We start from the raw sequence: 144179 nt of genomic DNA, 5'->3' as shown, positions 1-144179 counted from the left end.
CTCCACCGGTCGGTGAAAGGTTTAAAATCACAAACAAGCCGGCTCCGATAGCAGTAGATGGTGGTGAGATGTGGTTTTGATTTGCTGTGCAGGACCACTTTCCAGGTCAGTTATTTTCTCCCATGCTTTCAGACACAAGGGGCGGAAGTGGTTCAACCTGCAGCCAAACTTTGGCCCTTAGTGACAGACATCTAGCGTCTGTGTGCGTGTGTGTATGTGTGTCTGTGTGCGCATATGTTAGCTACTCATATGTTAGTTACTGTTGATTACAGTTTATTAACCACAATATGATGTATACAGACTGTGCTGTTGGACAAACCTGTCAACTTTTAACATTTATTTTCTACATGAAAGCAAGTGAACATGTCCTTGTAATATGTTAAATTTAGTGTATTAAAATATACATAAGTGGGCGGCACGGTGACTCCTCAGCTGTCTGTGAGGAGTGTGGTGTGTTCTCCCTGTGTCTGCGTGGGTTTCCTCCGGGTGACTGTCTGTGAGGAGTGTGGTGTGTTCTCCCTGTGTCTGCGTGGGTTTCCTCCGGGTGACTGTCTGTGAGGAGTGTGGTGTGTTCTCCCTGTGTCTGTGTGGGTTTCCTCTGGGTGACTGTCTGTGAGGAGTGTGGTGTGTTCTCTCTGTGTGTGCATGGGGTTTCCTCCGGGTGACTGTCTGTGAGGAGTGTGGTGTGTTCTCTCAGTGTCTGCGTGGGTTTCCTCCGGATGACTGTCTGTGAGGAGTGTGGTGTGCTCTCCCTGTGTCAGCATGGGTTTCCTCCGGATGACTGTCTGTGAGGAGTGTGGTGTGTTCTCCCTGTGTCTGCGTGGGTTTCCTCCGGGTGACTGTCTGTGAGGAGTGTGGTGTGTTCTCTGTGTGTGTGTGTGGGTTTCCTCCGGGTGACTGTCTGTGAGGAGTGTGGTGTGTTCTCCCTGTGTCTGCGTGGGTTTCCTCCGGGTGACTGTCTGTGAGGAGTGTGGTGTGTTCTCCCTGTGTCTGTGTGGGTTTCCTCCGGATGACTGTCTGTGAGGAGTGTGGTGTGTTCTCCCTGTGTCTGCGTGGGTTTCCTCCGGGTGACTGTCTGTGAGGAGTGCGGTGTTTTCTCTGTGTGTGTGTGTGGGTTTCCTCCGGGTGACTGTCTGTGAGGAGTGCGGTGTGTTCTCTCTGTGTGTGTGTGGGTTTCCTCCGGGTGACTGTCTGTGAGGAGTGTGGTGTGTTCTCCCTGTGTCTGCGTGGGTTTCCTCCGGGTGACTGTCTGTGAGGAGTGTGGTGTGTTCTTCCCACGTCCACATGGGTTTCCTCTGGGTGCTCCGGTTTCCTCCCACAGTCCAAAAACACACATTGGTAGGTGGATTGGTGACTCAAGGAGTGTCCGAGTGTGTGAGTGAATGTGTGTGTGTGTCTGTGTGTCTGTGAAAATATACATCAGCATCATCCCTGTAAACAGTGGTTCTCAACTGGTCTCAACTTGAGGTCACTAACTCATGAGCCCCTTTTACAAAAATTCTAACAAAGCATATGAATTTTTTATAAAAAAAAAAATTTTGCCGGTCAACTTTTCAATAAAATGAAAACCAGCTATTTAACTAAGGGTCCCCAAACTTCTACAATTATCCAAGCCAAGGAACAGACTCCGGATACAAAGATCCTGGAGCTGTGTGGCAGAGACATCACTGTCACACTACCATGCCACCAGAGGGGGCAGTAGTGAGTAATATTTGTTCATTTGAGCTCAGGTTGTGTTTGTTGTAAGTTGAGAGCTAGAGTCAATTTAGTTGCCGTAAGTTTTAAGAATAATTAGCAATTCATTTTCAAAAAGTATTGGTAAAGTTTTGTGATTACACTATGTCCATAAAATCTCCATGTCCATGTTAAATCTTGATGTTTAATTTAAGAAAAATGTTTCCTAGATCCCCTAATAATAATCTTGCTATGAAGAAATTTAAACTGTTTATATGTGTATAATATGTCATGAATAATAGCCTGCTGAGACAAACACAGATGAAACTGATATGAGATATCACCAAAGGTGAAAGCGATGTCAATTGAGCATAGTGTCAACTTGTGGCACTACATGCTTGACCGCTGACCTCTGGCCTTCCAGGTCAAGCAGTCTTTTCTGTTGAGTGCTCGTTCAGCATGGTGAAGTGTTTTTCTCACACTGTGTGTAATGGGGGCACAAGTTCACAAGACTTGAGACAATGACATCATTCCAACATCATCTCGGATCAGACATTCTGAGGCTTTCAAGCACCAGCAACAACATCTCAACAGACACACTCATGCTCACAGCACTGCTGACTCGCAGATTTAAATGATGGTGGTAATGAATGCAAAGAAGCTCTCACCCCCTCACCCTCACACACAATGGAATGTGACAGGTATGAGGGTCATAGCTGGGACGCTGCAGAGGAATCTGAAGATTGCAGGTTTATAGCGTCATGTACTGTACTGTCTGCATGCATGTATGTGTGTGTGTTGGGGGGGGGGGGGGGGTTGCGTTTATGTTTGCGCACGTGTCTGTGTCCTGGCGCCTGTCGAACAGGTCATGCAGAGTACACAATTCATGAGTCAGGTGAGGTGTGAAAGTTTGGTTGATGACGATTAAACATGTAGCAACTTACTTTGAGAGCCAGCTCTCAAAATAGTCCTCAGTGGATATTAACTTACATTTGGGAAAAAAGTTAACTCTAGGGTTATTCTTTAATTTAAAAAATGGTGACAGTTTAAGATTGGGAATCCATTTAACTCAGAAATAACTAAACAGAAAAGTAAGTTTGAACACCTGCCCAACTGCAGAGCTCGGTCACATCAGCTGATAGCACTGTGCACATTTTGATGAAGGCCTATTCTACTCTGCATTGTTGCCATTCTGGTACCTGGTTCATGGAACTGTGTACTTTTAAAGCACCTGCTTACTCGTGGTTCCATATGACCTCCATGTGACGTCCCCGCTGAAAAATCCAGCATAAGACCAGCTTTAGCTGGTGGTTAGAAAACTGGTCATTTAGGCAGAACATACTCTATACTGGGTAACCAGCTCTTGACCAGCATAGCATATGTTGCATTAGATTTTGGTCATGCTTGGTGGTGCTGGTCATGTTGCTGGTCATGCTGGTCAACCAGCCTGGTCATGGAGGTCAACCAGCATGGTCCAGCTTGGTCATACTGGTTGTCTAGCTTGGTCAGCTTGATCATGCTTTCAGTCCAGCTAAACCATCAAATTAAAAAAAACAAAAGTAAGTCCATTTCCACATCATCACAAAATGCTGGCAGTGTGGGGTGCTTTGCCCTCGGGAAACGGTCAGCCCCCTGTCTGAACCAACCGTCCACTAGAAGTCCTGTCTTGGCACAGAGAGTGTTGTGTCTGGCGTGTTTAAGGCCAGGGGAGGGGCTAAAGGTTAATTTAGGGTTGGAGAGAATTCCCACCATGAACAGAATCAAACAGGAAGTGGGGGGAGGGGAGAGGGTGAGAAATGCCATTGTGTACCCCCACAGCTGCCAGTCCAGTGAGTTCAGGAACGTGAGACACGTCTGGGGGTAAAAGGCCCATGTTCAGTGTTGAAGGCCTTCCTGCCCAGCGCCCTGATCATTAATCAATATCAATTTGATCGTCAATCATTTTAACACCACAGTCACCATTTAATGCTGACTCACTTGCTTCCTCTGTCCCTTCCCTTTTTAATGTTAGAGATTAGGATTCTTTTGCTGAATCAAGATATGAATTCCAGGCTAATGTTGCTAACAAGTTAAGGAAGTATATATATATATATATATATATATATATATATATATATATATATATATATATATATATATATATATATATATATATATATATATATATGTGTGTGTGTATATATACACACACATAAGCCAAATCATCTCCAATTTGACTCAAACAACATTAAAACCGTACTGTTAACAGATCACAAAAAGATGTGTTCAAGTGACTTTTCACAGAAAAGTTCACAATTCATTGTTGCATCTAGCTAATGTTTGTAGCTATTCAATATTATCTACAACATTGTGTACAAACACTATTTAAAAATGAGAACCCCAGAAATTCACAAAAATTAAGCAAGCTCCCATCCCCTGGTGGTGTTCTTTCTCTAAATCTAAATTGTGTTATGTACCCAAAGAAGGCTTACAGAATCAGCACTGTAAACTGAGAGAGAACATTCTGCAATTTCTGTAACATCTTTTTGTAGCTTTGTGTTAAACTATAGGATAGAGTGAGATTTATCCTTAGTGTTAAGGATAGGTTTAGAGTTAAGGGTATGGCTAGAGTTAGGTGCACGTTTCTTAGGTGCTTATTTCATGTACACAATGGGCAAAATATATATTTTTACTGTGTAAATCCTGGGCCTCGTCTTGTAGTTTCACGCTGAGGCCAGGTTGAGCTAGTAGCTGTTTTAGCTCCAGTGAAAAACTAAAGAACTAAACTATGAACATCAAGCCACATCTGGATATAAAAGCATGTGTACATTTGTAGAAAATATTTTTGCAATTGCTTGCCCTTCTTGCCACAATTTTGCATGTGTACTGTCACCCTTTGAACATTTCTTTTTTTAATTATTATTTAGGACATGCTATAAGATCATTCCTTATCCACATGGTTCATAATATAATAATAATATAGAATTATTTGCTATATTTCAAAGTAATGAAATTGATTTGATAATCCATGGAATTAACTTTCTTTTTCCCGCTTTTCTCATTTTCTCTTTTGTGCATTTTTATAAGTGTGTGTGTGTGTGTGTGTGTGTGTGTGTGTGTGTGTGTGTGTGTGTGTGGTGAGGCAGGTCTCCATCACTCAAGGGAAACATGGCCATGACAAATTAGCAGCAAGCTTCTCTCAATAGGCTATCCAGTTACCAAACATGCATAACTAGTCCAATTCCCTCCTCAGGCATTTGGAGAGAGTGAGAGAGAGAGAGAGAGAGAGAGAGAGAGAGAGAGAGAGAGAGAGAGAGAGAGAGAGGGTGGGAAATTGAGAGGGAGAGAGAATAGTGCAGGTATGGCAGGGATGGGGGGAAGCAGACAGAGGAGAGGGAGGAGAGGAACAGAAATAAGTGTGTAATGTAATCGGTTTAGCCCTCCCCGCTGTTTGCATTCCCTTTGCTTCTATTACCACAATAACGTCAACCACAGAGCTACAGCTGCAACGCTATTATAACCACAACTATTAAAGCTTTATTAGCATGACCATCACAGCTACTGCTGCTTAACTGTGTTATCATTGCTACACCATAACATTACACAAATGAGATCCCTCAGATGAGGCCTTTTAACATTAATGCTATGTTACATTGACATTCTGTCCAGTTAAATAATACAAAAATCTATTCCGCAAATTAAGACCTTCGATAAATGAGTATGTAAAAGAATCTAACAGATTTGTACTGGTGCATTCTGTCAGTTAACAGCCAGATATAGCTACAGTACTGGAGCTATTCAGTTGTTAGCATCAGGAACACAAAACACACTAAATATTTAGCAAGGAATTAGCATATTTTTAATATTTTTCGGCAATAACTTCACAACGCACAGTGGCTTGACGAAAGTGTGTGTTATTGGGAATGTAGTTTGCACAGTGCTAATTGTAAAGCACATGGTTTATTAGCATTAGCCTCACTAATATCTCCTTTAGCCTGGTAGCTCCTGTGCAAAATAAAAAAAATTGAACTGCAATCCCTAAACATGTCTTTATTGAGTAATATTTCAAAACTGTATACATTGTTTTTGCCAAGTGCTTTTACAAGTTGTTAAAGTCTTTTTAACCTTGAGGTGTCAGTCTCTTTTCTTTAAGAAAATAAGAGAAAAACAGTCGTAAATTTTATGTGCGCCTGAATGTGTGCTTGTCTAAGTAGCTGGGAGACACACACAGAGATAGAGAGAGAGAGCGAGAGAGAGAGAGAGAGAGAGAGAGAGAGAGAGAGAGAGAGAGAGAGAAAGAGAGAGAGAGAGAGAGAGAGACAGAGAGAGAGAAAGAGTGAAAGTAGGTTGGGGAGTTTGTCAGACAGCTTAAATAAAGAGTCTGATGGCACGCTCTCCTTTTCATTCCACATTTTAAGGGTTTTCCTATATGTGCCACCGCCGCTCTTTCTCCAACTGCCTGATAAAGCAGTGGAGTCTTGGCCGGAGATGATGACAGTCATTGTTGTCTCTTTTGTGGCCGTTTCTCTGGGCCTGTCGCTGGAGCTGTCGACTGTAGAAGAGCTGAGGGCCGGACGTGATGGGGTTACGCTGTAGACTGGGTCAAACAGGAGGACGGAGCCTGTGTGTGCGAGTGTGAGTGTGTAAATATGTTTGCATGTGTGTAAAGAGGGTGTTTCTATCTACATTGTGTTTCAGCATAGTGTCATCCACTATTTGCATAATTACCCCTTCTCTCTCTCTCTCTCTCTCTCTCTCTCTCTCTCTCTCTCTCTCTCTCTCTCTCACTCACTCTCTCTCTCTCACACACACACACACACACAGCCTCTTTACCAGCAACAAGGACGAGCAAGGCGAGGGAGATATGCAAACAAAACCCAGAGTGATGAGAGAACAATGGTGGCCTTGAAGGGTCATTTGCCTCTCTTTGGATAAATTTTCCCCTAATTGTAATTTCTGACAAAGGGAACACAAGGTGGGGGGTGGGGTGGGGGGTGCCGGACCCACCTGTGCAAATTATGCCTTAGTGATGAATGAAAACTCATGCTAGAAAGTTACAGACAGCTGCAAGTCAAAAAAGGCTCATAAAACCGTGTTATAACAGTGCAGACTTTGAGTTACTGACTAAATACAAATAATTTCTATTTTAAAACAACGGTGTGCTGAAAACCCATATCACATATGAGCTCATTTTTTAACATTGTTTTTGAACATTGTTTTATATGTATTTTTAAAATCTATTTGCATGATAAATGTTTTAAAATCAACAAACAGCTGTGTCTGTTAATTAAAGAAAGAACCATTTTACACGTAGATGACTTCATACACTGTCAGTAAAAAAAAAGTCCTGTAGGTACAATGTCCCATCCAAGGTCCAGGTGTGGTCTAAAATTCCAGTTGCGCACTTTGAAGGTCATTACATTCTCTTCTTCAGAAGGAAAGTTGAATATCTGTACATTTTTGTAATAGAACTGTTTTAAACAGAAAAACAAAATAAAAGTCTGGAATTTAAATGGGGCTAATGATATCAGACAACAATACATGCATTCATTCATTGTCTGTAACTGCTTATCCAGTTCAGGGTCACGGTGGGAACAAACCGGAGCATCCAGAGGAAACCCACGCAGACACAGGGAGAACTCAGTAAATTCCTCACAGACCGTCACAATACAATACAACAACATACCATTTAGGGTCTCTCCACTATGGAAGCTTTATGTGAGTGTACGCTAAACTGAATTTTCCTGACTTTACAAAGGAAATCATAGCAGTGAATGCTGTTCTGCATGTTTCCAGATGTCAGAAATTTAGTTAAAATACAATTAAGAGATTGTAGCCAAATTAACTGTATTAGACCTCAAGTTACATATGAACAGCAGCCATTTTGATGACAAATTTTTGTTGCTATTTTTGCCCAATTTTATAGTTAACGGTATGTCTTTAGGGACTCCATAAGACAGTTAATTTTTGATTACTTGTGAGGTACATGTGTCATGCGTAACTGTATAACACACCTGCACATTATTATTCAGTTTGTTAGCACAATGCTAATGTTAGCATTTATGCCTCAATGACCTGTTAGCTATATTTTTAGCTGAAGTGCAAAATTTAAAGTCAACTTTAAATATAAAACACGTCTTTGCTGATAAACTGCTTTGGGGTTCAAGGAAAAAAATGTGTACTATGATTTTTCAAGGAATTATTGCTAAGCAGTGTAAAGGCTATAAATTTCAGTAATAACAACCCTTTATTTCTGAACACCCCCAGAAAGCCATCACTTCGATTCAAAAAATGGTCCCAGGATGTCAGAGTGAAGCGTTATATTTAAATGCAGCACAAGTCAAACTTCTCCACTGCGCAAGATCGATCATAAGGCAGCCTCAGACTGCATCCATATGGCTGAAGCTTCACTTAAGATAATCTCCATACATTTATATCAACTCTCTGGTCTTTTCCACTGGAAGAGTCTGTGCGTGTGGCTGATGGAGATGGGAGCTGATGGAGTTGTGGGAGGGTCGTGGTGAGGTTTGAGGCAGGTGTAGATGGTGGGCGGAGGTGTAGATGGGGGGGTGGATGATGGATGGGGTTGATAGAGGCAGAGAGTCGCTGTGTTATCTGTCCTGCAGGCGGCAGGCCTGTCAATGTGATGTGTGTGCTGTCGCTGCATGCTTTATGGTCCTTTTCCTGTCTGTCTCGCATCTCGCGAGTGTCACCCGCAACTGGGGAAAATGGGTCCAACCCCCCTCTCCTCTTCGTTTCTTACCCTTAACTCGTCTATGTTCTTCTCTCTGCCCGTTCTTGTGATCACTCTAGACCAATCTTCTGTTAAGGGTTATCTTTGTCAACTTATAAAGGCCTAATTTTTGAGCCACACCCTCATGCTATCAAGAACCCGATTAAGCATGGTTGTCTGGTATTTGGCAAACATCCTTGCCCACTTACGTTACGTGTGATATATTGTAAAACAGTTGTATGAAATTTTGACGTTCTGGACACCTCTTGCACCTACATTGAGCACTATGTAGTAGGCCTTGCATGAGAAAAATACATGCTGTAAAACTGAATGATACTAACAGAGACTAGCATAGATTTGTCTCCATATCCAATATATTTACAGCTACTTCTGATGCACTGCAGTAAGGAAAACAGCCGCTGTGTAATGGCTGCATATAAAAACAGATTAGCTTAAATTGTGAGCCATTCATTGGGTGAGAGTAGCTGTGCCCCCTTGGGACTGCTTGCGCCCCCTTGCCTAATTAATCCTGCCACCAGGCCTGCGCTCCTCTCCCCTCTTCACCTACGCTCACTTCTCCTTTCCACTCCTGTCTTTTCCTCTGCTCTCTTCTGTTCTCGACTCAAATGGATAGTGACACTGTTTCTCCTGCCAAATTCATGCTGCCTACTTACCGACATGCTGTATGAATTAAAGTGAATGACACCCATGCGCTTGCCAACATGGCAAACACGTTACGGCAAGTGGCCAAAACCAAAAGGCAGACAGTAGTTTGAACCTCGCAGACATTTCAGAGCACAAGAGCTTTGAGATGTTACAGAAAAAAAGAAGAAAGAAGAAGAAAAAAAAGGGAACGAATACAAGAAAAGGCGCACCGGCCAGCCCATATCCCCATGAGCTGAACGACGCTAATTAACGAATCGTACGTTTATCAGGCTTCGGGCTTCTGATTGCTCCTTTTAATCACTTCTTTTTTTTACGCCTCTGTTTTTTTTCACTCTAGACTTGGTACTCTTATCTGTTCAGGAGCCTCCTCCCATCTTTCTCTGCTCTGCAGCTGTATTCAAATACAGCATTTCTCCTTCACATTGTAATAATAAGAATGATGTTCTTGTAACGTTTTCAACTAGTGGATCCAGCATTAGCACTGAACAATCCATAATTCTGACTTTAAACTTGAATAACTTGAATAATTCACAACAGAATTGTGGGTTTAAAACAAACAATCAAACATAACATAAACAAAGCAGAAATCTGTTGAAAACCATAGCTGGAATTTATGGTTTAATGGTGTACAAGGGGGAAAAGGGTAGAACCCATGTTCACTAAACTAGCTGTGTGACTATTTTAATAACAATAGAAACTATACAAACAATATAAAACCTGCATTTTGGTTGAGGACAATATTATGGCCACATTATGGCAGACATTTCCTCAAGCCCAGCTGCAGAGTTAGTTCTCTATCTCCCTCCTTTAGAACACTGCTCTCCTGCGTCTGCCGCTTTATTAGGATGATTGATTGGGGCCAGTGAAATGCGCCTGTCAGTCTGATTGATCTGCTCTGCTAATGCTGCCTGGCCTGAGCCGCCTGGTGGGCTTTTTTGATGAATAAAGGTGACAGACAGGGAGAGAGTTTGGTTATGGCTTCTTTGATTTTAACCGCCTCTCTCTCTCTCTCTCTCTCTCTCTCTCTCTCTCTCTCTCTCCTCCCCTTGCTTTTCTTTTCTATCTCTCTGTCCTTTTCTCTCCAGTCCCCCGCAGGGCTATAGTTGCAGATCTGACACAGGTAGAAAAGCTCGGATGGACTGGTTCAGGTTGATTTCCATGGCGTGTCATTGTTTTAGACATTATTTCTAATAAAGTGGTTCTACTACTTCAAGCTGCCCCCATTGTTGAAACAGGTGTTCAATTTTGCACATATTTTGTATATTCTACATAGAAACAGGGGACTGTGGAACAGCCACACGGGAGCTTAAGGTTACTGTGTCCAGTGCCAAGCATCAGCTAAGGGAATGTCCTGGAGCACTGGAGTTCCATTCCAACCATTTGGGATGATTTGGAGTGGTGTTTTGGATACAGAACTAATCATTCAACATCAGGATCTGTAGGGCAGTGTTCACGGATGTCAGAATAAATCATACTGAAGACGACATTGGATTTGCCAACACCATGTTGAAAATGAAGCCTTTGGTCAATGGCTTTCACATTCTGTAGTGTATGAGACTGTGTGCTTGTTGCAAGATTGTATGTGGCAAGTAGGATGTGTCAGTACTGACAGTATATGCATATGGTATTATTGAATATGATCTTGTAACCTTCGCTTTTTGATAAGGAATCTACTCCATCGTCACACAGCAATCACTCTAACGTAAGATAGAAGTCATCTAGTGCACCATTTACAAGTCTCTTATTCTTTCTCTCATTTACCAATTCTCTCTCTCTCTTACTCTCTAACCTTAAGTCAAACCAAGCACAAATGAATGAAGTCCTGGTACGTGTGTGTGTGAGTGCCCAAACACATTCCCCCATGTTCTTGTTTCACAGGTTACTCTATCACATGAAGGGCATCGTTCTGCACGCGTCTCCATCTCTCCCCCGCTGGCCCTTGCGCCCGGCCCCGCGCCTCCTTCCCCTGTCATCTCAGTCTATCAATCAAAAATGTATTAAGTCCAAAGTGGGGCCGATCAAAGGCAGAATTCCTCCAAGGAGGGCAGATAAGGCCTATCTCATTAATAAGTGCTTTAGCATCAGAGAGGGCCTGTGCCTCCCTCCCTGTCCCCGCTCCTGCCTTTGATATCTAATTATCCCCCTCCTCCGCCCCACCGTACCCCACTACCCCTCCCAACGTTTTCGTCCTATCAGTTGACGGAGCTCCACTGATGAACCACCCCGACACATGGCCCGTGAACATGCGGGTACCGTACTTGGGATGTGCTGAAATTTTCCCCATCTGAAAATTTTTACCAAAGTTACAGTCAAAAACAATAAACAGCAAAAACCTGACAGAGAATGTTTTGCTAATTCCAAATATATATGTTTAAATATGTCATTATGAAAAATATAGCACTTTGAAAATCTAAGTGCATATCCCCACTGGATACATCAGTGTCTCAATATCTCAGTGTTTTCTGTGAGAAATGTTTTTTTTACTAGTTTCTTAATTTTTAAAATTTTTTAATTCTGCTGGTGCGGAATATATATTTGTATTTAGCAGTTTCCCAATTTCTGTTGGATTACCTACATATATAAGAAACAGCAGGAACAGACACACATATATGTCAGTTAGTCAGTTACATTCCTCAGTTGAATCCCATCCTCTCTAATGGAATTTGTCATGGTGAGTGATTTTGTGCCAAAGTCTTCAGGAGCAAATACATTCTGTGAACAAGACCTCTGTAAAAAAAAAAGTTAAAGTTTGCTGAAATCTGGTGTAGTTTTGTATAGCAGTCTCATAGCTATAAAATTGAGGAAGTACTAATTCAGTGGCTCCCTATGTGGGGGACAAGGCAACTCAATACATACATAATACATGTAATAACTCCACTGTAAAGGTGATTTTTCATTTTAATTTTTGCTCTGTAAGAGGTTTTAGGAATTGGATGTAAATGACGTGTATATGTATATTATTGTTGGGGTGGGGGGTGGTGTTGGGGGATCAAAAATATTGTTATTATGGAAACCACTGCATTAATTGCAGCAATGTGCAGGCATTACTATTTCTATTATACAGTCTGAGCCCATTATAAAATGGCACATATATACCAGTCTGTCAGAAGGCTGGATTACATTACCCTTGTAATTCAACTGTACATTACTCAAATGACACATCTATTGAAATAACTGCCTTTTCCAAAATAAATCCTGTATTTTATAATTCCTCCAAAGCCAAGCAAGTGTGCTATAAGAAACCTCTCTTAACCAAAACGTGCACCGCTGCCTTGGCTTCTGTGTTTGGGCCATCTATCCCAACTCAAACTGACAGGATGGTAGGATTTCTGTGAGCTACATAGTTATTAAATGGGAGTATTCTATGTCAAGTACTGTTTGACCACAGAGTGCTCCATCATCAAGAAAAACAAAAGCTTGTTCCCTCTTAAGTCTGTTGTGAACTACCAAAGCCTTTGGGAGCTTCCTAATTCTTTTTCAGTGTTCAGTAATACGTTCAATAGCCGAGACGCATCAAATCACTCGACCAATGGCGTATCCTTTTCTTTTGGCTACAGACTGCTGCTTGTACTAATGGCTTCAGAGTCATATCATCAGGGTGAGTGATCTGAATCGACAAATATAGCTGCACTGGAGCTGCAGTGGGCACAGGGGGAATCTGGAGGAAAACAAACAAGGTGCAGACAGGACAGGCAGCGGGTATTTGGAGCAGAACCTGGCAAAAAAAAAAGAACCAAGACGAGATATCAACTTGGTCAGGAGGAACAGGGGGGATTGGAAGGAATGGACAAAAGAAAATGGAGAGGAATGAAATGGGGTGAAACAGAGAGACAGAGACAGAAGAAATCAGAGAAAGGGGAATAGGAGGGAGAAAGCGTTTTCTTTTTTTCCCCCTCACTCTTGCTCCTTAGTTTTCAGTAAGAGAACCTGTGAGAGATAAGACTAAAAGGACAGTCAGTATGCTATGAACAATCCTCTCACTGTCCTCCCTCTCTACATCTCTCTCTCTCTTCCCTTCTTCGTGACTAGCACCCTCTCTCTCTCTCTTTTCTGGTGTCATCCCTTTCTTTCTGCTACTGTTGCTTCTGCCTAATGGCAGCACTCAGATTTCTGTTGATGCCTGACTTGATTCACTCGCTCCTTGAGCCTGGGTGCAACTGTTAGCTTGACAAACCGCAGGGCTCCCAGCTTTCTTCCACAGAGCTGTGAGCCTCTGCTGCATCTGCACACATGAACTAACACATACTAATTATGACTTCCTATAAATTTCTGTCTAATTTTTTACACTACTTTTTGATTTTCTCTCAGTCCCTCTGTCGTGTATCTGTTCATAAATTTAACTCAAGGCCCATCATAGACAACCATGATGATGCCTTTCTTAAGCACAATAAGCAGTCAGAAGCACAGTTAACATGTAATTACTGTACATTAAGACACCTGCAAAATAGCCATGAAATCGCATGTTTTTTACATTCAATAAAAGCAAATATTTACTACGCTACAAGAAATTTTAAAATGAACGTATTTGGAAGTGGGGCAGGTGTTGGGTGTGTGTGGGGGGCACAGTAGTGGGTTGCAGAAATTATACCCACATTGCTGGAACTCTACCTAATCACTCAAAGCTCCACTAAGACAAACGGGTAAGGGAGGGTGGGATTTGCAAGAACAAAACAGTTTAAAAAAACACGTCCCATTTACCGCACAAAGACTCAAAAGAGAGCTTTAAACAGAGCCTTCATCTCTCTTCCTCCTGTTCTGAACGCGCCAGAGCCCAAAGAATGCATCTTAAAAGACAGCAGAGAACAAGCGTCAGAAACTCGGGTCACAATGTTTACAAAGAGAGAATTTTTAATCCAATCACAGAGTCTTCTCCTCACCTCCCACTCCTTTCTTCACGCACTTTAGAAGAGAAATTAGAAAAAAAAAACAGCAAAACTAATTAATTTACCAGAGAGGAGGAAAGTGTCTAATGTTTTGGATGTTATTTATTTATTTTTATTTTTTTGAGAGAACAGAGACAGTGGTAAGAGGATATGAGGTGGAGAACATAGCTGAGAAAGAAAAAACAGCACCAATTACTTTCTCTGTAAACACGCAGTTTAATTAACATATTTTAAAATAAAAGACGCCTGACTTGAAAAAAAAAAAACATAAAAGCCTCCACAGATTCAGTGAATAAAGTGTTATGTTGCTGAGAATGGGAAGTGGAACACAGAAACACACACACACACACACACAAACAAAACACTAGCAGGTGTGTATTCCAGAGAATCTGAGCATTTTTTAGATGTTGCACTACACTTTCCTGGAATATAATCACAAGCACACTACATCATTATTATGAAGGCTGCTGCCCGTATAATATACTTGTATATGTGTATGGCTTTGTATGTTTATGTATATTGTATATGTGCTGGCTCTTTATTGAATCTGTACCTTTAACTTTAACACCTTTCTTTAATTATCCATTCATCCATTCATTCAATCATTCGTCTTCTGTAACATCTTCATCCTGATCAAGGCCATGGTGGGTCAAGAGCTTACCAAGAATCACTGGTGCAAGGCAGGAACAGTCACACATTCACAGAAAAACGGAGCACCAGGAGAAAACCCATGTAGACAGGGGGAGAACACACTATTTGTATTATTCCTAACACTACCTGTGTCACTCCAAAATGTAATGTTGGTTCCAAGATGTCATTACAACTATATTTCCTCAGGATGAAACATGATGAATTATTCCAGTCAGAACAAGGTTTTCAAAAAAAGGTGTCAGATGGTATTAAGAAAGTATAGACGCTGTTATAATTAAAGGGAAAATAAAAAAACAAGTAATGTCAAGTTTGTAAAATGTTCTTGTATCATACAGTAGCAGCACTCCCCACATTCATTAAAGCCTTAAATGTAAATGTAATATCATCAGAAGCTATATATATATATATATATATGGAAAATACTGAAACTGTAAGTTATCAATATTTGCCTTGAAGCAGCGGGGTCTGAAAGCTACTGTGGAGTAGAGCCCCTGAGGAAAACACTGTCTATCTTTAATCATCACATCAGCTCTCACTGAACTGAGTTTATAATGAACAATCACCATCCCACTCAATGCTCACACAGCCATACTCAGACCAGATCACAAGCACTCATGCCAGTGTGTGTGTGTGTGTGTGTGTGTGTGTGTGTGTGTGTGAGAACAGTTATCTATAATTTGTTTTTTTGCATGTTTAAACTTGGTTTATTTGACCAACCTCTGACAGATCACTCCCTTTTCATTGTATTTAAATCTTGACTTAGTAAACAAGCACACAAGTGAGTATTAACTTCCGGGCCTGCTAACTGGACATGGACAACAGTTAATTAATTCAAACTTTCTCTCCTTCTTTCTCCTCACACACACACACACACACACACACACACAGACACACTTGTACAGAGTGACCTGCAGTTGCTCTGATGCCCAAGGGCTCGAATAACTGTCTGGTGCCAGGCTTCTGCACCCAGAGGCTTATGGGAGATGAGGCAGGGGTCTGGTGTGTGTGTTTGTGTTCATATGGACCTATGTTTGTGTGTGTGTGTGTGTGTGTGTGTGTGTGTGTGTGTGTGTGTGTGTGTGCGTGTGTGCGTGTGTGAGAGAGAAAGAGAGAGAGAGAAAAAAAGAAAGTGATTGTGCGTGTCATGGTTTGTATCTGTCTGTGTGGTATGTTTGTTTTCATACATATTCAGGACCAAAATATCCTGGCTTTCCAGGGAAACTGGGGAAAATGGCTATAAAAATAAAATGTTTGTAGAAAAGCAATGACAAACCCATTCCTTTTGAACTGGGGAGGTTAGCTTAGGGCTACATTTAGACTTAGAATTAGACATTTCTAACGTGTGAGTAGTTATACATTTATGCAAAACCAATCATTATCATCTCAGCTTGTCCTTGAATGGTTTAAACATCCCACTGTGAACTACTGCTATTGCCCCATGGACTAGAAGATGGCATTATTTAGACACTTGTTAATATGATTATTACATATAATACATGTATTATTAGATTGTTACACATATGTAAGACATACAAGATATATAAACCCAAATTTTGTGTGTGTGTGTGCGTGTGTGTGTGTGTGATAGATACAGACAGCATGTGTGAGCTTTACCTGACTCTGGTCATGGGATATCCTTTCAGCAGCAGACACAGTGAACTCTCCAGTCAGCAGACACACACAGTGAACAGATACCACTTGACCTTTCCACATTTTCCTCTTCCTCCAAAGTCTACTGGAAACAGCGCCATACATTCCCACAATTCTCTCCGGTTCACCTCATCCCAGCCTGGAAACAAATAGCTCATTTCAAAACACGTTTCACGATGTCTGGGACAAACCACAGTTTTCATATACAGCAGCATCCAAAAAATCTTCTAAGAGCAAGCTGGGATTAGTGTCTTCAGTTCCATAAAAACAGATAACTTCAGATTACTTAAAGCGATCAGATGTGTTTTGCTGTAGAGAGCTGCCTAACTCAGAAGGTCTGAAAATGAAGAAAATTGAGAAATGAAAGGTCTATATCATGTAATACCATATATATTTCAGACAGACCGTTATAGTCCCCCTCAATAAAATCTATATAACATATGTCTGCTTTGTAATAACTGTTGTAATGTCACACAAACCAATACATTTACATCTACACTCCCATCATATCCCACAGCGGTTCATTTCTGCCAACTGCTTTAGTCAATAAATGCCAGCCTTAATGTAACAGTAACAGAAAAAAAACTCTTCTGTTCTAAGACACTAAAAGAATATTTGTGTAAAGAATCCATTATGAATGTGTTGGAAAAATGAAACTACTCAAAATTAAAAGTGTGGAGAAATCTGAAATAGAGAAAACACTGTAGGTGATTTTCAAATTAAAGCTCATGTCCAGAAGGCCTCACATTTGGCTCAGTTAACATCTCAGGAAGTTATAGTAAACAGATAATTAGCCTGAAATGTAGAACGAAATATTAACCTTCTCAGTGGTAGTGTAAGTGTCACATTTCATAAGCTTCATAAGCAATAACCTCCCTCCTTGGTGGCCATGTGAATGCAGGGGGCTGTGTGTGAGTGTGTGTTGCCCGAGGGCAGAGCTCTCTCTCTCTCTCTCTCTCTCTCTCTCTCTCTCTCTCTCTCTCTCTCTCTCTCTCTCTCTCTCTCTATCTCTCTCTCTCTCTCTCTCTCTCTCTCTCTCTTACTGGGCACAGAGTTCTGGCTCCCTGGGTGGCAGGGTTAGGCTGGACAGAGTCCCTTTGCACTTGGCGACGGGGTCTGGTTGTGATTTCGTGTCTGAGTGCTCTGGCCTGTCTGTCTGCCATTTTCCCAGCGATCCTGGGTGAGAGAGAGGTCAGGGGGCTTCCAACCAGTGTGTTTTGGGCAGTGTGTGTGTGTGTGTGTGTGTGTGTGTCTGGCAAAACAGTTGCTCCCTCCTACAACACATTTGAAAACAAACAAATAGTCTTCTGATCCTGTCTTATTTGATGAGTTCACTAAGAGAGAGAGAGAGACAGAGAGAGAGAGAGAGAGAGAGCGAGAGAGAGAGAGAGAAAGAGCGAGAGAGAGAGAGAGAGATAGAGAGAGAGAGAGAGAGAGAGAGAGAGAGAGACAGACAGAGAGAGAGAGAGAGAGAGAGAGAGTAAAGGGGAAAAGTGATTTTTCTTAAATAACAATAACATATTATAATCTATAATGTTTAAGACAAACAATAATGATTAATTATTAATTAAAATAAGATTATATATTTATTTATTTGGTCGGCATAGAATTAAATAAGTCATTTTAACACATAGGCTATCATTTTATCAGTCCCCAGCCAGAACTTGTGTGTACCGAGTCTGACTTTTACCCAACTTTGGGTAGCGCTTGTATGAGGCGGGGCAGGGGTCTCGAATAGGCTGCCCGCTTTCTGAGTCCAGACCCAGATGCTGTCCTGGACCTTGACCTGTAACTGAGAAACTATTAAGAGCTGTTTAGTTTTTAACAGAGTGTTTGTTTTAAGTTGTGTGACTCTTCTATTCATTACGGTTCAGGTTTAGCGGTCCAGGAAACTCACAGACTAATCGCATGTTTCTGCATATCACACGTGAGGCTACTCAGCCAATCAGACCTGTGCATTATGATGAGCGCTGTGACTCGAATGAGTGACACACACAGGGCAGAGCTCCTGACATCACCATCCTGGGGCCCATAAAAATAGCCCAAAGGATGTGATAAAAGCTCATTGGGACACGTTCAGGACGACAGTGTTGTGAGTAAAATGCATTTTTTTTTTCAAAAACATAGCTTTATTTATACATTTTGCTTGAAATCAGAAAAAGACATTTTATTTAAAGTATTTGTTATTTAAATTATTTATAAATCTTGTTGAAATGTATTGAAATGTAATTGAAAGTGCAATTTGATTTGAAATTCCGTAGTAAACTACATAAAATTTTGCAATTAACTACAAGCCTGCTTCAATTTGCAGGTTATGGCTCTGATCATAATGCAGGTTATTATTTTCTTTAACTGGAATTTACTGTATTTTAATTAATTACCCCTGGTTTAAAGTAACAGTAGTAGGTAGTACTTTAAACTTAAAATTACAAAATTATTGTGATGTGTCAGTGACCTGTAATACGGAGAGTCTGTCCTTGCTACTCTGAGCTCAGCACTACAGAAACTGCACTATATAACTTGTGGAGGGCAGTAGGAAGCTGGATTCCCCTTGATTTATTGACAGTGGTGTAAAAGTCTTATTTGTGTTGGTTTAAGCCTTTATCAAAGGATCAGCGAGATTTCCCAACACAACACTGAGGAGGAAAACATCAGTGTTGAGAAGGCTAGGAAAAAGTTGTCTTACACTTAACAAACAGAAATTAATCAGCTTAATATGTTGACAACAGGCCAAAAAAGGGAGAGAAAAACATGCACTCAAACACCTACTAGATGACTGGAACACTGATAGCAGTATTATAATATCCTCCTTGAGCAATATGTGATAAATCTGTAGACCTACAGAACAGTCTGACAGACAGGAAAGGACGAAGAATGGAGATTGGAGAAAATGCGAAAAAGTATGGGCCCCACCAAAAAACATCTAGGTCCTTCCTACACCCTGACCATAATATTTTCCTTGTGTGGTGCCACAGACAGAACTTTAAATGATAGCACAACTATGCATCCTGTGCATCAGGGAAAATGTCACGAGGGTAATAGCTTTATTAGCATGTTCGTTAAATGGTTGATAGATTAATCAATCCAGTAATTGTAATGTGCAGCCTTACATTGGAGCACACATGCAAACTCAATAGGCTGCAGACTCAGTTACTCTTCTACTTCCTCAGGAAATGAGGGATGCGAATGTTAATGTTATACTAATGCTATGGTAAAATGGAAAAGGAAGGATACACAGCACTTAAAAATAATTAGTCTCTTTTTAGTTCTCAGCACACACACACATACACAACCCAGCTAAGAATCTGCACAAAAGAGGCTGGGGGGCATTCCTAAAAGTGTTCTGGGACCATCCTGGGTCAGAGCTGCATTAAGATGTTGCACCCCGCGCCCACACCACAGGCCTCGCAATCTGCATTTACTAAAGGAACTGCTAATTGGTCAAACAGGAAAAGCCCTCGTTTCTTAACCAACACTTTCTGCACAATCAGGCCTACAGCGGGCTGGTCAGGTGACCCCGAGAGGAACGGATGATTGGACCGGGCTCCGGGGTCATGGCCAGGTCATCATAACCCGTCCAAAAGCGAAACAGATGGAGGGAAGAATCAGGACTCTGCATCTCTCTCCTCAGCTTCAGAGGAAGGATTATGCTGCTTTTAGCCCTGGTGTAAGCCTCAATCCTGTTTTCTTTATAAAAACTCAAAACATCATCACTCCAGAAGATCCAGGCTTACACACTAAAGGCCAAAAAAACCGAAGTAAGAATGGTTTTAAAATATTCTTTAGTGTAATCTGTTTCTACTGTTCATTGTAGAACATTCACATACTCTTTAGACTCTGTGCAAGTCAAAGAACCTTTTCTATTTCAAGCAAGTCTACAAATGAGCTTGGAATGGCCAACTCTAACCTACTCTATCTGATTGAATCACCAGGCACGGTCCGGCATCCTGCGGACCATTTTCCCAGCATGCACCAGTGTGCCTGTCGTCTGCCTGTCTGCCTTCTCTTTTACTTTCATACTTTCTATTTTTGAGATTTTTTTTGTTTGCTTGTTTTTTTGCCCTCCTTATCATGCCATCTGGAATTCAACTCCACGGTTCTGATAAACATGGGGCACCACTCCGTCTCCCTCCCTCCATCTCTCTCTCTGTCTTTCTCCCTCATGCTCATAAAGGCAGTCTTTCTCTCTCTTTTTCTCTCTCTCTGGGATATAACTCTGGTTCAACACAAGCATGACAGTGCGGGCGCAAGGCTTCCAGCATGTGGAAACAAACAAACAAACAAGGCTGATAAGTTTGAAATATGTAAAGCATCTTATCTTCACAGGAAAAGAAAAAAAGTGTAAAGTGGTGAAACGTTTACCTGTTTCAAAGGGGAAGGAGCTCAAAGTCACAAATCCGAGGGTCACTTCCCTGTCCTTCTCACTTCTCACTAAGGTACGAGTTTGACTGGCCTTTTCACCAAGGTCAAAAAAGGGCTATCAGTCTCATTATCAAACAATAAAATGAACTTGACTAAACAAACTATTCACTGATTTTCTAACGGAACAAAAATAGAAACTAGGTAGATTGTAAAGAGACATTTATTTATTAAAATAATAATATTTTAAAAATTATTTAAAAATTCATAAAAAGTAAATTTGAGAAATGGTGAGAAATAGGAGACCTTAAAATTTAAATATTATTCCAATTTCCAAAGTAAATGTAAGTAATTAAGCTTTAAATCCACTTCAAAAGTTAGAAAATCTTTTATTAGTAAAGTTATTAGCACATTTCCCGAAAGCTCTGAAAGGAGGCAATGGAAACAAACCCATAAATACAAAACCCTGCTTTGGAAAATCAACAGTGTGTATTAAATTAATGGCACTGATTTATTTGTTCACTATCATAGGACTTCACTGAATAAACTCCCAATGAATTTAAGCTCACTTTGACAATTCTCCATCAGTCACTGTAAACTTTAACATTGACAATGACAAACAATTCACTCAGAACCAAACGTTACAGAGAAATACCTTTCACTGACTTGCAGTGAGACAAAGGGAACATAAACATTAGTTAAGGAAAAGAGACAGAGACAAAAATCAGAAAAGAACTGAGACTTGAAAACTGAAGAAGAATTAACTTTCATCACAAACTTTTTCCTCCATTTCATCAGCTAGGACCAAAATTCACCTCTTTAGATTTACGCTGGAAAAACAGGGCTAATGTAGCCAACAGCTATTGGAAGATACATGAAGCTCCACTGCAGGTCCAGATTACATACTCACCTCAAACCATGCTGAGAGGTTAAATCATCTAAAGATTTCTTTAAAAAGTTTCTGAATACTGCTGTCTTTAAGCACAGAAAGATGCATTGATAGCAGGCATCAAAATATAGCTACTATACTGAGTGAATAAATGCTACAAACTGTGGATAAAGCTTAATGCTAAACACTAATTTGTGTTTTAAAAACACACTTAAATACAATTTACATTTGTTTTTACTCTACTTTACTCTACTGCTCGTCTTCTACTGTTGCTGTGGAGATAGTTAGCCTAGCAAGATCTATCGGCTATGTGCTAATGCTATAGCAGCTAAGCTATGTTTACAATGCTAAGCAATGTAAAGATACAACAGGCTATATTTGTACTTTCATTAATACATTTGTAGCTTCAGGAGGGCAGACCAGGACATGTATGCATTGATATATTTTTTTTTAATCCTGTGAAGTTTATGTAAGTAAAGCCTTAAAGTGGGAGGAAACTCTTAAAAATAGTGAGTGAGCAGTAATTCATATTTTTTGAAGGTATGTAATCAGCACTTATATGCATTTACCATCCACTACATATCTGCTACAACTGCTGTCCTAGCCTTGCGATATATATGTATATTTTTTGTTATTATTATTATTATTATTAACAACAGTAGTGTCATAATGTCAGAATATCAGCATCAGAAACACACTGCATTTAAAGTAAGCTGACCTGATTTTTTTTTAACTGAACCCTGGCTTTCAGACCAAAAACAGAGCAAAAAAGAAAGAAAAACAGAGAAGTGAGATAGAGACGTCTTGAGTTCAGGAGCTCCCACAGAGAGAAGAAATGGAGATAAAGGCCGTGCAGCCATGTGGGTGATTCCAGCCTCGGTCAGGTGTGTCCAAACAGCGGCGCTGAGAGACAGACAGGCGGGCAGACTGGCGTCGGCGGCCACACGCGTGTCCCGCTGCAGCACACACACAGGCCAAGGGCCCGCATACCGCCGCGCCCACACACACGCACAAAAGGCGCTCAGTCTGCATCACGCACCACGGGCAGCAGCAATGCCAAAAATTCAAACACAGACAAAAGGTAGACTGGTGGGAGGGGGGAAGGCCAAGGGGTGAAGTGAGGGGTGAAGAGAGCGGAGTTCACACCGTCCGCAGTTATCACAGACATTGCACTGATTTCTGGATCCATAATGAAAACTGATTATCCAAGATTTAGCTAAGACTCTCAGAGACTAATATAACTACACCTTAGTCTAGGTAGTGTTTCGATGCTGCAGCAATAGCCTTGTGAAAAAGTTCCTAAACATGAGCGAGCATGTGTATGTGTGAGTGAATGGGTGAATCAGTTAAATGAGGTGCTCCTTATCTAAAAATCCTTCTAAAGCCACAAAATCTTGATTTGGTTCTTCTAGTCTTCTCTAGTCACATGAGACTTCGCATCACTATGTTTGGGTAAAAAAACTCAGGCAACTATGGTCAGTCAAGAGGTTAATTCAGCTTTAAGGGAAATACAGAAATGATATAAACCTCTAACTAGTGAGGTAGTTAATAGCAAGTGACACTGTTTTATCTGAAGCACATTTCCTCCTTTTGGTCCACAATAATGCAGCCCACCAAACTCTTTTACACAGACTCCCTCTTTCACAAGCCCCCAAGTTCACAGACTCATGTGGTTAGAGTTTTTGTAGATAATCTCTGCACAACTCATTCCAGAAGTGACCTCTTCTTTTCTTTCCTTTTCAATTTAAGTGAACTGTCTTTTTCATGCAATTTTGCTTTCAACTGATTGCATTTTTTGTTTACCAAGCCCAACATATCAGTTCTAATATTAATCTTAAGTTTTTTCCCATTTATCAGTCATATAATCACCTTACATATCTTGCATTTGATATAATAAGCCATGTCACCATAGAACAGTGCACTCTTAGAACCACACATTTCAAAAAGCACAAGTCACACATTCATTTTATAATAGTCACCCATTACAAAGCGCAGGCCTGCAGTGTAGAGGGTTATATCTCACACTGTGGTGGTACTATTGACAAACGACAGCATTTTAAGGCGTTTCAAGGATTTGCTTCCTTTGTTGGCCACAAGTCTCACTGTGCAGTTATTAATCTTTATCTAAATCTTAAGCCGCGCTTAGGCCGAAGCATCTCTTTTAGTTGTAGATAAAAAGCAATAGCGACTTCTAGCAAGATAGCAACTAAATAGTAGCACTGAGATTCTTGTATCTTTATATGACGCATTTTTCTGAGATCCGTACTTTTATCATCGTGCAATCTACTCCCTGTGTTTAAGACCAGCTTCTGAGCACAGTGCAAACCAGCATTCAGTAACGGCACTGAGATGGCAAAGCTCCTATGAACTGACATAACAACAGCATCAACATCAACAACAACAACCACAAAAACCACAACATCAACTAAATGTTTAGCCCAATTGAACTGGCATGTACAAACTCATTCAGCAGTGAGAAGCTGATCTAAATCAATGCAGCCTCTTTTCCTAAACAAGGTCAGTTTAACTTGAGAGTTTTACAGTTTTTGTTTTGTTCTTTTAAAGGCAAATGTAAATTCATAACCTTTAATCTGTGTGTATTACCACAATCATCAGCAAAAAAAAAAAAAAAAAAAAAAACAGTAAGAAATCGTTAAGTTAAGAATTACCCGTCTTTCAATAGAAGTCAATATAAAAAAAGATGTTTAAAAAAAAGATTTTGGAGCTTTTCTATAGGTCCTTTCATCATGAAATGTGCACACAATGTGAAAGATGTAGTAAATTCAAAATGAAGAAAAATTTAGTTACATGGAGAGTGACAATATATATTTATTCTCTATATACACACACACACACACACACACACACACACACACACACAAACGTAACAAAAAAAAACAACAAGATTTGAATGATTTATTTTGGCTGCTAAAATTTTTGCCCATACTGTGTGCAGTTTTATTTTGTATAAATCAATTTAAAAGCAATATTTAGTAAAGTATCCTTTTATATTGTGGGTCATATTCACAAGAAATTCACCAACAGAAAAACAATATCTCTTTCCACTGGTGTACATTAGACAGTAAGAATGTGGTTATTTAGGTGTATTCAAAGATCCGCTGACAATTTGTGTATTTCTCACCCATTTCAGCCCAGAGTTAATATTTAGTCCGTGTTATCAGACAGCACGCTGACCAATTTCAGAGCACAGCCTAATTAAATGGAGCCCCAACTCTAATGAACCGTCAGTGGCAGCTTGTCTCTCTCTCATCATAAAGAAATACATGTACGTTTATTATATATGTTCAGTGTCAAGAGGCACAAAGGTTTTCATTTATTTGAATGTATTAGTTCACAAATCTGTAAAGAGAAAGAGCAAATCTTTAAATTGAGGAAAAGGCTTTCACGGGGAACGAGAAAAAAAGTGTGACAAATGGGACAAAGAGGCAGCTGGACGACAGAAGCAAATTATGAGGCTATTAAAATGCTTAATTTGATTATGTTAATATTAGATTTAAAACTGGAATTGAATTTTATGTGATGATATTCCTCACTAAAATAAGGACCTGACAAAAATATTAAAAATCTTACTTTGTTGTGGAAATAATTGTATGTAGCTCATATGCACGAACTGTATTATTTAAAAACCTCCCTAGATATTTTTATATATGTTTAAATTAGACAAGAAACGGAAACATTTCAGTGGCACATTGTGTTTCTCCTCTCTAATATCACATGGCCTTCAATTTATAGAGACCCAGTCATAATGTTAGATAAGAACTTTGATTGGTCACAGAAATCTCTAAACTAAAGACCGTTATCATTACCAGATTTCAAATATAAATGGGAACTAACACTAAACCCATTTGTGAAAAAGGATAAAATAACTCGGTGCATCAGATGCATAAAAAATACTAAACCATTCAAGATTCAGAAATCAGTGTGTTTTCATAAGATGCCAACATGGATGAAGTCTGTATAAGTAGATTTAAGTACACATTAACTTCTGTTTATCATTACTGTAAAGCATTCCAACAAAACTAGATTAGATTTCAGTGTAACAGAGCAGTCAGAGCTGTATGAGGCGAAAATCATTAGGCACTTAACAATTCCTCAGAAAACATTACAATCGACTCTCAGCCTCTGCTGCCATCTAGTGAGTGACAGTCCTTTACACTGATTAAGACTTTGCTGCCATCTAGTGGTCGTTAAAAAAAACCTGGACATGATTATTATGAATTTAGTTGTGGGGGAAAATTGTCTGATAATAAAAAATACATTAGAAATACGGTTTCATTTTGTTATACAAATATAATAATAATAAGTGAAACCAAATGCAACATTGTGGCTGGTAGAAGAGGACGGTCGGATGATATGGAGAAGAAAAAGACAGACAAGGCTGTGAGAAAGCACACACACACACACACACACACACACATCCAGCTTATCATATCCATGTCTCCACAATGAGGAGCACATATGTTATGAGTTATTAAGCCTCAGTGAAGCCTAGCCGGCCTAAGGGTCTCCCTGACGCCCCGACTCAAATCCAGCTCAACTCCTGAACTTCCGACACGATCCGGGTCAACTCTCCTGCCCCCAGCCCATGGGGAACACACCACAGCTGTTTAATCAGGGCTAAAGAGGCCAAGCACACCATAAAGATCTCACACATACACACACACACACAAGCACACACCTCACGCTAAACACAGACAAGGAAATGATTGACTTGATTTAGGACTGAGAGGGGCTACTTCCAGTTCAAATGGAGTTCCAGGCCAAACTGCCTATGAAATCACAGCTACAATCACATGCAAATTATTGGGTACTCCTGGTCAGATGACGTTTTATGATGTCTAATATATATTTTTTTAAAAAAATAATAAACAGCTTAGGGCGGCACGGTGGCGCAGCAGGTAGTGTCGCAGTCACACAGCTCCAGGGGCCTGGCGGTTGTGGGTTCGATTCCAGCTCCGGGTGACTGTCTGTGAGGAGTTGGTGTGTTCTCCCCGTGTCCGCGTGGGTTTCCTCCCGGTGCTCCGGTTTCCTCCCACAGTCCAAAAACACACGTTGCAGGTGGATTGGCGACTCAAAAGTGTCCGTAGGTGTGAGTGTGTGAGTGAATGTGTGTGTGTCTGTGTCGCCCTGTGAAGGACTGGCGTCCCCTCCAGGGTGTGTATTCCCGCCTTGCGCCCGATGATTCCAGGTAGGCTCTGGACCCCCCGCGACCCTAAATTGGATAAGCGGTTACAGATAATGGATGGATGGATGGATAAACAGCTTACGTCTGCATTACAGCTTACATCTATTACTATTAGTGCAGAGTCAGCTAAAACTGATTACTTGAGAATGGGGGATTGAAGGAACAATGCTTTCTCCTCCCTCAACATTCACAGCTGAAGTGCACTTGACAAAGCATCTAATCCCCAAAAGCTTCATGGGGACTGGGATGCCTGCCAGCTCTCTCTCTCTCTGTGTGTATGTGTGTGTGTGTGTGTGTGTGTGTGTGTGTGTGTGCTCAGTGCCCCTTGTCACTAAAGTGTGTGTGCTCAATGCCCCTTGTCACTAAAGTGTGTGTGTGCCTGTGTGCTCAATGCCCCTTGTCACTAAAGTGTGTGTGTGTGTGTGTGTGTGTGCTCAGTGCCCCTTGTCACTAAAGTGTGTGTGCTCAATGCCCCTTGTCACTAAAGTGTGTGTGTGCCTGTGTGCTCAATGCCCCTTGTCACTAAAGTGTGTGTGTGTGTGTGTGTGTGTGTGTGTGTGTGTCAAAAGTAAAAACGCTAGAGTTTAATTTCAATGTACTGTGGTGCAATGCCAATAAATGAATGTAACCTGTCTGTCTTTGCTTGGTGTTTTGCATCATAAGCGATTATGCTCTTGTTAACAGGGAACATCCCTGTGACCCTGAATCCAGCTATTTTCAGACCCTGAATCCAGCTATTTTCTCTAATTGTAAGTAGTTCTGGGTGAATATAAAGCCTCTCATAACTTAGTAGCTTTGCTTAAAAGTTGACTATTGAGGGATTAAATGTTTCCACTGCATTAAAACTTGCTCTCTCATTTCTCCCACGCAGTTACCAATAAACAGGGCTTACAAGCCTCCCTAAACATACAGGTAGAGTGTTTAAAAAGTGTAAATGTTTTCAATAAAGCATATTGGAAAACTTAATAAGTAACATATTAAATATAATGGAATGTAAATTTATTAAACTCAACAAATATATGCACATAACATAACATTTAGGTTGGTTCCATGTAGAGGATGTTAACTTGCATCAAATAATATATAATTTGATCAATGGAATGAACTCAAATTACAATAAATGTGCAAAATAAATATACTTCCATATATCTGTACCTACTTGGCTACATTTAATAATTTAAATTGCTTAAATTAAGCCCATTTATTGGGGCACAACAGCATATGCTGAAGAGCTTTAATGGTAGTTCTCCTTATAGTCCTTAGGTTAAACTGCATTCGACAAAACTGAGACATGAAATATCTCTGGCCCAGATAAAAATGATGATTATTAAAACCAAGACAGTTAAAACCAAGACAATTATGAAAACCAAGACAGTCCTTAGTCTTGAATTAAAAATGGCAATGCTCCTGTCTCTAATTCATTTGTTGATATGTCTGAATATAAATGACTCACTAAACCTGTGTTTAAAAAAAAAAAAAAACAAAGTGAAAAGTGAGTGTTTGCTTAGTTAACCTAGTGAAAATGTACTCATTTTTTACATAATCTCTTACATTTACCTCCAGTCTGTTACTATTTCATCAACAGTCAAGGACAGTACTAGTGTCTGTATGATACAGTAGTAAAATGTAATGTGAATGTACATTAAACAGAAAATGAACATAGGAATAGCACTTATGTCATGATGTATTAAGTGCATTAATGTGGGAGAGGATGCTGTATTATGTTCAGAGAGAACACCTGGAATTAGGGCTGGATGATATGGGTAAATATATCATGATATATTTCTAAATACCAGTCAGTATAATTCCGATATTGATATAAACATCATTAAAGCCACAGAAAAACTGCAGAGAACAAACAGGAAACATGATGTCACAATCAAACATAAAACTTGGCTTTGTCAATACTAATATTTTTAAAATAAAGTTAAAATTGAGGGCAGTGAACTGGGCAGCACCCTGTAATGACCCTCAGTCCTCGACAAATGCTGTAAATAATGTATATTGAAATATTAAAAATGTTTTAAAAATCATGTCATTGTTATTGAAACATGTTATATTGCAATATATATTGATATTGAATTATTGTCCAGCCCTTCCTGGAATACAAGAGAATGAAGGCCCCCAGTAAAATTAAATTTGAGCTTGTATTGACCCTGGCTTATTTACTGCTTACTCTGCGTGAGGTCAGCACCATCTTCGGCATTAACTAACCAGTAAACAAACTGTCTTATTAACTGTATATGGGATGAACATTGGGCTTTTATTCGACAGCTATCATTTAAATCAATGACTGCACTACACTGTCCCGTTTGATTGGCTCTCACACATCAGAGGTAGAATATTTAACCAGCTCCACCTCTTACACATTTCTACCGTCTAATAATGCTCTCCTTATGAAACAAATGACATCATATGTGACATAGGTTCTGGTAAAGAGCGCGGAGTGAGCAAATATAAACACACGCACACACTCACTTTCAAACACATACACACCCTCATCCTGAGTGATGCCAGCCAGGCTTAGCTCAAGGCCTAACTGCACAAGAAAAACATACAGGCCAATTTATTTCCAGCCTCTCTCTGAGTATTCAGACCGAAACTCTACCAGGATCTGAGCCATTTTTTGATAAATAAGGGGATCTGTTGAAGTTGCTCAACCCAAAACCCCAAATAAATTCTGTTGAATGTTGTTCTGTTCTGTGGGTGGTGTACAATCTTGTGAATTTATTAGCACAACTAAACAGCCTCTGTGCTAAAGCAGGATGAGACGTATATTTGTACAGTTACAATGACCATATCACGGAAAACCCAAAGTACCTTAAAACAAAGTCCCCCCCCCCCACACCTACTTTCTTTTCTGTTGCTTAGGTCAGTTTGTCCAGTGGATCAAGAATGTTTTGAAGAGACAGTTCTGTCAGGAAAAATCAGCATCAACAATAGCTGAAACCCAATTAACAGTATGGCATTAAGTGACATAATGTTCATTATTCACTACAAGCTTTCAGTCATCGTTAGCCATATTAGCATACTCAAAAGTTTTACTGGCAACAGTCTTGTCCAAAACAGACTGGCTCTCTTTCACCCTCCCATTTTCCCTCTCTCTCTCTCTCTCTCTCTCTCTCTCTCTCTCTCTCTCTCTCTCTCTCTCTCACACACACACACACACACACACACACACACGTTCTCTCTCTCATAAGGGCTGAAAAGGCTGGAACTGAAGTCAGACTTGATTTGGCTTCATCATGTCAGGAATATGGACCAGGATACTACTTAGTGTGTGTGTTTATATGTCTGTTACAGCTCAGATATATGGACCTCAGAGCGTCCTTCATCATCCTCATCATCAAGGTCATGAATCAACAGAGGAGTGGGTAAGACTGCACTAACAAATAATATCTCGGAATTTTAGATAAAATATATAAAAATGAGTGAAATGCAATTTGCGCAGGCCTTCATTGTATGCGACAATATTGGTTTAGTGCTTTTTTTATGATGTTTACTGGTTGTGTAACTTAATTTCTGAAAGTTTTCAAAGATATGAACGAAATTTCTGTTGCATGTTGTAAGGTGAACACACCCTATAACTGCTCCCAAAGTTTTTTCTTCTGGTACAGACAAGACCACACTGTTACTGATGTTTGTCAAGCGTTTATTAATCCTCCATTCCACTTCAAACACTGTGAAAAACTGAAATAAAAGAAATATTGCCCTTTATAATAATAAACACATTGCTAGTTTTTCTTACAGTGAAATCCCCTTAATAACTATGACTACTCAATTAGCCAAATCGCCTTTTCACAACAACAAGATGTCCATGAACTATTAAACCCCATTAAACAATGAGTCACACGAAGGCATAAGGAATAACAGTCACATTCCGTGTGCACCTTCTGACCAGAAATTTAGGAGTTGTTACATTCCTAACTATAAATGACTATCAAACCTACATTCTAACCCAAAAATGTAAGTAATATTAACCCCTATATTGTTTGTTTGTTTGTTTGTTTGTTTTACAGACAGAGGTCGTTAGCAGCAACAAGGTAAATAATGTGCTGCAGCTCTATGTAAAAATTATCATGCTTTCTCTACTTTCATTATGGTGTAGAACGGGTATATCATAACTTTGGACAGCAAGGGGATTTACATAAGTAAAACAATCAGAACATGGCATGTAGGTTAGAGTCTGTTCAACAGGTCAATCCAAATTAAGCCTTCAAATGATTAAACAGATAGCTGGATTAAATTAGCAAATCAAAATGGAGGATTAAACTGTCCAATCAGACTGCACTGTTTAACAGTTCACAATGGTCAAGCAGCTAAAACAGCCTACACATTTATTGACCATTATACACCGTGCCATAAACCAGTAAAGCTCCTCCTAGACTCTTATAGTCTACTGTCTGCCAGAAATGTGCAATATATTGTAGTCTTAGTTCTATTATTTGTTAGAAGTGTTGCAAAAAGTTCAGTACTTACTGGTTTATGGCATGGTATTTGAAAACCCAACTCCATCGATTGACTGGTAACCATTTACATTCTTTCTCCCTCTAACGCAGCATTACCTTTAGATTAGTGATATGGCCCTAAAAATATTTAATGGCTTGTGTTCAGTATTTTTATTCTCTCTCTCAGATAGAGGTGCAGAGTGTGAAGATAGACTGCAAGGTGGCGTCTCGTTTCGTCCACACCGTGATGACCTCCACAGCTCTGAACAAAGCCAATGTCTCACAGGAAGTGTTTTTTGAGGTGGAGCTGCCCAAGATGGCCTTCATCACCAACTTCAGCATGTCAGTTGTCCTCTATTTACCCGGACTTAAAAGTGACTAACCAATTCCTAATGAATTTAACAGTGACTCACAGTGAATCACAGGTCAGCTTGTTTTAATGCAGAGACCACCCACCATTAATTTATGTTCCAGTCATAAGAGCCATTAGGTCAAAGCTATTAATAATATATTAAAACACCTACAGATTTTAACACCCCATAAACACATTTAGTGACGTTGAGGTCTGGAGTCTGGGGTGGCCAGTCCATTTTACTGAGATTGCCAGCAGCTGCTTTGTATGATCTGCAATCTTTCTACATCTCTACAAGATACAAGTCTACAAGTCATCCTTGCAGCCCCATAGAATTGACAGATCTACTTTTACAGAACTGCAGTGAGATTATCTTGGTTCTTTCCCAACAATTAACATTTTAAGTGCTGTTCATCTTACTGATGGATTTTCCATTGAGCAATTTTTTGTGTCTAATAACCTGAGAAATATCCAATATAAATGTACTTAATTTTTAAATAATCTGTAAATAATGGCTCTGTGAATTTGACACAGTACTGTACATTGCATGTCTTATTTTTTTATACGTTTATGTGTGTATTCTGGTCCACAAAAAGCAACTGTGTAATCTTTCTTTTCAAGATAGTCCACTTTTCAGATTGTTCACTGTATGATGCTACAATTATGTCTAATATTTAAAGCCCCTGTCCGGGATTTTAGGGAAATTGATGGTATCGCTTATGTGGGAGAGGTAAAAGAGAAGGAGAAGGCAAAGCAGCAGTATGAGAAGGCTGTGTCCTCGGGACAGTCCGCTGGCCTGGTTAAGTGAGTAAGGGACACTAACAAACTTTAATTGGGGCACCTTTTACCTTGTCTCTATAAAATACATTTTGATCTTCACAGGGCTTTGGGGAGAAACATGGAGAAGTTCTCTGTGTCTGTGAACATCGCAGCCAACAGCAATGTCACATTCACACTCACATACGAGGAGCTCCTTCAGCGGCGCCTGGGCAAATATGAGATTATGATCCAAGTCAAACCCAATCAACTAGTCCAGCACTTTGAGGTGCAGTAGGTCACTAATTTGTTTTTACACTTTTTTAATGCCACTGGTCCATATTTATTTATTTATTTTATTTTTTATTTATTGACAAAAACTCACCTCCAGGTGTTGGCTGATGTCTATGAGCCACAAGGCATTGCTTTCCTGGACACGAATGCTACATTCCTCACCAATGAACTGCTCCCTCTGATAGAGAAAACTGTTACTGACAAAATGGTGAGGGGTCTATGTGTGAATGTTTATAAAGTAATCTGGCAATTCTGTAAACTTTATCAAGTTTCCCTTTGAGTTCAACCAGAGACATAGAAATACCAAACTTGTTCATAGTGTTGTAAACGATCAATAACACACTCATACTTTCCTGTGTCAGGCACATCTCTCTTTCTCTCCAACTCTGGACCAGCAGAGGAAATGTCCAGAGTGTGATGGTACACTGATAGACGGAAATTTCATTATTACATATGACGTCAACCGTCCACAGGATATTGGTGACATTCAGGTTCAGTTTGAAAAAACTTGATTTTTTCATCAAAGATATTGGCTGTAACCGGTGAAGACGGGTATATTGTTGACCTTGAACCTGCAAACCTGTGTTTCAGATAGTGAATGGGTATTTTGTGCACTTCTTTGCTCCAACTGATTTGCCACGATTGCCAAAGAATGTGGTGTTTGTGATCGACAGGAGTGGGTCCATGGACGGACAAAAGATGAAGCAGGTAAGATGTTTTACTGTCGTAACCTCTGACATGGTGATATGAGGAGAACTCAAACATTGCTTATCCTCTTGCAGACTCAAGAAGCTCTGGTGACTATTCTAGGAGATTTATATGACAAAGACTACTTTGGGCTGGTCACATTTGATGATGAAATTGAGTTTTGGAGGCCATCACTGAGTAAAGCATCTCAGGAGAATATTAAAGAAGCTAAGGAATTTGTCAAAACTGTAACAGCGAGGCACAGTAAGTGAACATTGATGTTGAAAAGGTAGGGGATGGTAAATTCACATTTATGGAATACAGTCCAACAAAGCTAACATACATAAACACCCTGGAAATATTAGCCTTAAATGTCTTTAATTAATCTTTTTTCTGTTTTAGTGACAGATATCAATGGTGCTGTTCTGTATGCAGTGGAGATGTTAAATACAGCCATGAAAAATAGCTCCCTCCCAGAGAACAGAGCATCCATGATCATTCTGCTGACCGATGGACAGCCCACCTCTGGTGTGTCTGCGGCCAAAATGCCATTTTCCAATCTATAAATTGCCAAGTATATTATTGTCTGTAACAGTTTATCCATTTCAGGGTTATGGTGGGTCTAGGGCCTACCCAGAATCATTGAGTTCAAGGCAGGAACACACCCTGGAGAGGGCGCCAGTCCATCACACACTCACTCACATGCTCGCACCTATGGAAATGTTTTTTACAAAACGTTTGCAATGAGTGAACATAGAGATGAAAATGTCAAATATTTTTTTTTAAATCCCTACTCATGTTAATAATGTTCCATGCTGTGGAACTTAAATTATTGTCACCCAATTATTTCAGGAGAGCAGCATCTACCACTGATCCAAGAAAATGTCCGAAATGCTACTGGAGGAAACATGAGCCTCTTTTGCCTCGGCTTTGGCTATGATCTAGATTACGCATTCCTGGACGTGTTGGCCAAGCAGAATGATGGTCTTGCACGCAGAATATATGAAGCATCTGATGCTGCTCTTCAGCTGCAGGTACTATTTGCCATATTTTAAAAAATTATGAATGACCACAATTTTATTGACTATTAACAGTTGCTTGTAAACCTGAGCTTCTCTGAACATGCGATAACTTCAGAATTTGAGTTGAAATGACTTTCAGATCAAATCACTGACCGAGATTTTGACTTCAGGTTGTGTAAACTTTTTCTAAAGGGTTTCTATGAAGAGGTGTCTAGTCCACTCCTATTAGAAGTGGATTTACATTATCCCAACAGTCTGGCAAATTCCTTGACAGACAGGCACTTCAGACAGTTCTTTGATGGCACTGAAATTGTGGTTGCTGGTCAACTGGAAAATCCTGAAGAGGACAATTTCCTTTTGGAAGTGTCAGCTCAAGGGGTGAGATATATCTAAAATGGCATATTGAATTAGAGACAGTTGCCTAGAAAAGGCAATCACGTTGCATCTTTCACAAGTATAAATCTCAGGTTTATTTTTATCCAACTCTAGCTAGAGGAGCAGTTTCTTGTCCACGGTGAAGCAAACATTGAAGAGTGGACCCTCATGTTTCCTGAGCAAGAGTACATATTTGGAGACTTCACTGAGCGTCTCTGGGCTTATCTGACCATCCAGCAACTCTTAGACAAACGGTCAGCATGACATCTTTTCCAATACAAGGCATACCCAGTAAACAAGGAACGTCCCTGGACGTTCAAAATAGGTCTAAAAGTAGTCTGTCCATCAAGGACATATTTTAAACGTCAATGGACATCCAAAATCCATCTTAATAAGTTAGTTAAGTGGTGACCAATCGATAATGTCAGTGGACGTCCAAAATGTGTCTAATAGTCGTCTTTTCAATGTCTGTGTTTGGACGTCTTTGCAGCTTTCATTTTTAACCTTAAGAGAACGTTGATTAGACGGCTGTCATTTCATTATTCCAACGTTGAAACAACGGCTAAATGTTTACTGGGTAAGGTCTTACCTTTTATATCCATTACACAGGTATAGAAATATTGTAAATTTTATTTTGTAAATTTTATTACAAAAATGTATTAATTTTTATGTTTGAAAAATGTGACGCTATTAACCTGCTAGTGAGCAATAAGAAATGACAGGGGTGGAATGAGATCTGCCTGAAATTAAACCTATTCCAACCTTACCAATGAAAATATAAAAAAACTCTAGATGACAGCCACAATAACAGTGTATAGACACAATAAAAACACTATTATATCCGTATGTCAGCAAATAGGAAATATGTGGTATTGGTTTCTAATAAAATTATATGCGATTATATAGTAAGATAGTATTAAAAAAGGAATTTGCATTAACTATAACCACATCTTTTGACAGAGACAAGTGTACACCTGAAGAAAGTGAGAACATCACAGCTGAAGCATTGGACCTCTCACTGAAGTACAACTTTGTCACTCCACTCACCTCCATGGTGGTAACTAAGCCACAAGATGATGAAAACCAGAAGGATTTACTCATTGCTGACAAGCTGTCAGAGGGTATGGATGAAATGTATCCTGACTGTGTTGTTGGGTCACTACAGACCCTTGTATATATAGTCTGTACAAGAATTTATTAATCAATTAATTATGTAGGATGTTTATGCAAATAAAGACAAACAAGGAAGCATTTTAACAGAGACTTCTTAACTATACGCCAGCTTAGTGCAATCATTCACATCATACATATCGTAGGGTGGGCACCTACAAGCATAGTCCGTTATTGTAGTCCTTGACAAAGATTCTCTGGCAAAAGCAACATTTTTTTTTATGTAGGTGGGGATTCTAATGTCACACAAATTCCATTGTACAGTAGTTTCATGTATGGTAAGAGTATGTCAAGGTTATAACCTACAAAAAATGTATTTAATAACATTTAATGATTCAGGGAGGCCCCTGGTTTAAATCCCTATCCACAGTGTTGTTATGTAAGTAATTTTTTTTAAGTACTTTAGCTGACAATAATGCAGGTGTATTGTTTCTGGTTTTATTCACAGATAAACTACTGGACCAATATTCACCAGGTAGCTACTTATTTTATTGATTAATATAACGCTTTCTCTTGGTTTTTATGCTCTCTGGCAAAAGCAGCCTTTCTTTTCATCTAGGTTGGGACGAGCCTGTGGTAGCCATGCAAATGTATAGCCACTTAATGTCAGGTAAGAATATTTCAAAATTATAACCTACAAAGATTTAATTTACTTATATTTAATGATTCAGTCTCTCTATGTTTAGTACTTGATGGAGATCCACATTTCATCATCGAGATTCCAGATTTGAATGATGCTCTGTGCTTCAATACTGATGATCAACCAGGCACCATCTTCAATCTGGTGAGAGATCCACTCTCAGGTAAATATTGTGTCTACTCAATGAATAGTTTGTGTATTGTAGAGACAGGAACCAGAGCTCACTAAATTTCTCTAAAATGGAGAACTATTCATCTTTAATTTGGTCTTCTGTCTGCATTTTCTCATGTCTTTTACCATGCCCCCACACCTGTGTGCTGTTAGGCTGTCATGTAACTACAGCTCACGTGCATCATTTTAGGTCTCATTAGATTTTGTAGTCTCTTGGTGTTGTTTATTGTCATCGTAGTCATCTTTGTGTTTGTGTTACCAGCTTGCATATGTCTAGTCCTTTGTCTTTTTGTATCCATTGGGCTGCATACTCAGCCCAACTTGTCTCTATGCTCATCTGCATTCCAGTGTGACACAAATGCAACCATGCTGAGATCTACTTGCAGTTTATGCATTCTGCATAAACTGAACATTCAGAGAAATTCCACTCTCTTCAACACTAAATGACATATGCATGCACAGGTTTTGTAATCAATGGGCAGACAATTGGGGACAAGAAATTGGAACCTGGGAGCAAGAGGCACACTTACTTTGGCCGCTTCGGGATTGTTCATGAGAAATTTGAGATCAGATTGATGGTGACCACAAGACAGATCCTGGTGTCTGAGCAGGGCAAGCATGAAGAACTTCTCTGGACAAAAACATATACAGTCAAGGGCCTGAAGTGAGTTTTACTACTATCTTTCTCTATAGGAATGTTTAGATGTCATTGTTATACTAGTCTAAAGTCGCCAGACACCCCTTTAATTTTCTGACATGCTACATGACCAACTTCCCACTGGAAAACTTGCCATTAATCCAATATGGGGGCTTTTAAGATGGCTGCCATGTATTTAACATAGCCTAAAAAAAGGCCCCCTCACCCATTACTTGCAGGAATATTCAGATAAATGGGTGTCATATGACTTTTGACTTACCCTGTACTATCAAATGGGATATTTTTGGCATTGACTATGGCAAAGGTTCTCAATCTACTTCCCAAGCACTACTGTGCAGTCTCTAGCTTTGACTTCAGCTCTCAACTTGATAGCCAGCAGAAATAGCACAAACAATGCGAAGGTATTTATTATTATACACTTTATTAGCCCATCAAATATTTATATCTGATGTTTTACCAGAGCATATAATAGTTAAATACCTGCAACAAATATCAAGTGACCTGCCAAGTCACCCAGTAAAGCTCAGTGTTTATTTGCTAACTTTTTAAAAACCTCCATCTTACCTCCTTTCTCCAGCATGGAGCTGCAAGTAACCCAAGATCGCAGTCTAACAGTGACTCTTAAGAATGCAATGAAGTTTGTTATTATCCTGCACAAAGTGTGGCAGCTGCACCCTTATCACCAGGACTATTTGGGCTTCTACACTCTGGACAGCCACCTTCTCTCACACAGGGTCCATGGCCTGATTGGTAAGACCACTCAGTGGGTTAATGGAAGTATATGCTGGTGGGCTGAAAACCCCTGCTATAAAAATAATTCACATATCCTCACAAAGATGGCTGTAGGGGCATCAGTTGCCATCAGATAAAGGAAATAAATAAAATAGTTCTCTAAATGTGAATTGATTCGTCATCTACACAGATGAAGTTCTGGTTTACTTCAGGTTTTCCAAACTGTCCATATTTCCTTCAAAATACATTCCATCAATGGAACTGTAGATAAAAAGACATTATAAAGATAAAAAGTGGGAAAACAGACTGAAAATACATTCTATGCCTGGGTTGCCTTCTACAGGTCAATTTTTTCATGGAGTGAAATTTGAAGTCAGTGACCTCTTTCAAGGGACGGACCCAGAGAAACCTGAAGCTATGATGTTTGTGAAGGGACACACGCTTAATGTGACCAGGTAAATAAAAGCTGTTGTAAAGTTGTTTTATTGAGCCAACTGGCATCATGTGATACATCATAGGTTAAAAGGATTCAATAGCTAGATAGGTATAGATTACAGGTCAAAAAGGTCAGTAGATATGAGGGATCTTCCCCCTACATCTCTTCTCCTGCTTCTCACACAAACACCAATCACCATAACATTATGACCACCACTGACCATACCTGAGCACTTTGTAGTTCTAAAATTGCAGGCTGTAGTATGCCCTGAATACTTGGTTTGCTCCCTTTCACCCCATTCTTCAATGGTCAGGATCACCACAGAGCAGGTATGATTTGGGTATGATTCTCAGTGCTGGTGGTGGTGGGCGAGTGTGTGTTGCACTGATACCACTGGATCAGACAGTAGGGCTGCCACCACCCAGAGGTCCTGTGGGGGTCCTGACCATTGAAATACAGGGTGAAAGTATGAAACAAGGGTGAAACAATGTTGAATTCCATGGTAGCCGATAATTAATGCTGGTCTCATGCTGGTTTCTGCTTACCTGGCTGGGTCATGCTGGTTGCCCAGTTTGCCAGCTTCCAAAACACAACATGTGCTGGTTTTGCTGACATTTGTTTGAAGCTAGTTTTTCTAGCAAGGAAAATAACATAGGCACTGAAACACCAAGGGGCTTCTGACAACTATTTCAATTATGTCACTTATCTAAAAGCAGTAGTAGCAACCTTTCTTTTGAGGACTTGTCTAAATTTTGTTCATGCACAGACAGGATGGTGTTTCATTACTTGTTAGCAACATTAGACTTGTAGCAACTCTAAAAAATAAATAATCTAACTTTGTGTACCAAGCACAAAGTTAGTTTTGGCTGATTGTCTACAATTCATGTAAGTTGTGCAAAATTGTATAAATCTTATGTTTTGTGCTATGTGGCTTTTTGTAACTAGGGGCTGGCAGAGGGACTTCAGGAAGGATGTGAAGAATGGAGAAAAAGTGCCCTGCTGGTTTATTCATAACAATGGAACTGGGCTCATAGATGGAGACCTTAAAGATTACATTGTCTCTGACCTCTTCAAGACTGTCTGAGAGCATTTCCTTAACTTTTACTGGATAAAAATATTCAAATGTGGGAGAAATTATCCCAATGAGAATATGGTATAGTAAAAATCTATTTACAGAGTTTGAGGAGTTTGATTGTACACACTTACTTCAAATTAAACACAATTTCCAAACATATTATTTGCACATCTCATTTATAGAGTTTTGACTTTTAGCCCGTATGCATTTTGATTATTAGCTCAAATGTCCAAATCTTTGAGATGAAATGAAGTTATCCACAGCTAATCAGTTGTTATCCACAGCTAATCATTCAACACCAGTACCTTATGACCTATGAACCTAATGTTCCTGTGTTAGAATGCCCTCAGATTTTTACTGACAACATTGAGTTGCCTGAATAGTAGAAAATGTTGGGGTAAATATACCTATTAATAGACTTAACTCAAACAGCATAATAAATTAACAAAAGTTCACAAGTACAGTGTAAGCTGCAGTGTGAGGTAGGTGTGAGGTATGGTAGGCCTAACCAAAAGCACTGAGGGCAGGCAAACATGCCACAAATGATGTAATGTAGCATTTACTGTCAAAACAGAATAAACACAAATTACTGATTAACCAGAACCAGATTTATAAGAGGACAGACTTATCTGAGTTCCAAACCAGAGTCAGATGTGATCTTGGGATTCATCAGAACAACAATGTGGACCCCAACACTGCTTTGTGTCTCTGTTCTTTTGTGCATTCCATTGGAATCATATGGTGCTTTTATAGTGCCGAGTGATTTGCAACAGGTAATTATACCATGAGTTATAATCTAAGGGCAACAGTAGCTTAAATTATTCAGTTTATTGCCTGCTATTTATATGACAACTTCTTCAAAAGAGTGATTAACTTTACCAGAAACATAATGTACACTGATAAACATGGTGCTGCTTGTTATTTCTTTCAGGACAGTGATGACCACATCTATAAGCTTGTAAAGGTAATGGTGAGCAAAAAAATATGTGCACTATGCCATACAATGTGTTTAACTAATGGCAAATGAAAAACTAAATGTTTTTTTTTTTCATATTTACTTTGGCACAGAAACGAAGCGTGAACAGTGCTCAGGTAAGAAGAGCTTTGTTTACAAAATACAAAAAATATCTAAAACTAATCTGTGACTGTCAGATATAGAAATAGTTTTTACAAATCACACATTTTTGTTTTAATCTCATTTAAACTGTCTCAAAATTTCCAGGATTTGTTCATTTACTTCAGTGGGTTCCAGAGCTATTGGTCAATGGTACACAATTCTCTGACCTCCACCCACATCAGCAACTGATATGATCAGAGTTCAGTGACCATTGCAGAGCTTAAATAATTGCCTAAGACAAAATGTTACTGTTAGCTTTTTTACTTTCATCACCATATCTTATAATTATTTTAACAATACACATCACGCATATGCAGGTGTATATGTTTCCTGACAAGATCAGCACTGTTTTGTAAAGTAACCAAGCATTACAGAAGAAATTATCCATACAAATTCAAAGTGACACTTCTTTCTCTTTCTCATTTTGTCTTTTTCAGATAGAGGTGCAGAGTGTGAAGATATACTGCAAGGTGGCATCTCGTTTTGCCCACACTGTGATGACCTCCACAGCTCTGAACAAGGCCAATGTCTCACAGGAAGTGTTCTTCGAGGTGGACTTACCCAAGACGGCCTTCATCACCAACTTCAGCATGTCAGCCATCTTCTCTATCCTCTGAACATTCAACTGACGACTGAAAAGGTTTTAGAGACACATTAACATGTGAAGTTATTAAGTATTATATATTTTCTGTGCAACAATTTCAGGGAGATTGAAGGAAAGACATATGTGGGAGAGGTGAAGGAAAAGGAGAAGGCTAAGAAGCAGTATGAGAAGGCTGTGTCCACTGGGCAGACGGCTGGCCTGGTGAAGTGAGTGACCCAGAGGATGCAAACTGTTTAAATCATATAGGAAATCAGGGCCATGTCTGGTTGCAGACAAGAGACAAAGTTGATAACGCTCTTCCTCTATACCTTAAGTGACCATACCTTTGACTACTGACAATTTCAATCCAACAGGGTTTCTGGGAGAAAGATGGAGAAGTTCTCTGTGTCTGTGAACATTGCGGCCAACGGCAAAGTCACATTCACACTCACATACGAGGAGCTTCTTCAGCGGCAGTTTGGACAGTATGAGATCATGATCCGAGTCAAACCCAAACAACTAGTCCAGCACTTTGAGGTACAATAGCTCACTAATGTTTTATCTCTTTTTACTCATTACATCCTTTGACCTACATGTACTTCTTTAACGTGTTCTTACATGCAGATTGTTGCTGATATTTATGAACCACAAGGCATTATGTTTCTGGACACCAGCGCCACATTCTTCACCAATGAGCTGCTCCCCCTGGTGGAGAAAACTGTTACTGACAAGAAGGTGTGTGTTTTTTATGGATTATACACTATGACAAATGATTGACAGAATGGAAAATACAAAGTAGTATTCCTTGGCAAACACAGCAACCTGAAGCTTAGAATGTCTTATTCTGATGGTGACAATCCTTTCCCACACATTAGTTTTTCCCAACTTGATTATCTCACCTATTGTATTGATTATTCCCATATATTGTTTGAAACATGCTTTTTTTTCCTGACTATTGATCAGACTGTTAACCTTTCATTCCTAAGCATGGTTCATAATACATTACTAATTAACTGCACTGAATTCCCAAACCCCTTCAATTTCAGGCTCATCTCTCCTTCTCCCCAACTCTGGAGCAGCAGAAAAAGTGTCCAGACTGTGATGGGACACAGATAGATGGAGATTTCTTTATTAAATATGACGTCAACCGTGCAAAGGATCATGGTGACATCCAGGTTCAGTCTTTGTATTGACATTAACAAGTAGAAGATTGAGAATATATTAATAATTGTAATTGTATACGTTTTTAAATTTTGATAATTTATGATCTCCTTGTTCAGAAATAACTGGCTGCTTGTGTGTTTCAGATAGTGAACGGTTACTTTGTGCACTTCTTTGCTCCAGCTAATTTGCCACGGTTGCCCAAGAACGTAATGTTTGTGATTGATGTTAGTACATCCATGGGTGGAAAGAAGATTCAGCAGGTAAGATAAAGGAGTAGCCAGTCCAATTTTAAAAGTACAGGGGCCACGCAATGATAATTCAATGAGAAGCCAATTTCAAACGACAGTAAAATTGACCAATCAGATTCTTTCTCTAAATGGGCGGGCTTTGTTATAGCTAACTTTATGACAAGTTATGACACTGAAAAAATTCCAGATTATGAATAAAGGCCATCTATAGAGTAGATTTGGTACCGATGGTTTCCAAGCAGCAGTATAATGTCAATGTTATCCTGGATTCATGAGCAGAATTACAGCAGTTGACTACTGTTGCTGTCTTGGTACCGGCGGTTACCAAAGCTTTTCTGCCCCCTGGCTGTGTGCACACCCAGTAATATTTATAAATAGGAAACCTGTCTACTGAGAAGGAACTGTTGATGAGTTGAAATACAAATGATCAGTTTCATGAACCCACCAATGACCATTTCATATATTTTCAAGTAATAAACTGATTAAAGGATAAACTGAAAAACGTACATGCCACTATGCCTGCTGTTTATTGTAAAGTTTATTTGGGAAAACAGACATTATGCTGGTATGTTAAAAAGGTGTGACTCTCATGCGTTTTGAACCTTGGCATGTTATCTCCAGGATCCAGTACACACCGACAAGCTGAACAATCTTCTTAATCTTTCAAAATAAGACACAAAAAAAATATTTTTATTTTTTTATATACATTTTTTTGGTTGTTCTTTCATTCATTCATTCATTTTCATAGAAAACGTCACAAGGCCGAGTCACTTTTTGCTACTGATTTGAAACATACGTAATGTCCACTTTATGTTTTGAATATTACATCTTTTCTGACAGACCCGAGAGGCTCTGCTGACTATCCTCGATGACTTGTATGAGGGAGACAACTTTGGGCTGATCACATTTGATTCTGTGATTGAAGCTTGGAGACCATCCCTGAGCAAAGCCACACCGGAAAATGTGAATGCAGCAAAAGCGTTTGTACAAACCATATATGCACGTGGCTGTAAGTATTTTTGTAACTGTTATTATTGTTGTTTTGGACAGACATTTGATGATGAATTAACTTTATATCTGGATAACCGACTCACAGCAGCACGGTGGCGCAGCAGGTAGTGTCACAGTCACACAGCTCCAGGGACCTGGAGTTTGTGGATTCAATCCTGCACCAGGTGACTGTCTCTGAAGAGTTTGGTGTGTTCTCCTCGTGTCTGTATGGGTTTGTAGGATTGGCGACTCAAAAGTGCTCATAGGTGTGAGTGAATTTGTGTGTCACACTGTGAATCTCAACTTCCTAAACAAGACCCATTCATTATCTGTAACCCATCGCGGTGGGTCCAGAGCCTACCTGGAATCATTGGGCGCAAGGCGGGAATACACCCTGGAGGGTGCGCCAGTCCTTCACAGGGCAACACAGACACACACACATATTCACTCACACCTTTGAGTCGCCAATCCACCTACCAGCGTGTGTTTTTGGACTGTGGGAGGAAACCGGAGCACATGGAGGAAACCCACGCAGACACAGGGAGAACACACCACACTCCTCACAGACAGTCACCCGGAGGAAACCCACGCAGACACAGGGAGAATACACCAACTCCTCACAGACAGTCACCCGGAGCGGGAATCGAACCCACAACCTCCAGGTCCCAGGAGCTGTGTGACTGCGACACTACTTGCTGCACCACCCTGCCGCCCTAAAAAAGATCCAATAAATCTTTATGGATTTTGTCTTTGCCCACTAGGGACAAATATCAACGATGCTCTTTTGAGAGCTGTGAACATACTAGAAGAAGCTGAGACAACCAAGGCTGCCCAAGACAGACATGCCCCCATGATCATTCTCCTGACTGATGGAGATCCTACTAAAGGTATTTCTTGCCATAAAATTTTCACTTAAATTATAATAATAATGATAATATCACCACAACCAAAGTAGCAATTAAATTTGACGACGAAAAGCCTTTTTATATGGCATGAAAGTAAATGTAGATGAGATCTGAAGTTTTTATACAAATTGGATCTTTTAAAATAAGCTACATTGATTCATTTTTAGGTGAGAGAAATCAAGCCAAAATCCAAGACAATGTCCGCAGTGCCATTGGTGGAAACATGAGTCTGTTCTGTTTGGGCTTTGGCTACAGTCTGAACTATAATTTTCTGGATGTGATGGCTAAACAGAATGATGGATTGGCTCGGAGGATTTATGAAGCATCAGATGCTACACTTCAACTGCAGGTAGAACCCAAAGTCTGTTGTATTTGTGCATTTACCTGGGTTTTTAAACATACTCTTTAAACTAAGACCTAATTTTCTTTGATCCTTTAACCCATACATTTACTAGGTGTCAGCATAACCATTGTTTCATATCATGAAGAAGGATCACATATGCTCGTTTGTTAATAAAGACTGTGTTGTTAACTCTAAGGGATTCTATGACGAAGTGTCCAGCCCCCTCCTATCAGATGTGAATTTCCATTATCCTGACAACACAGTGAACTCTCTGACTGGCAGCTACTTCAAACAACTCTTCAATGGCTCTGAGATTGTTGTTGCAGGACGACTGAATGACATTGAAATGAATGATTTCCCAGTTGAAGTTTCTGCTCAAGGGGTGAGAGTCATTGAACTACGTTCTTGAAAACAATAGTTAGAGCCTGGGATGCATAGCTCAAGAAAATCCTCAGATTTGAAGTAGAACTGTTTTCATAATGTGAAAGATTTGTATTTCACTCATACATCTAATACCTCACATTTAAAGCAAATGCTCTTTTCTTTTGTTTTATCTATACTGACTGGGCAGTAGACAATATAGTAGAACGTACTATTAGATGTTGAAGTCTAGTTTGTCTTCCTCTTCTCTCCAGCTAAAGGATGAACTTGTGCTTAAAGGCCAGGCCAGTGCTCAGAAATGGGACACTATTTTTCCTGATCAAGACTACATCTTTGGGGACTTCACAGAGCGTCTCTGGGCTTATCTGACCATTCAGAAACTGTTGGATAAAAAGTAAGCACAGCACTTTAGTAAACATTTCTTTTTTACCTCAGATGTCCATCAAACAACACATATTTGGTGTCTAAACTGTGTGTCTCTGGGAGTCTCATGAGTCAGGCAAGAACACACCCCAAACAGGGTGTGCATCCAACACAGGTCACCACACATTCAGTAATTAATAAGCCAACATCCACCTACCAAAATGTGGATAGATACAGGGAAAAAACATGACCAAACATAAATATCGAACTCAGAACTCTAATCTCTGGAGCTGTGACACTACCTGCAGCACCAAGTTATCTTCCATCTGTTGTCAAATAAGACTCCCAATTATACGCATTTTTTCACAGAGACAAGGGTACACCAGAAGAGAAAGCCAATGCCACAGCAGAAGCGCTGGAGCTCTCACTGAAGTACAATTTCGTCACTCCTCTCACCTCCATGGTGGTCACTAAGCCTGAAACAGAAGAAAAGCCAGAGGAGGCCTTCATTGCCGATAAGTTAACTGAAGGTATGACTGAACGTTAGTTAATCTAAAAGTCTAAATATGGGGCTTCATATCAGTCCCTGTTAATGTCTCAGTATTCTCATCCAAGCTTGTTGAGTGATGAAGCTGGCTACAAATGTCTTGGAGGAAGCATGTGCTAGTCCTCACCCTGCCAGCTTAGCAATGTGTAATTGCAGAAGTCCTAGTAAGTGTTTGAACATGTTCCGTGTTGAAATGTGACATTATAAATGGACTGTAAAGAGCTCTAAATTTGACATTGACAGATGTTTCTTTGTGCAAGAGTGGCCTTTTACTGATTTACTTTTTCCAGTGAAAAGTATCATTCAAAACTAAACACTGTCTTTTACTAATTCACAGACCAGCGTAGAGTCGTAGATACACCTTTACCTGCAGGTAAGAACTCAAAGCATTCATTTGATCTCAAATACAATGTTGTTTTTTTTATAGTCATCTTTGATGTATTGCATGTTCAAAATAAAAACCTGAGACACAAACAGTTTTGTTTAATATTTGTGCTTTTATGTGTTTCTAGCTTATATTCCACCACAGATCAGCTACCAATACACAAGACCAGCCGTCAACTGGGGTAAAAACATTAGTTAACCCTTGTACACAGTAACTAAACATACATAAAACATGAAATAACTAGTCCTTTTCATTACTGACAGTTGATGGAGACCCACATTTCATCATTGAGTGTCCAGAAAAAAATGATGCACTGTGCTTCAACATCAACGATGAACCAGGTACCATCTTCAACCTGGTCAGAGACCCTCTCACAGGTGAGCATGTGAAGGTAGGAGATAGTTTTGGGATATTTGCACTCTTTTTTGTAAGAGAACTAACATCTGATAATTCCTTTTAGGGATTGTGGTAAATGGGCAGACCATTGGAGACAAGAAGGTGGACCCTGGGAGCAAGAGGAACACCTATTTTGGCCGCTTTGGGATCATTCATGAGAAGTTTGGTATCAGATTATTTGTGTCCACACAGGAGATTATTGTCTCAGAACATGGAAAACAGGCAAAACACCTCTGGTCTGACAATACCTCCACCAAAGGTGTCAAGTAAGTTGGACAGAAAATACACATTTCTGAACACGTGACTTAATATATATATTTTGGTAAATATTTGGGTGCTGTTTGCTCTGCATTCTCTGGAATCTTGCTGTTGCAGAAAACAACTACATTTCTTGTAGTCCTTTGCCTGATTCCCAATGTTTAATCATCTCTTTTGTCCAGCATGGATCTGAAAATAACCAAAGATCGAAGTCTAACAGTCACCCTGAGGAATTCAGTAAAGTTTGTTATCATCCTGCACAAAGTGTGGAAGAAACACCCCTACCACCAGGACTATCTGGGCTTCTACACCCTGGACAGCCACCTCTTTTCCCAAAGGGTCCATGGCCTTCTTGGTAAGAAACTGGAAACAGAACTGGAAAACCAAAAGCAACTTAAATTTGTATTGTGAGATGACAACAGTCTAAACTATAGGTGGTTAGCTATAGGTGTTTTTTGTCAAAAATCAAATAACTGAAGCAAATGTACCCAGTTAAAAAAAATGTAACTAGATACTGAGGAGATATCATTAAAACTTGCTGAATATGTAGCTAATTAGCATACATACTATATAATCCAATAACACATTTTATTTGGCACCTTTCCTGACTATAATTTATTTCAGTTGATGGCACGCTTTAGCGAGTGTTTTCTTTAAAAATGCCTGAACCTAAAAATACTAAAGTTTTATTGGATATATTATTGAAAACATTAGCGCTTTTGTCATTAAAATGTGGGCTGTTTTCTTTATAAGAGTTTTATTTGTTTATCTGTTTTCACCTGGTCTTCCTCCCTCTGCAGGTCAGTTTTACAATGGTGTTCAGTTTGAAGTGAGTGAACTCTTTCCAGGAGAAGATGTGGACAAACCTGATGCCATTATGTTCGTGAAAGGACACAGTCTTAAAGTCACAAGGTGATCACAGGCAACCTGATATTTAGATTTCATTGAAAATTATTTCTCACTGTTGACAAACTTCATTTCACACTTCTTAGCTAGAACTTACCCACATCCACAAGCTATCCTATACCTCATTACATGTTCATATTGTCAGACGCTGTTCTGATAGTGAAGAGCAATATGATCTAATGTAAGTTTTATAGAACAATTAATGGTAGACTGAAATAGATGCTGACACTAACTCCTGACCTCCTGACTTCTTGTTTTAACAGAGGCTGGCAGAAAGACTTCAGAAAGGATGTGAAGAATGGAGAAAACGTGCCCTGTTGGTTTATTCATAATAATGGAACCGGACTTATAGATGGAATCCTTACAAACTACATTGTCTCTGGCATTTTTAAAACCGTTTAGTCTACAACAAATACAATACACTCTGAAATTAAACATGATTCACAACTACTGAGACTTGCCTTGTGTTTTCTGCAGACTTTGCTCCGGAATGATTGAAAATTGTTGAATGAGTTACTTCTTCACTTTCCAAATACATTTCTTGCAGCAGGTTTGGATTTATCGAGTGCTGTTTATCCTCCTTAAAGCAACCCACTCAGCACGGAGGAAGCCACTTTCCCCATTTGCTCTGCAGAGAGATACAGAAAGAGGGCTTACGAGGGCATGAGCTTTCATGGCATCATGGCTCAATGCCAAGTGGCAGCTATAGGGATATACTGTGCTCGCTGGAGTGATGTTTAACATTAGTGCCTCATTTTACCATTGTTCTGCTGGCTAAATTCCATTAAATTCCTCTAAATGTAAGGTCTAGTGAAGGGGGGGATCTGTCCATTAATACCTTTGTTTCAGAAGAAACGTTGCACAAACAAGTGTCTAGGAGTGTATCTGAAAGTCAGTAACAGAGTCAGGTAAACACATAAACTGACTGACCATACTCCACTATCATCTCTCAGTTTTTATTCTTTGCCTTTCAGATGTACTTTACTTTGGGCTCCCTTCAGTACATTTGGCATCTGAATAGTTGGCTGTATGCAGTTGCTTCAATTTAAACACATTTTTCAAACACACTGGTTGTACATCTATTTTGTAGCACTCTGAACTCTGAATTGTAGTCGGTATGAAATACTTAATGAAGTCAAAATGTTTGTAGATAACACTTTTAACTGATGAACTTGGCCACCTTAAACTGCATGCATTGAGGATACGGATATTCGCTTGTATAATCTCCACAGTAATGTAAAATATGCCATTATGAAACAAAATGGGGGGCGGCACGGTGGCGCAGCAGGTAGTGTCGCAGTCACACAGCTCCAGGAACCTGGAGGTTGTGGGTTCGATTCCCGCTCCGGGTGACTGTCTGTGAGGAGTTGGTGTGTTCTCCCCGTGTCCGCGTGGGTTTCCTCCGGGTGCTCCGGTTTCCTCCCACAGTCCAAAAACACACGTTGCAGGTGGATTGGCGACTCGAAAGTGTCCGTAGGTGTGAATGTGTGTGTGTGTGTCTGTGTTGCCCTGTGAAGGACTGGCATCCCCTCCAGGGTGTGTATTCCCGCCTTGCGCCCGATGATTCCAGGTAGGCTCTGGACCCCCCGCAACCCTAAATTGGATAAGCGGTTACAGATAATGGATGGATGGATGGAAACAAAATGGGGCACTCTGGAGCAGCTGCAGATGAGCCTAGAGTGCAATGGATGTGGAGCTTTCTCTGAAGATCTAGTGGTGTTTGTGATAAAGAACTAATCCAAATTTCATACTACGTGACCTCAATGCCATCAGATTCTCACAGACATGTTCTTTGTTGAAAAAGTATAAGCTGCGCTGGGTCATGCTTTTTCAAATCAAGTAAGAACAGTAATAGTGAGATTGATGTAAGGCTAACCAAAAAAACAGAGGGTAAAAACCATGGATGCTGAAATGTATTGTTTATTTATCGGAACAGCGTAAACACAAATTATTGATTAACCAGAGGACAGATTTATCTGGGTTTCGAACCAGAGTCAGATGTCATCTCAGGATTCCTCAGTACAGCAATGTGGGCTCCAATACTACTTTGTGTTTCTGTTCTTTTTTGCAATCTACTGGAAACCTATGGTGCCATACAATCGCCAAAGGATGTGCAACAGGTAAAATAGAGTTCTGAGTTCTTTAAGGGCTACAGTAGTTACAATATTCAGTTTATTGCCTGCTATTTTCATGACAATTTATTTAAACGAGTGCATAATATAACCAGAGACATTTTGTTATAAACCAGTAAACACAGAGCAATGCTTGTTGCTCTTTCAGGACAGTGATGATGTATACATTTGTGAAAATAATGGTGAGAAAAACACATATATACACTGTGCCAAATATTTTTTAAGAAGTTTAAGAAATGCCAAAGGGGAAAACGAAAACAAAATTTTACAATTACCTCCTCTCAGAAAAGAAGCATCGACAGGGCTGAGGTAAGAAGAGCTTAATTTACAAAATAATTTCTAAAAGGTTAGTCACTGTCAACACCAGAAGTCTTTTCTTTGTGCTTTTGTCAAATAAATCAAGTATCCAGTGAATTCGCAAATCAAAATTTCTTGTTTTAATGGCATTTAACAAAGTGACAAAAAACTTTTTGTTATCAGGATTTGTTCATTTACTTGAGCAGGTTCCAGATTCATTGGTTAATGGTAAACAAGGCCCTGACCTTGGGCGACCATATTCTGGTGTACTAAAATAAGGACACTAGGGGCAGGGAGGTGGCAGAGGGCAGACAAACACCTGCACTGGCTCAAAGGTTGGGTTTTTTGGGTTGTGGAAGGGTTGGGGGGGCTTTGTGGGTGAGGCTTTATTGCCAGATAATATTATCACCATCTATTAATAATAATAAATTATAGCTTTTAATTCCTTCTGCAAAACATCATTTCTTTTAATGGAGTGTTGCTAAATTTAAGGGGTGGCTTAAGAGATTTCTCCATAAACAGTCCATTTTCACAGTACACAGCATGCATCATTCAGTGTTTCTACAATCAAAAACTGTAGTATCACATTTTTAAATGTATGTTTATTCTGCATTTCACACACTGGGGATGCTGGTCAAACTGTCCTAGTGTTCAGTCATGTCCATTGAGACATCATACAATTGTCTTCCTGCTATGCGTAATGTCTTGCCTTCTGACTAGACATGAAGCACATTAGTGGAATTATTAGAGAATACATGATGAATGACAATTTAACATAATGCTTTGACCATTTCTCTTTTTCTTCCACTTTTTCAGATAGAGGTGCAGAGTGTGAAGATAGACTGCAAGGTGGCATCTCGTTTTGCCCACACTGTGATGACCTCCACAGCTCTGAACAAGGCCAATGTCTCACAGGAAGTGTTCTTCGAGGTGGACTTACCCAAGACGGCCTTCATCACCAACTTCAGCATGTCAGCCATCTTCTCTATCCTCTGAACATTCAACTGACGACTGAAAAGGTTTTAGAGACACATTAACATGTGAAGTTATTAAGTATTATATATTTTCTGTGCAACAATTTCAGGGAGATTGAAGGAAAGACATATGTGGGAGAGGTGAAGGAAAAGGAGAAGGCTAAGAAGCAGTATGAGAAGGCTGTGTCCACTGGGCAGACGGCTGGCCTGGTGAAGTGAGTGACCCAGAGGATGCAAACTGTTTAAATCATATAGGAAATCAGGGCCATGTCTGGTTGCAGACAAGAGACAAAGTTGATAACGCTCTTCCTCTATACCTTAAGTGACCATACCTTTGACTACTGACAATTTCAATCCAACAGGGTTTCTGGGAGAAAGATGGAGAAGTTCTCTGTGTCTGTGAACATTGCGGCCAACGGCAAAGTCACATTCACACTCACATACGAGGAGCTTCTTCAGCGGCAGTTTGGACAGTATGAGATCATGATCCGAGTCAAACCCAAACAACTAGTCCAGCACTTTGAGGTACAATAGCTCACTAATGTTTTATCTCTTTTTACTCATTACATCCTTTGACCTACATGTACTTCTTTAACGTGTTCTTACATGCAGATTGTTGCTGATATTTATGAACCACAAGGCATTATGTTTCTGGACACCAGCGCCACATTCTTCACCAATGAGCTGCTCCCCCTGGTGGAGAAAACTGTTACTGACAAGAAGGTGTGTGTTTTTTATGGATTATACACTATGACAAATGATTGACAGAATGGAAAATTATGTTTAAAAAAAAATAGTTTTCCTTGACAAACACTGCATCTTGTAGCTAAAATTAACTGTTCATTCTGTTGGTGACATTCTTTCCCACACCTAGTTGTTGATTTTCACAACCTTATTCCCACACATTGTTTGAAACATATTTTTTTTCTCGTCTTTCTTTATCGTTTTTTTTAATATATATAAATATGTATTGAACCACACTGAATTCCCAAACCCCTTCAATTTCAGGCCCATCTCTCCTTCTCCCCAACTCTGGAGCAGCAGAGGAAGTGTCCAGACTGTGATGGGACACAGATAGATGGAGATTTCTTTATTAAATATGACGTCAACCGTGCAAAGGATCACGGTGACATCCAGGTTCAGTCTTTGTATTGACATTAACAAGATTGAGAATATAATAATAAGAATTTTATATATTTTTAAAGTACTTGTAGCATTAGTAATAGCAGTAGTTGTAGTCATATATAAAATGTATAAACTGACTGTTCAGTAATAACTGGCTCCTTGTGTGTTTCAGATAGTGAACGGTTACTTTGTGCACTTCTTTGCTCCAGCTAATTTGCCACGGTTGCCCAAGAACGTAGTGTTTGTGATTGATGTTAGTGGATCCATGTCAGGAAAAAAGATTCAGCAGGTAAGTTTAAGGAGCAATGCATTTGTTTCTACCCCAAGTAGCAAACATTTGTAAAGGAATTATGAGATATCAAATAGCCACTTTCTTTGCACAGCCAGTCCAGCTTTAAAAGTACAGGGGGCCATGCAGTAATAATTCAATGAGAGGCCAATTTCAAACGACAGTAAAATTGACCAATCAAATTCTTTTTCTAAATGGGCGGGCTTTGTTATAGCTAACTTCATGACAAGTTCCACCCACTGTCAGATGCACAAGCAATCAGAGAACCAGAATTTAGAAAGAAACAGAAAGTCACACTTTTCAGGCTAGAGAGCAACAATGACAGGGAGTTCTTAGGCAATAAACTGCACAGAGTGCGCTGCCAAAAATTCCAGATTATGGATAAAGACCATCTATAGAGCAGATCTGGTCCTGATGGTCTCCATGCAGGGGCATCATTAGACACAGTTTCTTGGGGAACGTGCCCCACCAACAGCAGTATAAAGTCAATGTTATCCTGGAATCATGCACAGATCTAACGGATAAGTGATGCAAATCCATATCATGCTATTTTAATATTCAATGAAAATCAGATCCAGTTCTAAACTGTATTTCATTACTGAATCAACAACAATTTAAAGGTCTTTAAACAGACCTACGTTTATTACAGCAGTTGACTACTGTTGCTGTCATGGTACCAGCTGTTACCAAAGCTTTTCTGCCCCCTGTGTGCACACCCAGTAATATTTATAAATAGGAAACCTGTCTTCTGAACTGTTGATGCAAAGGATCAGTTGCATGAACCCACCATCCACCATCAAGTCATATATTGATCAAACTGTAAATTATTGAAAAACGTACATGGCACTATGCAAGCTGCAAGTTTTTTGGGGAAAATCGACATTACGCTCGTATGTTAAAAAGGAGTGACTCTCAGGCGTTTTGGAACCTAGGCACATTGTCTCCAGGTTCCACTGCACACCGACAAGCTGAACAATCGTCTTAACCTTTTTTTTTTGGGTCATACTTCAAAAGAAGACACAGTTTACTAGTCTATCTAGTTTATGTTTATTTTTATTCATTCATTCATTCATTCATTTTCTTAGAAATGGTCACAGGGTCGAGTCACTTTTTGCTACTGATTTGAAACATACGTAATGTCTTTTTGTTTTGAACGTTGCATCTTTTCTGACAGACCCGAGAGGCTCTGCTGACTGTCCTCGATGACTTATACGAGGAAGATGACTTTGGGCTGATCACATTTGATTCTTCATTTAAGACTTGGAGACCATCAGTGAGCAAAGCCACACCGGAAAATGTGAATGCAGCAAAAGACTTTGTAAAAACCATAGGGGCACTTGGCGGTAAGTATTTCTGTAATTGGTATTATTGTTGTTTTGGACAGGATATTTGATGACGAATGAACTTTATTAACATCTGGATAACCAACCCGCCACAATCCAGAAAAGGATAAATTGGTTACAGGAAATTAATGAATGAAAGTATTGCTTGTTTAAACCATTTAATCATTTAACATGATCTCACTATAAATTATAAGCCAGTTTACTGTGATTGTTTTGAGGACTTCATTCTCCAAGTGTATAATGGCTCCTCACAGTAACATTACAAACAGTTTGAAGTTTCCGGTCCAATATATGTGTTCTCCCAGGGTTTTATGTACCCAGAGTCCTGTTACTTGGTTCTACATTTGTGTTTGGGCAAGGTCCTATTCCCACAATTTTGTTATTGCATAACTTCAAATATTGTAACAATTGCAAGACAAATATGAGATCAAGCAGACTGCTGACACATCAAACAAGCTAGTGTTTTTATAATAGAACCATATAAAGTTGTAAGTGATGTATATTTGTGTGTTACAGGAACAAATATCAATGATCCTGTTTTGAGAGCTGTGAACATACTAAGAGAAGCTGAGAATAACAAGGCTACCCCAGAAAAACGTGCTTCCATGATCATCCTTCTGACCGATGGAGATCCAAATATTGGTATTTCTAGGCAGAAAACTCTCACTTAAACAATAATGACAGTATGACCATAACCAAATTAACAAATTATTTAGACCACTACTGATACGAACATCTTATTTACATGAAATAATATTAACTATAGATTAAATCTGATTGGCCAGTGGCTAGTGTTGGATTGAGGTGTTGGTTGAGGTTGCTGGGCTTGATTAGACAGAGAGAGTAAGGATGTTTTATTTTAAAAGTATAGATGGAAAAGTTTACAGAGATGTTTCTTGCGCGACTTGAATACTCTCTCCCACCGTTGATGGGAGCAAACACATATTATAGAAACTGCTTTCACCCTCAATTGTTCCATAAACAAACCCCCCCCCCCCCCCCCCCAAGAATCAAGGTTATAAAATGTGATACACAGGCAGAGGAGAGACAAACAACTCTGAAAGTTGTTGTCAGTGAGTTCATAGTAACCTAAAACAAAGTATAACAGAATCAGAATAAAATATAGAATTAATATGAAATTAATCACTTTCCAACAATCCCCCTGATGATCATGTAATGAAAAAAATAATGATCAAGGACGTGCAGTTGATTAATTACATTTAACACTACTACATATTCTGGACTAAGCTTACACACCCTAAGTTCTACAAACTGAGGAGTCGCTTGCTAATAGCTGTTACAGCTACATAATAATGATTCAATATATTTGATTAATAAAAGACTGTCCACCAAAGACCAGCTGTCCACCTCAGATCAGAATTTGATCAGATGCAACCTTGACATACAGCACAGTGATTGGCTGAGCGGTCACAGCAACCATGTGTTGAGGTAGTAATTGTCGCAAAAAAACATTTTATAATGTACTGCACTAGTACAAATATCAGAACCAGGATGAGTAAACCCAAAACACCCAAAAGAATATATTCCACAATTAATTTCCCCAAGACTTTCAGCTAACCAGTCAAACCATCCATCCTGGGTAGATGCAATGTTATGGACCACCTGTGAAATATTTTGCCATTTGGAAACCACCGTTGTCTGGAATGTAAGAACAGCACTCAATACCCACTATAGCACATGTTCCCCCAGGGCTGACAGAAGATAATCTAGAGCCATTCTATTTTGCAGAGCAACCATCCTAAAAGCTGTCACTTCTTATGTGATTTTACTAAAACCCATGGCAGTGCTATTGGCTAAATGTTCCACTTCCTGTGATAAATCTGCAATTTAATCTAGAGCAGACATAACCCCATAAGTTGGAAGTAGTGCTCCCTATCAGTAGGGTGAATACAACACAATGTGAGCATGAGTAAATCACATAATATGTTTTGTTATGTGAATGTGTGTGTAAATGATCTTCTGGTCTGTTTATGACTGTATGTCATGTAAAATAGACAGCGGAGGCTACTGGGGAGAGGTTACTACCCGGTAACTTGTTGGTCTAGAAGGTTCTCCTCCTTTCTCAGGATCTCTCTTCTCCCCCCTATCACCACTAGGCAAAGACTGATGTGGTGATGAATCAGCCAGGATAGAACATCCACCTAAACAGGAAGACACAAAGAGAGATACTCATGGCAGTATCTTCAAGAAAAATTCAAGAAGTACATCCACACAAAAAAATGATAACCTAAACAAAATTCCGCCATAGCTGTCCCTAGGGCAGGAATGTAATATACCAGCAGTGGGACATAATGAGCCCTAATCTTGTGAGTGTACATAATGTATCTTCATCCTTCTAAGAATGCTGCCAGACTCTGACTGGCACACTGCCCAAACTTGCCCTAGTTAGTGGGCGGATTTGCTAACTTCAGGTGGTTGGCATGAATCCATTTATCTTTTCCTTTTAGCTTTGTGGCTGCATTAGTTACCAACAAAACTTGATAAGGACCTTGCCATTATTTGAGGTTTATGCACCATTACCCATTGGCCTGTCACTAAACTATGTCCCCCCAAGGTAGCTCGTCCCATGCATCATGAACTTGACGTTCTGCACATTGAACTGCACTGCTAAGAGCTTCACAATATTCAATCAGAGCGTCAGAGGTCAAGTGGACATCAGCTTTGCGCAGATCAATAGTTTCTGGTAGTAACATTGGTCTTCCAGTAATCACCTCAAATGGACTCAAGACAGTTTCCTTGTTATGAGTAGCACGGATGCTACAAAGTACTGCTGGAAGGGTTTCAGGCCATAGAATGCCTTCCTGATGCATCTTTGACAAGTGTTCCTTGATGACACGGTTCATTCTTTCCGTCTGACCTGAGGCTTGAGGACGGTAAGGACAGTGACGTGCCCGACGGATATTCAGCATTCTGCTTACTTCACTACATATCGCGCCTGTGAAGTGCGTTCCTTGATTAGAATCAATTTTGTCTGGAAGGCCCCATCTTGGTATGACGTCTTTCACCAGCACATTCGCTGTGTGGGTTGTTGTTCCCCGTCCTGTTGAAAAACATTCCACATATCTTGAGAACTTGTCCACAACCACTAAGACATCTTGAAACCTTCCAGATTTTGGTAAAGTGATGTAATCCATTTGAAGGTGTCTGAATGGACCAGGTGGAGCATGTGATCCCACAGCAGGAGTTTTCACTCTTGTGCCAGGATTGTTTTTCTCACAGGTCACACAGCTTTGAAGAATATAACGTGCTTGTACTCTAAACTTTGGGTTCCACCAGACTTGATTGAAACGTTGAGTCATTTTGTCAACCCCCACATGTCCCAGCGAATGAATCTGAGATGCTTTGTAGGGAAGCAGACATTTCGGAGCCACTAGACGTGTCCCATGTCGCCAGATGTCTTCTTTATGCAACTTGTCACCATTCTCCATCCAGCTCCAGACTTCCTCTTTTGAAGCATCCTGTTGCATCTGTTTGATATCAGAAATGGCTCAAACTTCCTTGTCTTGTTTGAGTTTAATAAGACAGACTTCGGTGTTGTCTTTGTTCGTGTTTCCTTTGTCATTGCTGTCATGTTCATTGTTGGCATCTCCCTCTCTGGCAGTGAGTTTTGCAGCGGTATCTGCTAGTGCGTTTCCTTTTTTGTGTGTACTTTAACCCTTAAGATTGTGACTTCTTTGGACAATCTTAATGCTTCCAAAAGTTCTTGGACCAATTGTCCATTTTTCACTGGCGTTCCTGCAGCGGTTATAAAACCACGCTGTTTCCACAGTTGACCAAAATCATGGACAACACCGAAACCATAGCGGGAATCAGTGTATATGTTGGCAGTATGGTATTTCGCCAGTTTACATGCTTCAATCAGCACTTTCAATTCAGCTTGTTGAGCTGATGTCCCTGGTGGCATTTGACCTTTAGCCAGGATATCCACGTCGGATGTCACTGACCATCCAGCCCCTCTCACCTTGTCTTCAATTGTTGAAGAACCATCAGTGTAAAGAGTGAAATCAGCCTTTTGCAAGGGAATTTCTTTGATGTGCTGGTCCGCTTCCAGCGTTGCCACAATTCATGGTCGTCAGCCTGTCCAGGCGTCATCAAAGTGGAAGGGTTGGACACACTGGCCCTTTCGATGATAATGCGGGGTGCTTCCAAGACTGCTAACCAATTTCCCCATCTACTTGCCGTTACTTGAGTGGCCCGGCTCATTGTCAACAGAGCATGAAGTGCATGAGGACATTTCACTGTTAGCTTTTGATCAAGCACCAGTCCAGCCACCATTTTTACTGCTAAATAAACTACTTGGACAGCTCTCAAACATGGCCCAAAACCCAGAGCTACATGATCCAATTTTTTTGAGTAATAGCCCACTGGACGTTGCTCACCACCAAGATCTTGTGTCAATACGGCTGTCAAGAAGCCACTTCTTTCATTGACAAACAGAGTGAATGGCCTCTCAATGTTAGGGATGCCCAGTGCAGGTGCTTCACACAGGGATTTTTCCAGCACTTTAACTGCTGATTGTGCCTTGTCATCGAGGACAATTCTCTCCTTTGGATGAGAATTCCCTTGAAGGAGTTCAAACAGTGGTTGAGCTAATTCAGTGTAGGCATCCACCCATACAAAGCTATAATTGCATAGGCCCAAAAATGATCTCAACTCATGGATAGTTTCCGCTCTGGTGTTTCATGGATTGCTTTGGCATGATCTGGAGTGATTGCCTTTTGCCCATGCCACTCCTGGCTGGCTCGCCAATTGTTGGATCGAGGTGTTGGTTGAGGTTGTTGAGAATGAATTAGACAGAATCACGTGCATGTGAAGAGAGTAAGGCTGGTTTATTTTAAAAGTAGAGATGGAAATCTTTACAGAGATGTTTCTTGATCGCGACTTGGTTACTCTCTCAGCAAACACATATTATAGAAAATGTTATCACCCTCAATTGTTCCATAAACTGTCAGGATTTACAACAAAGATTTCCAGTGGTTTTATGCTGCAGCTGTGAAACGCATGCTGAATACTTTCAAGAATCAAAAATGACACTGACACTGATACCTAAATCCATCATGAATTCATTAAGAGTTTATTATTCTTATTATTTATTATGACTCCTGCCACTTTCAGTAAAGTTTGAGTTAAAATGTTATTTTGAGCTATGTTCATTGGTTATCATGTTAGTAAATGCCTAGATCTTAGTCTTTAGAATGCTTTAGATCTTATATCCATTTACATTTAGATTCCCCCCTGAAGTATATTTCTTTTAATAATAATGGGGTCTTTTAAAACAAGCTACACTGATTCATTTTTAGGTGTGACAAATCTAGGCAAAATCCAAGAAAATGTCCGCAGTGCCATTGGTGGAAACATGAGTCTGTTCTGCTTGGGCTTTGGCTACGATGTGAACTACAATTTTCTGGATGTTATGGCTAAACAGAATGATGGATTGGCTCGGAGGATTTATGAAGCATCAGATGCTGCACTTCAACTGCAGGTAGAAGCCAGAATCTATTATTTTTGTGTGTTTACCAAGGCTACAAACAAAACACTTATTTGATTCTATCCTTTACTTCATACATTGAACTAAAGCAACAAATGCACTATTGTCTTTAAATTTTGTAGTCTTACAGATGTCCAGTTAAATAGGCGCCCATTTTTATAAAAATATATGAATGCTCAATCATTCATTCGTTCATTCGTTCATTCGTTCTTATTCAGCTTGTCCACAGCTGGTGTCGATTTTGGTTTACTACATACTACACAGCAGCAGTCCTTCACATCGTGTGAAAATGTTATGATGAATGGACCAATAGAAATGCTCCAAAATTACTTGGAATAAAATCTTTTTACCTTCACTCCCATTGAAAGTTATAAAGGTTTTTTACTTCTCCTATAAGGTTACTAATTTGGGAGATAATTTTTTAATTGGACAGTGTCAGTATGAATGTTGTTAATCAAGCCTGTGTTGTTAATTCTTAGGGATTCTATGACGAAGTGTCCAGCCCCCTCCTATCAGATGTGAATTTCCGTTATCCTGACAACACAGTGAACTCTCTGACTGGCAGCTACTTCAAACAACTCTTCAATGGCTCTGAGATTGTTGTTGCAGGACGACTGAATGACATTGAAATGAATGATTTCCCAGTTGAAGTTTCTGCTCAAGGGGTGAGAGTCATTGAACTACGTTCTTGAAAATAATAGTTAGAGCCTGGGATGCATAGCTCAAGAAAATCCTCAGATTTAAGTACAATTCTTTCATGATGTGAACAATTTTTTATTTCATGCTGCACATACATATAGTGAATACCTTTTATTTAAAGCAAATGCTCTTTACCTTTATTTTTGAGTACAGTAGACAAAGGGAATATAGTAAAACTTTCTGCAAATATATTTTCAGACCTAGTTTCTCTTCTTCTTCTCTCCAGCTGGAGGATGACATTGTGCTGAAAGGCCAGGCCAGTGCTCAGAAGTGGGACACTATTTTTCCTGATCAAGACTACATCTTTGGGGACTTCACAGAGCGTCTCTGGGCTTATCTGACCATCCAGCAACTGTTGGATAAAAAGTAAGTACAGCACATTAGAAAACAAATTTTTTACCCCAAATATCAGTCAGACAACATATATTTAGTGTCCAGATTTTGTAACTTTAGTTTAGCACTGGAAATTTGACACTAACTACAAATCAAAAGTCACCTAAAATGTTCATACGATGATTGTTTACCTATGATGATTAAAGTAAGGAACTTAATTAAGGAAATTAAGGAAAAAAGTATGATGTATCATTTCGAGAAGCTTTTCTGCCATCCATTTAGCTACTCATCGTCTGTAACTGCTACATCTGGATTAGAGACATGGTGTGTCTCTGGGAGTCTGGGAGTTTGGACACACTCCAAACAGGACTAGGAGGAAACCCATATAAACACAGGGAGAACACATGACCCAACACGAATATCTGTGTTGTTAATTCTACGGGATTCATTCTATGACGAAGCATTCAGCTCCCTACTATTAGAAGTGAATTTCCATTATCCTGACAACACAGTGAACTCTCTGACTGGCAGCTACTTCAAACTCAGAACTGTGACACTACCTGCAGCACCACCAACCACCAATTTTCTTCCATCGGTTGTCAAATAAGACTCCCAATTATACGCATTTATTCACAGAGACAAGGGTACAGCAGAAGAGAAAGCCAGTGCCACTGCTGAAGCGCTGGAGCTCTCACTGAAGTACAATTTCGTCACTCCTCTCACCTCCATGGTGGTCACTAAGCCTGAAACAGAGGAAAAGCCAGAGGAGGCCTTCATTGCTGATAAGTTAACTGAAGGTATGACTGAACGTTAGTTAATCTAAAAGTCTAAATTTAGGGCTTTATATCAGTCCCTGTTAATGTCTCAGTATTCTCATCCAAGCTTGTTGAGTGACACATGTCTTGGTGTAACCATGTGCTAACCCTCACCCTGCCAGCTTAGCAATGTGTAATTGGAGAAGTCCTAGTAAGTGCTTGAATTTAATGGACTCAGATCTCAGTTTTAGTCTCATATTAAAGCGGTTACTAGATCAGCATTTCACCATCTTAAGAACATCAGTAAGATTAGAGATTTTCTGACTAAACCAGAGCTGGAGAGAATTTTCCATGCTTTTATTTCTAGCAGGATTGATTACTGTAATGGTTTCTTAACTGGACTTCCAAAAAAGACCATTCAACAGCTTCCGCTGATTCAAAACGCAGCTGCCAGAGTTCTCACTCGGAGCAAAAGAAGAGATCACCCCCCCCCATCCTCGAATCCTTACACTGGAGACCAGTCTGTTACAGAATAGACTTTAAGGTGTTATTACTGGTCTATAAATGTCTAAATGGGGTAGGACCAGTGTATTTATCAGATCTGTTACAGAGATATGAGCTGAGCAGAGCTCTCATATCTTTAGGAACTACTCAGTTAATCCTGCTTCAGGTGAAAACTAAACATGGAGAAGCAGCTTTTAGCTCCGGCGCCGCTCATAAATGGAACCAGCCGACTGAGAATATTAGAAGAGCCCAGACTTTAGAAACTTTTAAATCAAGGCTTAAAACATTCCTGTTTGTGCAGGCTTCCAGCTCAGTCTAAAATACTCTGCACTTTTATTCTGTAACGGCACTTTAGTTCCTTTCTTTTATTGTATCATTTTAAATTAATTAAAAATTTGTAATCTTTTAATCATTTTACTCTTTTTATGTAATTGTTTTATTGGACTTTTATGATTTTTATTCTGGCTTTTAATTTAAAAGTTTTTTTTTTCTGTAAAACACTTTGAATGAAAACAATTTGTATGAAAGTTGCTCTATAAATAAACTTGCCTTGCCTTGAAATCCATCCATCCATTATCTGTAACCGCTTATCCAATTTAGGGTCGCGGGGGGTCCAGAGCCTACCTGGAATCATCGGGCGCAAGGCGGGAATACACCCTGGAGGGGGCGCCAGTCCTTCACAGGGCAACACAGACACACACACATTCACACCTACGGACACTTTTTTTGAGTCGCCAATCCACCTACAACGTGTGTTTTTTTTGGACTGTGGGAGGAAACCGGAGCACCCGGAGGAAACCCACGCGGACACGGGGAGAACACACCAACTCCTCACAGACAGTCACCCGGAGCGGGAATCGAACCCACAACCTCCAGGCCCCTGGAGCTGTGTGACTGCGACACTACCTGCTGCGCCACCGTGCCGCCCACTTGCCTTGAAATTTGACTTTGTAAATGAAATGTAAAGAGCTCTAAATTTGACATTGACAGATGTTTCTTTGTGCAAGAGTGGCCTTTTACTGATTTACTTTGTCCAGTGAAAAGTATCGTTCAAAACTAAACACTGTCTTTTACTGATTCACAGACCAGCGTAGAGTCGTAGATACACCTTTACCTGCAGGTAAGAACTCAAAGCATTCATTTGATCTCAAATACAATGTTGTATTTTTATATTCATCTTTGATGTATTGCATGTTCAAAATAAAAACCTGAGACACAAACAGTTTTGTTCAATATTTGTGCTTTTATGTGTTTCTAGCTTATGTTCCACCACAGACCAGATATCAGCTGTCACTCCTCTCAGCTCCATGGTGGTCACTAAGCTTGGAAGAGAAAGCTTGTTTTTCTAGAGCTTACATAGATTTTCGAGAAGCGTTTTGTTCACAAACTAGTCCCTCCCCCCCTACTCCGATTGGTTCGATTGAGTGAGAAGGGGGTGCAATGAAGTAGCCTAAAATCTTCTGATTGGACGGTCTGACTGTAGAGCTACCGTTATTGGTCGATAACCTTCTCTGTAAATATTTAATTGGTCAGTTTGCACGTCAGTAGTCCTTGTTTACGTCAGGCAAAGCTCATGTACCTACCCTCATCTCGAGCAGCTATGCCCAAATGTAAATGTAAGTTCTCGGATGAATTATAAAAGAAATTCCCATGTTTTGTGTAGCAAATAAAGGTGTAAAAGACCTAAATAAAATGTAAATGGACTGTAAAGAGCTCTAAATTTGACATTGACAGATATGTTTCTTTGTGCAAGAGTGGCCTTTTACTGATTTACTTTTTCCAGTGAAAAGTATCATTCAAAACTAAGCATTGTGTTTTTTACTGATTCACAGACCAGCGCAGACACTTACAACCATTTTTAGGTGCAGGTAAGAACTCAAAGCATTCATTTGACCGTAAATACAATGTTATTTTTTTTATTTTTATCTTTGATGTATTGCATGTTCAAAGTAAAACCTGAGACACAAACAGTTTTGTTTTATATTTGTGCTTTTATGTGTTTCTAGCTAGTGTTCCATCACAGCCCAGATATCACTACCCAACACCAGCCGTCAACTGGGGTAAAAACATTAGTTAACCCTTGTAAACAGTAACTAAACATACATAAAACATGAAATAACTAGTCCTTTTCATTACTGACAGTTGATGGAGACCCACATTTCATCATTGAGTGTCCAGAAAAAAATGATGCACTGTGCTTCAACATCAACAATGAACCAGGTACCATCTTCAACCTGGTCAGAGACCCTCTCACAGGTGAGCATGTGAAGGTAGGAGATAGTTTTGGGATATTTGCACTCTTTTTTGTAAGAGAACTAACATCTGATAATTCCTTTTAGGGATTGTGGTAAATGGGCAGACCATTGGAGACAAGAAGGTGGACCCTGGGAGCAAGAGGAACACCTATTTTGGCCGCTTTGGGATCATTCATGAGAAGTTTGGTATCAGATTATTTGTGTCCACACAGGAGATTATTGTCTCAGAACATGGAAAACAGGCGAAACTCCTCTGGTCTGACAATACCTCCACCAAAGGTGTCAAGTAAGTTGGACAGAAAATACACATTTCTGAAAAGATGACAAAGAAGAAGCCAAACTATTTGGGTTCTGTTTACCTGGTATTCTCTGAAATCTTAAACAGTGTTAAACTATTTCCTTTGTCCAGCATGGATCTGAAAATAACCAAAGATCGAAGTCTAACAGTCACCCTGAGGAATTCAGTAAAGTTTGTTATCATCCTGCACAAAGTGTGGAAGAAACACCCCTACCACCAGGACTATCTGGGCTTCTACACCCTGGACAGCCACCTCCTTTCCCGAAGGGTCCATGGCCTTCTTGGTAAGAAACTGAAAACAGAACTGGAAAACTGAAAGAACTACTAAAAGAACTTTGGAGCTGGTAGAAGGGACCAGATTGACACAACTGACTTTAACACAATTGCCTGTAACTGACACAAATTTAAAAGTCATGGAACATTTGCTTGAGAACTTAATAAATCTGAAATTCTATTAGATATTACTCTAGGTAACTAGCTATATTTTGGCATCAGAGATCATTTTCAATGCTCTTTATTGACTATGCTTTAACAAGAGTGTAGGGAACTGTATAAATATACATGTAGTATTTTCCTTTGAATAATAGTAATAATAGTATTTCACCTCATGAAGAGGGTGAATACTGACTTGCCACACACCAGACAAACACAAATACAGAACAACACAACAAAACAACATGCATTAACCCCCACACCCAGTCAAACAGTCCCAGAACACAGGGTTATTCCCCAGATACCACCAAACCATTCACAGGGGAGCCGCATGGCATTCTGGGAGCTCCCTCTGTGAGTCCCTCTCCCTCCCAGTCCATGGCCATCATCACAGTATAATTTTGAATAGTGAATAAGAATAATGACTAATAAGAGTAAATGAAAATTCTCTAAAACCTAGTTATGACATCTATCTCTACAGTTTTTCTGGACTTTTTACTTTTGAGTAATGAGTAATGGCAAATTAAATGTTATACTTTTGTTAAATATTCTTTTACGGTACTTCAGAGAAAGTGACTATTCTGTTGACCAAAGGGATAGAACTAGTGAAAGCATTAGAGCAAACATCAGTGTTTCGCCATGAACTTGTGCACTTTTGTCATTATAAGGGTAGTATTTTTGTTTGTTATTTTGTCTATTTAAGCCTGGTCTGTCTCCCTCTTCAGGTCAGTTTTACAATGGTGTGCAGTTTGAAGTGAGTGAACTCTTTCCAGGAGAAAATGTGGACAAACCTGATGCCATTATGTCCGTGAAGGGACACAGTCTTAAAGTCACAAGGTGATCACAAACAACTGAAAAACATAGATTTACAGATTCTGTCGGTGTTGTTTGTGAATATACATTGTCACATACTTGAACAAAGTAGATAGCAGGATTAATCTGGCCCAGGTCTGGCCCATATCCACCATTTTCACTGGCCCATTTGCTTGTCTGGCACTTGGGCTGTCTGCTCCGGTTTGGCACATAAGATCCACAAATAAACACCATGACGTCAAAGCACTTTAATTTTGAGCTACTTTTGACTCACATCCAGTGTGCTACAGACATTTCGGCCAAACCTTTGACAGAAGTGGGCCAGATCTGTTTGGTGATATGTGGCTCACTGAGCATTTTTAATTAACATGAGAGCAACGTTTGGGTCACATACAGTCAGCCAGTACAGACAGTCAGCTAGCAGTTGCTTTTAGGTATCTTCTATTATCTTCTAGCATCCACATCAACATGCCGTCTGTGTGGCCTGTAACACATGACATGTTCATATAGTGACAGCCATATAACCTGATCTAATTTTAAACAAAAATTAACTGTAGACCTGTAACCAATGCTGGCACTGTATCTCCTGATCTTGTGTTTTAACAGGGGCTGGCAGAAAGACTTCAGAAAAGATGTGAAGAATGGAGAAACTGTACCTTGCTGGTTTATTCATAATAATGGAATTGGGCTCATAGATGGAGATCTCACAGACTACATTGTCTCTGGCCTTTTTAGGGTAAAAAATATATAACAAATACATCACACAGTGGAAATGAAAATTAAACATGACCAGCTGTGGACAGGATTTAAAATACAGACCTCTAGCAACTCATGATTAGAACACAGTTGCCCCAGGGCACTTGACACAAAGAGAAACCCAAATCTAAGGTAGGCTGTACGTACCATATGAGATGATAATATTGCTATAGCTTCACACTTGATGAAATATACTCAAGGAAAGGCATTGTGGTTTTATAAGCTGCCTTCATAGACTTTCCAGAATGCCCTCCTCTCTTTCTAATGAGAGTCTAAATAAAGAGAAAAGAGCTCATAAAAGTCTGTCATTTCAGAAGTTTATTATATAAAACATAAGACTAGAAACTGGCACAAAAATGCCAAGAAAATACATCTGTGTTAAAAAACTGAACATAAAATATAAAATATACATTTTGAAAGAAGTCAGTGTTGTTTAAGCATTGACTCAAATCAAACTGTAAGTCAACCATTTTACAAGTTAGTCCTATTAGATATTTAACATCACAAATAGAATAAACTTCACGGACCAAAGCCTGGACATTCTCCTCCAGACGCTCTTACTTTCTTACAGCACTGATTCACTCATCTTTCCCCTTAATGTGTTCCCCTTCATTCTGATGCCTATTCACTGATGTCCTCACTTGCCAAACACACTTCCTGCAGCAGGTTTGGGTTTTTCCAGTGCTGTTTCTCCTCCTGAACGTAACCCACTGAACACAGAGGGAGCCACTTTCCCCATTCGCTCTACAGAGAGATACAGAAAGAGAGAAATACTCAAGACACTCTCGTTTCGTTTCAGTGTTTCCAAATAAACGAGGTGCACTGTGGCATGAAATGGAACACTCTGGATCAGCGGTTCATGAGCTTATGAACACAACGCTCAGTGCTAAGTGTCACATATAGGTGTATAAAATCCAATCCGAGCATTGGAACTGTACTCTTTGGAATGATAAATCAACATTCAGTACATTTTGGATTAGTTGGGATGGAGTTTATGATCCAGAACTAATCGTCCAAGGTTAGTGCCTCACGTCACTTGGCTCTGGTGGCTGAATTCTGCCAAATCTTTCCAGCAATGTTTAAATCTATCCCAAAACAACAGAGGCTCTAGTGAAGAAGGATCAACTGCCCACTTCATTTCAGAAGAATTGTTGCATAAGCAATTGGTACATAGTGTACCTCAGAGTCAATAACGGGGTCAGGTAAACACATAAACTGGACATGAAAGCAATCATTTATACGAATGTGTGATAAGAAGTGGACATTGGACTGCGTGTATTTCCAGAGAGAGATAGAATAAACAAACAAACTCACCACACTCCATCATCACCTCATAGGTTTTACTCTTCACTTCTCCCTTCAGTCCTAGTTTACTGCGGGCTCCCTTCAGGTCCTCCTCTTTCACTGGGGGCCGCTTCTTCTTCTTCACCTCTCCTGGCTAGTGGAAAGAAGGCCTTGAATATTCCTTCTTTAATAATAGTGAATTTGGCTGGTTTTAAAATGATAGGCATCTAGAGAACCTTTAGAAGGTTACTCTACACCTATGTTTTGGAGAACCATATGCTGCAGAGTTCTCTTAGATTTCAAGATTTTGTTTTTTAGTTTTTGATAATGAAATGAAAGAGCTTACCTGAGACATGCTGTGTGTCTGAGTTGTTCTGAACAGAAGCAGAAGTAAACTGACCTTCTCTCACTTGTCCACTCTGCTCTTTATATATCTTGCTTGCACTGATAGCCTCTTCTGGGTCTTCTGTCTCTGTTTCCGTTATCATGGTATATTATTAGACATGAGGTCAGAGACAGTGGGACTAAATGGGGGTGATCCTCTCACGAAGCAAGTCAACCACCAACAGCTGAATGACCACAACAGAACACATCCTCCCCCCTGCCACCTCATCTCTGCCTTAATGCCATTAAAGTCATTAGCAAATTTTTATTTATTTTGTTAAGAAAATATATAAACCTATTATGTAATTCTAATTAACAAAGGTGATTTTCATGATCAATTAATGACTGGGACGTCAATACTTTTAAAAAACATTTGTTATATATATATATATATACTTTCTTAACTTTCAAAAATTCCAAGCAATTTTGGAGCATTTCTATTGGTCCATTTATCTCACAAAGGACAGAAGATGTGTAGTAAACTAATGATGTAGTAAACTAAAAGTTGTCAAAGATGGAAATACATGTTGTAATTGGACAGTGGCAATATAGAACAAATTATACAAAATACCTACATGTAAAAACAACCAAATGCCATGTTAACGTAAGTATTTAAATGAAAATTATCTTTTTATTTTTAGACAATTTCTAGATAATTTTATATGTGGATCTGGCCAGGACAGCAATTATTATGACAGACAGCAAGAAAGTGGAAGTGACAGACTACGGTGGCATTTTGCAAAAGCCTGACCCGACACAGAAAAGCAAAATAACAAAACCCTGTTCTGGAACATGAGTCAGCCTTTGTGAATGATTGGTGTGTGTGTGTGTGTGTGTGTCTTTATGGAGAGCAGGCTAAGAATAGATATTGAGCCCAGTATGCAGTCAGTGTGCCTTGTACCCAGTACTCATTCACTAGGCGGGGTATGAAACGGATTAGAACCAATGATGCACTGACCTAGTTGATCTCCATTCCAGCTCCTCCTGAATGGGTGGGATATTTCACAGATCAGAATTGTTCTGGACAACTTAAGGCCAAAGACGGGTTATGTATGTCCTCCTTAAGTAAACTTGTTCTTTATTTACATCTCTTGCCCATATTTTCCACCATATGGTGGCTCCGGCTTGATTGTTTAAACAGTGGGCGGTACAGTCGAATGCTTTTGTCCGTAGTGCGATGGCTCCCTGGTGGTCTAGTGGTTAGGATTCGGCGCTCTCACCGCCGCGGCCCGGGTTCGATTCCCGGTCAGGGAACAGCGTTTTACCAAGAAGCGAATGTAATATGGTTACAACCTGAATCGCCAAAATGTCATACAGGAAATATGCGAAATATGATAGTGTCTAATTTTAATATGTCAAAACAAAATAAACAAACAAATAAATAAATCGACCTTCCGCAACAATCTGGCCGCTAGAGAGGGAGTTATTTTATGAGTTTAGACCAATTTATAATTACGACGGAGTTTTAGGGCCACGGCGTTGAAAAAAAACAAGATTCCGAGATTAAAGTCAGAATTCTGAGAATATTGTCGGAAAAATTCTGAGAAAAAATCACGGAATAACTCCGAGAAACATTCTCGGAATAATTGAGTAAAAAAGGTCTGTATAATTTCGAGAATATAATCAGAATATTTAGAGAAACACTGTTTGGGTTAATATTTATTATAAAATGTAGACAGACAGACTCACAGTCTGTGCGCCATGAGTGAAATTGTGAAAGAAGCAGTCAGTGAAGTGAACAGAATTATTTATTAAACGCATTCACAGACATGACGCAGCCCCTGACTGAGATGCACAAGGCTTTAGTTTTTTGTACGAGTCCGAACCGAAACGCGATGGAGCCTCGTGGGCGCCGGAGTTCTACTTCATCATTTTCGTGATCATTAATTGTATCATGTGAAACTACATGCCATGGGTTCGTGCACTGATTCAGGTTTAAACACTAATCGCACCGTGGTCCTGATGTGGAAGAGAACTGAGTGTTTATTCCTGAAATCTATACCATAGCATGACTTAAGCAACACAAGCAAGTTACACCGTGTCTGCTCCATTACACGCAGAGAATTATTACGAGATTTTTTCTCAGAATTATTACGAGATTTTTTCCCAGAATTATTCCGAGTTTTTTCTCGGAATTCTGACTTCGGAATCTCGGAATATTTTTTTGTTCAACGCTGTCGCCCTACAACTCCGTCGTATATAATTGATCTCAAAAATATGATAGTGTCTAATTTTAATATGTCAAAATAAACAAATAAATAAACTGACCTTCCCCAACCTGGCCCCTAGATCTTAGTGAGTTTAGACCAATTTATAATCGATCTTAAAAACTAAAAATATTTAAACAATTACCGCTAGGGGGTGCACTTTAGACAAACTCGAGCCCATGTCGCTCAGCTCCCTGGTGGTCTAGTGGTTAGGATTCGGCGCTCTCACCGCCGCGGCCCGGGTTCGATTCCCGGTCAGGGAACAGCGTTTTACCAAGAAGCGAATGTAATATGGTTACAACCGGAATCGCCAAAATGTCATACAGGATGCGAAATATGATAGTGTCTAATTTTAATATGTCAAAACAAACAAATAATTAAACCGACCTTCCGCAACAATCTGGCCGCTAGACCTTAGTGAGTTTAGACCAATTTATAATCGATCTCAAAAACTAAAAAGTATTCAAACAATTACCGCTAGGGGGTGCACTTTAGACAAACTCGATCTTGGGGACCAAAGGTCTTTTAAACCTTATTCCTTGAATTAGTAAGAAATAACATGTTTTCTAGGAACTCAAACTCCACTGTATTTATTTGTTTGACACTTTCATAGAGCTGGTGCTTAGCCTTAAAACATCAAGTCCCACCCAACACCCTTGTGGGACCTGAAAGGGCAGCCCTACTGAGTACAAATCATTGTCTACAAACTTTTCCCACCTCACAAGCAGTTCCTGAGACTGTTTCAAACTTTCCGAACTCCCTTGTGGTCTAATGGTTGAGTTTGCAGAATTTGGCAGTAAAATACTAGACAGATTTATCAGAAACCAGTAAGTCAAGAAACTTTGTTTTTACAATCTTTAATGAAAAAGCATATATAACGGTAATGCAGGTTGTCAGTTTTTATCATTTAGTAAGATTAGTACTTATACACCACCCCTTTAATTTTGGGATCAATGTTTCAATTCATTCCATTGGTCAGCAGTGCTTCTTATAATCACAGTCATCATTTTTGAGTACCAGCAGGCCCGACACAAACCATAGTTTTAGAACACACTCTCATCCACGACACTTGGTCCTTTTGTTTCAGTACAAGAGTGGACACAAGGAACAACTGGCAGCAGTAAACAGGTTCGCCACACTAGGGCATTCCCACTTTGTACGACCCACCTAGTTTCCCTCATGGGGGAAAAGAATGCTACAATCCGTATAGGACGCCAAGAGATGGCACCTTTCACTTTACCCTTGAGATAATGAGATAAAGATTCCAATAAAAACATGTGCTTTTATATAGGCAAGGGAATTCCCAACACTTCCTGAACCATTTCACTAGGGATGGAATCCAAGAAATGAGGAAAAACTTGCAGTAGGCGACCAGGAGGGAAAAATGAAAGGGGAAAAAAAAAAAAGCTCCCAGTAGTAAATGCCTAAAAGAGAAGAATAACACATAGGCACAGGGAAAAGTCAATCAAATTCCTCTGAAGGCATTTTACATAAATAATGAGATTTTTCCAATTACCACAGTGATTAAAGGAATTGTGCAAAAAAATTGACAGAAGGATCCTGCACCCACTTGCCAAACTGGAAACTGGAATGAAATGCACAACAAAAACAGACATGAATATTAATAATAATAAAAAAAAACACACTGCAAATCTAGAAGGCCACATACAAATAAATACACATTTAAAACACCACAACCGTGACAGAAACACACAGATACATCAGATGACTGAGGCATGTAGAATTTCTAAACCAAATACTAAGATTGTTTTCCCAGGCAAGGATTAAGCTTAGTCTGGGTGTATATTTTCCTTTTAATTGAAAATCGCCATTAAGGACTTTGTGTCAACCAGCACCAAGATTAATCCCCGACCTTCAGATTAACATTATCCCAAATGAAACAAGCAAAATGAATACCTTTTCGGATGTGAAATTCCTTTCAGGAAGCTGAAATGGCTGCTCATTATACATTAGTCTTTACATATAGCTGGTTGAGTTATATACAGTCAGCTACATAAAGCCAGATCCTCTGTTCAAATGATGCTGTTACAAAGCATTTCCTTATTACCATATAATACTTACTGCCAGACAAACCATTTGTTCCTGAGTTTAGACGCAGACAAGATCAACACAAACGGACAACAAACCTTTGTCATAGCTATTCCCAGAGCCTTCTTGGTCAGCACCAACCAATACAATATTTGCACTTCTTGTACATATGAGGAAAGATTCTGATCGCAGGACAGGACAATGTGTGAATGGAAAGGGAGAAATGAAAATAAAAATAAATAAAATAAAATGAAAATAAAGGTAGAGGTGTGCTTGTAGGCTGGACAGATGCTGAGTGACCCAGTGCCCTCACTAAGCACAGGAGGTGTTTTCACAAAAGTATCCGTTATCAGGCTTACAGTTGGATACAGTTGGTTGTGATTTCCAATCTATAGGCATAAGCGTGTCCTCAGACGAGTACAAGGATGCTGAGGTCCAAACTCCCAGTACAGTACTGCCAACACAGTCCAACGAAATCAAGCAATTATTTATTAAGATGATCCAGAATCCAGAGATGGGACGAATTTTATAAAAGAGATATCATTAATATTTTATTTGAGGAGAAAGAGAAAGAAGTCAGATGTGGTCTGACTTAATCAAGGAGGAGATATACTTGGATGTCAGCTCCAATTGACATTCCGCCAAAGTTCATGGTAAAGATGCTCCCAAAGCACGACTGATCCATGACCTGTAAATAAAGATCAGTTCCTACCTGCAGCTCTATGACCTCCTACTTTTCACGCTAGCATAGATCGGAGTGCTTGGCTCAACACGGTTCTCTCTATTTGGCCAGCAGAAGGCAGCGGGTGAGTAGGTGACGTAAATGAGGGAAAACCTAGTGTCTGATCCCACGTCAGACAGGGATTCCAAGCCGGTGCTTCTTCTTCTTCACAGATTTGAGCCCAGTGAGTCTACGTACATCTTCGTCTCCATCCGAATCCTCCATTTCATCATCCGCAGAGAAGAGGATCTGATCACAGGAGAGCAACAGTCTAATCTTAATGATTTAGCTCTACATATCTTTCTTTGATATCTAAATTAATCAGGATGAACATGCAAACAATCTCAGTTCTTTTAACTTTATTTAAAACACTTATCCCTACTATGAGAAAAAGAAAAAAAAAATAATACAACCCTGAAACATGCAGTCTTAAATATTCATCTCTATTCAGACAGTCAATTATGCCAAATGATCTCAAAGTAAACAGAGCAGAATGGTTTCTATAACTGTTCTATAACTGAACGCAGTTTCTCATTTGAGTACAATCAGCTTAAATAGGAGGACTGTCCAAAGGCTAGAGAGGGAATAATGTTCTCAGACACTCCTACTTCAAAAGTCAATAAAAGTAATGACTAAGAACAAGCAAAGTTAAAGGGAGGGGCTTTTAAAAATAGAGTAGAATTTAATTCCTATTTGTAGGGTATTCGTTTGACCAGTGGGCGTGGGGTAAAGTAATTATTACCAGAGTACCTCAGTAGTTTTATTCCCGTCCAAAGAGACCATTTCAGTTCTTTTTTCCTGGAGTGTGCACTCCCGTTTTAGGAATGATCCCTAAGCCTATTACCTACTGTAAAAGGAGCAGTAAAAATAACCCCAGGTTATATTAATACTGCCCATCAGAACTGAAACGTGGGGGAATAGTCCATCACATCCCGGGAAAACAAGTTTTTTTGTGTGTTTTCTTGAGAATGGAGGCGCTGGAAGAGGAATTTAGTGATAAAATATATGGTTCCAATATGAGTCTCAGCAGCTCAGTCGCTGAATGACGCAACACTCAAATCTACAAACAGATCTTAAGGATCACTCAGTAGAGATATGTTTCTGGTAGCTGTATGTTGGTTTTATGCAAACAGCAACCGCCAGACATGTTATTAAAGTGTAGTCGACTCATTATGTTACCATCAAACGGACTGTTATATCAGTTATAATAAATTTGTGAAGGATTACTAATCTTCTCGCCCATTATCTACTTTAACAGACTAGAAGATAAGGTCATTAAGGGCTGGATATTTTTGGTGGGAGGGTTGTTCTCAGATCAGTAGTGACGGTCTAAGTACTCCAGTATATCTGCAGTGTCTAATCCACCCTGTGTGACGGCAATGCATTTCTGTTATTTTCACCTATCCAAAACATTACCGATGTCCTGTGGTAGATAGATAGACATACGTTAAAGTCAGTATTTCCACAAAATGTCTGTAATGCATCAGCACAAACTTCATAGACAACCCTGCATTTTAGTTTTAATTTATCTGGCTGTGAAATCCTGTATATGGACTCACCTCTGACTCAGAGTCATCATGAGAGAGGGCTCGTCTGTAGCGCACCTTGCTGCTCCCTCGAGAGTCATCTCCTACCTCTCTTTCTTCCAGTTTAGCTTTTGTCCTGCCCTTCTTCATAAGGAAATTATCTACTACCCAGAACATCAGCGCCTGGTCAAACACACACAAAGATACATATACAGAGTCAACTCAAAGGTGACAGCATAAGGGGTTTAACAAAGATATATCATTAATCCTAAAAACATTTGACAAAATGGCATAGCTAGGGCTCAGCTAATATACACATACAAATGGAGTAATTGTAATGCAAGTATAATTAATCAAGAAGAGTTTGTTCATTCCAAACATATGAATAAAACAAAGTATGTAAGGTATGACCAAGTAAGGTGATTACAAAGAAAAAAGCATGAAATTCACGAGCAAATTTACAGTCACTTACATTTACGAAGAATGGTACAATTAGCATAACGATAGCCAGCTCCAGATGTGGGTTTGATATGGGGTTCAGCACTGCCAGCTGTGAGAGACACATCCACATCCACGTTTTAAACATGGGTTTGTTCTTACTTCAACCGAACAAAGTTACATTGCAAAAACAGAGCACAGTTTAATTTATTTAATCTAAATAGAAGTTTTCATTTTATATGATTTATATATATAACATCTTTCCACATGATCAGTTTTTGTATTATACAAGACCTCAATCAACAATATATAATGTGTCACTGACCTTCTTCCACTGTGGGATGAGCAGCACCAAGATGATAACCACTTTCTCAAACATCATAATGAGGATATATAGAGCACACTGGCCAGCCCAGGCAGTGCACTGAACTGGCTCCCCTAGGTACACAACAGTGCACATAATTAGCTGTTATAAAGTTAACAGACATAAGCTCTTCTTAAAGGAAGAAAGGCACACTGGCAGACATGAAGGTGTAGCGAGGGGTATGCTGTGCTTTCCAAAACTCACAGATGGAACAGACCAACATATGATCAACATATAATATAGGACATTACAAAAACAAGTGCACGGCAGAAAATGTCAAAAAATGAAGAAAGAGTTTCTTCAGCCGGTGTAATTTAATGTTCAGCCTTCATTCTACTGCAATAACACTATTCAGATGAACAGCTGAATGGATGACATTTGCATACTATTAGCCAATTACTGCAGGTGCACTGGAGCGAATAACAATTTCCACAGTAAGTCTTGATAACAAGCCTTCAAATTTGGCACAGCAAGGCAATTTCTTGATATTATTCAAGACTGACCATTCCATCAGATTAGCCAGATTAATCAAGAAAAAATATAACAGAAGATTAACTCAACAACGACAGATGAACACAATATCCTTAATTGCACAGTAACAGCTTTCTGGTCCTGATGTCTCTCATTCATTCCGTTAATAATGGCCTTCCCTAAATGACTGAGGCTGTGTCAACTGCGTTTTTTTTTTTTTTTTTTTTGTCATTTGCATCACTAATAATTAAGGGAATCATTTGGTGGACACAAATTAAGTCTAATTACAAAATGAAACACAAGGCGAGAAATTAATCTCTGCTGAACATTTAATATTGAAGCTTAATGTAGTTAGTAAAAGGACAAGAAACCCATGGAGTTACAATCGTGTTAAATTAGAAAGAGAAACTTCTTTTAAAATATGGAAGCTGATGCAGTCCTTTAATCTATAATGTAGACCACGGCAACACATAGCACTTTCACAAAGCAGATTTTTCTCAGTAGTTTATCTAACTTAAGAAAAAAAGCAAAGACAGGCCAAAAAAAAGTAGGTTTTATTTTTTCCTGAATTTATCTGGACATCTGTGAAAAGAGAACAAACACAAACATACCATACTCTCCAAAACGTAGTGAATCCCACTGCCTCCACTCCACCACAGCGCTAACAGCCTTGACACCACCATAGATCACCAACATACCCAACGTAGCATCCAACAGGAAATTTATGAGGTATCTGGGGGCACAATACAGGGAACATGACCATCACCATCACAAATGATACAGACGAATAAAAGCACACAGGAAAACAGGCAACACATTAACATATAATGAAGACATCAACGACAAGGGCAACAACAACGACACAGACTCACAGTGAACATGGGTCCTCCTCTGTGAGGTCAGACAGGTAGACATTGGCAAAGTGAATGAACAGCATCCCAATGGCCTGTTTGGAGGTGTCCAGAAACCTGGGGGAGGTGGAGGGGTGGGCAAGGGCAGTGAGAGGGAGGAGACCTGGTTAGCTCTACCCATCAGAGCAGCTGCTGGGGCTAAAGCCGGCAGTGTACTTTTAATGAAAACAATGTTTCAAAGTCAAAACAATGCAGCGTGTGCTACTTGCTGAACAGAATTTCATTAATTTTGAGAGGTTTCTTCAGACTGTGAGGGGCCACTGCAAAGGGAAAGGTTCTAGTGCTTCTGTAATACCATTTTAACCCATACTTACTAAAGCATTTTCAGCAGCAATTCGATTTAAATTTGCGAGTTTTCATTTGAAATATACTGCCAGCCTAAGAGGGTCATTGGATTACATCATCCAGGTGCAAACAGAGTATTCTGCACAATGTTAAAGCAACACTATGTATATTAGAATGTAAGCTGTCCTCCGTAAAGTTTCTATTGATTTTATTAGTAACCAAGTAATCAAACAAATAATCAAATAAATAAAGAATAAAAATAGAATTATTAACAATGTATAGCCTCATGAAATCACCAAATATTTAAATAAACACATGAAGGCCTTTAATAAAAAAATCAAAATACCAACATCACTGCCAAATCATAGAGAAATTACATCTAAACTGTATAATTAGTTTTAGAAGTCATTTTCAATAAACTAGTCAATTAATATTATATATATATATATATATATATATAAATAATATTAATTATATATATAATATTATATAATCTATTCCAAACTATACTATTTTTAATAACTCGCTTTGACTGTCACACCATATAAATGTGGCAAGTGAACTCCAAAGGATATTTGAGAGAGGCAAGAATTTCCAATTTAATTTAAAAACAAAAAATAAAAAATACTGATATAACTCTGGACTGAAACATAGCGTAGTATTACTTTAACACTGCAATACATATTGCAGAAAATAACAACATATTGGAAGCATTACCAGATTCTCCAGGGTCTTCTTTCGTGCTTAGGTTCTCTGAAGCGTTTCACTGCAGAGAAGGGACAGAGAAGCATTAAAACCAGGAATGATCCACAGAGCCAATCAATAACAGCTTTCAAGAGAAGTTAACGTTACACCACAATGCAAAATTCACGAGTGAGAACAACACAGCATGCAAGAAACACAAACAAATCGGTTTGAAGTCTTCAAGGAAACACTTCAGTGGGGAACAGTAAACTATACTTTATTTAAAAAAAAAAAAAATAATAATAATAATAAATACTTAATATGACTTCACAAGATCAAATAATTTGCATATATCCACCTATATAGCAGTTAAAATGTGAGTTTCTGCTTGGAATTCTTTCTAAATGAGAAGACAAGTCTTCTCCTTTTTAAGAGATAAAGTGTGATTATAGTAAAAATCAATAATGAGTAGTAACTAACAATGCAATTTTAATTATTTATGTTTAAAAGACATACATAAGATTGATTCTCTCCCTTTACTACATTATATTTGTCTACACTATACGGAAGCTAGCTATAGCCTACTGACCACAGACTGAGAGTCCCTGCAACTGCCATAAATAAAGCTCTCATTGTTTCTGACAATAGCTGTTTGTTTTGGCATTGCTTATGATGGTGGCAACTGTTCCACGTTCAAAAACTGGATTTTGTTCCTATTCCATCAACCTCTGTAATGCCTCAGCTGGAGGAAAGAACTAATCTTGCCATCTGAAATTTGCATAATATGATTGTGCTGCTGGTAACCTCTTCTTTTTCATCTGGTACAAAAAGTAGTTAACTATTTATAACTTTTGAATCTAAATTTTCAGTTAGGCTTCTTTAAATATTACAAGCCCAATTAAAACAGTGTTGGAAAGCCAAATCTACCTGGTCCATTTAATCCTGCTATATGCTTTATTGCTTACATGAAGGAAAATAAAAATGTTCACAAAATGTAGTCCAATTGCAATGGCCTAAGGAACTTTTAAACTGGTATTCTTTGTGCCAACAAGGCATGTACCAGGTATGAATTATGCAAGCATGCACATGTTTAAACACACACAAATAGGGCCACACCATCACCAATACTCTGCAATAGGCCTTGGCAATGTCATAAAACATTTCTCTGGTCCTGAGTGATAGGTGAAAGTAAATTAATATACACTCTCTTAGAATGGTAAATATCAGGTGCTCTCTAACTAAACCAAAGAATTTGTGTGACAATAAGCCTTATGCAACATAAAAGATGCATATTCAGCTTGCTGCTCAAAGTTGTCTTAGTCAATTTCATTCCGGGTGCCTGTCTGTGTTAAGAGTCAGGAATGTCAAATCCTGACAAAACTACTAGTGCGTGAGTCAAGATTCAATGCATGTGATAACCAAACCAGGTGCTCTGGTCTGGAGTGCATTTCTCCAATAGGTTCTCTCAGGTAGCAAATACACTTATGTTGATGTCCGGACATGGAGTGCATGATGAAGAATAGTTTGAGGATTTGAAGGAGCTGCAAACATGATTATTTACAAATTTCTATGTTACAGCAATAAAGAAAAAAGGTGGAAAGAACCCAAGGACATTGACACAAGTCAGTTTACTCACACATAAGCGTGCTAAAGGCCACCACACCCAGAAGCCCTTGCAGGAAGATGCCAAAGGAATCCATTAGGTCACCGTTGGCACAACCCTTGATGTCAGTGTCTGAAGGCGAGGAGTTGGATGATGAGAGAAGATGAGCAGGTGCGACCCCTTCAACGGCTTTGGACAACGCACTGACCCCGGCATTGGCCATGATGGGGCAATGATGGGGAGTGTTTCAAAACTGACTGATGTCAATGCTTCCCATAAATAAAGTACCAAACACTTACACAGATATTAATATTGTGCACCGACGGCCCTTAATCAATACGAGGGTTCTTCACTTATGAAAAAGAGCAGCTAATGGATTTTCCGCTGAACAATTAATTGTTTTATTAGTAAGATTACAATTTTATTATATTATTAAAGCTTAAATTAACGGGACTGTTATGAACTAGCTCTTTTGTCTCCAATAATTCCAGGTAGGCTCCAGACCCACCATAACCCTAATCAAGATAAAGCACTTACACAAGACAACTGAATGAAGTCTGGCATACTACATTCAATATTCAAGTCTAAAGCCTGACTTAACATGTCTACGAATTATATTAAAAAATAATAATGATCGTAGCTAAACTGCAATTTGCCTTACTGGTCAGAAAAATCGCAATTTAATTTCCCCTTAAATATTAGTCTTACTCTTGCCGACCCAGGCATCAAAATATATATATAATGCCATGGAGAGCGTGACATTCATTTATATTGTATTAATAATGTCATTATTCAGCTGTTGTCTACCTAACATCCGTTAGAAAATCATGGGTCAACATTCTAATAACACAAACGGGTAGTAGTTAGTGAGCTAGCATTCAGCAGAGGCAATGCAAATTGTTAGCTTGTTGTGCTAGCTGTTACTGAAGTGCCAAATGTCTGTTTAAACCACTGCTCAACACTTCATTATCATCTCAAATAAAGATGTAGTTTTAAACCGTCTTGTTACACGAATCTGTTGCCACTATCCACGCGAGTCTGATTCAGAAAGGTCTCGCACTTCGTGATGTTCACAGCTGGCCGAAGCAAACATCCACACAGCGTCAATAAGGTAAGTTTCAACTATGCACACTTATACCCCCGGTTTAATAACGGTTATATATAGTTAGAACCATAAAGCAGTATTCGCAGAATGTACAACAGCTCTTATACTAAAGAAAACAGACACCGTTCCCTAAAACAGCGCCAACGTCACGACCAGTCTCCTCTGCTCGTTTCAACGCGTTTAAAGGGGGTTACCGTTACTGTATCCGCTATATTCCAGTCTTCTCAAGCCAGGTTTTAACAGAACGCGTTTTTGAAAACCACACACCACCTCTTAAACGAAGACATGGACATCATATCTGGCCCTAAAACCTTCTTTATCTTCAACTTCGTTTACATCTCACTGCGTATCGACATTTTGTGACGTATACGTAGAGCGCACAGCAAACTGGGAGTTGTAGTTCAATTACAGGAGATTAGTAGTCCTTTACGCTGGACATACGTTCCCGCCATGGATTCATAAATATTATCTAAATATAACGACACGGAGCCCTACTGGTGACATATTTGCATACTAAAATGAGTGCAGGGAAATTTATAATACGTGGGAAAGAAACATTTAATGCGTGGGAACAAGATATGTTACATATGATTTTAAAATTACATAAATAAAATTCAGAATATATTTCAAAACAATTATGTTAAAACAATATAATTATAATAATTATTAATATAAAGTTTTTTCCCGTGCATTTATTATTTTTAGAAAGATGGTTATTATTCTGGTGGGAATATTAAACTTGGTGGGAATGGACTTCACCCTTCTGTACTTCACCAATATCTGACAATTTAGAATACCCATATCATTAAATAATTAATCAAATATCTCCTTAAGTACTTAATGGAATACAGTAAGGCAATTAAAATGTTTACTTGAATTTTTATTTACACTCCCGAAGAGACAAGGCATTAGATCTGATTTAGTTTATTTTCTTTTAAATAACATTTCACAAACATATACATTTAAAGGTAAAATTAACATTAATTCAAATGTTCTTTGACCAAATTTGCAAAATATGGAAGCAAACAGAAAGTGATTATGGCAAAAAGACAATTACAAAAAAATATCTTTCACAATTTCAGAACAAATGCTTTGAGAAAGGACATGAGGAAATGTATGCAAAATTAAAATTAAAGTAAGATTTCTTGCCTTCCTCTTGAAAACGCTCCAATTTAATTTAATGAGTAAACCATTACTTCGAGCCATATCGTCACAATGCAAGTTAAATCCAATCAAAGACTTACATATTTCATTATTAAAGATTTGGTCAGAGTCTGGAATCTGGAAAATCTTTACTATAGTTTACAATAACCTGGGACCTTCATGTGCCTGAATTTTAATCACAATAACATTCACATCAACATCTTTATCCACAATATTACATTAAATTTAGTATTTCATTTCTGCAACACATTTCTGTTTGAACATGTGACTGTCAAACAGAAGGAACAGTGCTATTGGGCATCTATACAAAATCCCACTGCAATACCAAACACCAGGCAAAACATGCCTGAAAAATAATGTTCTCATTTACTTACAGTGTAATCCTCAAACTTTGTAGAAAATCAAAATGGAACTAGGACATTTAGCCCCACTAAAAGGAATATCTGATATTTACAGTATATACAGACAAACTCTACTATGTACACTTTTGCATACCACTTACAGTACATGGGCAATTGGTCTTTGTGCTTAAGATTCTTGCATTGTCATCCGCTCTACAATTATTAAAGGTTTCAAGAAACGAGGAGCTTGGTTGAGTGTTAAGGAAACAGATGGGACTACTTTCTATGACTGAGCTACACCCAAATATTGAACCAGAAAACCTCCTGTTAACTCATATATAATGCAGGACAGTCGGACCAGAGGTCATTTTGAGGAACAACAACTAGCTGTTCCTCAACTAACTCCTGCAGAAGACACACAAAAAATCCCCTTCAGTAGTACATTTCTATCAACTAGCAAAGCTCAAAAAAAAAAAAAAAAAGGAAAGCTTTGATGCCTTATATCCAGCATCACGAAAACCTGATGAAGAACACACGATAGAAAATAAAATCCTCCTCCAAATATCTTCCCCTTCTTTCCGCCTGCCTACAGGAGTAATGTCATTCTCAGCTGGCAAACTGCTGGTAAAATGCTAGTTTGACTCTTTCAATGTGGTGGCACAGTTTAATGGCGGGACCTAATTTCAGGTCCATACACTCCTGCACAGTGGGCAGATTCAGGAGGAGTAGAGCTTGGCCATCAATTTCCTGGGGAAAGAAAAAAAAATACATTGTAACTGCTATATTTAGAAATATCATTAAAACAAGTCACTTTGACAACATTTTACACTTTTCTCCACAGTAAGGTTCAGACATATAACGTGACACAGTGCACAGGGGAATTATTCCTAGAACAGATATCACTATTACTTTGAGTTTCTAAGAAATACCTGGTCCATGAAGATTCGTGCGAGCGGAGCACAGTCAGTGGTCCTGATGAAACGCACCACATCTGTAACACTCCATTCTAATGGACTGCTGTCCAAGCACAACTTCTGAGAAGCCTCGCTAAATGGACTCTGCAACAGATGCATAAATAAACTTTAGACACAATCGGGACATTATTTGCCTACAATAAATTTCACTGATTTAGGACTAAAATTATTTGTTATTAATACACATGGGGCGGCAGGTAGGTGTCGCAGTCACACAGCTCCAGGGACCTGGAGGTTGTGGGTTCGATTCCCGCTCTGGGTGACTGCCTGTGAGGAGTTTGGTGTGTTCTCTCTGTGTCTGTGTGGGTTTCCTCCAGGTGACTCTCTGTGAGGAGTGTGGTGTGTTCTCCCTGTGTCTGTGTGGGTTTCCTCCGGGTGACTGTCTGTAAGGAGTGTGGTGTGTTCTCTCTGTGTCTGCGTGGGTTTCCTCCGGGTGACTGTCTGTGAGGAGTGTGGTGTGTTCTCCCCGTGTCAGCGTGGGTTTCCTCCGGGTGCTCCGGTTTCCCCCCACAGTCCAAAAACACACGTTGGTAGGTTGATTGGCAACTCAAAAGTGTCCGTAGGTGTGTGTGAGTGTGTGTTGCCCTGTGAAGGACTGGCGCCCCCTCCAGGGTGTATTCCCACCTTGTGCCCAATGATTCCAGGTAGGCTCTGAACCCACTGTGACCCTGAACTGGATAAGCGCTTACAGATAATGAATTAATTAATTAATACACATGCTTTTATACAAGCCTTAATGAGTAGCACTTATAGTGTAGAAGTACTGTAGGATAAGGAAGGCTTCCACACAACTGGGCACTACTTACTAGCGTAAGCCTCCATACACTACATCTTACAGACATGCATGTTCCAAGATTACCTTGGGTGAAGGAGGTCGGTTTTCATCATCTGAGTATGAAGGAGAGCGAGCTTTGCGGCGTCGGCGGGAGGGTCGAGGAGTTTCAGGTGGAGAAGGTGAGGGGGTTGGAGGCTGTGACTTCTTTTCGGAGTATTCAGAATCATCCATCAATTCATCCTGCAGTTCTGAGCCAGTGTCCTCACTCAGCGAGTCATCTTCATCCAAGTCTTCCTCATCGCCACTTCCCTTAAGAAAAGCACAATAGAGGCTTTATTTTTGACATTTTACTAGGAATAATATGGTAAACACAATAAGATTTAGATTTATATACATAAATCAGTATGCCTTATCTGCTTTACCACATGGACCAACAATATGTTAAGATTCAGTAGCTTGATATTTATTGAGTATTTAAATTATTAAGCATTCTGGCTATATACCTGAGGAGATCCTGCAGGTGTGTTGTCCACAGAAGCAGAGGAGCGCCGCTTTTTATGGACAAAGAGCTGCTTTCTTTTCTTTCTCCTTCTACCTCGTTTCTTCACTCCTCCCTCCAGGTTTGAATGGCCCCCTGGGGGCCGTCCCACTCGACGACTCTTTTTCTTCCCATAGTAATATGCTACAATAAACACATAAATTCAGCGCATATACACTAACTAACACACAACTGGCACAGAGTGAAAGGGAAAACTAATGTGTGTTCCAGCCAAAACACAAATAATGTACAATTTTAATGCTACGTTTAGATGATGTTAGAAAACGGGAGGATTCCCAATAGTTTTATGATGTATTTGAGCAATGCATGCTGGGTATTGTAGTGAGGGAGCAATGCTGGAACCAAGTAAAACTAATATAAAACTGTAAATTTACTGAATATAACATGATAAATGACCAGAATAAACTGGAAACTCTTGTGGTTGAAAACAGAATCATTACTCACTGTATTTTGTTTTGGTCAGGACTGAGCAGTTCTCTGAGCAGCGCTCCAGGACCATACGTGGCCCGAATAGGTTGGGGCAGCACTCCAGCTTAATGCAGGTCTTCCTACAGAACTCGGCCACACGGTCTGCAGTGCGAACAATCTCTACTGTTGCCCTGTAGCTCTTTCCTTTGTACCTACATTATTATAACAATTTAGAAATCAGATAATCATGTGCTCAGGGACATTTTTTATTTAATTTATGACAGCTCATTTATGACATTAAAAAATCCAAGGACAACACAGAATAATTTTGGGATATAAACTCAATTTAGAAGTATTATTTTCAGAAACCTTCATACACTGAGAGTAGTACTAAGCACATGGTTCTTACATAACAAATATCCTGGCAAAGACAAACCACACAAGATACTGACTAAGCATTTTTTTTCTTTCTTTTTTGCAAAAATACAGTGATCAGCATTCTCACTTGGCTTTGAGAGTCTCTCCATGGCCCTGCCAACGACCTTCCTGGTCCAGCTGCAGCTCACGAAGCACACGGCTGGGCTTGTAGGCTGAGTTTATCAACAAGGTCAGTACCTGTCCAAGAAAACAGACAAAGGACAAAAATTATTACTGTCACAATGATAAAAAAAATTCCATAACTAATTCAAGAGATGAAAGAACAGAACAAATGTGAATGAAATAAGGCTGCATTGTATACATATAAATGGGCAAAAACAACAGGAAAAAAATGCAAGTGTTTACCTCCTTCAGTACAAGGACACAGTTCCCTGGACCTACACACTGCGGGAGCTCAGCAATGCGGCCCTTGTTGAGGTATGGCCCGGAAAAACATCTGTGGTTGAAGTAGATCTTGGGGCAGCAGTATTTTCCGTTGGCTTGACCTGGGGATTCAGCACAATTTAGTTTAAAAAAAAAATCTATGCTGCACAGATTAATGTGTTTTTATATAGTAACCATTGATGAGTGAAGCTTTGAGAAAAATGTCATTAGACTTTCATTAAACTTCATTAAACTTTTCTTTAAACTAATCAGAATTAAATCAGAGTCAGAAATTGTAAAAATATATATGAAATTGTGGGCAAAGATTAATGGCATAAAATACATAGAGAGAAAAAAGACATACTGTCTAATTGCATATATGTGATTGTGTGTGTGTGTGTGAGTGAGAGAGAGAGAGAGAGAGAGAGAGAGAGAGAGAGAGAGAGAGAGAAACCATGTGAGTGACAACTGCATTTGCACATAGTGTGCTACCAAACAAAGAATGTGTGCGTGTTTCAGTGACAGCATGCGAGTGGGTGTATTTGGCCCACTATAATATAAGCACTCACTCATTTCTGTCTGGCTGCTGAGAGGCTGTTTTAGGGCATCGGGGGAGGAGTCTTTCGATGGAACTCTGCTATGGATGAAGAAATATTATTTTGCAGTTGACCAAAAAAAAAATAATAATTCTCTGTAATTTATTTGAATGGACTTCTTTACTTACTGCCTTTCTGGTTGAACTACAGCAATTTTCTTTTGCTTTTCCACTGCAAATTCAATAAAACACATGAGAAACAATCAATAAAGTAGCAGTGCAAACACTCCAAGCCTTCCAAGTATTTGTGTCTTTTAAGTAATAGCAGATAAACATTCACATGCACCTACACGCATGCATTAACACCGACCTTTTGGCTTGCAAGGATACTGGAGAGGGTAGCCATTAGTTTCACACCAGCTAACAGGGAAGATGTCCATAGAGTCCATATGAGTTATGATCTCTGGAACAGGTTGCTTCACTCCTGAAGACAACAGCAGTGTCAAAGAAGCATTCCATGTGATAACAGATAATTGGGCTGCAATCACCCAGACATTCTGTAAAAGACTTTTTAAGTCATGTTGGGTACTCTTGTTAAACAGCTATTTTTGGCTATTACTGGCATGAGGTGGTCATTTAAAGGTTTTTTTTATTTATAATGAACATCAAGGTCCTACCTTCCAGTACAATCCAGATATGTTGACCCTTGACCTTGGTTACTGTTGCCACATGAATATTTTCAGGACAAAGAGGGTTAACCGCTTCCAGCATCATGGACTCTTTAAAGCACTGATCAGATGGATCCTGTTTATAGAAAAAGAAAATCTCATAAAATGTCCCGTGCACTGCAAATTATTTTGTTAGAAAGAGATGTGCATGTATAAACAAAATGGTTTATTAAAAATAAATGAGTACATTTTAACAAGCATTTTTCATTCTGTGTATAGTGCGAATGTTACGAGTCATTTCACAGCTGAATTATTCTGATCGTCTGAATGAATTGACACTCACAGAGGGAAAGCAGTGCTGAGGAGCTGCTTCTGCCTCACACTGTTTCAAATAGTCAGCCCAATCAAAGTCCTGTCCTTGGTACCCTACACACACACACACACACAAAACAGGGGCACATCACATTTAATGGGCAGCTATTACAAAGTTGTTTCAATTTAAAAACTATTTTTTCAATTATTCATCCCTTTACACAACTCATAAGCCCAGAGATCTACTCAAATATATAAAGCTTTAAAGGTAACCATGACCTTTAAAAGAGAAATAAATCATTGTATTGCTTTTTAGCCTATTTTAGCCTTTAGCTGATTTCTCCTTTACAACATGTTCCAGCAACTCCAATGTTATTAATAATACGATATATTACAGTATAAACCAAATAGACAGATTTGCTTATTCTAAACAAATATATCACACAAGGAAATATCTGTCTAATAGGTTGCCAAAGGTGTACTGTGATGATACTATATGTTTGCACTAGACAAACTAGGAACACATGGCATGTATGCCTTCTTAAGGCCTACAAATCTCAACTGTCAGGGTGCCCATGTAAGAATAATCAATAAGCTCAATATTATAACTCATTCCCATTGAATCCTTCATGGTTTCTGAATTGTGACAAGTCAGACCTGGTGGAGGGTTGAGTTTGACTCCATTCTTTAGGCTCCACTGGACAGGGAAGATTCCAGGACTCTCCCTGTGACACAGAAATGATCGACCACTTCCCTCTCTCTGCCCTTCTTCTCTTATATCATCCATCTGCACGAGGAAGAACTGATCCCCAAACACCTGTTCCATATACAAACACACAAACACTTGTTTTTATACAATGACAGGACAGCATATTTTTCTCCCGTTAAATATATTGTTCAGAACAAAACCTTGTATCAAACGGAGCAGCAGAAATGAATAAAAAATATTCAGAATCAAATGTTTTTAAGTGAATTCCCTTAAATAAATGGGGCTCCTAAGATCAGTGTGTAAAGGAGTCCATGACGCTGGAGGCTGTAACCCTCTTTTGTCTTGAAAATATTACAGGGGCAACAGTAACCAAGGTCAAGGGTCAGCGTATCTAGATTCAACTGGAAGGTATGACCTTAGTGTGCTTTTATTTATTTATTTATTTATAAATAGCATGATTTTTCTAAGCCTAGCCCTCTTGCCTTATCCTTAAGCTCAGTAGCCAAAAATTTCTGAAATTATTTTACTCTTCAACTTCAGGTCAGTTTTCCTCTGGGTTTTCTGCATGAATGGGATTTTTTCCCCAAAATAAATTGTACCAAAACTCACACATACATACATAGCACCCAATGACTTAAAGTGGCAGAGGGAAAGCTCAGATCAAGGATCAGTTTACCCCATGATTACACAAATGACAACTGCCTATAAAACTTGAATGGCTGAATAAATCAAATATGGCCTTTGTATCTGAAAAAAAAATCTGTGTTTCCTTATGTATCAGCAAACTGCCCCATGTCCACACATGTATTTATAGAAGTGTGTATCCTACTCAATTCTGAACCAAAGAGAAACAGCTAAAACAGACTATAATCATAACAGAATACAACAAAAACTTCCACAAACTCTTTTAAAATAAGGAACTGAAACTCTAGCACTAGCTGCAGAGGTATTTCCCGTAAATCCAACAGGAAGGTTACATTAAGAACAAGAGAAACATTTATAGGCTTGAGTATTCACAATTTGGGCACAACGAACCAGCAGAGTAGAACCAACTTAATAAACCAATGTTTCTGAGAGTTATATGCCTCAGCCTGCTGGAAATAGCCTGAGGCTGTTTCCAAAGGCTGTTAAGTGAAGCTGGAAGGAGGGAGCAACATTTCAGGTTGCTTTGATTTTGGGATAAAGGCTTTCTAAATGTTTCTAATGTATAATTCTGCAAATCAAAAATGCTGACATCCAAGTACTGTCTCCAATGGTGCCCTCCTATAAGGTAAACACACAATAGAATCTATAAATACGATTTAGATTAAGGTATACATTTTAAACCAATTGTAGCACTAAAATATCTACCAGTGTCAGCAGAAATTTAAGAGATTTAAATATCTGCTAAAAGCCATTTTCAATGTTACTTAACTTGATTCACTTTCATATTCACCATAAAGGTCTCAGTAAACCAGATGTGACTTTCTCAGCATCAACAGACAACATGTTTTCTCACTGCCAATTCATGTACAAATAGACAAAATACATAAAAATACTTCTCCACACACATATGGGATAATATTCCTGCTACTTTACTCTCATGAAGCAGGCTTTATTTTATCTGATTAACGGCATGGCATCTGTTCACATAGAACGTCCAAAACATTTACGTTAGACCTATTACATGTGCAAGTACGCTGCCTTGGCATATACAGCGTGACTGATGGTGAAAAGTATTTATAGGATTGACAGTGTTACCTTAGTTACAGTGGCAGGGCTGATGGTGAAAGGTGTAGCAGGATCCACAGCTTCAAGCTTCATCCCCTCAGTAAAGCAGTGTGGAGTGATGACTGGTCGATCCTGAACACACATACAATCACAGCCAATAAGTATGACTCTACAGTCAGCTATTCAGTAAGAAAAACTCATGCACAGGTCAAATCTCATGTCAAAATAATATTTTCAACAATCCATCTGCTTATTCTGGTTGCTCTGCATTCTATCTTCCATGTCTTTCTGAAAACACTAAACCAACTCTTCTTGTTGAGGATGTGGCCTGCCACAGATTCTTTTTTCCAAGAAGCTTCCTTCAAACTCAAGGCCTATTTCACACCCCTTAATTTCAATACTGAAACAACAAGCTAAATTGGGTGCTATGACACGTTCAGGTGTGATGCTTTTATTTCTTTCGAGAATTCTTACTTTTCTCTTTGTCTAGTAAGAAAAAGGCACACCTTGCCACAAAATAACAACTGTTCAAAAAGTTGGTAAATGTAACAAATGGTTACTATAAATAATAATGATATTTTTATTATCAAGATCCATCATTACATACTTAATTTGCATAATCAAATTCATACAGAAGGGACAGACATCATTTGTCCTGAAATGCCTTCACCTTATAGAATTCTTCACTGAGGCTGGAGTCCTGTGGATGGTTAGAAATGATCTGTCTCACCTCCTCCCATTCCTCCTCGGTACGTAATGAAAGCAAAGCTGTACACACAAACACACACACAAATAGCACAAAGTCAGCACACTTCAGTTCCATCTCTGTTGACCTAAACAAATACACAATAATGTTTAACTACAAGCTTGTGGACTCTGATCCGCACTGAACTAAGCCTTATTCCCCACCCCACATCTTATTGATTAGCTAGGAAGGGTCTGTCCGCTAAACTAAAGTAAAACACTCACCAATTGCAAAAAAAAAACAAAACAAAAAAAAAAAACACCTTCACTCTGCCAGACCTCCAGAACACAGACAAATGATAAAGGAAAATGTGTGCATTTCTCAGATCCACTGGGAATACTGCATTATTCATTATGATTTTGCTCAAATGGCAATAAATGAATCAAACATTGATTTGATGCATTCTATAAAATTTTACTGTAATGATTTATATAAAGAGAAAGAGGGCCAAAAACATAGTACAACTTACATTACAGGCTTGTATACTAAAAACTGCAAGGTCAGAGCTATTTGTTTCAGTCTTCTAATGAGTAAATGATAGCTATTAAGCAGCCCAGGGATTTCATAGAACTAGAGAATCATAACCCATGATGCAATGTGCTGAAGGGGGCCCAATGTTGATAAAATGCATACACCATGAAAGAAGGCAAGGAACCTGAAAAATAACAATATGTTCAAGGGAATGGGCAAGTTCACGACTGCATAACCGAAGTTAAAATTATTATTGTCTGATTTAAAATCTACCCCTAAGAGCTAAAAATAAATATTCTGTGGTAAACGTAGGATAAGCTCAGCTTTATTCTTAAGATTGGAACTTATTTCTGAATCTTGGAGTGAGCTTGTAAAAATGTACAGAACTCATGCTAGCATAATGCTAACTAATATTATCTACACATGAACCTAGCTCACCTGGTGGAGGTCTGAATGTCTTGCCATGCTCTTTGGCCCAGCCAGACAAGTGGAGTAAGGGACTAAGGTAGAAGACCCAGATGGTGGAAGGGTTTTCAGGGAGCCCCTCAGTGCCAACATAGCGCAGGCGAAGTCGACCTCCAACGTTATCTTCAATAACCGCAGCCCAGGCTACATCTGCATCACGATTATCCAACAGCTCCACGCTGAGGCCTGAACTTAGAAGGTCTACAGGGTTACAGCCACGCTGCGCCTATGGACAGGAGCACAAAGCTTACATTTATAATTCTGCACTCAAAACACAAGTGTAACGTAGCTAAGAAATAATACATCACAATACATTTATTGTGTACAACCGTGGCAACAGGAAAGGTTTTTTAAAGCAGAATTCATTTTTCTCATAGGGAAAGCCCCTTGGACCCAAAGTACCTTATGCTGGTATGATGTCAGCTATAGCAGGATAAGACTTTGTCTATGGAGGTCTATGGAAGCTTATACATTCCAATTAGGTTAATTTGCCCTAAAACATATTGAGCACTTCAATAATCAGATATTTATCTATAAAATAAGACTGTTCAAACCAGTATCTTGGTTGATCTACTATACTAAACTGCTTTCCTGTCACAGTTCACTTAAAAATAAATACCAGAGAAACATTTTTGTAATGCGAGTCATAAGAAAATTACATCTAGCTCACCCCCTCAAGCAGACTGGCTGCTGCACTGCAAGACTCTGACAGAAGCAGAGCTTTCTCCAGTAGGGCTTCCCAGTCCTGGTGCTTCTCTCGCACACCTACAAAATAGGGTCATTTGTAGTTGGAGGGTCAGGCAAAATGTCGTTCTGAGTAATACTTTTCATCTTAACAATTTTTTATCTCAGTTTTTGTGGGTTTTTCTAAATACTTATTTTTACAGCATTTGAAAATGTCAGTGCCCTTTTGTTACATTTTGGAGCAAGAACAAGAGCAATATAAATGTAACTGTAATGACATACTGTAAGCACAGGAGACAAGTTATTTATTATACAACAAGTTTTCAATCATGCAGTCAATTTGTTACAAATCATTGTGCAACATTTCAAACACAACAGAAAACCTAACAACTCTAGACAATACGGGTTAAAGCAGACTACCACAAAGTGCTAGTATCTTATTGACGGGGCTTTAAACTGCTGCTTTTTAATGATTTTTAAACAGCCCTTTCATTAGATCTTTAAAGTACTGCAGCTGTTCTTCTGTCTGTTCCATCAGGACTGAGCCGACAAAGACAATATTTGTGCCAATTCATAGTTTCCTTTGTCTATAAAAATGTACTGAAATCTAACTTTCTCTTTTGCTGCTAATTGCAAACGAAAGAAATAACAATGGCTTAAAAAATAATTGTATTCATCAGTATCAGTAATGTTACTATTATGATATGCTAACTGGCCTCTCTCTCTACTTACAAATCTCATAAAAAAATCAAGGTTAAGCAGTCAGAATTTAAGAAACATTCAGTGTCTGTAAGCTAAAACAGAGCATATACAACCCACAGAGCAGCCCTTCCCCTCCCCCACTTCCTTAATGCGGCCAGCAAATCAAGTGTGAACAACCACTTACAGGATTTAGCACAATGCTGCTAGCAATAAGAGCAGTTGAACTACATTCACAGTTTAAGATCAATGGAACACAGACCCAAACGTAATTTTTATGTAGAAGTTTGCTGTCCTGTCTTTCAGTTCAGTCTTTCAGGATAATTTCAATCCACCACTTCAAAGCACATGGCCAGGAATGAATATGTGACATATTGCAATTGATTGAGGGGGTGTGAATAAATATTTGGAATGGTTTTATGAATGCAGCTTTCCAGTGCTTCCATTTTGATAAAACTGTTAATCCATAAAACAATGAAGCTAATTCCTAAAATGACAAATACCCACTAGACAGTCTTTTATTATATTTTTATAAAATTATAATAACTATTAATTAAAATAATTAATTAAAGTGTTTTAAATTCTTGAGGTATCAATTAAAAATTTGATAGACACATATATATGCTTTGTAGGAAATCATTAGCTGAACTGAATCAGGTGCACTAGTGGAAGCTCTGAGTGTCACAGCTCAATATGCACACCCCTGGGACAGAACTATAATGAGACATAGGAAAACACTGACCCTTATTTAAAAGGTCAGTGAGTGAAGTAAAAGACAAATCTCCAACGGGAACTGTTGAATGTGTGGAAAGATTTGGGGCACGTTCCAGAAGCGTTTGAGACATATCTCTTATAAAGCCCAAAGCAGTTTACAGGTGTGGGACACAGACCAATATTTTAATATTGATATAAGTCACTACATGACAATTTTCTAGGTGTGCACACAGAAACGTATAATGCTGATCTGACAGTGTTTTATATAGGTGTCCAAGCACATAGCACAGACTATCAAGTGCAACCTTATAAATCACATAATGCAACACAGCAAATAATGTGCAAATGATGTAGTCTTGCCAGACTGGACAAACTCTCATTTTACCTGGGAAAGTAAATTATTTATCATACAATAATCCAGTAATAAGCACATAGTAAGCGTTTGTGTAACTCGCTGAGAGAGTGAAAGGAGGGAAAGGGGTGCAGCTTCCGAAAACAAACAAAGCCTTTATATTTTGTGCACTTGCACAGGACTGTTTCCCATAGCATGGGTGACACTCGTGCTGTAACCAATCCAACATCAAAATGTTATGCGCAAGCCTCAGTAACATAACTAATAACTCATATTTTGCTCAATACAATAGTATTCTTCACCTTATTGTACATTGTTTTCAGTATAGGGGATGAAGTTGCACTTTGGAACAATACCCTAATGCCCGTAAAAGGTTTCTAATCCCATTCTTACCCTCAGGTGGCCTCATTGGTCGACCCTGTTGCCTGCTCCAGCCAATGGGATGCAGGTCTGCGGTCATAATATCACACCAGAAATCAGCCCGCCGATCCTCCTGGTATCCCTCATAGCGCAACAGCAGCAGCTGGCCACATGTGGTGATGATGGTGGCGACCCAGTAGGCATCACCCTCACTGCGAACGGGAACTTCCAGCTTCATACCTGGAGACAAACCCGTCTGCAGCCCTTGATCCATCTGATAAAATAAATTTCATTTCTCTGTGTAAGAAGACTGGTTATTGTCCTTCAAAACTGTGCACATCATGCCTTTACAATAAAATCCTTGAGATGAACAGAAATTAATTTAACCTAAAACCTCAGGGATTATTATAGTGAAAAATTTGATTGCAATAAATACTACATAACGAACAAGAAACAAGGTTTTGTATAAAATCTTTAAAACATTTTTTGTATTAAAGGTTCACTATGTGATTTCACCTGTGTGCCAGTCTGTTATTGAAGTTCATGAACCTAGCCACCAGAGTTCACAGCTTGAATCGCAACCAATGCATTAGTTAAAGGGACTTACTGCATTAGTGCATTAGTCAAAGGAACCTCCAGGAGCCAGGCAGGTAAACCACATCAACAAAGACACTTATTCATATCCAGAGTTCAGTTTGTCAAACAGGTTTGTTTTTTCAGGAATAATTCAATGCACGTTGCTCATGCCACTGCTAAAAGCAAATATTTTTAATCATGTTTTTCTACTCAAATAATAGCTATATACTTTTTTTCGTACAGAAAGCTTTCTTAAATCCATCCCCACTTGTATATCAGGACTTTAACTCTGACACAGATAATGGTCGATATGCTAACCCAATTATCTTTCATTGACAGCAGTGGAATATTTGATGCTTGAGTACACAGCCTCTGTAAATGTATGTAAATGTAATGAAACCTGAATTCCATTTGGATACACAGCTGATGTTAACAGTTCCCCTAAAAATAGCAGACATTAGGCCTCGTTTACTGTAATTAGGCCTACTGTTCTAATGCATTACAGAGTTGCGTGCATATCCCAAATTACAGAGGCTGACTGCATGGCTCAAATCAAGCTAATGCTTGAATGCCAGTGCAGTTTCAGCAGGAACTGAAAGAGCACAGTGACAGAGGTGTAGTAATAATAACAGGGTGATGTTTACTCACGTGTTTGAAGGCATGGTGGGGCACAGACAGAGCTCCTGTCTCCTCCAGATAATCATCCCAATTAAACTCAGACACTTCCTGACCAGAGTCCGCATCTGAAGCAGCACAGTTTCATTTACACATTACCCTTTATCACAGAGAGTTGGTATACATTTTTCTGATGCATTACTAGCTTTATTTATAAAATCCTGCTTTACGCCTGTCCTTAAAAGTAGCCAAGCAGTAACCTCCGTGTGCCCTGTACGTGACACCCCTAATAATTAATAAATCCAACTACTCAGATGTGTAGCAATTGTGCATACAGGCATTCAGCTTTGTATGCATAGTTTCGATCACTATAGAAAACCACAAAATGAAATGAGACACTCTAGAACAGTTGCACATAGCCTAAAGTCACTATGCTCAATGGCATGCGTGGGCTAGAGGCGAATACAGCCCTCCAACGCTGGACTTTGAAGTAGAGCAACTGTTTTCTCTGGAGTAAATGGCATACAATCCAGTACTTCTGGACATCACTAATGCTCTTGTGGCTAAATGCCATCAGATCCTCACAGCAATGTCCCAACATCTAATCTAATGCCCTCCCAGAAGAGCAGAGGCTGCTACCACAGTAAAAGATGAGAGAGAAAAAAACCTTTTGGCCTTAAAGCAGATATAAATACATATGAACGTATAAAAATAGAGAACTAAATTCAGCAACAATTAATATAAATCCAGGCTGATTTTTTTTCTGCCTTAGGTAATAGAAAGAGCATGAGGTCAACAAAACAGCCGCAAAATTTAAATGAAATTGAATCACGTTCAGTTGAATTACAAACTTAATGTTAAATAAAGCGACAGCTTAAATGCTAGTACACTACTTTGATATCTGATGCCTACATCGCTCATACCCGTTGCATAAAATGAGCATAAACAACAGCAATGAAGTCAAATTCATGCAGTTGTTCTCTCCTTACCGGACTCTAGCGCCTCTGTGCTCATTGTGGAACCTGATCTCTAGGCTTCTGCAGAAGAAATGAAGGGAAGAAAATGATTACAATATGCAAACTGCTTTAAAGACCATAAGCTGTGAAAATGTTTAGAAGCTCAAGTTACAAAGTGAGAGGAAGAGAGAACAAGAGAGAAAGAGACTATGAGTGAGAAAGAAAAGTAAAGAGATAAGCAGGCGCTGTAAAAAAAAAAGCCACATTCAACATGCAGAGTGTCTGCAAGTGTGTGGGAGGGGGAATCTAGTGTGTGTTGGTTTTTTTTAGAGGCATCAAACAGGTTTTACTGAGATGCCCTATTGCAGGGCAACAACTTAAAAGCATATTTGATATTGTTTTTACATTGTTTCTTTTTTTACTCCTCAAAAGCCAGATAGATAAAAATTTTTGTTGCTGATACTGATTTTAAAAGGGCTTTACTTCCCATTATTATTATTTTTATTACGACTATGAATTTATTACCAGCCAGTGTTATGGTTTATATTTTTCTTTTTTCTGTCATTCTCTCTTCCTTTCCACACTATTACACATTTCTTACACTTCTGAAACATAGGTGAAGGTATTAAAAAATTAAATTAATCACCAATTCTCATCAGGCTTAAATGTTGTTATGTGTTATGTGTTAAATGTGTTATAGATTTATTCTCAGGGTAAAGTGAATATTTTATATTTATTAAATTCATTTTATTACATATGATTTTCTTTGTGTTCAACTTATTTTCAAACATCATTTAGGAACACTAGCTGTCCTAAATTCTCCAAAATTACTTTAATTACTCAATATAACGTCCAAGTTATAGCACTAAAGTGACTCCTGGGATACTATATTATTAACCATATTATATTGTATAATAATTTGTACTTTTCATGCTCCTTCTACTGCATGTATGAACAGACACACAGACAAAAATTAATAAATAAATAAAAAAATAAATAAATAAACAGAACACAAAACAAATCTTAAATAAATAAATAAATCTGCAGCACTGCTTTAAATCCAGTTGACGCACCAGGATTTATTTGGGCATATTTGATACTGCTAAATATAATAATACTAAGAATAAATCTCATTAGAAGAATGATTTGGTTACTGACCTTGACAAGTCTCTTTTTACTTTTTATTACTTTTCTCAAAAAAGTAAAAACCTGAGTGTTTTGTGGGTGTTTCTATAAAACACACATGCCTTCAGGAATGCCTTCATAAACACTGGAGTAGAACAATATTTTTGAATAGGCAACTAAAAATTTTACCACAAGTGTAAAATATTCATGCCATCAGCAATCAACAAAAATGGAGAAGCGTGGTTCTGACAAATATCTAGACACACTGAAAATGAATACAGAAGTATAAATATCATTAAATGAAAAGGTGGAATCCCTCTCTAAATATGGAAGGTTGGCCAACGAGCCTGCAGTAATCTTGCCTCAGGCTACTCCACAAAGTGCTTCACAACACCCCTTTGTGATATTACTTGTTTCTATGTGTCACTATTTACATGAAATAATCTGTTATAATACAAAAACACCTACGACACCTTTAGACACAACTACAGCAATTTCAGCAAAAGAAACTAAGCACTTTCTGAAAGCGCCATTCTCATGATTTATCGGAAAGTCTGCCTAGTCATTTGAAAGATGTCTAAACTAATGATGATAACTGATGATATTTCTACTGGTTGAAACTAGTAGAAATCATCACTTCATTGGTTGTTAACCTAATGAAGAGTTTAAGACTTAATATAAAACCCTTTAAATCTGTGAAAAACATAAACCAAACCAATTAACAACTACAAAACAGCCTGTAAATGCTACAAAAGAAGTCAACAAAACAACAGTAAATTCTAAAAATTCCAAACTCTAATATTCCTTACTCCTTAAAGCTTTATCTTGTGCATATGAACCACGTAAGCATATATTTCACAGAAAAATGCTACTTTAGGATACAACCACCAAGCCATAGCCGACTCTAAAACTCTGAAACTTAATATAAAGCCATTTAAAGCTTAACTCTGAGAAAAAAAGAGGTTTTAAAAGCTTGTGGAAAAATGGCTAAAACAAAGTCACATTAACTCTAGAGCTCCATTCATTCGGAGCTGTCAAACTGTCTTTGTGAAGCTTGACGTCTCTATTAAAGTGTGAGACAAGGGTCCGACAGAAACTCTCTGAAGGCCGTTAGCTGACCGCGACCTGGCTACTCGGATAAGATCAACTCTACGACCTCAGCAGCAGACCCTCGGCCCCACAGCCACCCGGAGAGAGAGAGCCCCCTAGACCAGGCCCGCCACATACACATTGTCCTGGAGGTGGGGGAGTAGTGGGCAGGAATTGTGTCAGATTTGTCTCCAATGGTGGAGAGAAAGAAAAGAGCAACGAAGGCCAGCTACAAAGACCTGCCTCTGTGAAGCCCACTCTTTATTCACTTACCACCAGAACATTTAGAGAATCTTCTAGAACTACTTTTATTTTTAGCTCTAACTGTTCCATCAGGTCATTTAATTAAACCAAAGCTTTCAGAACTGATGCTTTCTTGGCATTTGCTTAAGTTTAGAGAATTTTCTGGAATATTTAGTTTCAAGAATGTTCTGGAATTAATGATTGTAGCACTCGGAAAATTCTGTAACAATGGAATTACAGAAAACAATGACATGTCGAGATCTGTGCTGATCAGTAAAGGTTATTTGATATAACTTTATCACTGGATGCAAATAGGAACATTTACCACACTCCATTTGTTAAATTTAAATAAAAAAAAGTAGTGTCAAAAGTAGATGTAATTTACCTGGTAAGGAAAAAAGTGCATACCATTCATTAACTTTCTATGCCTTATAAAATTGTATAGTAGAAACATTCCATATCCCACCAATATGATAACTACAGGCAGATACTGATATCTGATGTTTTTCTTGTACAATTTGCCTAATGTCAATTCAGATAAATACATTTTAAAAAACAGGAACTGAGAAGTATTGCTAAGGATTTCTAGTAAAAGGATGATTAGAGATGATTCTGAGATGATTGCACTGTTATACTGACTGTGATATTTCTGTTATGAATTCACTGCACTACCTGCTATTCCATCAACAAACTCAATAACGACAACTACTTCCTGCAACTGATATAAGTCTTCACACTCACCCACAGAAAAAAAACCTATGCAGTATTTAAATAACAGTGGTGAGGGGTGGTGAGGGTCCCCCATGCTGTTAATTCAAACCCTGTTGTTATCACTGGCTACACACAGAAAAGAGACAGCAAATGATGCAACAGTTAAGTACAAGGCTACTGAAGTCAGGGAATCCTGACCCCACTGATAAGAGCACTGAGGTCCTACTCAATGCCTTTTTTAAAATGTTTTATCTGGCTGTATGCAACTTGTTTTTGTTAAATAATTTAAAAAGATTAACTTCTAGTCCTGTATTCAGGAAGAGATGCATAATAAACATCCAGATTTGCTACATTCTGCAAAGATAATTTATATTCGCATCAAAAGTATGTTAGTAGGTTATTTTCTAAGTTGAGGGACTCAGGAAAATAATGCTATCAGGCAAATATGCCAAAATACTTACTGAAGAGGTCTGTAACACAAGCATACCAACAATATTTAAAGTAGCTTGAAAATAACATATCTAATAGACCTGAAAACAATTTTGAAGTTCCACAGGGATCTATCTTAGGACCGTTAATTTTTCCTTCTGCATCTGTTAGCTTAATCTAATGAAACCAAAATATTCCTTTCTGGATACAACAGAACTTTTTACAGTCGTGCAAAATGTTTTCAATGTTTTTAAACATTGAGAATAAAAAAGAATATAATTGTGTATAATAAATGTATAAATAAAAAAAACCAAAGGCTTCCACATAGCTGATTTTTCACGTTGTGTTTTACCAATTTGTAATACAGCAAAAGTCAGGCCTTAAGCTTCAGGTTTACAAATGATAAAGGAAAAATGCATGTATTTCTTACTATCAGATTACACTTTCTGCACCCTCACCATACGCCCACCAACTCCCACACTTACAAAAAACAACACATTAATCAGAACACAGAAATAAGAAACTTGAACTTATGTAGATAACAACTCCCTGCTGCCAAGTTATTATCATCAATGCAATTTTTTCAGCAAAAGAAAACAAACAAAACCAGCCCAATTCAAATGCCAAGCTTTTTAGCCTTATTCATGTTAAATTAAATGGTATGACATATCTGGAAAATAATGTGAACTTTATGAATGTTGCCATGGTCTAGTTCCAACCTCAGTATAAACACTGAAGGTGAGTTAGAGGAGCACAGAGGACTCAAGGAGAAATGGGTGGGGGTCAAGTACACATTATATGGGGATTTACTCATTAAGCTGGGTTTCCCATACAATATGGAAAATTATTACACAGCTCAATGCTAATGCGATTAATTTCAGGATCTATGACTAGTTCATATATATGAATTAGATTTACGGTACATTGGTGTTGACTTGAAAGGAGAAATAAAGGGTGAATCCAGTCCAATTTTTGTAACAAATCTAAACAATCCTAAAATCACACTTTTCCCCTATAGGATAGTAGTTTTGGAGCAGTGTGACCATGATAGAATTTGAACGCTCATCTGAGCTGCTTTTATTAACTACAGCCCAATTTAATACACAGCATTTTTCAAACAATATCAAACAATGCTACAGGGTTTTTGTTTTTCTGGGTTTTTTTTTAACCATCTACCAGATATATGTCATAAATACATATATAACATAACAAGAAAATATAACTTCTGCAGCAAAACATTAGCTAACACAGCTCTTTTAGTTGCTAATTATATTTGATTGTGCAAAAGTTTGAATACTTCTAAGTTTATACAAATACTTACAGCTTGCAAATGCTTTTGGACTTTAGCCTGTCATGAAAAACATTGTGATACATAATATACACATTATATTTACAGACATAAACATTGTAAATATTACATTTTTATTTCATAATCTATAGGCAAACCTCACAGTTGAAACTTCAACTAGACTTCCAGAGATTGTTAGACTTCTCTTAAAAGACCTATTTTCATTATTAACAAAGAATAACATTAACATCAGAAATAAATGAATGCTGCTGGCACTGACGCCAAACTTGTCAAGAGAGCGCTGCACAACAATGTCTCTCACTCTCACACTCTCTCTCTCACACACAACTTTGATAATTGCAATAGAAACTAATGAACACCAGATACACTTAGTTTCCTGCATGGTTTTTTGCTATCGATACGAAACAAGGCGCTAGGCAACTTCTACATGGAGGTGAAACAAGGAGAGAGAAGGAGAGATAGAAACTGCAGGCATCACGGTCTTATGCAACCGCACGGAGAGGAGGCAAAAAGAAATAGATTTATTATTCAAAAGCACAGGTTTAAAATTAATTGCGCTGCTGTTCTGTACGTGTTTTTATTTGAGAAAGCTGAAGGCTCCCAGAGGGAAGCGCAGTATTAGGCTAAGGGTGGAAAACAATATCATTTTAAGATATTTATTACAACTTTCACTCATAAGGCACCTCTGCGAGTCGTGTAATGAAGTAAAATTTGCATTTTCGAGGCACTATTCCACGAAAAGGTTTGTTTTTCGGTGCTGGAACTGTATGCAGAGCTGTATGGACACAAGCTAAAAACGCCCGTAACCAAGTCAAGTTACTGAAACGTCACACAGCAGCAGCTTAAGCAATAGAGCTCAAGTCATGGATATTTTTTTATTTTTTAGAGACGGGAAAAACGGCCAACACGCCGGGTATTCGCTCCGGGACACGCCGGTACAATGCAAAAAGCCCAGTAACATCCAAATATAAAGTGTAGAGTCGTTTCTTACCCGTGAGGAGTTTTTTTTCAAGTCGGTTTTTAGATGCCGTCTCTTTTTTTCCGCCTTAGTCGTTCACGACCTCATTCCAATATGGCACAAAGTGTAAGTGCGCATGCGCCGCTTCACCTCCCCATCCACGTTGTGTGCTGCTTGGCTCTTTTTGGAGCGAATAAAACCTACAGAGACGCGGGGATATTGGCGTTATTAAGTCTGTGTAAAAATGAACAAGTACTCTGGATAATATTACACCTTTTTGAACGTTTAAATGATGTTTGAACAGTAGATATTAGAGAGGCACTGTTACACTGTATCGCAGCTAAACGTAGAGCTGCACACAACTGCGCTTCAAGTTGCTCTAGGAACAGCTGACACATAGCTTTATAGCCTACTGAGAGAGCACTTAGTGAAACACACACACACATACACTCATTCATTTACATTCGCTGCCGTTTATCCAGGCCAGAAACACCCTTAGTTTATAAAGTGGGCTTCAGATAATACCAAGTCCAACCCTAAGCGCCAATCTCGGTATACTTCACTGAAAATATGGCGGATTTGCTCCTATTAAATCATATATAGATATTACAGCCGGCTATACACCTAGCATTTATGAATTTTCAATTGAGGTTATTTTCCAGTTGATTTTGCACAAAATTTCACTTCTCATAGTGGATTGAGATAACCTCGGAAGGAAGAACAAGTTTCACTGATACAGAATTTTAAACATACAAAGATTCAATATTAGCCCACTTTTTTTTACTTAAGTTTTCTACCAATTCGCTTGGCTCTTATTATGCAACCAAAAGGCTAAACAGCTACAGCCATCCATGTGCTGATAATCATACTTTATTGCTTTTATTTTTCTGCTGTGAACATAAAAGAAATAAACGCCTGAGTACATTGCTTACAAATGTTGTGGGGGAAAATCTTGTGTATTTGCTGAATTTAAGATTATTTTAAAAACCCAAATTAAATAGTATTTACATGCTTTACACAATCCACATTTTAATGTAATTTATTTTCTCCACTGCTATAATATGCTATTGGCAAATAACCCGAAATTGTACTTGGTAATGTGCTTTCTGTAAAAGATGTGGACTATTCATGACCTTACTCAACCTAACAATGGGTCTCAAGTTTAATTTTGCGTAAAAACTTCCTCTTAACACAACGAGATTGAAAATTTCCTAAAGGCTGACGAAAACTGGGGTCCAACTTGAACATCATTAAAGCTCTAGAGCAGTAGAGACGATAAAACGCAAAATACTTTTATAATTTACCAATAATATACGCAGTGAAACAACTTCCTGCCAATTCACTGGGCTTTTATTATGCTATAGTTACCCCCACTTTAGTTGATGTTGTTTCTTTCACGTTTTAATGAAATAATATATTTGTAAAGCGCACTAGTTATTATTTGTTATTATTGCATTAAACGTTTCCTTTACTTCAAATAGGTTTTCTGTGCTTAAACAGTGCCCTAGCTTTACAGATCAACCAAAGAAAGCGAAAACTGTAACCCTGCAGTTATAGGTCACCACCGCATGATGGCGGTAGAGTCAAATTTCCGTCATGAAACCGTTAGTAAAAGACAACCTGAAAGGTCAGGAGTTGGTGTCCTTTCTTGTACTCGATTTATCCGTTACAAAAATCACCTCCTTTCACCAAAATTAGTTATTAAGAATTTATCTTCAAGAAAATGTTCCACAATGCCTTAAAAGTAGATGTATGTCGACGGCTTTTTAAAATTAAATTTATGTGGACTGAACACTATAAAATTATAACCTTGCCATTTTATTATTGCCCACACCCAGCGAATTGACCTACATATTTGGGTGTATGTGTTGTAAACTGAGGTAAAATAGTTTTAAAAAAGAATAAGTAAATACCCTTAGGGAATATTTTTGCATCATAACACCCTTTAGTAACACCTGTGCTAAGAAACTAATAATACCACTGAACCTACACATTATTTTGGGAGTTTTTCGCGCGAGGTTTTTTGTCTCAATGCTTGCCGCACTCTGTAATGAATACATAGCGATTATTCATTATTTAATCTCCGTTCTTTTATATGATACACACTTTCCACACTTTTCTCCACATTTGTGAACAATTCTGAAGCATTAGGCTTTTCATATTGGCATTTTAAATGCAGTTTCCCAAGGAATACACCCCTCACGTTTAGAAACATTTCCACAAGGAGGTGCTATTGAGTGCTTTGCATCGTAGACACTGGGTGGTTTCCCAGACAGGGACCAAGCCTAGTCCTGGACTACACCGCATTTCTATAGCGATTTTCCATTGAAAGTTTATTTGGGAAACCAGCCCTGTGTCATTTTTACATTAAACTAATGTGTATGACCATTTTGTTTCTATGAAAAATATTCCCCCAATTAAAAAAAAAAGATGGTGATTCATTCCAAGTAGGTTTTCTGAGATAGATGCTTTTATTGTATTCAGTGAAGTATACCAGTAGAAAAAAACAGCTTAGAACCATATATATATATATATATATATATATATCTTTTTTATATACAAGACCTTATTTCATTTTAAAAATACCTACACATTCAGTAACATCACATATATTCTTAATAATAAATTTCTGCTGACTTTTAACCTCCACCCAATATTTATTCTACAGCAGAACCTAGTACCATAACTATACGCCCATCTAAGAGTTAACACAGACTTCTTTAGCACTTTGATGGCATGTTTTGTCTCTTGTTTGTAGAGGTCCTATTTTAGGTGCAGTTCTAAGACTAGGAGGTTGTTAACAAGTAATAATCCAGCATTTTTTCAACCTAATCTCAGCCTGAAGCAGCTGTCGGTTGACTTCTATTATAAATGTTCTTTGTGTCAACAGGTTTTCGGTTGTTTATTTTTTAAATCCAGGGAACCATGTCAAAACTATTGTCTGTGGTAACTGACAGTACAGCACAAACGCAACATACAGAGATTAGCTTGAAAAGTGGTTAGGTGTTCCTTTAAGGCAGCCTGAACACAGCTTTTTGTAAACACACTCTTCTTCTAACCTTTAATCAATTTAAGGGCAATGTGGTCTAAGATCAGGGCAAAAGAGCAACCTCTAAACAGAGCAGGAGAATAAAAGGAAACACAGCTTGACCATCAAGCAAACCACAGAATGTTATGAAAGAACGTGTGAAAGAAATACATTGAAACCTGAAGTACCATGATCTTTTATGATCTTTTTTAGCTTTCACAGAAGAAAACATCGTTTTCTGATGGTAACAGCTCTAATGATTCTCACCGTATAGGACTGGCCAAACTAGTTTTCTTAAGAAACCATTGTTGTCTCTTAGACTTTTTAAATATTCGTTAAGACAACAATAAGATTTATTACAGAAACAGTACTGACTGCAAATGACGGTTTCTTTGTCTATTTTTGTATGTGTACATGTAGTAAAAATGGTCAATGGAAAATAGAGCAATTGTATAATTAAGTAGTTGAGATGTAAACAAAGTCATTCTGAGTGGTTCCGAGAAAGCTATGTCAAAACTGTTCAAATTTGTGGTCACTGAAACCATGAAATACTATTATTAGGCACAAGGCATAGTTTAAGATTAGATTGGAGATTAGATTTAAGACTAAAACCCTTACCCAAAAATTTATATTCTTTTGGGTAATTTCACTATTTCCCCCTCACAATTTTTCATAAATCCACATTAAATATAAAAACTGTCATGTATTCTCCTTTAGGTTTGAACAAGTAAAACATTTTCCCCCTGCTTCCTATCACCAGCACTGTGATAAAAACTATCTCTACCATGAACAATTTCACTTGAAACCATTCTGAATGACATCTCAACCACTAAATTACATTTCATTTCTCAGGTTCTTGTTTAAGAGCATGTGTGCATTTGCATGTCTGTCCTATAATACACTAATACAGTACATAATATACAGTTCATTTGATTCCAAAGTTTTGATCATTTAAAAAAAAAAAAATCATTATAATACTTCTACACAACCTGGTCACCAGGAGGCAGATGTCTATGCTTCTATGAACCCAGCACACTGCCAGTTGCACTCAATAATGAGTTCACAACATTAACTATAAAGTAGCTACATCAGTGTCATTAAATGGTGTAGTGTTTCGCTGAGTCAATATATCTGTAGACAATTACATCCCATCTGATCACGCTGAGTTAATATACCACCGCTGCTCATATCCAGTCTTAGCGCCTTAGCAGTGATCTGTTTGTGTAGATTTTGAGCCTTTGAGGAGTGTGTTAAGGTAAGGACTATGTCCAGCTAAGAATGCACCGGGCACTTGTGGTATTGGCCCTGCAGAAGGGCACGTAATTAAAGGAATACTCCAGTGGAATTCAACTTAATCGTATTCTACTTCATCTGTGGCATTTGGCTGTTTACCACATACAAAGAAAAGAACAGAAAACATGACTCAAAACACATTTGGAACAGACATCAATGGACAGATGATGAAGTTATAACTTTAGCATCTGCCCTTTGGGTTCTAACATTGATTTATGTTTATAAGTACAGGACATAGTTGATTGGGGAAATCAACCATATGCTATAAGATGTCATGGGTCCAGACTAGACTGAACAGAACTGGAGCATTCCTTTAACACCGACACTGGGTATGACTGGCTGGAATGGTGCTAGGATGGAGGCTTGGTCACAGTGCTAGATGAACAGGTCCTTCATTTCTCAATGATAGTCTCCATGGTTGGGTTGATGAAGGAGAAGCCTTTGAAAGCTGCCTGGTCCATTGAGTCGATCAGGTTCTTGTCTGCGTGTGAGAGGCGGGGTTTCTCGCTCAGGAACTCCCTGTCAAAGTTGCTGCAGTCATTGGGGGCTTTCTGTGATTGGAGGAGAGCATGTGTCAGTCACAAATAAGATAAACATTAGCTGGATTTCACAGAGCAATCACAAAGGAGATTTCTGGGGATTATCGTTAGAATGCTCCTGCTGCAGGGGGCAAGGGTCATGAGATAGACTTCATCCAAGAGCACACAGACTGCATAAAATCAATGCTAAACTAAAATTTAAATAATTTCTCCTGTTTAAAGTATAATTTTGGCATACAATTTATACTAAGTAAGACAACACCCAGCTCATGGAATGATTTGTTCACAATTACACTGCAGTCTGGTTTAATTGTAGTGTTTATATATCTAAAGACACATTCCTCACCAATAATTCATTGTATAATCAAATGATTAATCTTAATCATGAACTAAATCCCCATCATATGACTATTCATTTGTATGCATTGTCAGAGAGTGAGCTTCAGTCTGGACAGTGTAATAAATCTGAGGACCGTACCACTTTAGGCTTGAAGGGGGGATTCACTTCCCTTTTCTCTAGTGCAGCCCAGTTGATGGTCTTAAAGAAGGCGTGTCCTCGAATATTCCCCACAACTCCAAGTCGACGTGTCGGATCTCGCTCAAATAACTACAAAGAGAAAAGGCAAATGTAAGCGGACAACCAAACACAAGCAAAACTACTGGTCTACCCTACTTTAAATATGTGAGGAATAGGTATGTACAGTTTGTTATATTTTCATAAGTTTATAAGGGATTTTTTGCAGCTCAGAGGTTCACAGGGTGGATGCCGTGGTACCTTCTCCATCAGGTCCTTGGACTCCTTGGTGATCCAGCGAGGATAGTGAGGGACGTCCATCCTGATGGATTCAAACAGCTCATCCTCATCATCTCCTTGGAATGGTGACTGACCAATCAACATCTCATACACCAGCACTCCAAAGGACCACCAGTCCACTGAGAATGAATACCTCTGCCCAAGTAAGATCTGAGGAAACGTACACTCGAGTCATGTATATTTTAAAATTTAATGTTCAGATTTGATCTGAAATATCGACTTGAGGCAGATCAAAGTCCAAAAGCACAGTCAAATTCTGCCAATTTGTTAAGAATTTTTAATAATAAATAGATGAATATATAAAGAATAATATACACCTCTCAGAAACTTTCAGAAATCTTTCTGCACTAACATACACACACACACACACCTCTGGCGCAATGTAATCAGGTGTTCCGCAGAAAGTAGTGGCTCGGTTCTCTCCAAGCATGTTCTCCTTACACATACCGAAGTCTGCTATTTTAATGTGCCCATCTCTGTCCAACATCACATTGTCCAGCTTCAAGTCTCTAAAAACACAAAAATATATCGTATCATTAGGCAAATGTAATGTATAATATTACTGTATGATGTCATGCAATAAAGCATTTAGATTGTGGAGTATCACTCAGCTGTATGTTAAGATTTTATACGGAAAGAGTCTTATTTTTATAATCTTATATAATCTTTATATCTTCTATTGTATAATCTTCAAATAAAATAGTGTGTTTTACAAACTTCAAATATATGTGTTTAAAAGGAACATTAAAAAATATTCATGTTAAGTGTCATTAACTTTGCATTGACAGTGCATAATCCTATATATTGGCACTTGACCATGAATCTCAAACATCTCAGAAATGTCTGTTGCCCAGGCAGCACATGTCACTCATAACAAACTGCACATGAAATATTTACCAGCTGGGGCATGAGACAGATGGGAAACAATGCTTACAGATACAGAAGTTACAGCATACAGAAGCCTGATAAACGGTCTCACCTATAAATAATGCCTTTGGAATGAAGGAACTGCAGGCCACAGATAATTTCAGCTGCATAGAACCTGCATTAAAAAAAAACAAACAATGAAATGGTTACAGGTGTCAGATGAAACAAAAGTAATGTTCCTGATATATATAAAAACGACATTCCACATCCTTTACATAGGGGGTGCATCCAAATTCCTAGTGATACCTCTATACAGAAATCATTATACATCACAAAGTAACAAATGTACCTCAGTTCACACCTTAAATATACTGCCTTACTATAATGTAGTTTTAAGGGAGCACCAGACGCTTCCTTATATCCAGGGGTTAATTATCCAGGAGCTTTATATATTTATTTTTTACTGTTTGAAATGATTGAAAGCTAAGGGCAGTAAATGCTGGTCACTTGACCACGAGAAGTGAGGTCATTGCTATCTAATTGCTTTGTCTCCATAACCTATCATTAGGCTGGGTGTCGGGCTGGAATGCTGACTACTGAGACAGCAGCCTATGTAGGCAATGATTCACAAAGCAGCTCACTAGGAATTCGGACACACCCGTGGCCCATTATATGGTTTATAAGAAAGGCCGAAACGTTCACTCACGTGGCTCGATACAAATCGAAACGACCTTTATCTTGAATGTGGAACATCAGATCACCTCCATTGAGATATTCCATTACGAAAAACAAGTGCTCCTGAGACAGAGACACACACACACACACACACACACACACACACACACAATGTCGGCATTAATATTTTTCACATCTACAAAGGTCAGTCTTAGAAGTTGGCTGTACTTACTGCTTCTCACAATTTAACTAATCACAAACAAACCCAATTATTTAATCCTCTTAGAAATGACTGAAATGTGAATAAAACTATGGCTATTTTGACTGGACATTAAGTAAACTTCAGGTGGTCTGTGACTTTAGCACAGTAAAAAAAAATGGAGTTGGAATGGGGAACAAAGTGTAACATCCGAATGTTAGATTCCTCTACACAACATTTTCCAGGATGTTTCATAATATGCAGAAATGATATCTTTTAAAAATCACCTACAACATCACATCTCGTAAATGACAAAAACCCCACAGTGTGTATATGTCAAATACCAGACGCAATAAACGTTTTTCCATTGTTGAGCAAGGCAAACTGGTCCTTCTGCAGAGTCACTGTCACCTCAAGTCAAGATTTGTATGGTTTTGTTTTTTCCCCCCGGTCATGACAAGTGCCACTTCAGTTGTCAATTAAACTCTCTGAACGAAAGATCTGTCACTTGTAATTTTTCGTAATCATTTCAATGTATCACAAAACTAATTACATATTACTATTATTATTTTGCCATTGGGAATTACTTTTAAAAATATACTGTATCCACAAATGGGAGTGAAGGAATTTTTACAATGAAATAAAAAATAATCTTTATATATGCTTTGTAATATTTGAAAATAACCTGAACATGTCACTCTGGGGAAAACCCTCTAGTGAAGTGGCCAGCTGTAAATGTATGCCATGCTATGCCTTTAAAAATTAAGCTTTTGTGACACTTTGGGCTGGAGGATAGTCATCTCACCTTGGTCTGGAATGTGCAGTATAGGTGTGTGAGGAAGGGGTTGTCCCAGGCTAATGCTAGCACCCTCTTCTCCACCATGGTGCACTCTACATCATCGTCCATCAGAACTACATCTTTCTTCAGAGCCTTCACTGCAAAGAATTCTCCACGACCCTTCAGCTCAGCCAGCATCACCTAACACAAGGACACTCACCAATAAAGAAACTGAACACTATGCACAGTACAAAATACTGATAATGTAATTTAATGCTGGTTGAACAGTATGGCTACAGCGTATGATCCAGCTAATCAGAATGTATATGAGGGTAGATTAGTTCTTCTAAACGGAGGTTAGGGAGTGCTAGAAACACTGCTGAGTATGTCAGCAATTACTGTGATATTGACCTTTACTTTACTGCAGAAGTATTGCATAAGGCTGTGATATGCAAATCAACAAAACAATGTTTTTTGTGTGTGCTTTGAGCTTAACCTCCACTGAAACCAAAGCTTGATGGACAGAGTATAAAATGCTCTCCAGAATAGGGACCTAAATCTGGACCCAATATTCCAGGTACAAATCTGAAAGTTACTGCTTTGAGATTTCACTTACACTACTTCCATACAGCTCTGTGTTAAGATCAGTGAAATATAATGCATATTTAAATTTGTTACTGTCTAGGGTGACCAGATCTGAGATGGTGAAAAAGAGGACATGTCTGTAAATTAAATGTTTACAGAGAAGGTTATCGACCAATAACGGTAGCTCTACAGTCAGACCGTCCAATCAGAAGATTTTAGGCTACTTCACCACGCCCCCTTCTCACTCAAGTGAACCAATCTGAGTAGGGGAGGGCGGGACTAGTTTGTGAACGAAACGCTTCTCGAAGTTCTATGTAAACTCTAGAAAAACAAAATCACAGACGTTTGTGAAATTCCACCCACATTTTTTAAGTCTAAAAAAGAGGACATGTCCGGGTAAAAGAGGACGTCTTGTCACCCTATTACTGTCACAAAATGTGAACAATGCTTCAACGAAACTAGAAGTATAAGACTATCATGAACTCACCTTGCCAAAGCTGCCTTTCCCCAGCACCTTGTGAAACACAAAGTTGTCAAAGCTAACACGTGTTTTTTGTGAGAGGGTTGAGGCAGAGGGAGCTGTTGGGGTGGTCCCATCCCACATCTTCCCATACTGGCTGCTATCTGCTAACACACACACATACACACACAGAGAAAACATTACAGACAACAGATTTGGTCTTATGAATACTTATAGTATATCAATTAAATTAACATAAACACAATGTTGTATTAATACAATCACAAATTATTAAGAAAAAAAGGAGGATTGGGGGGGCTTAGCTTAAATAAAAGGATAATCCAAACACTGTAATAATGAAGGCTTACCACTAGGGTCCGCTGGAATATTTCTGGGAATATCCTGATAGATCCCAATATCTGACTGAGCGGGATCAGACCGCTTAGTGGAGGATTTCTGAACAGAATTCAACACATGAAAAACGAGGAAAAGGTTCAGTTAGATTCAGTCGATTTGTCTAGAAAGCCATTGATCTGAGAAAGGTACAAACGTAATCAAGTAATGTAATCTTATTGAACAAGAAGTAACCTTACTACATTCTGATAAAGCTACTCATTTCTTATGGACTGTCAATCAAACACAATATAATGAAGAAAGGGAAAGTTAGACCTCTTTTATTCCCAGTAGATGATTGATAGATACTATGACATGTGTTGAGTCACTCACCATACTAACTTGAGTCAGAGCCTCAGCCAGGAGCTTCTGGTTTATGCCGCAGAGGTTGGCTACTTTAGTCTGGCATTTATGATGAACGTTCATACCACAGTCTACATGGAGTAAAGGGCAAAAAATTGGGACAAAAATGTGTCCATATTTAATAATAATAAAAACCATTATGCAATGTACCATGTTGTTTGCCCAGGAGAGCCCAAACATCAGCATTTGACTGTATAAAGTGAGTCCAACATCTTTCTCACCTTCACATTTGAGGCCTTGCTTGACCATACCCCACAGCAGACTCCCGCAGTGGTCGCAGAAAGTGGGGCTCATGTAGTTGTTCGTCTTGAAGCGATGTGGCATGTCGATCTTGAATCGTTCTTTCTGGAACTGTATTAAAACAAATGAGCCTTCGTTTAGCTGCCATGTTGAGTCTAGTGGTTTTTTGGCTCGGACACAACCTCTGCCCCTCAACATGGTGCCAATTTCTGACCAAGGGACACTCCCAGCGGTCTTCTCACAGGGTCACTATCTTTCAGAATCTACTAAAACACCTCTATAAACTTTAGTTTACTACCAAGGTGGTCATGTTTGTCTCCCGAACACATTTTGTGCATTTAAGTCCCTAATACGTATATACAATACTAATACTACAGCGACCCTCTATCTTTCTTACTCCAAATGGACAACTGACAAGCTCTAAGCTCCTGAGCCACATGGGCTTTAAGTGCTCACACACGGCTATTGATCAGCAGAAGACTCTGATCCTTGGTGTGTACGTTTGTTTGTGTTGTAATTGGCCGGTCCAGCCCTTTGGAATTTAATGACCTTTTCACACCTTTGCTCCATGAGCTGAAGGCAGTATTCCCAGTGTTCGAAATTCAGCATTGAAGAGTCAGGAGACTGGAGTTCGGCGTTGACTGGAGTTTATTTACACATACACAGGACCATGTATGAGTACAGCTGGATGATCTCAGTCTGTAAACTGGAGGTTTCCTCACGTGCATGCAGAAAAGCACGGGCACAGCTTGGTCATCAGTTTGTCACCAGTTCAGTCTATAGCCAGTTCATTCTGTACCCAGTCCAGTCTGTGACTGTTGCCAGTTCATTCTGTTCCCAATCCAGTCTGACACCAAATATTTTAGGAGGGCCTTATATACATTGGAGTAGTGGGGGAAGGGAATTGAGAGGAGGGGTATGTAGAATGAGGGTGATGAAGAACGTGTAAGACAGAGGAAGGGGGGAAAAGGTGAGAGAAAATGGAAATCAGGGGAGGGATAGGAGGAAGAATAGGGTTGAGAGGAGGGGTAGGTGTGATAAGGGTGATGGTCAAGGAAAGAAGGAAATAAGCTAGACCAAGAGGTGTGAGGGGAGGTGTATGATGAAAGATATCATTTTTAATGACATTAGCTCTTTAATGAAAATTATATGCAAAACTAGCTAATTTTTGCTCATTTCTTTGGGTGTACAGCCATATACTTCTGGTATGTACACAACAAAGTGCACTTTTAAAAATCCTTTGCATAATTCTACATATTTCTGGAGGCAAATCTACTGGGTAATGGCCAAAACGGCAACAGCTTAAATATCAAACAAATGACAAAGATCCATGGTCAATGTGATGCATTGTGGAGCTGATAGGTGTGAACAGATTGGTTATATGAGACTGTATGTTTACTCAACAGATATAAAGGAAACACTCACCACAGTATCTCGACTGTTGGCTGCACTTCCTGTGCATCTCCCAATGATCTTTTCAATGCACTTTTTGTGAATAGCCGCATTGCATTCTAGGAAAGAGACAGAGCAATAAGGAAGAGGTTGTTGCAGGCAGGTAATCTGTCAGAGGTATTTACAATTAAGTGATAATTTACAGAAAAAAAACAAAGATAAAATACAATTGAGGTCATTATGCTTTTTTTTAAAAGGTCTCTTTTTAAAAGATAAGGGAAGGGCCATCAGACATTTCACACAAATACATCTTTAATTACTTTCTCTTTGCAAATATGGTTGGATGGAAGATAATTAGCATGTTTCTTGTAAAATTGTGATAACTGGACTGAGTTTATTATTAACTGAGTTTTATTATTATTAAATTAGCCATTAAAAGTGTTATAATGATGTTATTAAGTGTTACCGATGCCAAGGTTCTGTTGTTGGGCAGTATCACATTTTATTATACTGTCTCTAAACAACACAATATATGGTAACACTACGATGGCTGGATTGTGTGTATTTGCCCTGTGGTAGCTCACAGAGCCCCGTGGTAGGTTGAGGAGCAGGTAAAGTATGGTTTAATCACAAGAAGATTACAATGTTCGTTCACAGTATGACGTCACCAAAAGTCTGCTGTTGACGTGTTTGCTGTGGGCATTCTTATCTCACAGTGAACAACTTTCCCAATACTGTTATATCCTATAGTACTATAATCATACACCCTAACCCTCAGGGACACAGTAAAAATATGCTTTTGTTTGTATGTACTGCATGTCCCAAATGTACAGTAAGGGATGCTAATTTGACTCAGGCCTTATCTGCGTCTGTTCCTAATATAGTTTATTCCAAGACTAAAACCTTATCACTGCTAAAATATTATTTATTACATTTCGCCACATTCAGGTTTCCATTTATGGCAAAGTATTACATTAAATACTGTGTGTATGTGGATATAATGAATTGTGATGGTTATAAAAACACTCACGTCTGCATTTGTAGCCCTGCTTGTTAAGGCCCCTGTAAAAAAAGTGTGTGTTAGTTCATGACTTTAATATTAAACAGCATATGACAGAGCGGACAGGACAGAAATATTGAAAACACACACAGAGGCAAACACACATACACATACGATACAGGAAGAAAAGTCCAGCAAATGTTGCTGAGCCTGCAGAAATGTCTAGATAAATCCCTAAGAACTGTGAGTTGGATTAGTAAGGCGTCGTAGATGGCTGACAGAGATATCATTGAGGAATGTGCATGTTTAAGACTGGAGGAAACAGGAAGGACATTTTACTGTTTATACAATAAACTACAACTAAGCTGCAGTGTGTGCCAAAAAAAACACATCTGTTCATTTCATTATCAGTCATTTAAACTGTGAAATTAATGCAACATATTCATATGATGCTGTTGGACTAATTTAATAAGCCAAGTAAAGGTAGTGTCGCAGTCACACAGCTCCAGGGACCTGGAGGTTGTGGGTTCAATTCCCGTCCTGGGTGACTGTCTGTGAGGAGTGTGGTGTGTTCTCCCTGTGTCTGTGTGGGTTTCCTCCGGGTGGCTGTCTGTGAGGAGTGTGGTGTGTTCTCCCTGTGTCTGCGTGGGTTTCCTCCGGGTGCTCCGATTTCCTCCCACAGACCAAAAACACACGTTGGTAGGTGGATTGGCAACTCAAAAAGTGTCCGTAGGTGTGAGTGTGTGAGTAAATGTGTGTGTGTCTGTGTTGCCCTGTAAAGGACTGGCGCCCCCTCCAGGGTGTATTCCCGCCTTGCGTCCAGTGATTCCAGGTAGGCTCTGGACCCACCGCGACCCTGAACTGGATAAGGGTTACAGATAATGAATGAAAGAATGAATGAATGAATGAATTATAAGGGGTGCTACCTCAACACAACTGGCTTACAATTAAACATAATGAAATAATTAATAGACTTTAGAATCAGAATTAGAATTATAATCACTTCATTGGATTTGTTTTCTGCATGTAACCCAATCCGTGCAGTAACACACACACACACACACACACACACACTTCTGAACACTAGGGAGCAGTGAGCACACATGTCCAGAGCAGTGCACAGCCCTAGCCACAGCGCCCAGGGACAAGTTGGGGGTTAAGTGCCATGCTCAAGGGCACTTCAGTTATGACTTTCCGGTTATAAGCCCAGTTTCCTAACCACCAGGCCACAGCTGCCCTTTTATTAACTGACAGTAACAGATCCCAACATTATCCAAAATCTATACGCAAACTTTACGTAGATACACCTTTTATTGCTACAAGTTGCATATATGTCTAACATCTGGAATGCCAATGGTGACAATTTCCAATGAGTGAATTAGTATGTTTTTTTTTTTGCTGATGCTAATACAAACACAGCTCTTTACAAGAGATATAAGGCCAAGGAGTTCTCTCATTCACTCATTCATTCATCCATTCATCCACTGATCCGTCCAACACATATTCATACACTTACACAGACATATATCCACTTACCAAACAAACTCTCGGCAGACAGAGCAGAAAGTGGGCTGTTTGAAAAAGGTGGCACTGAACTCATGGTTTTTGATAAAGTGGACTTTGGCCTGTTTGATGGCTCCTCTCCTTCTGTTCAGTGTTAAAACCCCATCATCTTCTTTCTCCCTCAGGGACTGTTTGCTCATGTCTGGAAAAAAAAAAAAAAAAAAAAAAACAATTCCTTATACATTCAGAGACATTTGGAGATTTTTAGGGACCGCTTCCACATTTTTTGTTTCTTTTTTTCCTTTGCTCTGATCTCACTGACACCGATTATAAGGTAAGTATTAAACCATGTGGAGTAAGGACTCCGGAGGAATCCCCCTGAAAGACCATGCTGTAACTGGGAGGGAAATTCCAGTCTCCATTGAGGCTGACCTCGGTGTGTGCCTGCCCCCTAATTCAAGCCCCTGAAAGACAGTTGAAAAAAAAAAAAAAAAAAAAAAAAAGGATCTCCCAGGATTATTTGCCAAATGCCAAACTCTTCTAGGGTGGAACCCGACGTCTGAGACCGAGAGTCTGACTCACTGGACCAACATAGTAAACAAAACCAATGTGACCCACAGGAGCCACTGATGAAAAGAAAATGTGTGAAAGGTCAAAGAGGGACAGAACAATGAAGGGAAAATAACAAACAAAACATAATTAGATGTGAGAGATGCTAAAGTAGAAAACCTGAGAGACAAAGGTTAAAAAGTGTAAGGATAAAAATAGACAAATTGGGAAAATTAAGAGAGAAAATGAGAGTCAGAACTAGACAGAAGAGAAAAAAGAAAAAGAGAAAAACACAAATGAAAGAGAAGAAACTAAAACATACAGACAGATCATGTGCACGATTGTAAATACTATTTTCATTCAATAAGTCTTACACTCTCTCCCCTGTGTGTGTGTGTGTTTTGAGTGAGTCTGACTGTCAGCAGTCGCTTGTTGGACAAAACTGAAGCCTGTTCAGACAGGAGGCGCTCCATAAATAGAGACGGCCTCTTTTCAGGAAACTCATGAAAAGGGGGCGGGACGGAGACACTTCAGTCACTGCATTCCAAAAACACACTTAGACAGCTGAGACAAAGCCAGACCACGTCCCAGCTCTCCTCACATTCCCACAGCAACACACACTACATAACAAACTTCTCACAATTCACTGGAAATGCCTGGCAGATGCTCACTTTGTCTAAGTTATACTCGCTGTTAGCATCTTAAATACGGGCAATGTGTCTAATAATAATAATTTAAAAAATAAATAAATAAAATAACATTTTTAAAATGTTTCCACCTGTTATTCACTTAAAGGCTAAGCACCACTTAATGGACCTCCATGAATATTTCACATTATTTTAGTTACTGACGTATATAAGTATGAATCAAAATGAAAATAACAGCTTAATTTGCTTTAAAACTGACAATTTTATTAAATTGACGGAAAAATCCGAGCTCACTACGGAAATTCTTGAACGCAAAGGTGACGTCACTGGTGGACAACAGCTGAACAACGCTGCAGTAAAACACCTTTATGACTGACTGTTATGACAGTATCTAGCTAAATAACCAACATTATTCATGACAATAGCCTAGCAATAAGCTAAACTCAAATTTAGAGGTACCGTTATTCTTGTAAATGTGATCGAAGTGGAACTCGAATTCATCCGACACTATAAACCTCCGTAATGCAGCTACGTAGCCGAGTATAATCTGAGTCACCGAGTTTAGCAAGTCAAGCTAACGTTAACTAACACCAACTAAAACAGGCGAAGTGAGTGTCCTTACCCTGTTTACCTCCATGTTACAGAGGCTCTTGAACACCTTTCGTTGGTGTCCTTACATGCCCATAGTGTTGGAAAAGCACCAGTGAAATGAGCTACAGATAACGGAGTGAGCGAATGGTCCTTTCCAAAGTGCCCGTTTAAAGTTGACAAATTTAGTCCATTTTCTGGATATTTTGGGATCTTTGGGCCATTTGTGCACAGATGCCCCACTGTACATTGAATGATTGCAGCCAAAAACAACACGCCTTTTCATCATTTTGCATTAAATTAAGTGCAACTTCTAGAGTTGTTGTCCACCATCTACGTCACAGGCAAGACGCCTATTAGAGTTTCCCAACACCGTTGGGGGGGGGGGACCAACGGTCTTTTAAACCTTATTCCTTGAATTAGTAAGAAATAACATGTTTTCTGACTATTAATAAACACAAGTTAGGAACTCAAATTCCACTGTATTTATTTCTTTGACAATTCCATATCGCTGGTGCTTAGCCTTTAATATTTCAAATAAATACATAAACCAAATGTCAAATAATTGGGCTTCCATAAATATTGTTTGACGGATTTAAAAGTTTACTGTGTAATCTATCTCTAAAATACAAAACGGACTACAATCCCATTCTTTAATCCCATCCTTAATAAAACGAAAGTTTTTCTCTTGTAAAGTTACTTTAGAAAGTCCTGTTCTGACAGTGCCCAGATTAAATATGTGATTAAATATGCACTAAATTCATCTTAACATTTCCTAACCCTTAAAACCTAACACACATTTAAAACCTAGTCATCAGAATTGAAACATTTATAGAGAAGTTTTATTCTACTATGGATTAAGGAAAAGTGTGATCACTTTATAAGAAAGAAGATTTTGCCCGAAGCCCCTGCAGGCTGGACAGAGGTGTCTTGCTAAAGGCTCGCCTCTGGCTGTGCGTTACAAGAAGCAATAACTTGGACCCAGAAGGTGAAGCTCAGATACAAACCCTAAGCCGCACAGACTGGGGTGGGGCTATTGCCACATGACTGAAAGGTATAAAGCTGGAGAGCTGAGGAGGGAGAAGGAAAACAAAGTGGCTGTGGCTTTGGTTGTTGTTGTTGTTACTAAACCAAAAGCCAAATTTATTCTGGTTTAGAATCACGTTAATGTCTAAAAAAATACAATGGACAGAAGGGCCAACATGCTCCTGCATCTGTTGTCATCCTTCCTGGTGTCCCATGGACACTGCCACAGATTTTAAAGACAAATACCAAGCTGACACTGACACTGAGGAAGGTTGCAATAACTTTGTTTCACCACTAGGGTGCATAACATACACAACGGTGAGAAGATTCCTGTTTCTGTCAATACTGACGTGTGAGAAAACCTTACTGAGGATACTACACTGCCAGGGTTTGCCACTGTAAGTATTTGTTTGTATATATTTCTCACCTGAGTCTGAGTCTTCCACAAAGATCTGCACAGACATCATCACCTTCCCAGTGGGCTGCAGATCTACCCAGAATTCCGCATGACCATTGCCCTTTTTGCAACGCTCTGCGATGACAGAGACACCGACAGTGGCCTCAGAGAGAGGTTCCTCCGACGTCTTCATCAGGAGAACGTGGATCACACGACCCTCATAGATATGAGCATCAAAACTGGACTTCCACGCTGGAAACATGGTGGGCTTCCTCTGGACAAGAGTCTTTCCACGCTCTTGAGAAAGAGAGAAATACATTTACACAATCAGTTTCCGATTTATCAGACAGTCTCATTTCATAATAGTAAAGTCTCTGACCAACCTGTGCTGAGAGACTCCTTCACCTTAATGGCACAGAACGGCTGCTCATTTAGAGGAGGGTGGGTTCCCAAATTATAATCATTAAAGGCAATCCGCAGGAACGGAGCCATGGTGAGTTCTCACCTGGTATACAGAGAGAGACAGAGAGAGAGAGAGAGAGACATTAGATGTTGAAACAGCTGTGTACAGGCTTGGTCTGATGTACAGGAAGTTACAGGAAATGTTGCCAGAGATGTGATCACTTCTCGTGCTACACTCAGAAAATAAGAAACTTCCACATTAACACAATGGAAAAGCAGACACGAATCGGAAGATATTTTGAGAGTCCACTTTATAACAATATTTCTAAATGTATCCACCATCGCAAACCCCATTGTGGTGTTATAAATTTGCATTTGGGACCCACTAGCTTTAGACACTTTAAACCCACTAACTGCTCCAACTTTCTGTGATTTGTTGCAGTCATTGATCTCAGAAATAACATCCATCTTTCAAAAAGCTAATAAAACATTAGAATATTAAATTAAACAGTCTTACCCTGCTTTGGTTTCAATGCCAGTGCAAGAGGATTCATAAATCACTGTTCTGTATTTATTTGCATTTCACATACTGATCCAGCCTTTTTTAAACATAAAGTTTCTACAAAATCCTGGCTGCAAATATGTGAAATGTGTTAATATCACAGAGAAAAGGGTTAATTAAAACTAATTCAATGAATTAACTGTACAAACACAAGACATTTCAATCAATTAAGTCTAAAGCTTAAGCTTGCTAACCTGGCCTTTCAGCATTTTTTATAACACTTGCTTTACTGGAAAGTCAAACTTCACATAACTTCATGTCCCCGCTAGCCTGAAGTATTTTTTTCCCCCAGCACCTTTGCTCTGGGTACTTCACCATGGTCTAAAAGTAGAAAGGAAAAATAGCAAAAAATAAAGACCAGCATGGCAAAAAACCCGATATTATAGATGCTGTGTTGCGTCATTTTCCGAACGCAGTGATTGAGGTTACACTGAATTCCTGATGGAATTACTGCACATACACAAAAGCACTTGGTGCTTTCGCAGTTGGAGAGTGCCCTTAATCTCTGCAATTATGTCGGGAAATGGGAGTACAGATACGCAAAGACAACACCAACAAACACACAAACAAATAAACAGGGATCTTGTGACTTAGGGACTTTACAAGACAGAAGTCTCTTCAGTTGCTCATATGAGGAAACAGTTTGAAAGCATTGGAAGGAAACAGTTTGAGGCTAAAATGCACATGGCAGCCTTCAGACTTCTGAGCAACTACAGCTATTAACTGACTGGAAATTACATAAAACATTTGTCAAATTGTTGCTACCATACCTTTAATCATCATCAATGCATTCTGTACAATCCAGCTTCCTCTATATTGTGAATTGTTCGTGCATCTTTGGAATGCTGTGTATCTTTGGTATTGTTCAGTGAGTACATTCTATTGTGGGGCCTTTATTAACGCCTCAATAATCATCAAAATACTTGATTAATGATATAATGATAAATGACAGCCCCAGTGCAGAACCCTCCCGACCACAACAGTACTGCTGTTCCCAAGTCAGCTTTAACCCTAGATCACCAGAACACAAGGAGGTGTGGACGTTTCAAAAAGCTGGCTCCAGATCAGCATGCGGCCAATATGTTACTCCAGGAACAAAAGGAAACTTCAGCGTGTTTCTATATTGAGGATTACCAGGAACTTTAGCCACAGATTCCAGCTAAATGTCCCCCACGAAGCTCACACAATTAACATTCACAGCTTTGACATCATTAACATCAGCTTTGGTAGAGAAAAAAAAAGCAGGCCTTAAAAGAAAATGCCTCTAGGTATTTCAGATTGTAGATCAGGGGTGTAAACAAATCTGCTCAAAAAAGTTATTTACCACCAACTTGAAGCTTAAATAGATGTAGTAAAACGAAGCAGAGAATTTAAAGACGAACAATTATATACAACAAATACTATAAATAAAATGACGTTTTCTTTCTACAAATATAACAATGATTTTGAAAAAAATATATATAATATTTTAAATATAATCCCTAATGACGTTTGTTGTTGCAGTTGACGTTACTGCTTGTCCATAACCAACAATCTGATTGGCTCTTATTGCTGAAGGGCGGGACTTTATCTGTTAACAGCAGTCTGATTGTCTTTTATTGCTAAGGGGGGGATTATATCAATAAACAGAATCCATGTTCAGTTTTATGAGAATTTCAACCGGTAATCATTCCCTCTATTTTTAACGTTTCTGGTTTTACCTCAAACAACACTGTAGCCCTGAAAGTGTCCCAAAAGAACTTTTATCACATACCTTGGGACAGCAGTGTCTGGAGCCCTGCCCTGTGTGTTTCACTCATTTGAGTCAAAACGCTCATCATAATGCACAGATCTGATTGGCTGAGTACATGTGATTAGTCTCTGAGTTTCCTGGAGAGACACACCACTCTGTTCATAATTAAACAGCTCTTAATAACTTTTCAGTTACAGGTCCATGTCCAGGTCTGGACCCGGACTGCAGCCTGCCTATTCATGACCCTTGCACTAGATAAATGACCACTGCTATTAGGATTAGACGGCTTTCAGCCTTGAGAACATCACTGAGGTCAGGTAATATTGAGGTTGGTTGATTAGCTCTGGATAGAACATGCCACTCAAACTCATTCCTGAGTTACTGGATGGAGCTCCATCATTCAAGAGAACGTGGTTCCACTGCTCCATGACCCAATGGATAATGTTAAGTTGCAGCTTTGCTCTCACTGTGACATTGTCCTTCACCCAAATCAAATCAATAAAGAAAATTATGTATTTACTATTATTCAATTAAGAGAGACTCAAACCACATTACATCACGTTACTTCATATCAGTGACATAAAGGAACACACTCAACAAACAACTACTCAAATACTCAATTCTCAAATGTAACTCTCAGCAGTAGCATGGTGAGTAATCTACTAGTTATGAGGCATTGTTCTGTAAGTCAGGGTGGAAGAAGCAGGGAGTGTGTGTGTGTGCATGTTGGTGGGGAGGAGGGGGGAGGGCTTTCTTCACCAGTGGGACACTGATTAAAAGCAGAAATGAAATGAGGACAGGTGGAAGGGGACAGAGAATAATGCACTATGTAGAGCTACATAATATGTCGTTTGTTAATCGTTGTTGTCATGCCGATCTTGGTTGTACTGATGCTGCAGCTGCACAGTTCCAAATGGTTCTTGGAGGAATCAAAGTGTTTCACTTTGGTCAATGTAATACTGACCTATCTTTCATTTTTGATGTACCCCTAAAAGCATACACCAGGGGTTGGCGATTCTTACAGCTCACGGCCTGCATTCAACCAAGGGCCAGTCCATATTTATTCATAATAAGATATAATACTTTATTTCCTTAGCAGCCCTATTTTATAATAACAAAGCACATAAAGTCACACTGAGAATGAGGTATTACTGAAACAAAGTGAAAACAATATTACATCAAATAAGACATTAAGCACAGTGCTTTTACACTTCATTACACATTTACACCAACACAGCCCTTGCAATGAAGAACCATATATCAACCATTTCCCACTTTAATAGCACGGCCTGCTTGTCTAGTGTTGGCAGTGGAGATAAACATTTAAATGGAAAAAACACAGTCTATTAAACAGAAGAAATGGTTATTGAGCGTTTTATGTTACATAGCTGGCATCAAACAACGTAATTTCAGGCTTAATCTGTTTTTACCAAACAATTCACAAATATGGTTCTTTGCTGCAAGGGCTCAGCTTCTCTACAGTAGAGTATAATGCAGTCAGGCACAATCTCAGGCCAGGAATAATGTAAGAACAGGTTTGTGAGGGTGTTAAATATTAGTTAATGAAACCGTTCTTTTCTCGATCTTAATCGTGCTGCCCACACATACTCACAGCTGCATATGACAGAAAAAAAACTGAAGAAGAAAAAGAAGAAAAAACCCAACTAGTTTCCCTGGAGAGAGCGGAAAAAATGAGCACACACAGCAAGGGAGTGGGGGGTGGTAGAGAGAGAGAGAGAGAGACAGAGAGAGAGAGAGAGAGAGAGAGAGAGATGAAAGAGTGTGTTGAGCAGAAATTTGTTACAGTAAAATCACTTGCAAAAACACAAAGTTCATGCAAACCACTCTAACACTAATATTTATCAGATTAACTTTGTAAACCGTCGCTCTGTTTTTACTGTGCTCTTATTGTTGTTACTCTATTTGGATGCATTATTAGTGCCATTAATAGCAGTGGAGAGAATCTGAAAAAGGAAGTCTTTCTACAACACCAAGCTTTAAAGTGTGTATGATTATGTCGATTCATTTTTGCACGTCAGTTTTTACACCAGATTTTGTCTTGATATTTTTCATAAATTCATAACCTTTAAATGCTTTCAGAAAAGTGAGAAATACGATGAAATATTAGAAAATTGAGAGTAAATAGAAAGCTATATTTTAATCCTGTCAGAATCCTCCCATTTTAGCAGGTGTTGAATTGCCAAATACATAACTAACCTATTACTGTCTTTTCCAGTTATCAATTTCATGGTCTTTGTATGTTCATTGTACATGCGAAAGGTGGCTGAATTGTCTGGTGTTTTGCTGTGATACAATCGCTCACGCTCAGATAAACAAGCATTACTCAATGCTGCTGCCTAAAGGTGTTTTAGCATCAGAAACATTGCCAGAAGAACATTAGTCATCAGACTGAATTCCTGTGATCAAGTGATTATGTAAAAGTCACCAAAGATAGAGTTATTACATTATGCAAAACTGCTGTTTGGGAAGTATAACAGAGACCAATTATATACATTTGACAAATTACAGTATCAGTTAGTAAAGCATAGTTGGATTAATTGCTACTGTATTGAAGAACATTAATTGTACAGGTCAATACTACGCACTATCAGAAGATGATTTATTCTTGAAAACACATCAGCGCAGTATGCCCATCATATACATGGTTTTCCTTTGTGTTGCTAATTACTAGTGCAGCATACATGCTGCTGGAATATAAACCTGTGTTCTTATAACCAGGGAAAATCAACATGGCCGACAGTTCAGTTTGCCTTGTTAACACAAGTTTCCATTTAGAATGCAAATGATAACACCTACAAATGTTATTATTTTTTTATTATATATATATATATATATATATATATATATATATATATATATATATATATATATATATATATATATTATTATTATTATGCCATAACCAGATCATAAATCTACCCATTGTTCTTTATTGTACATTAAAATACCACATCAAAATAAATCTGCCAGCGTTTCCCTGGGAAAAGGTGTTAAAGGAACTCACCTCAGTGGATCTAATGTGTGATGAGTAGCCGGCCCAGTACTGTCCTGAGGGATAATAGTTGGTGTGCATGTGTTTGTTTTGTGTGCATGAGAGCATTTGTTAATCTGTAATTACTAACAGGCAACTCCCACATAGCAACAAGTAACAAACCAGACTAACAATCACTGCACAAATCAAAATCATACATCTGAAACCTTCGCTGATATTGTTGTTATACAGATGGCAAGACACCACTTTTATAGGTACAACTTTAACACAAGACTGCAGTTATAAAGGTTTATAAATGGTTAAAAACCTTGATTATTAAAAAAATGATTATTAATTATATTGCAAACACCTTAAAAGTCATTAATAATCGTTTGTATTAGAGAGACAGCGAGTGTTACAGTGACCTCTTTCTTGTTTGGCTAAAACTGAAAGTGTCAGAACTTAGATAAAGAATAATCTAAGATCAAAGAATGTACGTTTAGTCATTTCATGTGGTAAGCTCCTTATCATTAATGTATTAAAAGATACACTGTTGGTGGTTACTTCATTAAGTGGTTAAACATATTAAGAAATATGTGCTGAAGCTGACAGCGTTAACGTCGACTGATGGAGGAAACAAAGTGATGGTTGAACAGTGTGGATGGATGTGGGTTCACTATCTGACAAACAACAAGTCATTGTTGCCCTTTTTATCTGTGTGTAATAACTTATTATTCATGTCTATAAACGTATTAACAACATAATTAATAACTATTAATAAAGATTTAAAAAACATTTACTGGTGTAGTCATATTCTAAAGTGTTGCTGTTCAATTGATGCGCTTGACTAAATTGAGCATACAAGATGTTGATAACCTTCTGATCTGAGGTGTTCTACCAGTACTGGACTGATCCTCGTACAGGGTATCAGACTAGTGTAAAGCTATAATTTTGTGGCCTCTTTCTGGCATAAACACACAAGTGTGCCCACATACACACACTTTGCTGATCACAGTCTCTGCTTGTTCTATTATTGTGCTGACTGCTGTGTTTGTTCAGCAGTAATTGCTTTTACTGGGAGACGACCATGCAATAGAGAAGTCATTGTGTGTGTGTGTTTGAGACCTCCCAATCACGTCTTAACCTCAGGTTTGGTTACACACAAGCACACACATTAGAGGAAGCATAAGCTGCAGCTGAGCGAAGCTAAGATTGTTTGGTCAGAGAGTAACAGCTACATTGGACCCAGTTTTGCAAATGACTGTTTTGTCCTTGACATGGTTTGCTGGAGGTGATATGATATTCATCTCCCCCTGTGAATGGAGAGTGGAGTTTAGTCAGCTCTGTCTCTCATTGTCTCTCACTCTTCCGGTTCATTTTCATCCCTCACCCCTCAACACAAAGAGATGCGGTTTAAGATTACTGGGTCAATAAACTTTAATATGCTGCTCAGTCAATTGTACCACACATCATTAAGAGGTTCCAAGGGTGAAGGGCAAGAATTCCCCCAAGAAGCATGTCACAAATACTTGTGTTTGTAGCACTTTTCTCTGTTTTAACCTCAGTGACCCACTAGGTCTTGTTTTGTCACATTTTAGTTGTCATTCAAGTCACTGCATCTAAAGGGTTTAGGAGCAAGTCCAGGCAGATGAGTAATGCCAAGAAATGTAAAGGAACAAAACATGAAAGGCTCAGGCTGTTATGGTGGCTGCTTTATGACGTGTGTATATGCGTGAGTAAACAGAGAAGTATGCAGTGACAGCTGTCTCAATAACATCTACGGCAGTACTATTTCAGTACAGATAAACAGGTTGTCCTGCTTTGTCCCAAGCCCTTTCACATCAGATCAGTGACTCGTTGTGCAGAACATGGCCGATGGCTATGCATGTGTCACATGACTGCTCCATACTGTCACTAAACAAAAACCTTCCATTTGTTCATTTTTTCCTCACTTCATCAGCATTAATATGTTTGTGGCATTACTTTTTGCATTGACGAGAATGACTTGGACACCCTCCCTAGTATCTCGTCTAGCATGTCCTTACCTGACCACGAAAGATGTGTCCATTTAACTTTTTATCTTTACTATTATGTTCTCGTTTCCACAGTTAAAAGTTGGAATGTTTCTCTGAGGAACTGATGCCATTCAAATATGAGAAAGGTCAAGTTAGAAAACCTTCCCAAAGCTTGAGCATAGCACCTGGAAACATTTCAAAATGTGTAGCTATCACGGCCAAAGATAAAGCCACTGGTAATGAGATCATTTTATTGTTCTAAATCACTGTGCCTGGCCCCAAACTGTTGCACGTGCTCCATGTTTTGAATTTGGCATGCTGATAAGGCAAAAGCTATGGAAATGCATTTCACAATACACACCAACCAGCCACAAGATTATAAACACTGACACGTGACACCAATAACATTATTATACAAAAGTGGTCATGGGGATGAGACCTGACGAACTGGCGGGTGAAAGGGAAATATTAACCTATTGTTGTCTGGACCTCTCCCACAGAAGAGCACAAATTGGGATGCACTTCTTTTAAAAGCTAAGCAGCAGCTCTATGAAAATGTCAAACAAATAAATACAGTGGAATTTAAGTTCCTAGCTTGTGTTTATTGATAGTCAGAAAACATGTTATTACTTACTGATTCAAGGAATAAGGTTTAAAAGACCGTTGGCCCCCCACCCCCCCAATGGAAACTCTAATAGGCGTCTTGCCTGTGACGTAGATGGTGGACAACAACTCTAGAAGCTGCACTTAATTTAATGCTAAATGTGTTACAAAAGGTGTGTTGTTTTTGGCTGCAATCATTCAATGTACAGTGGGACATCTCTGCACAAATGGCCCAAATATCCCAAAATATACAGAAAATGGACTAAATTTGTCAACTTTAAACGGGCACTTTGGAAAGGACCATCCGCTCACTCCGTTATCTGTAGCTCATTTCACTGGTGCTTTTCCAACAATATGGGCATGTAAGGACACCAACGAAAAGTGTTCAAGAGCCTCTGTAGCATGGAGGTAAACAGGGTAAGGACACTCACTTCGCCTGTTTTAGTTGGTGTTAGTTAACGTTAGCTTGACTTGCTAAACTCGGTGGCTCAGATTATACTCGGCTACGTAGCTGCATTACGGAGGTTTATAGTGTCGGATGAATTCGAGTTCGACTTTGATCACATTTACAAGAATAACGGTACCTCTAAATTTGAGTTTAGCTTATTGCTAGGCTATTGTCATGAATAATGTTGGTTATTTAGCTAGCTAGATACTGTCATAACAGTCAGTCATAACGGGGTTTTACCGCGGCGTTGTTCAGCTGTTGTCCACCAGTGACGTCACGGTCGCGTTCAAGAATTTCCGTAGTGAGCTCGGATTTTTCCGTCAATTTAATAAAATTGTCAGTTTTAAAGCAAATTAAGCCGCTATTTTCATTTTAATTCATACTTATATATGTCAGTAACTAAAATAATGTGAAATATTCATGGAGGTCCATTAAGTGGTGCTTAGCCTTTAACATATTTGGGCTAGAGTTGCTCTTGTGTGAAATCGGACCAGACAGACTAGCGTTCATCCATGTTGCTTTTTTTAATCCTTGGGCACCTATGTCCCTGTCACTGTGGGAATTACTGAATCACAGGTATATTCTAGAGCATTACGGAGCACTGCTGTATACCACACGATAACTGGTGACGTAATGATATCAACAGCTAACGAGTGCAGCCCCTAATTTATGACTAGACTATAACATCTGTTCTATACATGTATTACTGTCCCTGAACCACTTCATATCCAATTAGCTCCTAACCAGCCACGCCTGATCCACCTTGTCAACATCTGCTGAACTTCAGAACACTTTGTTTAGCTGGTCGAGGTGTGTTCCCTTTCCAGGAAAGCTGATTAACTTTAGAAACGTTTCCTGACAAAAAATAATGCATACAAGCAAATTCAGCAGATCTGGTTTGTTTAAGTACCACTAAACATATTTCTAATTTTGCTTATACAGCTTAAGCATGCTCTCTCTCTAACACACACACAGACACACAGACACACACACAGACACACACACAAACCTGCAAGGTGAGTTAACAGCCAAGTCAAAGACCGGTTCTACTTCAGACTTCTGTTTCACAAGGTTAAGTAAGAACATGGGCGTTGCAAGAGTTAAAAGCTATTTTATGCTTTCCTAAGCAAGAATGGGTGAATAAAATAAAAAAGGTGTAAGAAAGATGTGGTGGAGTTTCAAGGTCAGTGGGAGGTAGGTGCCATGTGACTGTCATTTCAGAGCCATTGATTTCTCCCTCTTCCTTGCCTCAGGCTCAGAAACAAGAGCCCATCTCCCTCTTTCTATCTCTGCTTCTCTCTCTCTCTCACGCTTTCTGAAAGGCAGCTGTAGGTCAGTGTGGAAAAGCCAATTTCTCTGTAAAACAGGCTTCATTGTGTGCGCCAGAGCCTAGGGTCAGTTTGAACGTGTGTGTGTGCACGCATATGTGTGTGTGTGTGAAAAAAAGAGACTGAGAAAGAGAGAGAGAGAGAGAACACAGGATCAGAGTCAGTCAAACCTGCTGAGCCACTCTCTCAGATCCAGTATTGGAGACAAGAATGCAGTGAGAACAGGTCTCTTAAAGAAGAAGTCCACCATTTCTCCAACCACTACTGGAAACATTTCAACAGATAAGCATTTCAGCACACGTCCCTGACAATAAAAGTAATACAAACAGCTGTCATTCTGATTTAAACACAACAGTAGCGTCCAGCCTGTTATTTATACCATAAAACAGCAGCACAGATTGTCTCCCAAAGATAAAATATTGGAAGGCTTCATAGACATGCTCTTCCCACACAACACTTGATGGATTTGGTGGCGTGGCATTCCCAGTGATGATGATTTTTTTTATTCAAGGTACTCAGCATAAATCCGCTTCAATTAGGTACTACATGTAAATATAGTAATAAATGCATCATCAAATATCGGCTTGAAATGTGAGTTGGATCTAAACAAGAGTTCAATATCTATCTGTCTGAAGTCGTTCAAATCTTACCACAGAGTAAATGTGCTCTGCCCTAAACGCAGAGAAACGTGTTGAAATCCTGTCCGCGGTAATAGACATCATGTTACTGACGTTTTAAACAGGGATTGGGTTGAGAACAATGCACAAAAATTCCATTTGTTGGCACTGGAGACTGAGAGAAGTGTATAGCTGTGCTGAGAGTATGTAAAGTATAGCATTAAAAGTAACTCAAAACTGTGTGTGTGTGTGTGTGTGTGTGTGTGTGTGTTGGCAAGGCTCCCTAAAGGTGAAACTGCTTGTGCTCCTGTCTCTCGGTGCATTAGACTGGTGTCCATTTCTGCCTTGTTCACACTCCACAAAGGCTTCATTAAGTGCAACAGGCTGAACACTGCTAACAGAGCCCCTCCTGTGTGTCCGCCACCAAAAGAGAGAAGCTCAGCATGTGTGTGACTGTGTGTGTATGTTTATGTAATAACAGTGCATGTTAAATGGCACAGGAAAATCTCAAATGATGATAAACATTGAAAGGGCGTGTAAGGAAATAAAATTTCCCACTTCGCCGTGAATGAGACTAAAGGTCTCAAGTCCAATATTTTGTTAATTTTATCGTCTACACAAAAAACCCCCAGCGCCCAATTTCAACAATTCTCATGGGTGTTTCCATCCATCTTTACCCTGAGAGGACCCAACTCAATCTGAAAGAATGTGTGGTTGTTGAGAAGGTGTCAAAGGAAATGGATAGAGAAGAAGAAGAAGAAAGTTCACCGCAACTGGGGAGAGCCCTGACTTTACCTTTTCCTTTCTTCTTACACTAAACAACACGTCTTATAGCAAAAAGCTGTTTTGACTGAAAGTTAACTACGTTGAAGGTGGCCATTGATTTCTGCACAGTACTGCATTCATGCAGCAATGACAACGGAAATGAATGAACAAATGCTAGTGTCAAACCTGGGCTTCTCGAAAGGCAAAGTGACAAGAAGACATGGGTGAATACGTCACTGTGCTGCGAATAAAGGTGAGTTTTAGTAGACTCTTTGTGTGCAGATGCGGGTATGTGTGTCTAAACAAACATGGCTGATAAACTTGTGTTTCTCCAGTGTGTGCGAGGACTAAGTAAACAAGAGTGTCTTTGGAACAGACATTCAGTGACAGGCCAGAAAATCATGACTAATGTTAAATGTTTCCATCAGTGTGGTGTTGGTGAGAAACTGCTTTTGTGTGTATGTGTGTGAGAGAGGGAGGAGAGAGAGGGGGGGTTAACACAGGCTAGATGACAGCAGGTGTGAAGCTGCTCTCTTCACCACTGTCATCATGAATTATTCAAAACTCAGGCACGCTGTCGATGAAGAATGTTTATCTCCACCACCATTCAACAGTGAAGAATCACCTGTCAGTCATTTTTGTTTTATATACAACACCCTATGTGTAAAATATAAAGTGCATTACAGTGTTTGTGTGTGTGTGTGTAATACAGTCCATTGTGTAAATATAAAATCTAATCCAATATATACGTTTAAAAAAATAAATAAATAAATAAAAACATATCAGGTGCACAATTAGAGTCTGACAGTTTATTGGCTTCCAAAACATCAAAGCAACCTATTATTTTCATTTTGACCAATGTTTCCAGTAAATGCGGTTTCTCCATAACGCTATCCATGTCAATACGATCCCTATATTTTTCTTAAATGGGAGTGTTAGATATAAAATTATCAAACATTGGTATCAACATTGGGACGCAGTCCCTTATAGTATTAGTACATTTCAGTTCAACATAAAGCATACGTACGAAAATGATCACTGAATGTAAAAGTATTGAAAGTGAGGAGGAGATGCACTGCAGATTAGAACAGAGTAGTTTCAAGTGTGTGTTCTGTGGCAAAACAAGTGTGGGTGAAATTGTGTGCAAATGACAAAAGAAGAGACGATGTGCCTGTGTTCGTGTGTGTGTGTGTGTATGTGGGATGTGGGTGTTTTGTACATGTCATAGCAGAAGTTCTGTGGTCAGTAACAAAACGTTGCAAGGCAGAGACAACAAGGCATCTGGAGCAGTTCTTTAAAGAAAATGTGACTGCTTTATTTCATTAAATGTACCATATTAACTCACCACTGACAGACAATGGAAAAATGTGCAGGACTGGTCCATCAGCCTCTTAACACCAGAAATATGCAACAGATTGCAGTGAGGGTGAAAACTACAGCTTACAGGTGTTATTAATGCTCTCGGTACAACCCTTAATGTGTCACAAGTAAGAGTACTGTACATCAGTGCATACTACAGGTGTAGAGAGAGAGAGAGAGAGAGAGAGAGAGAAACAGATGAATGGATAAAACAAACAGACTGCTTAATCATTTCAGTAAATACACCAGCATCATGGCTGCACAAGAGCTCTGAAGTAATATTTCAACTTCTTTGAAGGAACAATGGTATGTCACCTTCTTGGTGAACTTCAGTGGTTGTGCAGAACTAAGTCCTGAACAAACCAAGCATTTGTGGTAAAGTCTTTGATCTGAATTAAGATTCTGCTTCTCCAAAAAACACAATCGTGTAACATTTTACAATGAAAACAATTCTGGTTATGGCCCTTTGGAAAATATTTGGTCCATTTGGTATAGAGTTATTTGTTACTGTGATGAAGCCTGAGCTTGGAATTAATTGTAATGCCACAAAAAATTCCTTCTCTGGTTTAGGATTAACCCAGTCATGCTCAGCAACTAAGAGGACGGATGCATAACTTGTTCGGATTGGTCTAGAAATTTGTACATTTATGTACTGAAAAACATGTTCTACTTTATCACATTTGATCTACTTACTTTTACACAAAATTAGATCTGGATTATATTGTTTTGTTCTAAACGAGCTAGCTATTAGGCTAAATTTAAATATGAAGCAAAATGAATAATTAAAAAAAATTCAATTTATTCTAATGGGAAAGTCTTGAATCTTTTTTTTCTCAAAGCAAAAGAAAGTTAAACATCATATACAGATATTAGAGGGTTAATCATTATCTGGGAAATGGATATGTTTTTTATATGTTTTCACTGGGAGTTCAACATTTGTTCCAATGTTAGAAAGGAAAACAAGTAATTTGTTGTGGTTTGAAAAGTAATGTGCGACTCTAGAGACACTTCATGAGTCAAAATTGCTCAGTGGAGGTGGTAGGAACCAGACATCTATGGAGTTTAATGCCTCTAAATCCTCCCTCACACAAAGCTATTACACATTGTAAAACGTTTGCAAACACACTGCCCAATGCCTGAGACATTTTTATGATAGCTTTGAGACATGGTCTTTGCCTGAATGCCTATTTTTATTACTTCCATGGCTCAGAGGCACATGCAGGGCATACAGAAAAAATAAACTACTATGACACTATTTATCATTTAACACTGTTGTTTTTTCTTCAATTACTGACCATATATACTCAAAACTTTACTTTTAAAACATATATCAGATTTAGTATTGGAATAAAAAAAACTTTCACACCAGGACTTCAAATGAATTTGCCTGCATTATAATTAACTGAATATTACTAAAAATAAACGGTGGAATTCCTTTTAAAGTCATTTCCAGAAACGTTTCGTCAACGATAATAGCATCAACAAATGAACCTAGTTTGGCTGCTTTGTTGACATCTGATGATAGGCGGCTAGCCACCCTCGCTTACACTGTACCGTCCTGGAGAGTGCTCCTGTGTGAAAAGAAACTATACAACCGACAAAAACAGAGGAAATTATGGTAGAAATGCCCTTTTAGGACACAGACTCAAATTATCGACCACAGTGGACGGTCCCATGAGGTCTGCCTGCTTACATAACGTCGAGACAACCGAGAAGAGAAGTTAAGAAAGTTCCCTCCTACACGACTCCAGCGTACAATGACTGTTTTCGTTCTCACGTCTCCTCGACATCCTCGACCTTTCAGCTTTACAACATAAACACGAACATGAATTAACACCACTGCCACTTCCTGTCCAAATCTTTTATTTTTTCGTGTTGCTGCTACTTTCTTTCACGAAACTACCCAAGAGCCAGGAGAGTCGTCATCACTACCAAGCACTGGAGACACAACAAAGCGGCTTCGGGCACTTACAAACCGCTGCAACTGCCCATGTAAGCAGCTACTAAAACTACCCCTCACTGTACATGAAGTAGCCTGTCTATATAAACACTACATGAAGCTGGAGCTGGCTTCTACTTGCTCGAATTTTCGGCTCCACCTTAAATGGTGCAGCAGATCCATTCAGAATGAAGAGTAAGTAAAAATAGTTAGGTCACATTTACACCTATAAGACTGGAACTTCTGGACCATTTAAGGTGGAACGGACAGTTCCAGGAACTCATTAAGAGTAAGGGGTCACTATTTACAGAAAGACACACATTCAAGTAACTTCCTCCAACTGCCAATTTTCTGAAGGAATGTATTTAATCCTACCTTCTGTAGAGCTCCGGTTAGAGTCGACTCGCTGATCAGCTCTGTTCTGTTGTGGTTGTGTGTGAGGGAGTTGAGGAGAGCACTGTGTTTAAGGAAGTGTGTGTGTGGCTTACACTCAGCGTTGCAGTCTGTGGAGCGGATGACGTGCACACTCAGGTAGGCTGAGGGAGGAATGAGAAAAGTAGGGAGGAGGGCTTAATTGTTTTCTTGATCACTTCAGCACACCCACATCTATCGGCACGAATGAATGGAAAATGGAATATTATACACAATACAATATATATCTGTAGTATATATATTTAATCACGTATTTCTTTAGACTTAATCTATTATATTATGAAACACATGCAGCTTATATATGCACATGTAATTTTTTTAAAGATTTTATGATTTATAATATGTGATAGGCCTGTTAATGTTTAATCACACAATTTATTTACAGTTAATCAATGTGATTTCTGCAGAAGACTAAAAGTTGTATGTCCCTGTTTTAGGCTTAGGGACATGCTGAACTGATCATTAGGTTAACAGCCACAGCTGGAGTAGAGAAACTGTGAAAAAGGGAACTCAAACCAGTTGCAATCATTTTACAGGAAACAACTGTGTGTGTGTGTGTGTGTGTGTGTGCTTAGAGCAGGGCCTGTGGGATTCAGAAAGAAACCTTCTACTATTTGCTTGAGATCAGGTAAGTTAGCTGTCACACAGACACACACACACACACACACACACACACAGGAGATCCCAAACTGAAACTTGAGCATTGGGAAACTCCCCTTGCTCTGACCTCACAAGGCCACTGTCAAAGCAAGTTTCTCTCTTTCTCTCTCTCTCTCTCTCTCTCTCTCTCTCTCTCTCTCTCTCTCTCTCTCTCTCTCTCTCTCTCAGGTATAGTTTAAAGTCACATGATGCTTACTCACAGTGATGCACACTTTGTACTCTCACGCACGGCGATGACCATTCACTGGTATATAAAGTCTCATGCACTTCACAGTTCCCATTTTAAACCTGGCTTCCTGCCATTGATTATTGCTGACAACCAGTTTTGAAGTGTGTAACATCAAATTTACTTCAGCTCCCATCAAATAGTAAAACTCTAAAAGTCCCATATAATCTGTGAGTGAGTGGGTGTGTACATGTGCTTTTAACCCACTTTCGCTGTTTCACTTCTGTTCCATTTTTTAGAACTGTTTCTTTCTTCATTGTTCCCCTCTTCTCCTTTTCTGTCTCTTCTTCCTCTCTTTCCTTCTCTTCCTCTTATGCTTCACATTCTTATCACCCTGTCTCAATCTCGCCTTCTCTCTTTTTCATTCTTACCTCCTTTCCTTCCTTCTGTCTGCTCTTGAGTTAACAGTTTTCACCCCCTCTTCCACTTGTTAACGAAAAGACCCGTATCCCTTTCCACAGCCAAAGAGAAGTGTGTTCTGAGAAATCATATATGAATACGAACTGTATCTTTAATTTATTTAAAGATACAGAACTGTGCAGTCATAGACCAACCATAATTACATTTTCAGTCACAGCCATTAAATTCATGCCAGATTCATACACATTTTATCTCAAGAAATTAGATAAAAGATGAACAACATGATTAAGGGAGAAGAGAGCCTTATAAGGGAGAAAATGGAGTTTCCAAAGACTGTACAAACAAAAAATAAAGACAGAGAAAACAGGTCTAACCATGGAAAACCTTGCACTGTAGCTCTTTTAACACAGCCATGTGTGAGATGATTTATTATCATTATCTTGTAGCCCCTATGCAAAACAAAAGAAAGCAAAATTCTAACTATTTTTTTCCACTTAAGTTCTTTTATTGACTCTTTTATTGTGTGTGTGTGTGTGTGTGTGTGTGTGTGTGTGTGTGTGTGTGTTTAGACACACATTTCCTTGGCTCCACTGATGTAGAAGTAGTTTTGTTGGTTTTGGTCGGCCTGGGCGCTCTGCATTAACCAATGATGTTTCACAGTGATCAGTTCATCATGAGTGTAGTAGGGGAATGAGTGTGTATGTGTGTGTGGTGTGTGTGTTCACATGTAGACAGGGTTTTAGTGGCGTGTGTGTGTTTGTGTGGAAAGGGGCTGGGCAGACAGCAGTTTTCCTCAGCGTGCCCACGCTGGCTGCACTGGTGCCACGGCTAAACGACAGGAACCCGTCAGGGTGGAAAAACAAACAACGCCCAAAAAAGGAGGGGAAAAAAAGGCCTTTAAGCTTTTCATCAATTACTCTCTTTCTCTCTCTCTCTCTCCCCCTCACTTTCACTCCGCCTTCTCTCTGTCTCACTCTCAAACTCTCTCTTCTTTTTAGGAAGTTAATCAAATTGACAGTTATTGAAATGTTTTTTTTTTACAGTATTCACACTGTAAAATTGACTGTTTGCCAGTATATAATTTATATTCCTTCTTTTTAAAAGTCTTAAAACTTGTTATTATTAATAAAAGGCAACCAAAATTATTTGTTAATTCTGTGAATTGTACCATTGTTAATCGAAAAATAGTTGTGGAAAATTAGCCTCACACTGCTATGAAAAGATAATATGAGATGGACTTCAGAAGCATTAACTTAAATATTTTAAATACATAATATGTCTTTGTTACATTTTGCCTCGTGAATCTGTGCCTTCCCCTCCACTACCATATGATCAGTTTAGTTACATATTAGTCAAATCTGCCAATCTCACAGTCATTCACTTGTTAGATTGGAAACTAGCTCAGATTAAGGCTAATAATAAAGTAGTGTGTTTGTGTAATGGAAATAGAACGTCTTTAATGGGTTTCAAAATAGCCCCCAGAAAGATAGCAGTGGTATTGTTTGCAACATAAAGGAAAAAAAGTAGTTGTACAACATCTGTGCCAAGCCTTAGCCAAGATAATGGCAATGACTTCATGGGTAGAGAGATAACAGTCTGGAATCCTGCCCTCACAGCCGAGGAAGCCAGAAAAGTGCTGTAGGAAGATAGCAACCTGTTTTTCAGCCATGCTTCTGCAGTTTACTTGTAAAACCAAGGAACTGAGGGAAGGCACAAGGAACTAATATATCTTACTGTAAGAGCTGATAACAGTCACACCGAGAAATCTGTTAGAATTTCGTGGAGGACATTTCCAGTACTAGAGGTCAAAGGGTAAATAGGCTTTCTAGAAACTGCAAAACGTGGTAGATAACCAAAACTGTTCCCAGCAGAGAACAACAATATTGTAGATCAAGCTTTCATCTTTGAGGGACATCAGAAAATCAACTCTAATTCTTTAGATGTTTCATCTACGAGGAGAAAACTCATCACTATGGGTCTCAAAGAAAAAAAAAGAAAATTTACTAATGAAACAAAGAAGCTGATGGTTTTCTCAAGATAGACTAGACCAGGCCTTATTATAACTGTATGTGTTTGGAATAAGTTGGATTGCAAGAAGAAGGAAGTGCAACCAACATCTAAGACTGAACTGAAAGCAAAGAACTGGAAGCTGAGGTAAAGGTAAAAAATGGACATATGGCTGATACTGTATTTAGTGTCAGGGCTACAGTATTTGTTTCTTAAAAATGAATTGAAAAATGAATTTTCTCAAAGGGAATTTTGACTAGAGATTTTAACATGGATGAGTAGATTCTGACTTCAGCACAGAACTGTTTAAACGTTATGACTGCCTCCTTTATCACAGCCAAGGACCTCTGTGATGGGAAGCTGCTTAATTAATTTTCAGAGTTCTGATGACTGATTAAAAGTAACCTCTGCCTCTTCTCATACCTAAAGCACACACTACCTGGTTCCTTTTCAGTCTGAGGCTTTGTGGTCTTGGAGTTATGCACATTATCTTTTTAAACAAAGCCATCTGAAGCGAAAGCGTGACCATCTCTCAACTTGTAATAAGAAGTTCTTTATGCCCTAGCTTTTTTTTTTTTTCTTAAAATATTGTTAACAAGTGGCCAATTCATTCATTCATTATCGGTAAGCGCTTAATCAGTTCAGGGTTACGGTGGGTCCAGAGCCTACCCACCGTATCATAATCATAAGGCGCAAGGTGGGACTACACCCTGGAGGTCACTTCACATGGACACTTTTGAGTCGCCAATCCACCTACCAACATGTGTTTTTGGACCATGGGAGGACACCGGAGCACCTGGAGGAAACCCACATGGACACAGGGAGAATACACCACCTACAACCTCCAAGTCCCTGGAGCGGTGTGACTGCAACACTACATGCTACGCCACCATACCACCCCAAGTGGCCAATTGATACAGGATAGATAATGATCATGCTTTATATTTATCATTATATCTAACTGTGAAATTGCATGTTACCAACACATGCAAGTGTAACTTTAACTATGGCACAATGCATATATAAATAACTATGACAACCAGAAAAAAATCATCCATTCACCCACTGTCTGTAACCACCTCCCCCGAATCACAGGGCACAAAGTGGGAGCACACCATGGAGGGGGCACCAGTCCTTCACAAGGCGACAAACACTCTCACACACTTACACCTATGGACATTTTTGGGTCACCAATCCATGTACAAACGTGTTTTTTGGATCATGGGAGGAGTCCAGAGCACCCAGAGGAAACCCACGCAAACCACACGGGGAGAACACACCCCACAAGGAGAACTCCTCACAGACAGTCACCTAGAGCAGGTCTCAGACCTACAACTTCCAGGTCCTAGGAGCTGTGTTGCGCCACCATGCCACCCAACCAGAAAAATACAGTTCACAAAATTCACCAAACACAAGCAGCTTCACAGTGGGAAAAACAAAACAAAAAAAAAACATATATAATAAGTGAAGGGTGTCAGCTGGCCTGTGGTACCCCTGGAACCCGCTACAGAACCAAGCCCATAAATGGTCTGTTTTCTTGCTTCCTTTCTACTTTTTGAGGGCATAAATAACGGTTTCACATTCACAATATAGCTACAGTAGCATCTTTCAAGGCCATCACAACATTGAGTAACTAGTTCAACCACCTTAATGCTCGAGTAGTTAGTTCATTAAAGACACTTCATACACATGTAGCTAAATGCAGCCAGGACAATAAAACTCACATTTTAAGGCAGTTCATCAAATGCTGTTTACAAAGTCTACAACACAAAAAATATTGATCCATTTTCAAACACTCTCCTCTTTCATTTTTCCTTCCATCTGGACACTCTGGTTTCCACTTAGGAGTTTAATGTAGAACTGAACCAGATATGTTCATGGAGCAATAGTTGAACATTAAGCTACAGAAAAAAGCTAAAAATACTCAAGAGCAATTTTCCTATATGGCTAAGGTAAGGTTTGATAAAAAAAAAGAAAAAAAAGTGTGCAGAACTAGAGGACTCTGAAGAGAACTACAGAAACCTTTTATCATTTTAAGTGTTGTTATCTTAAGCTGAGGTAGGTACAAAGTTAGCTTGTGTGTAGTGAGCAGTGCTGATAAACAGAGGTCATTTAAGTTCATGCTAACTAGCGCCCTATTTTTCCTTTGATATTTATTTGTTAACAATGCCACCAGAAGATAGAATCAGTGTGCAACTGATAACTCTCTGCAAATGTCTTAAATGTTGTGTGTATTTGGCAGAAATGTTCATGATTTAAAATGACATTTTAGTGCTTGACTAGCGCTGGCTGAAATGGCTGAAGGTTAATGTAAATCAGTACAAAATAATAAAAAAGGACAGACTTACTCAAGACCAAATAATTTTCTAATGCAAACATCCATCCATCCATTATCTGTAAGCGCTTATCCATTTCAGGGTCGCAGTGGGTCCAGAGCCGACCTGGAATCATTGGGCGCAAGGCAGGAACACAACCTGGAGGGGGCACCAGTCCTTCACAGGGCAACACACATTCACTCACACACTTACACCTACGGACACATTTGAGTTGCCAATCCACCGACCCACGTGTGTTTTTGGACTGTGGGAGGAAACCGGAGCCCCCGGAGGAAACCCACGCAGACACAGGGAGAACACACCAACTCCTCACAGACAATCACCCGGAGGAAACTCACACAGACACAGGGAGAACACACCACACTCCTCACAGACAGTCACCCGGAGAAAACCCATGCAGACACAGGGAGAAAAAAGTAAATAAATAAATATAATTGAGCCAATGCAGCTTAGTAGAAACAAGTTTCCTCTTCTGAAACTCTGAATTGCAAATTATAAAAGGCCTTGCAAATTATATATTGATGAGTTTAATATGGAATATTAGATTACATTTTATCCTGTATTTCCTGAGGTATAACATTAAAGGGCTTTAAATCATAAGGTTAAAAGAAACCTTATTCTCTTAGATCACACTTAGTGTCAATTTTGCACACTCTCCAGAAAAAGACAGGAATTGGATTTTTCGATGACATTTGCTATTTTTAGAGCCCTCTCTGCATTATATAATTTTTTTATGTTGACACTGGTCTCAGCAGCCCCTCTTCGACCTCCTGCTCTAATTATTTGTACAGTGCAATTACGAAGCTTCATGAATTGAATTGCATGCGACTCACTTACCACTGGTGGTCCGACATTTCTATGTTTATCTTTTGGGTAAAACAAGGAGACGTTGAACATCTCTTTTCTTGTTTCCATCTTTCTGTTACTTTATCAATCTCATTATTGGGTCAGGAGAAGCCCCAGGGACTTTAGCAACTGGAGCAGCCCAGTTCCTTCTTTCTCAGCTTCTCTATTCTCTCTCTTCATCTCTCTGGTTTTCAGTGTCTATTTGCTGAAGACCATTCCCTCCACGTTTGTTCACATATCTTAATCTAAGCCCTCTTTTATTTCACTACCTTTAGAATAAAGACAAGTAATCAGAAACACACCTTATTGACTGGATGATGACTAATTAATGATCTGGCTAATAATGAATCTTGTTTAAAAGTTTGTTTGTAAAAAGTGCACAGTGAGCAACGAGGGGTGATAGTCCAGTGACTGATTTATGAGTTATACAGTTGCTACAGCCCTTACTCTGTTATACACATGTCTCCGGCAAGAATCGAAATATTAAATATGGCTGTATAGGGAAATGCATTGAAAAAATTGCCCATGGTAAGCAGAGAGATTAGGTTTGTTTTTATCTCACTCTATAGGCATCACAGGCTGAGCCCAGATCAGTCCGAAAGCCTAAACATGATCCAGAATCCAAGCCTCATGCAAAACCCTTACAATGGGACCTCAGCAGCATTAATATTTCAGAGGATGAAAAGAAATAGGCCGAAATGTTTTGTGCCTCGTCTTTTCTTTTTCTTTTTTTTTCTTTTTTTTTCAATTCACATCAATTATTCATGCTTTTGTAGTGCTTTACCCAACTCTGGCCAGGCCTGTGGCTGAAGAGCTTTGATAAAGCTCATTATGTTAACCCAGTTATATCGCCTTACTCCACCACAGTTTGAGCTCCAACACAAAAAGATGTTGCAGATAACGTTCTTCACTTACATTAGATTAAAAGTAACCTGTCTGCTAAGGCTTCAGGCTTGTTTTAATCAGGCACTGAGTTCAATTAACAGAGATTATCAAGTTGTGTGTCTATTAAAGACCTTGGAGCTCTATTCATTATTCAGTGACTCGTTTCCACGTTGGCCGCAGTGAGATAAAAACTAGAACTGAACGATAAAAGTCAAGATACGTGATATGGGTTATATCCACAATCAATTATTGATTACAGTAAGATTTCGGTGACAACAGTAGTAGGTATTATTGATGTGTCATCTCATCACATTTTAGGAATGTATACACTGCCCCACAGTGGCTGCTCATGATTAATAACATCAACCCAACAATACAGTGTTAATATGAGTAAGAATCTGAATGTCAATTTTAATAAGTCACATGTGAAACATATATAAAGCAAATGAGGCAGAATTACTCTTATTATCCCTTTATTTATCTGAACAATAATAAAATCCTAACTGGAATATCCTTCCACAGAACTGGTTCAGTAAATATGTAACAAACAAACAAACAAACAACCAACAAAAGATGTCATTGTTGAACCAGTTTATCTTTTTAAAAAATGAGCATACAAATAAAAACATAACTGCTTTTGTTCAAACAAAACAAAACAAACAAACTGGCATAATGTTTTTCTATCAGTGCAAACAAAACCCAAGACTGTTTACGTTCATTGATTATGTACATTGACATTTACATTGTTCAGCGTTCTGCTAGTTTAGGCAAGATATTACAAATAAACCATCACAATGTAAAACAATATAAGGCTCTAATCTCATAAAGGAAAGATTAGAGTCCGTGCTCATATAGATCTGTTTAAAAAAAAGGCAGAATTTGTTCAGTTTTGGCACTTTTTTTTGTTTTGTATTGTATAAAAGCATCTGAAACGAAGAAGCCTCAAGATGGAAGGAAAATCAGGGAATGTGAATGTGACATTTCCAGAATAGATATATAAGGATCCCTCCCCCCACCTCATTAAAACGTTCAGGAAAGGCTCAGTTGAAGAGTTGACCACAGGCAGCTTACAGTGTTATTTGGAATATACAGTGAGCCCTCCATATCCATGGGTTCTGCTATTACAAAAACAAAAAATAATAATAAAAATAAAAATCTAAATCTGAATGTGTGACACATTGAGGACTATGGCAATAAAGGCATCACCTGCCAGGCTTTTTTTTTCACACAATACAGTATAACAAATATTTACAGCATTTTTACAGTGTATTACGTATTATCAGTAATCCAGAGATGATGTAAAGTTTACAGGAGGAGGTGCAGAGGTTGTGTGCTAACAGGGTTAGCATTCGGCATCCACAGATTTTGGTATCCACAGGCGACTCTGGAGCCAACCCCCCATGGATACAGAGGGCCATCTGTACTACTATTTTCATCCCAGTGTTTTTCCAGTGTTATGAATTTTACAGCAGATTGATCTCAATACATTCAACATTAGATCATTAGATTCTGTTTGAGACAAGGGCTTCTAACTTCACACTGGGGAGAAAATTCATTCTGTATTAGTGGACAACGGTAAACATTAGTTCCAGTTCATGAGCACCCCACCCCCAGCACTGTAGACAATCCATGTATTTACATTCAAAAGTTAAAGGAGAATTCCAACTGTCTTAAATAGTTCCTGTATAATTCAATCATGATGTAAACAAAGCAATCAGGAGTGGTTTGATATGAAGTGCTTCATTTTAGAGAAACCTATCAAGTACGAATTATTCTGTGTTGGTGACAGTAACCAGATTTCAGCAGAAATGACCAGAAGGCAATAACTTGCAATGATTTCTAATAGGCAAATTATTGCAGAGTATTGAGTTAAAAAAATCAGATTTACAGTTTAATTGTAATAATGATAATTAGTATTATAGTAGCGAGACCAGATCTGAGATGGTGAAAAAGAAGACACGTCTCTGGGGGGTGGAGAACTACTGACGTGCAGACTGACCAATTAAATGTTTACAGAGAAAGTTATCGACTAATAACGGTAGCGCTACAGTCAGACCGTCCAATCAGAAGATTTTAACCTACTTCACCACGCCCCCTTCTCACTGAAGCGAACCAATCGGAGTAGGGGAGGGCGGGACTAGTTTGTGAACGACACTTCTCGAAGTTCTATGTAAGCTCTAGAAAAAAAAATCCCGGACGTTTGTGAAATTAAGCCCGGACACTTTTTTATAAGT

The 144179-nt window shown here is 39.0% G+C and overlaps 7 protein-coding genes and 2 non-coding genes across 14 annotated transcripts in view; 5 read left to right on the top strand and 4 right to left on the bottom strand.

Annotated features, from left to right (window-relative positions):
- Positions 1-29929: 29929 nt before the first annotated feature.
- On the top strand, positions 29930-39627 carry itih3a.2 (inter-alpha-trypsin inhibitor heavy chain 3a, tandem duplicate 2). 2 transcript variants are annotated; one of them, XM_066670084.1, is made up of 21 exons: positions 29930-30064; positions 30710-30733; positions 31326-31480; positions 32190-32294; positions 32373-32535; positions 32638-32748; positions 32903-33031; positions 33132-33248; positions 33323-33491; positions 33663-33755; positions 34080-34261; positions 34442-34627; positions 34739-34878; positions 35585-35745; positions 36243-36269; positions 36354-36404; positions 36481-36597; positions 37068-37269; positions 37841-38013; positions 38339-38450; positions 39377-39627. In XM_066670084.1, exons 1-21 carry the CDS (start codon positions 29936-29938, stop codon positions 39513-39515), a joined length of 2685 nt encoding a protein of 894 aa, XP_066526181.1. In that variant the 5' UTR covers positions 29930-29935; the 3' UTR covers positions 39516-39627. The 2 variants fall into 2 exon arrangements, with proteins under 2 accessions (XP_066526181.1, XP_066526180.1); XM_066670083.1 differs by having other exon boundaries at positions 33630-33755.
- A 531-nt stretch (positions 39628-40158) lies between these two features.
- LOC136696016 (inter-alpha-trypsin inhibitor heavy chain H3-like) lies at positions 40159-48562 on the top strand. Its single transcript, XM_066670082.1, has 22 exons — positions 40159-40279; positions 40438-40470; positions 40575-40598; positions 41061-41215; positions 41329-41433; positions 41581-41743; positions 41831-41941; positions 42253-42381; positions 42514-42630; positions 43459-43627; positions 44370-44495; positions 44681-44862; positions 45053-45238; positions 45492-45631; positions 45970-46130; positions 46485-46520; positions 46660-46713; positions 46796-46909; positions 46993-47194; positions 47369-47541; positions 47987-48098; positions 48356-48562. Exons 1-22 carry the CDS (start codon positions 40187-40189, stop codon positions 48492-48494), a joined length of 2724 nt encoding a protein of 907 aa, XP_066526179.1. The 5' UTR covers positions 40159-40186; the 3' UTR covers positions 48495-48562.
- Positions 48563-50105: 1543 nt separating this feature from the next.
- On the top strand, positions 50106-66892 carry LOC136696021 (inter-alpha-trypsin inhibitor heavy chain H3-like). Its single transcript, XM_066670093.1, has 21 exons — positions 50106-50212; positions 51338-51492; positions 51606-51710; positions 51858-52020; positions 52108-52218; positions 52504-52632; positions 52793-52909; positions 54084-54252; positions 54769-54894; positions 59574-59755; positions 60241-60426; positions 60687-60826; positions 61430-61590; positions 63137-63172; positions 63885-63920; positions 64059-64112; positions 64195-64308; positions 64392-64593; positions 64717-64889; positions 65763-65874; positions 66457-66892. The coding sequence occupies exons 1-21, from the start codon at positions 50120-50122 to the stop codon at positions 66599-66601; spliced, it is 2709 nt and encodes a 902-aa protein (XP_066526190.1). The 5' UTR covers positions 50106-50119; the 3' UTR covers positions 66602-66892.
- Positions 66893-66991: 99 nt separating this feature from the next.
- On the bottom strand, positions 66992-81008 carry LOC136696022 (store-operated calcium entry regulator STIMATE-like). Of its 2 annotated transcripts, XM_066670095.1 has the most exons (10): positions 79567-81008; positions 77964-78012; positions 76923-77018; positions 76662-76783; positions 75541-75653; positions 75250-75327; positions 74811-74960; positions 73390-73500; positions 67921-68044; positions 66992-67350 (listed from the first exon to the last, which is right to left on the bottom strand). In XM_066670095.1, the coding sequence occupies exons 1-10, from the start codon at positions 79754-79756 to the stop codon at positions 67244-67246; spliced, it is 1140 nt and encodes a 379-aa protein (XP_066526192.1). In that variant the 5' UTR covers positions 79757-81008; the 3' UTR covers positions 66992-67243. The 2 variants fall into 2 exon arrangements, with proteins under 2 accessions (XP_066526192.1, XP_066526191.1); XM_066670094.1 differs by lacking the exons at positions 73390-73500; positions 74811-74960; positions 75250-75327; ... (3 more) ...; positions 77964-78012; positions 79567-81008 and adding an exon at positions 68237-68618.
- On the top strand, positions 69457-69528 carry trnae-cuc (transfer RNA glutamic acid (anticodon CUC)). Its single transcript has one exon. It is a non-coding gene; the product is annotated as a tRNA-Glu (tRNA).
- Positions 70673-70744, top strand: trnae-cuc (transfer RNA glutamic acid (anticodon CUC)). Its single transcript has one exon. It is a non-coding gene; the product is annotated as a tRNA-Glu (tRNA).
- A 549-nt stretch (positions 81009-81557) lies between the features above and the next one.
- Positions 81558-102258, bottom strand: sfmbt1 (Scm like with four mbt domains 1). 3 transcript variants are annotated; one of them, XM_066671279.1, is made up of 21 exons: positions 102129-102258; positions 96265-96312; positions 95309-95403; positions 94118-94358; positions 91946-92040; positions 91249-91501; positions 90265-90362; positions 89625-89726; positions 87833-87992; positions 87207-87289; positions 86873-86999; positions 86566-86679; positions 86385-86427; positions 86230-86294; positions 85643-85782; positions 85365-85474; positions 84896-85071; positions 84396-84574; positions 83977-84201; positions 83073-83201; positions 81558-82890 (listed from the first exon to the last, which is right to left on the bottom strand). In XM_066671279.1, the coding sequence occupies exons 2-21, from the start codon at positions 96287-96289 to the stop codon at positions 82750-82752; spliced, it is 2601 nt and encodes an 866-aa protein (XP_066527376.1). In that variant the 5' UTR covers positions 96290-96312; positions 102129-102258; the 3' UTR covers positions 81558-82749. The 3 variants fall into 3 exon arrangements, with proteins under 3 accessions (XP_066527376.1, XP_066527375.1, XP_066527374.1); XM_066671278.1 differs by lacking the exon at positions 102129-102258 and adding an exon at positions 101150-101163 and having other exon boundaries at positions 86230-86297; XM_066671277.1 differs by having other exon boundaries at positions 81559-82890; positions 86230-86297.
- Positions 102259-104557: 2299 nt separating this feature from the next.
- Positions 104558-134718, bottom strand: prkcdb (protein kinase C, delta b). Of its 2 annotated transcripts, none has more exons than XM_066670683.1 (17): positions 134569-134718; positions 119815-119936; positions 119462-119728; positions 116258-116426; positions 114752-114783; positions 113755-113840; positions 112311-112440; positions 112060-112160; positions 111702-111789; positions 111361-111500; positions 110316-110489; positions 109343-109434; positions 108749-108811; positions 108140-108278; positions 107731-107919; positions 107434-107562; positions 104558-106967 (listed from the first exon to the last, which is right to left on the bottom strand). In XM_066670683.1, the coding sequence occupies exons 2-17, from the start codon at positions 119921-119923 to the stop codon at positions 106809-106811; spliced, it is 2067 nt and encodes a 688-aa protein (XP_066526780.1). In that variant the 5' UTR covers positions 119924-119936; positions 134569-134718; the 3' UTR covers positions 104558-106808. The 2 variants fall into 2 exon arrangements, with proteins under 2 accessions (XP_066526780.1, XP_066526781.1); XM_066670684.1 differs by having other exon boundaries at positions 111361-111497.
- A 7700-nt stretch (positions 134719-142418) lies between these two features.
- Positions 142419-144179, bottom strand: part of fgd5a (FYVE, RhoGEF and PH domain containing 5a) — a 38338-nt gene continuing 36577 nt past the window's right edge. The window contains exon 21 of the mRNA XM_066671890.1: positions 142419-144179. This exon is cut by the window's right edge and continues 1627 nt beyond it. The gene's annotated coding sequence lies outside the window, so the exon portion shown is untranslated.

The sequence above is a fragment of the Hoplias malabaricus genome, chromosome 5 (genome assembly GCF_029633855.1).
Source record: "Hoplias malabaricus isolate fHopMal1 chromosome 5, fHopMal1.hap1, whole genome shotgun sequence".
NCBI classification, from domain to species: domain Eukaryota; kingdom Metazoa; phylum Chordata; class Actinopteri; order Characiformes; family Erythrinidae; genus Hoplias; species Hoplias malabaricus.
Note: the sequence above shows the minus strand (reverse complement) of the source record. Positions and strands in the feature narration are given on the sequence as shown.

Excerpts from the sequence above, each read along its gene's own strand:
- LOC136696022 (XM_066670095.1), bottom strand. The coding sequence starts at position 79,756 with ATGGCCAATGCCGGGGTCAGTGCGTTGTCCAAAGCCGTTGAAGGGGTC. Across the intron at positions 75,654-76,661 it reads ACTACGTTTTGGAGAGTATG|GGGAGCCAGTTCAGTGCACT; the intron begins GTATGTTTGTGT and ends TTGTGTACCTAG. Across the intron at positions 67,351-67,920 it reads TGAGGTGATGATGGAGTGTG|AGCGAATGGGGAAAGTGGCT; the intron begins GTGAGTTTGTTT and ends ATCTCTCTGTAG.
- prkcdb (XM_066670683.1), bottom strand. The coding sequence starts at position 119,923 with ATGGCTCCGTTCCTGCGGATTGCCTTTAATGATTATAATTTGGGAACC. Across the intron at positions 116,427-119,461 it reads TGTGGAAGACTCAGACTCAG|ACATGAGCAAACAGTCCCTG; the intron begins GTGAGAAATATA and ends TTTTTTTTCCAG. Across the intron at positions 111,501-111,701 it reads TATTCCAGCGGACCCTAGTG|CAGATAGCAGCCAGTATGGG; the intron begins GTAAGCCTTCAT and ends TGTGTGTGTTAG.
- sfmbt1 (XM_066671277.1), bottom strand. The coding sequence starts at position 96,289 with ATGAGCACAGAGGCGCTAGAGTCCG. Across the intron at positions 90,363-91,248 it reads GACATTCAGACCTCCACCAG|CTTTGCTTTCATTACGTACC; the intron begins GTGAGCTAGGTT and ends TTGTGTGTACAG. Across the intron at positions 87,993-89,624 it reads GCCCTGCCACTGTAACTAAG|GTGTTTGGGGATCAGTTCTT; the intron begins GTAACACTGTCA and ends TATATGGAACAG.
- LOC136696021 (XM_066670093.1), top strand. The coding sequence starts at position 50,120 with ATGTGGGCTCCAATACTACTTTGTGTTTCTGTTCTTTTTTGCAATCTA. Across the intron at positions 54,253-54,768 it reads AACCATAGGGGCACTTGGCG|GAACAAATATCAATGATCCT; the intron begins GTAAGTATTTCT and ends TGTGTGTTACAG. Across the intron at positions 61,591-63,136 it reads TGCTGATAAGTTAACTGAAG|ACCAGCGTAGAGTCGTAGAT; the intron begins GTATGACTGAAC and ends ACTGATTCACAG.
- LOC136696016 (XM_066670082.1), top strand. The coding sequence starts at position 40,187 with ATGTGGACCCCAACACTGCTTTGTGTCTCTGTTCTTTTGTGCATTCCA. Across the intron at positions 40,471-40,574 it reads ACATCTATAAGCTTGTAAAG|AAACGAAGCGTGAACAGTGC; the intron begins GTAATGGTGAGC and ends ACTTTGGCACAG. Across the intron at positions 41,434-41,580 it reads CAGACGGCTGGCCTGGTGAA|GGTTTCTGGGAGAAAGATGG; the intron begins GTGAGTGACCCA and ends TCAATCCAACAG.
- itih3a.2 (XM_066670083.1), top strand. The coding sequence starts at position 29,936 with ATGTCAGGAATATGGACCAGGATACTACTTAGTGTGTGTGTTTATATG. Across the intron at positions 30,065-30,709 it reads ATGAATCAACAGAGGAGTGG|ACAGAGGTCGTTAGCAGCAA; the intron begins GTAAGACTGCAC and ends TTTGTTTTACAG. Across the intron at positions 33,756-34,079 it reads CGATGGACAGCCCACCTCTG|GAGAGCAGCATCTACCACTG; the intron begins GTGTGTCTGCGG and ends CAATTATTTCAG.